The sequence below is a fragment of the Salvia splendens genome, chromosome 12, assembly GCF_004379255.2.
Source record: "Salvia splendens isolate huo1 chromosome 12, SspV2, whole genome shotgun sequence".
Lineage (NCBI taxonomy): Eukaryota > Viridiplantae > Streptophyta > Magnoliopsida > Lamiales > Lamiaceae > Salvia > Salvia splendens.
Genome location: NC_056043.1, coordinates 11,031,666 through 11,175,844, shown reverse-complemented (window position 1 = coordinate 11,175,844; position 144,179 = coordinate 11,031,666). Strand labels below are relative to the sequence as shown.

The 144,179-nt window shown below is 38.2% G+C and overlaps 7 protein-coding genes, 1 non-coding gene and 3 pseudogenes across 13 annotated transcripts; 4 read left to right on the top strand and 7 right to left on the bottom strand.

Moving 5' to 3' along the window:
- The first annotated feature begins 4,743 nt into the window (after nucleotides 1-4,743).
- Nucleotides 4,744-4,850, top strand: LOC121759772. The gene has a single exon (XR_006041718.1). It is a non-coding gene; the product is annotated as a small nucleolar RNA R71 (small nucleolar RNA).
- Nucleotides 4,851-24,070: 19,220 nt separating this feature from the next.
- Nucleotides 24,071-30,320, top strand: LOC121757212 (annotated as a pseudogene).
- A 3,387-nt stretch (nucleotides 30,321-33,707) lies between these two features.
- Nucleotides 33,708-50,108, bottom strand: LOC121758734 (annotated as a pseudogene).
- Nucleotides 50,109-51,482: 1,374 nt separating this feature from the next.
- Nucleotides 51,483-55,924, top strand: LOC121758856 (annotated as a pseudogene).
- Nucleotides 55,925-55,944: 20 nt separating this feature from the next.
- On the bottom strand, nucleotides 55,945-57,446 carry LOC121758855 (E3 ubiquitin-protein ligase RNF126-like). Of its 2 annotated transcripts, none has more exons than XM_042154268.1 (4): nucleotides 56,820-57,446; nucleotides 56,639-56,752; nucleotides 56,344-56,565; nucleotides 55,945-56,261 (listed from the first exon to the last, which is right to left on the bottom strand). In XM_042154268.1, the coding sequence occupies exons 1-4, from the start codon at nucleotides 57,168-57,170 to the stop codon at nucleotides 56,133-56,135; spliced, it is 816 nt and encodes a 271-aa protein (XP_042010202.1). In that variant the 5' UTR covers nucleotides 57,171-57,446; the 3' UTR covers nucleotides 55,945-56,132. The 2 variants fall into 2 exon arrangements, with proteins under 2 accessions (XP_042010202.1, XP_042010201.1); XM_042154267.1 differs by having other exon boundaries at nucleotides 55,945-56,273; nucleotides 56,820-57,443.
- Nucleotides 57,447-59,000: 1,554 nt separating this feature from the next.
- On the bottom strand, nucleotides 59,001-59,660 carry LOC121757536 (putative B3 domain-containing protein At3g24850). The gene has a single exon (XM_042153064.1). The coding sequence runs from the start codon at nucleotides 59,658-59,660 to the stop codon at nucleotides 59,034-59,036; it is 627 nt and encodes a 208-aa protein (XP_042008998.1). The 3' UTR covers nucleotides 59,001-59,033.
- A 5,197-nt stretch (nucleotides 59,661-64,857) lies between these two features.
- LOC121759438 lies at nucleotides 64,858-68,488 on the bottom strand. Of its 2 annotated transcripts, none has more exons than XM_042155014.1 (6): nucleotides 67,959-68,488; nucleotides 67,005-67,219; nucleotides 65,794-66,082; nucleotides 65,600-65,685; nucleotides 65,425-65,516; nucleotides 64,858-65,351 (listed from the first exon to the last, which is right to left on the bottom strand). In XM_042155014.1, exons 1-6 carry the CDS (start codon nucleotides 68,187-68,189, stop codon nucleotides 65,119-65,121), a joined length of 1,146 nt encoding a protein of 381 aa, XP_042010948.1. In that variant the 5' UTR covers nucleotides 68,190-68,488; the 3' UTR covers nucleotides 64,858-65,118. The 2 variants fall into 2 exon arrangements, with proteins under 2 accessions (XP_042010948.1, XP_042010947.1); XM_042155013.1 differs by having other exon boundaries at nucleotides 65,794-66,085; nucleotides 67,959-68,484.
- A 15,111-nt stretch (nucleotides 68,489-83,599) lies between these two features.
- LOC121756811 (lysine--tRNA ligase-like) lies at nucleotides 83,600-90,795 on the bottom strand. 4 transcript variants are annotated; one of them, XM_042152206.1, is made up of 17 exons: nucleotides 90,671-90,795; nucleotides 88,470-88,541; nucleotides 88,178-88,343; nucleotides 87,998-88,091; nucleotides 87,558-87,643; nucleotides 87,237-87,355; nucleotides 87,100-87,162; nucleotides 86,669-86,794; nucleotides 86,275-86,557; nucleotides 86,102-86,198; nucleotides 85,861-86,017; nucleotides 85,374-85,517; nucleotides 85,198-85,266; nucleotides 84,926-85,069; nucleotides 84,759-84,811; nucleotides 84,626-84,660; nucleotides 83,600-83,787 (listed from the first exon to the last, which is right to left on the bottom strand). In XM_042152206.1, exons 1-17 carry the CDS (start codon nucleotides 90,671-90,673, stop codon nucleotides 83,720-83,722), a joined length of 1,779 nt encoding a protein of 592 aa, XP_042008140.1. In that variant the 5' UTR covers nucleotides 90,674-90,795; the 3' UTR covers nucleotides 83,600-83,719. The 4 variants fall into 4 exon arrangements, with proteins under 4 accessions (XP_042008140.1, XP_042008143.1, XP_042008141.1 ...); XM_042152209.1 differs by having other exon boundaries at nucleotides 83,772-83,787; nucleotides 84,598-84,660; XM_042152207.1 differs by lacking the exon at nucleotides 83,600-83,787 and adding an exon at nucleotides 84,289-84,530.
- A 3,451-nt stretch (nucleotides 90,796-94,246) lies between these two features.
- On the bottom strand, nucleotides 94,247-96,408 carry LOC121758003 (glycosyltransferase BC10-like). Its single transcript, XM_042153446.1, has 2 exons — nucleotides 95,882-96,408; nucleotides 94,247-94,992 (listed from the first exon to the last, which is right to left on the bottom strand). Exons 1-2 carry the CDS (start codon nucleotides 96,356-96,358, stop codon nucleotides 94,348-94,350), a joined length of 1,122 nt encoding a protein of 373 aa, XP_042009380.1. The 5' UTR covers nucleotides 96,359-96,408; the 3' UTR covers nucleotides 94,247-94,347.
- Nucleotides 96,409-112,823: 16,415 nt separating this feature from the next.
- LOC121757135 lies at nucleotides 112,824-114,435 on the top strand. The gene is made up of 3 exons (XM_042152635.1): nucleotides 112,824-113,759; nucleotides 113,895-113,969; nucleotides 114,057-114,435. The coding sequence occupies exons 1-2, from the start codon at nucleotides 112,992-112,994 to the stop codon at nucleotides 113,967-113,969; spliced, it is 843 nt and encodes a 280-aa protein (XP_042008569.1). The 5' UTR covers nucleotides 112,824-112,991; the 3' UTR covers nucleotides 114,057-114,435.
- Nucleotides 114,436-122,234: 7,799 nt separating this feature from the next.
- On the bottom strand, nucleotides 122,235-122,939 carry LOC121757535. The gene has a single exon (XM_042153063.1). The coding sequence runs from the start codon at nucleotides 122,937-122,939 to the stop codon at nucleotides 122,235-122,237; it is 705 nt and encodes a 234-aa protein (XP_042008997.1).
- Between the last annotated feature and the right edge of the window lie 21,240 nt (nucleotides 122,940-144,179).

The following is a 144,179-nucleotide window of genomic DNA, read 5'->3' as shown; positions in this document are numbered from 1 at the left end:
TTATTGATACCAGGTTTTAGGCTTAGCAGGGGATTGTTTCATCCTGATCAGTAGGATACATCCTTGTTTGAACGACACCTACGCAAACCTGCTCTATCAGCTGCATCATGTATCTTCTTAGCACGCTCCTTGTAGAGATCAACGCTCTCATATGCATGAAGCCTAAACTCATCCATCTCATTCATGTCGTACATCCTCTTCTCGGCTGCAGCATCATAATCCAAATTAAGCTTTCGCAAAGCCCAAAAAGCTTTATGCTCAAGCTCTACCGGCAAATGGCAAGCTTTTCCAAAGACCAATTTGTATGGCGAAGTTCCAATCGGGGGCCCACAAAGCATCATCTAGCTTTTGAGCCCAATCCTTTCGAGACGGCCTTACCACTTTCTCAAGCACCCGTTTTATCTCACGATTGGAGACTTCAACTTGACCACTTGTTTGGGGATGGTAAGGGGTAGCAACCTTGTGTTGGACACCATACTTTCCTAGGAGGTTTTCAAACAATTTGTTGCAAAAATGAGTTCCTCCATCACTGATTATAGCTAGTGGTGTCCCAAAGCGGTTAAAGATGTGATTCTTAAGGAATTTCAACACCACTTTGGCATCATTGGTTGACGAGGCCATTGCCTCTACCCACTTAGAAACATAGTCGACAGCAACGAGAATGTATTACTGCCCATTAGACTTGGGAAACGGTCCCATGAAGTCTATATCCCAAACATCAAAGAGTTCTACCTCATGAATGTTATTCATCGGCATTTCATTTCTCCATGAGATATTGCCGGTTCTTTGCCAACTGTCACATCTCTCGACATAGGCTTTTGCATCCTTGAAGATCGATGGCCAAAAGAATCCGGATTGAAGCACTTTAAACGCAGTTCGACGTGCTCCAAAGTGGCCGCCATACACAGAATCATGGCATGCAGACAAAATCTGAAGGTGCTCATGCTCTCCAACACACCTTCGAATCACTCCATCACTACAAATACGGAAGAGAAATGGATCTTCCCAAACATATGTGCGGGTGTCACTCAAAAACTTCTTCTTTTGGTTAGATGCCAGATTAGCAAACCACGGCACATATGTTTCCCGAGCTTCCACTTGCAACACTTGCTCGTCGGGAAATTTTTCGTTGATCCTTTTCTTTCTCTCATCTTCCATCTCTTCCAAGCCCTCTAGCCTAGACAAATGATCAGCTACCAAATTCTCGGTCCCCTTTTTGCCTTTAATTTCTACATCAAACTCTTGTAATAAGAGGATCCATCTCACCAACCGAGGCTTTGCATCTTTCTTATTCATCAAATACTTGATAGCTGAATGGTCCGTGAACACTACCACCTTCGTGCCAAGTAAGTATGCACGAAACTTCTCAAAGGCATACACTACTGCTAGCATTTCCTTCTCCGTCGTGGTGTAATTCAATTGAGCTTCATTGAGTACTTTACTAGCATAGTAGACGGCATGTAGGACCTTATCTCTCCTTTGGCCTAAAACGGCCCACACAGCATAGTCTGAAGCATCACACATCAATTCAAATGGCTTCGACCAATCGGGTGTGATAATAATAGGAGCTTCGACTAGCTTTTTCTTCAGCAACTTAAATGCCTCAAGGCATTTATCATCAAAGACGAACTTGGCATCCTTCTCAAGTAAGTTGCAAAGTGGCTAATCTTTGAAAAATCTTTTATAAACCGTCGGTAGAATCCCGCATGACCAAGGAAACTACGGATGCCCATCACATTCGTTGGGGGAGGTAACTTCGAGATCACATCAATCTTCGTCTTATCCATCTCCAACCCCAACTCTGACACCTTGTGTCCAACCACTATGCCTTCCTTGACCATGAATTGACATTTTTCCCAATTGAGCACAAGATTCAATTCTTCACATCTTTGTAAGACCCGTCTCAAGTTCTCTAAGCACAAATCAAATGACGATCCAAAGACGGAGAAATCATCCATGAAGATCTCCATGATGTCTTCATTTATGTCGGAAAAAATTGCCATCATGCAACGTTGGAATGTAGCCGGTGCATTGCACAACCCAAAAGGCATCCGGCGGAAGGCATACGTACCAATAGGACATGTGAATGTCGTCTATTCTTGATCTTCCGGGGCAATTGCAATCTGATTATACCCCGAATATCCATCTAAGAAGCAATAGTGAGAATAACCCGCAATCCTATCAAGCAACTGATCTAGAAATGGCAACGGGAAATGATCTTTTCTTGTTGCCGTGTTCAACCTTCTATAGTCCATGCAAACTCTCCATGAGTTTACCAATCGAGTTGCTAACACTTCATTCTTCTCATTGACGGTCACGGTTATTCCTCCTTTCTTCGGTACACATTGCACCAGACTGACCCACTCACTATCGGAAATGGGATAGATCATCCCAAATTTCAATAGTTTCTTCACTTCTTTTTCCACCACTTCTTGCATAAGTGGGTTCAACCGTCTTTGTCTCTCTCTTACCGGCTTAGCTCCATCTTCCATCAGGATTTTATGCATACAAATTGCGGGGCTTATTCCTTTGATGTCGGCAATGGACCATCCTAGAGCTTTCTTGTGTGACTTGAGTAGCTCTATTAATTTGAATTCCTCTTCATTATTCAACAAGGTCGATACTACAACCGGTAATGTTTCATCATCATCAAGGAAGGCGTATTTCAAATTCGTTGGGAGTGGCTTTAATTCCAACTTTAGTGGTACTTCAATTGAAGGCTTCACATCCACCACGAAAGTATCCACCATACATTCATTCTCGAAACTTGGTTGATCAACTTGAGAATCTTCACTTTCATCAAAATCTACTTTAAGTGTCGAACCATAGTCTCTCTCCAAACTCCCTTTATCATACACGCTTCCTTCCGTTGTTACCGAGCAACGCATCTTGTCAAAAATGCACTTGTCGAGGACGTCAACTCTAAAGCACGCTTTTGCATCACTAGGATGCTTCATCGTTTTCTCTACATTAATGGTCACTTGTTCACCATTAATTCTGAACGTGACAGAGTTTTCTTTCGCTCCAAGCAAAACATCTCCCATGGCAAGAAATGGTCTACCAAAAAGAATTGGTACATCTTTGTACTCAGGCATGTCCAAGACTATGAAATCAACGGGGGTGACAAATTTGTCAACTTTGACCAAGACATCCTCTACTATTCCAGTGGGCTTGACTATCGAATGATCAGCCAATTGTAGAGCAATATCGATGGGCTCCATTCTATCCTCCAGTCCAATGGCACGTGTCGTTTTCAGAGCCATCAGTGAGATTCCCGATCCTTGATCAAGTAAGCACTTTGTGAAGATTGTATTACCGATCTCATAAGGAATCACACAACTTCCCGGATCCCTCTTCTTCATTGGCATCATTCCTGAAATCAATTGTGAGCAATTCATGCTCAAAGCCACTATTCCCTTGTCTTGAAGTTTCTCCTTGTTTGCCATCATGTCTTTAAAGAACTTGGAGAACTTGGGGAAATTAGTGAAGAGGTCCACTAGTGAAACATCCACATTCACTTTGCGGATCACATTCATCATCCACTCAAAGCTTTTCTCTTTAGGGACCCTCTTCTTCCTCTTGGGTGGATATGGTGGAGGAGGAATGTGATTGGGGAAGTTAAACTTACTTTTGGGATCTTGTGCCGGACTTATCGTCATCTTTTTCTGTAGTTCTATTTCCACTTTCTGCTTTCCCTTCTCTTCTGCTGACAACCTTTCACTTACTTCGGATTCTACACCATGTTCCTTGCTGCCGGATGCAGCCTGTTCTTGACCATGTTGGGCCCCCTGCACCAACGCAGGACTTCCCTTACATGCCTCGTCCGCCCCTACGTGCGAGGAATGCAAGCCTAACATCTCATCCGCCCCTGCGTGTGAGATGCCGGAAGTACCTTGGCCGTCCATTGATGGTATCGAATCCAACTCACGACCACTTCTCAAAACCACTGCCTTACACTGTTCATTGCCTCTCGGATTGGGCATTGTATTACTTGGGATGGTATTAGGAATCCTCATGTGCGATGCCCTGGCAAGCTGTCCAATTTGAGTCTCAAGATTTCTCATTGTCGCCTCCATCTGTCCAAACTTTTCCACTGTTCTTTCCTTGAAATTCTCATTCTCCTTTTGACTCTTAGTCATAAAAAAGAAGATCTGACCCAATTGATCCTCAACCAATTTCTTCTCAAAACCCGGAGGTTGAGTGTTGTTCCTCCATTGATTACTCGAGGTGTTGCTAGGACCAGCTTGATTCCAGTGTGTTTGTTGAGGCCTCCAATTCTGCTGATTGTTGTATTGATTGCCTTGGTTGAACCCTTGACGATTGTTACCAATGTAGTTCACGTCCTCCACTGGTGGTCCTTGAAGACTTGGGCATTGATCAGTATGATGCCCTCCTTGGCACAACCCACACTTCATCACAGTCACTGCTTGAGGTTGAGGAGTCAGTTGAAGAGATTTAACTGCCTTTGTCATTGACGACATTTGAGTGCTTATATCCGCCAATTGAGCCTCGATTGCTGTCACTCTCTCAGCATCCTTTGTAGCACCAAACGTATCTCCTGCTCTTTCAGCTCCTCTCCTTAGATTATGCCAATTCCTTTGATTATTCGCCAATCTTTGGAATAAGGCTCTAACCTCATCGTGAGTTAGGTCATCTAGGTTCCCATTTGAACCTGCAGTGACTAGTCCCGTGCCTTCATTGTTGAGCCCTTTGTAGAATTTCAAAAAGTCATGCCCCGGAGCTAAGCCATGACTTGGGCATTTCCTTATCATTTCTGTGAATCTCTTCCATGATTCTGCAAAGGACTCATCATATTTCTGTCGGAAGGAAGTGATCTCCTCTCTCAACTTCTCGATCTTCATTGGAGAGTTGTATTCCAAAAGGAACAATGTCTTCAGCTCTTGGAATGTTGCTATGTTGTAGCCCGATAATGAGTCATACCACGCTCTTGCTTTCTCCCTCAATGAGAATGGAAATAGGGCCCTCTTAATTCGATGATGCTCCACATTTGGAGGTCTATGAGAGTTTGTCAGCTCATAAAAGGCATTGAGGTGGCTCACCGGATCTTCCTAATCTCGACCATGGAAAAGATTTCCTCCATTCACCAAACTAATGTAGTGAGGTGGAATGTTGACGTTGTCATTGGCGTAGGCAAACTCCCCCGGGTACTCAATTCCCGATCTAAGAGTGTCGCCAAACCTTCCCACGGGTGGTGGAACCTCATTGTTGTTGTCTGCCATTGATTCAGTATCCGACTCTTGATCTCTTTCTGCACTTAACCCAAAGAGTGAGTTACTTCTGATTGGACTCAGATAGTCTGGAAAGATCTCAGTTGCTGAACCTCTAAACCTTCCCCTTCTTTGATAACAGAGTAGTCCAAACGGTGGTGTACCCTGTGACCTTGTGTGCATTCACTATATTTTTTTTTACCTGCGCAACAGAAAATACACCAAACACAACACAATATATTTCCTATTACCGAAAGCGAGACCTCTCGACAACTTCGGGGTAAGTCCTATAAAACGTGTGTGCTTTAGTGAAAAACTAAACTATCTAACCTAAACTAAGTTAGAAAAAAGTCACCTTAAAAATATACTCCTTCGTCTTCAAGTCCAGACGTGGTAGATGGCTATCACCTCCAAAGAAAACGAAATGAGTACCTACACAAAACAAAGAAAGATCAAATAAAACTAAACACAAATAAACAACTAGACGTTAAACAATCTATTGCCTTCCCCGGCAACGGCGCCAAAACTTGATGTGTAATTTTTGAGTTAATTGATATAAACGGGAAGTCCAAGGCCCGGGCTGACCCGACCACGACTCCCCTTAAGCTGCCCGGAAGGCCCGTCACGAGATCAATGAGACAAAGGCTTCGGGAAGGCGTTTCAAACTTCATTAGGAGGGGAATGGAGGAGGCAGATGGAATGCCCGGTCGGGCGAATCCACACCTCCAAAACGCCCGACCGGGCGTTTGTGCGCTGAGCATCGTCCACAGTCCAGAAAGTTCGCCCGACCGGGCGATTTCACCATCCCAGAACGCCCGACCGGGCGTTTGTGCGCTGAGCATCGTCCACAGTCCAGAAAGTTTGCCCGACCGGGCGATTTCACCATCCCAGAACGCCCGACCGGGCGTTTGAAGAAGCAGCGCCGAATCCAGAAAGTTCGCCCGACCGGGCGATTTCACTTTCCCAAAACGCCCGGCCGGGCGATTCAACTTTTACATCCGATTTTCCTTGTGTTTTTAGCCCTTTTCTTGGGTTTCCAACCCTAACTATAAATATCCTTTTTGTAAGACTTTAAGGGCAGACTTTGATGAATGTTATTATGAAGACTCCTTTGAGAGCATCTCCCATGTGAGATTTCTATCCAAATTCCTACATTGTAGGTTGCTTGTTTTATGTTCATTTGGCTAAATCAAGTATAGGTATGCATTTATGGTTGTGTAGTCATGAATGTGGAGCCAATGGAGTGTTTGCTTTGGGTGAAAGTAGCCTAGGGTTGCCCACATCTCTTTGTGGGAGGTCATAGGTCCTCAAAGAGGATTCCTCCTTCTTTACACTTTCTTCTCACCTTCTTTCTCTCCATCCAAAACCATTTTGAGTTTAGTTTTTGTGGCTAGCTCAACTTATCTTTACTTTATCTTTGAAAACACAAAAAAATTGAAATCAAACACCGCTTTGGGTATTTCTTGGGCACATGGAAGGTTTCCCTCACAAGGAACCTTTATCATTTGGTATCTAGAGCCTAGGTGCCTACCAAGTGTTTGATTTTAAACCTCTATGAAATTTCATTTTCCTTGTTTTTCCTTATTTCTTTTGTTTTAGCCTTTGCTTGTTTATTGGTCAATTGTTGTAGGATTGAGCTGATTTTTGGTGTGCATGAACCTTGATATATGAACTATTGTCCTGAAAAATCTCAGCCAAAAATTCTATCATTTGATAGGTCAAATTAATGTGTGAAGTTGCTGCCCTGTTTTGTGCCCTAGTTTGACAGATTTGGGGAAAACGTAAAATCGAGGGTCTTCTCGAAAACCTGCTATATTGGGGATATTTTTCCCTCTTTCTAAACCCTTTAATCTTGTTATCTACCAAGTTTCATCAATTTTGGGGTTGGGTAGCCATATCAAAAAAATTTCCTAAAGATCAGCCAAGAGTTACATAAATTTTCAGCTCAACTAAGTTTGTTTGTTAGCTTCCTTAGGCATTGAACCTTACTTTCACATGCTTGATTGGCCTTACTTGCTTGGTTATATTGCCTATGTGTATACCTTGATTGATTTGTCTTAGCGCTTGCATTTTGGAAGTTGGATATTGAGAGTGAGTGAACCTAGCCCTCACTATATTCTAAGCCTTTTTCCGAGTGACATTGGTGAGTGAATTGGGGGTGGGATTACCAATTGGGAAGTGAGTTCTTACTAAAATCTCCCCTTCTTGTGTGTGTGAGTGTGGATTTTACTAACCCTTAGGACTAGATCCTAGTTTTTTTTTTATTTCTTATTGTAGGTACCATTGTGAATGCCACCTCGTACTAGATCCACCACGATGGGGGATCCGCAACCGGGTGCGAGCACGAGTCTTAGTGTGGCGGGGGATGAGTTGAAAAACTTGATGGAAAAAATTATGACGGATTTGAGGGATCTAAAAGAAGGCCAAACCACAATGCATGTCACTCAAGATGCTATGTTCGGGGATTTGAAGGAACTCAAGGTGAACCAAGCATCCATCCATGAAAACCAAACTTTTCTCCACGACGAGCTCAACGCTTTGAAGGCCGTGCGACTATCAAGGTCAAACACCCCTAGGAGCAATCACACACATCATGATGCCTCCGAGGGGAGTAATGGAGAGGAAGAGCCATATGGTTGGTACGATCATGGGGGGCGCGGGGGACAAGGAGGAGGACGGAATGGGAATAGGAATGGTAGGTTCGGGAACATGATGGGCGGAAGAGGAAATGGAAACATGGGGCACCATGGGTGGAATGGTAGGCATGGAAGATATAGAAACTATGAGGAGGAGATGGAGCCGCGGTATGATGATCCCACCAAGTCTATCAAGCACACATTTCCCGAGTTCCACGGCAAGTTTGATCCCGAGGCCTACTTGGAATGGGAGTCACAAATGAGCAAAATTTTCTCACTCCATAACTTTTTGGAAGGTGATAAGGTGAAGGTGGCAATAGCCGAGTTTCGTGGCAATGCGGATACATGGTGGAATGATACGATGAGGAGGAGAAGGATGGTTAGGGGAGGGGAAGTGGGTTCGTGGGCGGAGTTGTGTGAGCTCATGAGGACTACCTTTGTACCAAAGTCCTATTTCCTCCGACTTCGAGGGGAGTTTCAAGATTTGAAGCAAGGGACGAAGAGCGTAATGGAGTACTACTATGAACTCCTATCATTGATGAGCAAGGTAGGGGTGGAGGAGCGAGAAGAGGCGACTCAAGATCGATTTATCCATGGCCTTAACATCAACTTGAAGCACAAGGTGCAAGTGGAGGCATTGAGGGGAATTTCCTTGGACGAGGTGATTGGGTTTGCCGACACTTTTGAGAGGCAAAGTAAGGAGTTGGTTTCTAGCCGGGCTAAATGGGCGTCTAGCCAAACCGGAGGGACGGGGACTAGCAAGTGGAGTGCTCCCGGCAAGAAGGTGGAAAACATGGCCAATCCAAACACCCAAGGGAGGCCGATCGCGAAGGCTCTACCGGGTACTCAACCTATTAAAGCTATAGCCCCTATGGAAGACAAGAAGGTTCAATGTTTCAAGTGCAAGGGGTATGGCCATTATGCACGCGAGTGCCCAAACCAACGGGTAATGGTTATCGGGCAAGATGGTAGCGTGTATAGTGAGGAAGATGAAGAAGATGGGGAGGGTGTGGGCACTAAAGAAGTGAGCCCGGACACCGACATAGCTTTTTCTAGTGGCGAAGAAGAAGATACACCCTTAAGGGCTATGGTTGTACTCCGAATGCTCAATGTACAACCCAACCTTGAGGAGCATAAGGAGCAAAGGTGCAACATCTTTCATATGAAGTGTAAGGTGAAGTCCAAGACGTGCTTGGTCATCATAGATGGAGGGAGTTGTACAAATGTGGTGTGTGACCGGTTGGTGGCCAAGTTGGGATTGAAGGTACTTAAACACCCAAACCCCTACAAATTGCAATGGTTAGGGGACTCCGGAGAGTTGAGGGTGAAGGCTCAATGCAAAGTTCCATTGAAGATTGGAGAAGTTGAGGAAGACATCCTATGTGATATCATTCCTATGACGGCATGTCATGTTTTGCTAGGGAGGCCATGGGAGTTTGATAGAAGGGCCTACAAAAATGGCTTCACGAATGAGTATTTCTACATGCTCAACGGGTTGAAGGTTCGTTTGAAGCCATTGCTACCTAGTGCCGTGTTTGAGGCTAGCCAACATCTACAAAAGGAAAGAGAGAGAGATAGGGAAAAAAGGCTAGTAGAAGAATGTGAGCTAAAAAAGCCAAGTGAGAGTGGGGGTGGTGAGAGAAAAATAAAAGCGCCCAAAGGAGAGCACCCACAAACAAGAGGGGGAAAGGAATGTTTGATAGCTAGTAAAACCGACCTTGGGTGGGCACTAAACAATCACCCCTCCGTTCTCCTCGTGGTCCGTAAGGATTTGTGCTTAGCTACTAACCTTGACCCGTATCCTTTGATTGTCCAAAGTGTGTTGCAGGAATTTGAAGATGTATTCCCGGAAGAACTCCCGAGTGAACTCCCTCCCATGAGGGGGATCGAGCATCAAATTGACCTTTTGCCGGGATCATCACTCCCAAACCGGGCCGCATACAAGGCGAACCCCAAGGAGACACAAGAGCTACAAAGGCAAGTCGAGGAACTCCTTGCCAAAGGTCTAATTCGTGAATCTCTATCTCCTTGTGCCGTACCCGTCATTCTTGTACCTAAGAAGGACGGAAGTTGGAGGATGTGTGTAGATTGTAGGGCAATTAACAAAATCACCATCAAATATAGACACCCTATACCTAGGTTAGACGACATGTTAGAGGATCTTTGTGGCTCTATATGTTTTTCTAAAATTGATTTGGCTAGTGGATATCACCAAATTCGCATGAAAGAGGGAGATGAATGGAAAACCGCTTTCAAAACCAAATTTGGCTTATATGAATGGCTTGTGATGCCTTTTGGTTTGACTAATGCCCCTTCTACATTCATGCGTTTGATGAATCATGTACTTCGTCCTTTTATTGGGAAATTTGTGGTGGTATATTTTGATGATATCTTGATTTATAGTCGTAGTGTTGAAGAGCATGCTAGTCATCTTAGGAATGTGCTTGAAGTGTTGAGAATGCATACTTTATATGCCAAGTTGCCTAAATGCACTTTTTGTGTTGAGGAAGTTGTGTTTCTTGGTTTTGTTGTGGGAAAGGAAGGAGTGCGGGTAGATGAGGAAAAGGTGAAAGCCATTAGGGAATGGCCAACACCTAGGAATGTGAGTGAGGTTAGGTCCTTTCATGGCCTTGCTAGCTTCTATAGGAGGTTTGTTAGGGATTTTTCCACAAAAGCTTCACCCTTGAACCACCTTGTCAAAAAAAATGTTGAGTTTAAGTGGGGGGATGAGCAAGAGAGAGCGTTTAGTACTTTGAAAAATGACCTCACGCATGCTCCCTTACTAGCACTCCCCAATTTTGATAAAACTTTTGAACTTGAGTGTGATGCAAGTGGTGTGGGGATCGGGGGAGTTCTCATGCAAGAGGGTAAGCCCATAGCTTACTTCTCGGAAAAACTAAATCAAGCCCAATTGAACTACCCCACATACGACAAGGAGTTGTATGCTATAGTCCGTTGCCTTGAGAATTGGCAAAACTACTTGATGCACAAGGAGTTTGTGATACACACGGATCATGAGTCTATTAAGTTCTTAGGAGGTCAACATAAACTTGATAAAAGGCATGCTAAATGGAGTGTTTTCCTAGAGACTTTTCCCTATGTCATTAGGTACAAGAAGGGAAAGGACAATGTGGTTGCCGATGCTCTTTCTAGGAAGCCTTTTGAGACCTTGCATGATGGCACTTTACTTGTGAGTGATACCGTGTGTTTGAGAAAGCGTGTGCTTACTATGTGTGCCTCCAAATATGTTGGATTTGAGTTTATTAAAGACCTTTATGAGCATGATCATGACTTTTCTTCTATTTACGGAGCTTGTGAAAAAGGTGCTTTTGATAAATACTATAAGTTGGATGGCTATCTTTTAGAGAGAATAGGTTGTGCATACCTTCATGCTCTTTGAGAAACTTGTTGATTAAGGAGGCTCACCTAGGGGGCCTAATGGGTCATTTTGGGTTGCTTAAAACTTTTGACATACTAAGTGAGCATTTCTTTTGGCCTTGCATGAAGAAGCATGTTGAAAAGTTTTGTAGTAGTTGCTTAGAGTGTAGGCAAGCCAAGTCTAAATCTAACAATTATGGTCTTTACACCCCTTTGCCTACTCCTACACATCCTTGGGTAGACTTGTCCATGGACTTTGTTCTAGGTCTCCCAATGTCTCCTCGGAAAAATGATAGCATCTTTGTGGTGGTGGATAGGTTTTCCAAAATGGCTCACTTCATTCCATGTCGGAAGACAAGTGATGCCAAATTCATTGCTAGTTTATTTTTCAAGGAGGTTGTAAGAATCCATGGGGTCCCGAGAACTATTGTAAGTGATAGAGACGTCAAATTTTTGAGTTTCTTTTGGAAAACGCTTTGGGGTAGGATGGGCACCAAACTTCTTTTCTCTACCACCGCACATCCCCAAACGGATGGTCAAACGGAAGTCGTAAACCGCTCATTGGGAACTCTTCTCCGTGCCTTGGTTTTTGAAAATAAAACTTCTTGGGAAGAATGTTTGCCTATAGCCGAATTTGCTTATAATAGGACCATACATTCCACCACCCAACAATCTCCTTTTGAGGTTGTCTATGGTTTCAATCCACTCACCCCGTTGGACTTGTCCACGGCCGATTTGCCTTTGTCTTATATGGTTGATGTAGGTGGGATGAAGAAGGCCAAGTTTGTACAAGACTTGCACACTCGAGTGCAAGAACGAATCCGCAAGATGGGGGAACAAGTAGCTCAAAGGGTGAACAAAGGGCGAAAGAAAATGTTGTTCAACCCCGGAGATTGGGTTTGGGTACACTTTCGGAAAATACGTTTTCCCGACAAAGCAAAATCCAAGCTTGCCCCGCGAGGGGATGGCCCATTTATGGTCCTAGAGCGTGTGAACGACAATGCCTACATCATTGATCTTCCCGGTGAGTATAACGTGAGTTGTACTTTTAATGTGGCTGACTTGAGCCCGTTTGATTTTGTAGGGGACGACCCAGATTTGAGGACAAATCCTTCTCAAGAGGGAGAGGATGATATAAACGGGAAGTCCAAGGCCCGGGCTGACCCGACCACGACTCCCCTTAAGCTGCCCGGAAGGCCCGTCACGAGATCAATGAGACAAAGGCTTCGGGAAGGCGTTTCAAACTTCATTAGGAGGGGAATGGAGGAGGCAGATGGAATGCCCGGTCGGGCGAATCCACACCTCCAAAACGCCCGACCGGGCGTTTGTGCGCTGAGCATCGTCCACAGTCCAGAAAGTTCGCCCGACCGGGCGATTTCACCATCCCAGAACGCCCGACCGGGCGTTTGTGCGCTGAGCATCGTCCACAGTCCAGAAAGTTTGCCCGACCGGGCGATTTCACCATCCCAGAACGCCCGACCGGGCGTTTGAAGAAGCAGCGCCGAATCCAGAAAGTTCGCCCGACCGGGCGATTTCACTTTCCCAAAACGCCCGGCCGGGCGATTCAACTTTTACATCCGATTTTCCTTGTGTTTTTAGCCCTTTTCTTGGGTTTCCAACCCTAACTATAAATATCCTTTTTGTAAGACTTTAAGGGCAGACTTTGATGAATGTTATTATGAAGACTCCTTTGAGAGCATCTCCCATGTGAGATTTCTATCCAAATTCCTACATTGTAGGTTGCTTGTTTTATGTTCATTTGGCTAAATCAAGTATAGGTATGCATTTATGGTTGTGTAGTCATGAATGTGGAGCCAATGGAGTGTTTGCTTTGGGTGAAAGTAGCCTAGGGTTGCCCACATCTCTTTGTGGGAGGTCATAGGTCCTCAAAGAGGATTCCTCCTTCTTTACACTTTCTTCTCACCTTCTTTCTCTCCATCCAAAACCATTTTGAGTTTAGTTTTTGTGGCTAGCTCAACTTATCTTTACTTTATCTTTGAAAACACAAAAAAATTGAAATCAAACACCGCTTTGGGTATTTCTTGGGCACATGGAAGGTTTCCCTCACAAGGAACCTTTATCATTAATACAAAAGGATAATATAGCACTCAAGTTCAATTATTTAACCCAAATATTACCACTTCGCTGCAAGATTACAGCTTCGTGTGTAGTAATTTTAGGTGTCGATCCACAGGGAAGGAAAGATTATTTAGCTCTAGAGACTTAAAAAGATGTAACATACAGGTTTGGTTTATGAGTCTACTAAAAGATCATCTACTAAAAGAACTTACCTAATCCATTGTCAAATTATCCTCTGAACAATTCAAATTCAACAACACATCAATTGATTAGTCCATCCAAGTCCATGTTAAAGAGACGATAAACAAGGATTAAACATCTATAACGATAGAGGCCTCTAAAGAGATAGAAACTAACATTAAACACATCAACGATGTCAAAACGTGAATTCAAAGGTGTAGATAGATTCAAACAAGTCTAAATCACAACTTGGAGCAACATTGAGAGTTTAGCCTAAACACATGGTAAATATCACAATAAAAACCATAGGAAGCTTGCTCTCATTGAGTGGAATTGAAATTTGGAGACGGATAGTCGGAGTGTTGGACGGAATTCTTCCTTCTCTTCTTCCTCCTCTCTTTCTTTCTTTTCCTTTCTCTGTCTTTTTCCTCTGTATTTTTTTCGTCCCCCTCACCTCCCTCCTTTTTGATTCAATAAACTGCCGCAAATAAACTGCCAATTGCAGTTGGAGGACCAAACGCCCGACCGGGCGAAATTAGAAGAGAGAATCGCCCGACCGGGCGAAAGGCTACTGGAGGTATCGTGGAAAACGCCCGACCGGGCGTTTTTGTGATATCAGAACGCCCGACCGGGCAAATTCTCTGGACTCCAAATGCCTTCCGCCATTCACCCGGCAGGGTGTTTTAAGTCTGGAAATTCACCCGGCCGGGTGTTTCTTCTGCCTTCTCAGCTGTGCATTTCCGACGAACTTCCAGCTTCTAACACCCAAAACTACACTCAAAGCACGACTTGATGAGTTACAATTAACATAAAAATGTATAGTCCACGGGGGAAAGTATAGAACATATGCTTCACATCAGTTAGTAAAATCAGATGCATCGAAAGACATAATGTCCGTGGCGCCACAGTCGAAAATCCAATTGTTCTCCTTGTCCAATTTTGTTGTGACAAAGGAATTAGCTAGGGAATCAAAGGAATTATGGCAAGTGATGTTGGGCGAAAATTCAAGTGTAGTGGGCTGAGGGTTGGTTTTTCCAAAGTTTTTAGATTTTGTGAATATTTGGGGCTTGTTCGGCAATTTATCCGGTATGGGGAGGTTTTTATGGGATAAATTGGGACTGGGGGTGGTCTCTGGAAATTAGGTGAAATACTGGGGCGGAAGTGCAAGGAATTGTCTGGGTGGTGCCTGGTTTGTAGTTTCTTAAGTTTGATGGGGCCAATGTGTGAGGGATTTTTTTGGTGGTGCCAATTCTGTAACATAGGGGTTTTGGTAGGGTTAAATTGAACACAATTATAATTAGGGGTTAAATTCCCCCAATTGATATCTGCAGCGGGAAGACCCTTGTCGCAGCCAAGGAACTGACTCCTTCGTCTCCGGCAGGGCGATCGTCGGCCTGGGTGAAGTGTGCCGCCCTGGAACTGCTCGTTGTTCTGCCGGTGTCGGCAGTCCGGCTGTCCCATACCGCAATGGCCACGCGTCCGCCGCGATTTGCTGCTTTTGCAGATCTGCTCCGCTACATATCGTCCCACCATTCCAGAAATCCGATGAGGAGGAAACATCCTTCCTTCGTATGCTTCTTCCCACTGCAATGTGTACAAGTCAGACGACTCTTGTCGTCCTCCGACCGCTTCTGCCATGGGTGATTCGTCGGATTCTGAGGGCTTCCGGTGCGGTGGTGATGGGTGAGCGCGAGGCCGGAGCCGATGCCTGTGTTCGGTGGGCCGCTTGTGCCGATCCCCTGAATCTGGTTGTTGACGGACTCCCGGCGAACTCGCGTGTATGCCTCACGTGCCGACGGTAACGGTTCTGACCTGATTAACTCCTTCTTGACTGCCTCATATTTATCATCTAGAGCAGTGACGAATTGGTATAGGCGTAGGCGTTCTTTGGTCATTGGTGTTGTTTCCCGTCGGTCAATGGAGATCCAGAGATTCTGGAGTTTGTTCCATAGCGATTCTAAGGACATCTCGTCTTGCTTGATGGTATTTGTCTGTCTGTGCAGGTCGTAGACCTGGACAGGGTCGGCTCCACTGCCGTATGTTACGGCCAGCCCATCCCAGAGCTCCTTGGCTGTGGCATATTGTGAAACTTCGTTCATGAGGTCCGTCGCCATGTTGTTGATGATCCAACTAAAGACGCAATGGTCTCGTTGCTGCCATTGTTGGTTGTTGGGGTCGGTACAGGATGGATGGATGGAAACTTCATCGATGTGAGACGTCAGTCCCTTTCCCCCGATCGCCCTATCCACGAGGTTGGCCCAAAGGGGGTAATTGTCCCCGTCGAGTTTTGTTTTTACCGTGATTTCACCCAACGATTCGGGGTGGTGATTTTTTTCTGGTGTTTTGTTTGGGACTGAACTCATGCTTTGCTGCAGGAACTCCGCGAATTGCGCGGCGAGTTCCGCAAGGAAGGGTGATGGGTTTGGGGATTTGGTGGTTTTGTGGGATGTTTCTGTATCGGAGGATTCTGACATGTTTGCTGTTGTGTTGCAGATCGGAAAAAAGGTCGTGAAAGGTATGTTATGGGCGATGATGAAATTTTTCTAAGCCCGAACCTGCTCGTGATACCATATTGGAAGTAAAGAAGAGAGAATTGAGTTTAATCTATTGTTGTTATTTGATATGTTGATACCTCCTCCTTAATATAGGGTTTGTTACAATGTAAATTAGGTAGAGAATAACTCTATTTCTAGGAGGTTATTTACTCTATCAATTACAATGTTTTCCTATAATATCTTCTCACATATTTGGTAAGTCTTGGGCAAGGAGGTAGGGTTGACACTTCTAAAAGTAAGACTCTTGCGCAATTGCGTGTATGCAAATTGCCTATACCAAGGAAGACAATCTGAAGATAGAGAAAATGGGAGGATGAGAAGAGGGCACCACTTATGTTAGTATGCCTTGAATCTGTATGGTTTATCGCTAGCCGAACGGGGGTCTCGCTGGTGGACGTAGCCAACACAGCGTTGGTGAACCACGTAAATTTTGTGTCTCTTTACGTTCCTATTTGTCTCGATTACACAATTGCTCTATTCTGTCACAACAACTTATAGAGACACAATATAGGTACTTCTAAAAGTAAGGATGCACAATTTGGACTATGGATTTATATAGACCTCAGCCTGAGAGTAGTTGGTGGAGGACTCTGACCCACCACCTTTTGCCGCTAGCCGAACGGGGGTCTCGCTGGAGGACATAGCCAACACAACGTTGGTGAACCACGTAAATTCTGTGTCTCTTTACGTTCCTGTTTGTCTCGATTACACAATTGCTCTATTTTGTCACAACAACTTATAGAGACACAATATAGGTACTTCTAAAAGTAAGGATGCACACTTTGGACTATGGATTTATATAGACCTCAGCCTGAGAGTAGTTGGTGGAGGACTCTGACCCACCACCTTTTGCAGTATTTCCCAATGCATTTATCATAGGCCTTGCATCAACTGTATAGCTTCCTAAATTAAAATATTGATTAGATGATTCCCCAATAAAAGTATTTGAATTAAATACCTCAAATTGGACATGATAAACAAATCTAACTAAGATAAGGACAAGTTAAGGTAAGACATGGACAGCCAAACATGGTTAAACTACAGAGAAGATATGTTACCTTCGTTGTTCCGCTACTCCAAAAAACTGAGTTCAAAGTGTGGTAACTAATTTTTCATCAGAAGCATTTCTGCAAAAAAGTGTACGGGTTCAAGAAGACCAAATATGGAAGAAAAATGAGACTGGAAGTCTCAATATATCACAATCATAAATGATAGTTTTTATGCTTACACCCACAACCCTTCCAAACCAGCAGAGCAACAGGATTTTGTACATCCTATAATCACCTTCTGTTAAAAAAGGAAGGTCGTGGTTGTGAAGATCGTGTGAGGACAGCTCCAGTCTCTGAAGGTAACTTCAACATGATATATAGAAAAATTTTAAAGTTCAATTCAGGTTGTAACTGGTTTACATCAACAAATTACAGGCAATCTACACCGTGCACGGAAGGAAAAAGCCTCCTGTATCTCAACATTGCTGACAAAAGTTTCAAGGAAAGACATGATTTAAACCACTAAAATTATTAGTCTGAAATCTAGCATTGACTCTCATGGAAAAACCGAACCACATAGATTACCTAACATGATAGAGTTTGGGATAAACAAGGCAAATGGGTATGTAGGGCACATTTTATATCCAGAGTTCACATTGCTTATTCTACACCGGTCATTGGACAATGTGAATGATCCATCTTTGATTATTTCAGATGATGCACAATGTGATCCTAGCCAAATAAGTCCGTAGTATTCATTCAACAAATTCACTTTAGGGCTCTTGTTACTGCATCTTGAATGTCCAGCAAAACAAGCAAAGAGAAACCAAAATTTTGCAAACTTAATCCAGCTTGATAGAGCATCATACTCAGCATGCCTCTGTAAAATACGCATTTTATTGCATTGCAATAAGAGATGCCATCATTTCATGCCCAGAATACATAGCAGAGAGAAAAAATATTCTTCATATATTTGGCAAACTAGTCAACATACGTGCATTTTGATTGTTTTGTTATAATAGACCATTCCGACACAGAGGGTCTCACATCTTCATAATCAGCTTGATCATTATCTAGTTTGGTTTTGTTTGGACTAGAATGAAATGAAAGCAAGGTTCACATGAGGCAGATGCAAGTCAATTATACATGGTTTACTATACGACTTTGAAGAGAACAATCTTGGCAATCTTCATCATATCAAACAACACCTTCATCGTATACTTCTCTCCATGTAAGAGTTGCTTCAATTCACTAGAGGATGTAGGAGACATTGTGTTTGATGAATTTGTAGAAAAGTTAAGGGTTTTATCAAATTTATAGATTTTGGCGATCCAGATAAGTTATATATATGTGAATGTGGATTGATACGTCATTTCTAAATATTTCACCAAAACCAACTAAAAAACACTTTAGTTTTCAGACATCTCAACTTGTACAAAATGAAACAACTCACCTATATTTATAAGAATTCCTTACTTATTTTATAATTCTCTACTCTAATATTTCATATTCTTTATATCTGGACTTTTCTCTAAAAATCTAGATATTTTTAAGATAATATATATCTTCTAGCAAATTCTCTCTAGATAATTCTACTAAAACTATCTAGATATTCTAATACCTAATGCTAGAGAATCCTCTTACTTAATATTTAAATTTAGATAATATTTAGATATTTATAGCATATAACTGTCACGACCGCACTTCCTAAGGATAGAAAGCACGGTGGATCACGACTAATGGGGGAAATAAGAAGCGGGGAAGAAGGGGGAAACAATCAAGGGGTACGATATGTAGATCAAAAGATGAACTTTATTACCATTTATAGTCTGAAATCACGAATCAAAAAGTTCGTGGGAAACATAGTTCAACAGAATAAAGAAAACATGGGAGCTAAAAAAAACTTGACGTAGCGGAAGCAATTGAGAGTTAGCTACTACTATGTATGAAGACACAATAGTAACCGGAACGTTTATTGAATCCTGTCTTTGTCCAAATGCTCAACATCCTCCGCCTCCCGTCCTCGCTCAACCTGCACATAGGGAAAACATATGCAGGGGCTGAGTACTTGATGCACTCAGTGAACTCATGCCTGAAATACATTTATCCATAAAGTTATGTCAAGCCATCATTGAGTGAAACTCGGGTTTTACTTTAAAAGGTCGAGAAACACTAAAATCATTCCTTAAAATAGAATTATGCATGCAGGCAATCATCATCCTCCATCATATACCATATCTGAACCATCATGTGAAACGAGAATGTGGCCACAAACTCGATCACTGGACCGGCCGACCTAGAGGACGGCTCACGATCCCCATCAGTGCACTAGTCCGAGTATGGACTCACTCCCTAGTCAGACCTGAATTCGTTAACCATCAAAGTCTACTAGGACATTATCCTAGTAGACAATCAGATAGGCAATTCGAAATATAAAATACGGCATGACATAACATTCAAACCACCCTTATCTCTCCATAAACATATTATTGCAATAAAAGAGTTTAAGTAATAGAGCCACCTCAAAAGCTTAGAGTTTTCCTTAGTAACTTCTCGTTCCGACCTTAGCGGCTGTGCGAACCACCTTTTCGGAGAAAATACATAAAGTTCACATCAAATCTCGGTAACGAAGACATCTAGAATGCATGCACTCTAATTAAAATCTTTTAATTAGTTTTCTCGGTTTTCGTGCATTTTTTATTATTCGGCAGCTGCCCAAGGCGTCGCGTGCGACGCCGGTCGGCCGCTTACGCTCGGTCTTTTCTCTGTTGGCTCATCGTATTTTCCATGTCGTCGAAATTACTTCCCAGAAATTATTTAAGCTCATACTTTAATCATCGAAATTATTTCCCTTCGAAAATTATATTTATTTCGGACTTGGGATTATCCTGAAAATTAATTAAATAATTTCCCAAAAAATAAATTATCAGCCCAAAACTTATTAAATTCCAGCCCATCCTTATTCCTCAAATTTTACTTTAGAGTCCAAAACAAATAAAAGATTGAGCCCAAAAGAATGACCCAACCAAAAAAAAAAACCAACCCATATACTCTCTTCCACCCCCATCGGTCTACTTCTCTCTCTCTACCTCTCTTCTTTTCTTAAAACCGCCGCCCACATAGTTCAACAAATTTGAGAACCTCCGCCGTTCTCCCTTCTCTGCTCCACGCCGGTGACTGCCGGAGCACATGGTCGCCGGGTTGCTGCTGTCCCGCTGTCACTGCTGGGTCGCCGCGTCGCCGCTGCTGCTGCCCCGGAAAAGGGAAACCGCTGCTGCCCGCCGGCGCCTCTCCGACGCTGGGTCAGGCCGCTTCTCGCCGGTGTCCGCCACTGGAGACGTCGGGGCGCGGATGTCCGCCGCTGCCCGCCGCCGCCGGCAGCTTCCTTTTCCCCGGTAACACTCCGAACTACCCCGATTCAACCCGCATGTTACGTTTTCAACAGAAAGTTAAGTTCTTTCGGGCTTTCGATTACTTACGGCGAAAGTTCGATTAGTTTCGATTGTTGATTGTTAATTTGTTTGAATTGATTATGGAAGTGGATGTGTGAAGATCATATATGCATAGCTACTACTTAATAATGCTTTGGGATAGGAAAGGATTATACCTCCAAAAAGTTGAGCTTGGTTGTGGTTGAAACAAAATGGAAGCAACTTCTTCTCCTCCCCTTTTCTCTCGGCTCTCTCTCGCTATCTCTCCCTCTCACTCTCTCTTTTTTTTTCTTTTGTGTGGTGAAATGTGAGGAAGAGGTTGAAGGGCTAAAGTAATGCTTTGTGTGGCTCTTGGATGGAAGAATTGATGGTGGAAGAGGGAAGGTGGAAGAGTGGAAATTGGAGGGTCCCTTGGTTGAGGAACCATCGATCAAGAGGGAAGGAAGAAGGAGAAGGAAGTTCTTGGGCTTGCTCCCAATTGCTTGGAGAGATTTGAGCTCCAAATTAATTAAATGGTGCTGGGCTCAATTTGTTGCAAGCCCATGTTTAGAAATATTATTAGTTAAATTTTTTTTTAAAAAAAGGTCCAAGCCATTTTGTAGATAGTCAATTGGACTCTAGTTAAATTTGCAAAGCCCAATATAAATACATACTTTATATTCTCATATTTTCCTTCGATAATTAAAAATTCACGGGACTTTATTTAATTTTGTTATCTTGTTCTTCACAACGATTAAAAAAAACGAGAAGCATAGCATGACGACAAAATTTTATTTTAACTAGTTCATGACATTTTTTTTTAGCACTTAAAAGTACGGGTGTTACAATAACATCTAGATAATTCTACTACAAAAATCAAGCTTTTTTTTTTCCAACACCTCCTTAAAACTTGATTTGTCATTATGAGGAACCTCGTGATCTTGAAAAAATCTTTGTACTTGAGCGGCTTTGTGAAAATATCGGCAACTTGATCTTGTGATTTCACGTAGTCAACTTGAACGTTTTGATTTGCAACATATTCTCTGAAAGATATAATCCTTGTATATAACATACTCCCTGTGTCCCAAGTTACTTGAGTCGTATTCCATTTGGGTTGTCCCAAATTACTTGAGTCATTTCTCTTTTTGGCTAAAAACAAAACATCTAATCACACATACTTTATTCTTTCTTTTATTTTACTTTATCTTCTCTCTTATTCTATTCTCTTATCTACTTTGTTTTACTTTATTTAACTTGCACAACACAATTTTCTTAAATTATGTGCCGAAAAAATGCATCAAGTAACATTGGACGGAGGACGTATGACATTTGTCATTCAATCATATGTGATTATGATCTATCATTATGTGCAGTATTTCGTACTCCCTATGTCCACGAAAAATAGTCCTTATGGACGCACGAATTTTAATGAAAACTTGGTAAAGTAAAAGAGAAGAAAGAAAAAAGTAGATAAAGCAAAAGAGAAGGGAGAAAACCTAAGAGAAATAAGGAGAAAAAGTGAGTAAAGTAAGAAAAAATTTCCATTTTTGAAATGAGAATATTTTTAGCGGACAAAGAGAGTAATATTTTGGGTTGCAGTAATTGATGACTAGTGTGTGCCAAATATGTCATTGCATTGAATCATGTGCCTTTGTGGTATGTTAATATCCAAAGTGTTTGGAAAAAGAATTTATTATTGAAATTTTTATTCTATAAATAATAAATGAAGTTCCAAACTAAACAATTTTTACAAAAATATATTAAATTTAAGTTATGGTCTATAGCTTATAAAAGGATTAATTTAATGGATATCGACAACTTAAACATAAGAATTTAAGAAAAAACTGGGCCTATATGATAATCAAATTATATTTCTCAATAATGCAAGTAGTATTAAATAACATTAATATTTCAAAATAATAATTTAACAACTAAGAATTTAAATAAATTCAATAATCAAAATAGTGCGGTATCAAAAAATAATCCAAAACATCAATAATAAGTTTAACATATCAAAACAATAAATAACGAAACTCCCACTACAATAATAACTAACATGATATAGCTAAAGATTTTGGGATACTTTTAGTTTCTGCCACTAAAGTGACTCGACTCATATTCCTCTTCTTCCAGATTTTGATCTATAGTTTTGGTATGGACAACGGTTCTTTTGAAAGCAACAATCTTTTAGTCCTATAGTGTTATGAAGATGGAGAGAGTTTCAAATTTTCTACATTGTGTGGGATGAATTTATGCGCAATAGTTACCACTATTATCATCGATTTCAATTTTTAATTAGTCATTATTGATTACTTTCATAATTATACATAAATTTTAGGGTATAAGGTAAAAAAAACCATGAAGTTTGGATAAATTCCAGTTTATCCCGTGCAACTTTACAAATTGTCAGTTACTACCTCCGTTCCCCAAATATTGTTCCACTTTGACTGACACGGGTTTTAAGAAATGTAATGGAAAGTGAATTGAAAAAGTTAGTGGATTGTGGGTCATACTTTTATATATTAGTTTTATAATAAAATGTGAGTAGGAATGAGTTAGTGGAATATGGAGTCCACTACAAAAAATGGTAAAATGTGAAATGTCCAACTTTGGGGGACGGACGGAAATGGAAAAATGGGACAAATTTTCAGGGACAGAGGTAGTACTATATCATAATTTTGAAATTTTTCTCAGTTGTCTCATAGTCTATAATTTGGAAGAAATTATGTATTCTTTTGGCAAACGAATGATATCTTGTGACAAAACATTCGGCTATGTAAACGACGTTAGTTAATACATTTAGTCAATCATGTCTTTAATTTTTACATAACTACGTATTACACCAATAAATTAGAAACGTAACATGATGAAATTATTGCTATAGGACAATTGAGAAAATGTCAAAGTTATGATATCATTGGTCAGTTTTTAAAGTTGCGGGATATACCAAAATTTGACCAAATTTTATAAATTTATTTGCCATTTGTTCTAAAATTTATAATATTATAAAGTTGTTACAAAATAATATTCCCTTCGTCCCATAATAAGAGTTACACTTTGCCATTTTGGTCCGCCACACTTCATTTTTACTATAAATGGTAAGTAGGTCACACATTTCACTAACTCCCTTCACTCACATTTTATTATAAAACTAATATAAAAAATTGGGTCTCATATTCCACTCACTTTTTCAACCTTCTATTCTTTACATTTCTTAAAACATGTGCCCACAATAAAAGTGACTCTTATTATGGGACGGAGGAAGTAATTTAGATCAATAAATTTGAATTATTTTTAGTTTTAACTCAAATTTGGTTCCATGAAAAAATTGGGAATGTTGTCATTCAAATTTCTATGGGCAGAATTTCATGATTTTATGAATATTTTTTCTTTTTTCTTTTATTATAAATAATAAATAGGTGTTAGTTTATTTCGTTTATATTTTATTATAATCAGATTTAAAATTTAAAATCCTATCCAGTCATATTCCTTTACATTTTTTTTTATCAGAATGAAATGTGTACGGAAAAAGGAATGGGCCACTAACATTTATGGGCCGATACGACGCTTATATATTACGCGACGGCGACACCAGTTATTTGTGTTGTGCATAAATAGCCGATTATCGCTGCATTCTCCCCTAATTCTTCCAAACAAGCCGAGCGTTTCTCTCTCAGCTCTTCTTCTCCACACACACATACACACGGGCGTGCGCAGTTAAATTGTTGGTGCGAATCGTTTCCCGCTCCAGAGTTTTCAATCGAATTTAGGGATTTATACTGTTTCCAGAAGACTGAAGGCCTCATCGAGATATAAAATCGATTACGGGGATCTCGCTCGTTTTCAATTTCAGCTACAGCATATTTGTATTGTAGAAACAAAAATAGAGGGAGAATATTACTCCAGTTCTGCTTGTATCTTTCTTACCCCTTGTAGCAAATCTGGAATTCAATAAAAAAATTGAGGAATACTGCTTTTATTTTTATTTCATTTTTCCAGTTGATTGATCGTTCGATGACCTAATTGTTGTTTATGTTTTTCATTAGAGTTGATTGTTAACTGTCATTGAAAATAAGAAAAAGAAACAAAAGAAACAAATATAAAAGGAACACGTTAACGGGTAGCCCAGGATCAAGTGCTATGGCTGTTTCAACTCGTGTTGGATTATCGGAGCCCATCTCGACTGGTGGCCCTTCAGAATCTGATGCTTCTAAGACTCGTGACTTAGAAAAGGTTGGTTATTTACATTATTCTGCATCAGTTATGAACTGTTCAGTTGTATTTTGTAGAGGGAATTTGTAGTTTCAAACCTTACATTAGTAATCAAATTCATAAAAACTGTAATAGATGGTTTTAGTGAGCAATTAGAGAAAACTTTGAACGATTGCTATTTGGTTGAAAATGAAAATGTGCTTTTGTGACCTTTTTCCTACAATGATATGAATTGTGTTAAAGAGATAAAAGACTCTATAGTTGAGCCTAGTTTGTTGGTGCAACTATATCACTGTAGAACTGTAGTATTAAGCTGCTTTGTCACGTCCGCGTGTTAATTGTTACACTTACCAGCTCAACTCTGCACAAGCACTTCTTGTGCTGAGGAGGCCAATGTTCTTTTTAGGGTAGAAAGAAAGAAGCTCGCTGGCTGGTTTTGTTCTTGGCTGCTTTTTTTTTCTATAGTCTAGATTCTAGAACTTGTAATCATTCTTGGACATTCATGTACTTGTTTTTTCCTTTCTATTTTACCTTTTTCTTTTATTAATTTAGCCTAGTGGCTCTGTCTTGTGTTTGAATTGCCAGTTTCTTGTAGATGCGGGATTGTATGAAAGTCACGACGAAGCTATCAAAAGAGAGGAAGTTCTTGGCAGATTAGACCAGGTCACCTTTTATAAACCTCAAATGGTTTACTTGTTTGACCTCCAGTTGTTAAGTATGAATCTTGATGTTGGATTAATTCACAGATTGTGAAGACATGGGTGAAGAATGTTAGCCGTGTTAGAGGTTATAATGGATCAGTAATCCAAGAGGCAAATGCAAAGATTTTCACATTTGGTTCTTACCGGCTTGGCGTATGAATTCCATCCCATTTAAATGCTTTTTTAATTTTTGTTCTCTTTTGTTCTTAATTCTCCTTCAATTTCAACAATTGCCTTAGCGTTATGCACTATTCTAAGTGGAAAACAGTTTAACCTGATTAATCTGAGATGACTTTTTTGGGTATAAGAATCCAACTTCAAAGTGCCTGTTAAATCCTTGGTTAAGATAAAAACTTTAATAGTTAAATGAAAGTTAGTAAGTGAATCTTCTGCCCGGATGTTGTTCTAGTTACCAAGAATCTTAGAAACACGACCATCTAGAACTGTAAAAGTTCTATGTAGAAGTTATACTTTCATTTAAGTATTAACAGAGTTTATATTTGATCTTTTTGTGGCTAAATGATGATTTCAATGGATTTTTTTGATAGTTTGGTAAACCTTTTAAACATAACTTTGGAGAAGCCAATTACATTACAGACTCTCAGAAGGATATCTGATTATATGAAAATTTATCTAATTTTATCATTGAGATTGTTGTTGCAATTTTCAAGAGATTACCAGACAGGCCTTTGAGGATTAAATTTGGCATCTTTCTTCAACTTATAGGTACATGGCCCTGGTGCTGATATTGATACGTTGTGTGTCGGACCAAAATATGCCACTCGAAATGTAAGATTCTTGGTTGACATCTTGTTAATGTATGCTTTCTGAAAGGAAGATGATACCTTTGTCATTTGCAGGAAGACTTCTTTGGTGAACTTCACAGAATGCTATCAGAGATGCCTGAAGTAAAAGAGCTGCATTCTGTACCAGATGCCCACGTACCGGTGATGAGGTTCAAGTTCAATGGTGTCTCAATAGATCTACTTTATGCAAATGTGTCCCTGTGGATTATCCCTGAAGTATGAATCTTCTCTTCTCATAACTAGTTTGTATTATTCATAAATGTTTTGTTTTGTGTCCTCTTTTCTTCAAGTGTTACATACAATGAAGACAGATGTATCAATGGGTTTGCCTCTGATTATCTTTTGTTTCTTTGCTTACCATTGTTTTGTTAGTGTCCATTGAAGTCTTATGACTACGCAGTTAGAATTGGATTCTGGAATGTGCTATTGGCAGTTGATATTTTCCATGATATCTAATAGTTTGGATCCTGTATGGGGATCCTTGAACCCAAACCGTTGTTAATTGCCCAATGTTGATTTGATGCCTCTATCATGTCATATGGTTCCTTTTATTGGTATATTTGCTGACCTGATGCACCAAAACAACTATGGTTTAATCAGTATGCACTAAGTTTTTGCTTTCTTATAGACACTTTCTCTTTTATTTTAATTCTTTCCCATGGCATCTGTTCTTGCAATCAAATTTTTTCTATGACTTGTGTTTGTTCTGGTATTGTGATGTCTCTGAACAGCATTTGGTTTATACCTAAAATATTTGTTATTGATATCTTTCTTGAAAGACTATTGAACTGCCTTTCTGAATCAGTCTGATCCTTTTCTATCTCATGCTAATGCTTTCAGGATTTGGATATTTCTCAAGAATCTATTCTCCAAAATGTGGACGACCAGACTGTTCGAAGTCTCAATGGTTGTAGAGTTACTGATCAAATCTTGCGTCTGGTCCCCAATATTCAGGTGTGTGAATTGTACAGTTTTGGATTATTTGTTGAAATGATTTCCTTGAGAATAATTTATAAATTGTTGTGTCATCCTTAGAATTTTCGTACTACATTGCGATGTATGAGGCTGTGGGCGAAGCGGCGTGGAGTTTATTCAAATGTGAGGAAATTAATTATGCTTGCTTTTTTCCCCTTATTCTCTTGTGTTTATATAGTGTATGCAATCATTTGGGTTACTGTGTACTCTCTCTCTTAAACTGCTTTTCTGCTGGCCAGGTTACTGGTTTCCTTGGTGGTATCAATTGGGCTTTGCTTGTTGCCCGTATCTGCCAGCTGTACCCAAATGCTCTGCCGAGCATGTTGGTATCCCGTTTTTTTAGGGTATACAATTTGTGGCGGTGGCCAAATCCTGTAATGTTGTGTCCAATTCAAGAAGGATCTTTAGGACTTTCATTCTGGGATCCTAGAAGAAATTACAAGGACAGATCACACCTGATGCCCATAATAACTCCTGCATATCCCTGCATGAACTCCAGCTACAATGTCTCAACAAGTACATTGCAAGTCATGATGGAAGAATTTCATAGGGGAAATGAGATATGCAAGGTATTATAATTCGTTTTTCCCCTAGTTAGGTTTCGATGTTTGCTATTAAAGTTATTAACTGCAAATGTATTATCTGCAGATTTGACTTGTTGTGACTTTCAGGATTGTTGTTAAATTCTATTCATAAAGAGTTTACTCAACTTCGTCTTTTATTTGCTAGTCATTCCTGTAGGATGGTTAGATTATTAGAATGCTGCATTGGTCTGATTTGATAAGAGTTGCATACTAATCTTCTTATGAAAACATAAATCTAAAATCACGTTGTTTCACAAGTTAGTTGCGTTTGGTTCCTCTTCAAAATTGAAAAAAGGGGACACACTTCTGTAATATACTTAGTACTTTGTCTGGAATGGGCTTTAGTTACGATAGGCTGATAGCATACATTGTTATAGTAGAGTCTGGAAATCCACAACATCAGTTTTAATTCCAAAATTATACGGAAGTAGGAGAGAGAGAGAATATAAGAAAAAGTGCTTCCATAATATGAATGATGTCTTTTTTGGTAAAAAATATATAGATAGTCATAATGCCAAACACTTCATGATCTTATAAGCTTTTAAAAACAGCTTACAAGTTCATTTATCCAAACATTTGAAAAACTTAAAGAAACTTTTGAATCAAACATCTTATAAGATCGTAAAACAGCTTATAAGTTCGTGGAGATTAGAACCTGTTTAAGATAAACTTAGCCAAACACCCCCTTAATGATGGCTTCCACCTAATAAAACTTTGTTCTGATGCAATACACTCTTGAAAATTGTACACGTGTTTGAAAATTACTCCAACTGCTGAGGGTCATTTTAGCTTTTGTTAAAATTTGCTCTCTGGATTCCTATCTTGATGGAATATTAGGCAGATGATTATGCCATGCGTCTGAACAATCCCTTCATCTTTGTGGCTTCTGCTTTGTGATTTCAGGATGTATTCTTCTGTTTTATACGTCACTGAAGTTTTTTCAAATTGTGTATGGCAGGAAATAGAATTAAACAAGCTTAGCTGGGAGGGACTCTTTGATTCTTTCTTGTTCTTTGAAGCGTACGCAAATTATCTGCAGATAGACATAGCAGCAGAGACTGATGAAGAGTTGATGATTTGGAAAGGTTGGGTTGAGTCCAGGAAACGTTTGCTTACCTTGAAGGTGCTGTTGTCTACCTTTTTGTTCTCATAGTTATTTGATGTTAAATCAGTAGTTTTGAGGAACCAGTGTTTTCCATCTGTTGACTAATTTTACTGTCAATGGTTCAGATTGAAAGGGACACAAATGGGGTCCTTCAGTGCCATCCACACCCTGGAGAAATTTCTGATAAATCAAAGCCATTTCACCATAGTTATTTCATGGGGTTGCGGAGGAAGCAAGGTGCTAACCCTCAAGAAGCTCAGCCATTTGATATAAGGATGACAGTCGAGGATTTTAAGCGCGATGTATATGCATACTCATTCTGGAAGCCAGCAATGTTGATCCATGTGTGCCATGTTAAACGGAAGGACCTACCTATCTTTGTCTTCCCCGGTGGAGTCCGGCCTTCTCCCCCTAGAAAAAGATCTGCACTTGCATCCTGCCCTGTCCAAACTGATGCTGCTGTCATCAGGAAGAGGAGGAAACTAGATGAACCCCCCAATAGAGGAACTAGCTTAATTCTTCAAGCATTGGTAGTTATGCAACTTCATTTGATCAAAGGATTTTAAAGAAACAAATCGAAACCGAGTTAAGTGCCCCAAAAAGTGAAGAGGGAGTTGCTGGGAACCTCTCTCTACTTGCCCAAGGAATTCCAGGACTTGATCAAAGCGAGCGCGCTGCTGAACTTTCAGCTTCTGCTGGTGCTTTCCCTACTCCAATGGCAATGGAGAAACATGTTATTGAGCAGTCTTCTGCACAGATTCCTCTCATTCACCAGGAATCTTCTGAAGTATTTGATGGGCTCGAAGGTTTGTTGAAGAGTGAAACCCAGAACAATGCGGAGGCAGAAGGAGTTACACAAACAGAGTTGTTCCCAGACAAGCAATGTGTAGAAGTAGCAATGGCAGGGAATGGCACCACCTCCATTATTCAATTTCAAGCCAAGGCCGACTTAGAGGAGCTAGAGGTCTTGCTGACTGACCTTTTTTATGCTCTTATGCATTTCATGTTTCTTCCTTTTTATGTTCGGACTGACATTTTCGTTTGTATGTAGCCGCTGGAACTGGCTGTATCAACTGCAATTGCGTCTGCAGCAGCAAAAGTGCCAGCTCAGAAGCCGCTTATCAGGTATCCATCTATGGAAATTTAATAATTCTATCTCAAATCACAAGGATCTCTTGTGCAGCTTGTACTATATCACTGGTTAGTAAAGTGCATTATCACTGTTTGTGTTGCAGGTTCCATTTCACCTCGTTGCCTAAGGCAACCGGTAGCAGTGCATGAGTCAGTGCAATCATGAAACGACCTCTTGAGCGCGAGGAAGGGAGAATGGTACGACGGAGGCATTGTAAAATATCGTAAACTTTTTTTTGAGCTCGTGAATAGCGGAATGTTGCGGAATATGTTACCTTATAAATAAATGAGATGTGCAATTTGAAAAATCGACTTATCTTTATTTTCTGTATAATTGATTGCTCTTTTTAATTCCTTGTACTGCCAATCTCTTGACAGAATTCAGGTTCAGTTTCAAAATTTATGTTTTTCTGTTTTTGAGTAGATTTATTGTAGTAAGTTAAAAGTGAAGAATAAGCTTAACAAATTATTAAAATGCTAAAACTGCAATCGATTGATTAGACGCGCCTTGTCAACAAATTTGATTGTCGTATCATTAAGTTTTTCATTGAGTATGAGATAAGATAATTGCAAAATTTTCAAAATTAGTGATTACTATTTTTTTTTTAATTTTGGAATCGGCTAAAATTTGGTCATTCTTAGTAATTGGAAATTTACGTGATAAGATCATTGCAAATTTTCAAAATTAATGATTTATTTTTTATATTTTAAAAATGATGGAATTGACTAATTTGTCCTTTAGAAAAACTCAATATGAAGTCAACTCCACTTTAAAACAACTCATCCTTCCATCAAGGACATCTGCTATTTAAATAAATAAATATATATATATATATATAGGATTGTATTCAAATCCTTTTTACCTATTAAATTCAATTTCCTTCTTAATCTCCACCCTTTATTTCAGCCGATCTAATGGACAAAATAAGTTGATCCAATTATCAGATTGCATGCGTTTTTTACGTGTGAAGGGTAAAATTGAAATTCTCTCTTCTAGTTAGTTATGGTATGAGGCGTGAATTCCTCCCTCCACGCTGATTGCAGTTTATCAGCAAATCTTTTCCAGATTTAGTTCATTGCGTCCATAATCCCGCGTGTAGCCGAGTTCCTTTTGCAAATCGAAGTTTCTGTCATTGGTGAACAACTGTTTTGAATCTAAATCTAACGAATACGGTTCATCCCCGGTGTTTCGAGTATCTATGGAAGAAGGTAATATTGCAATTTTCGCCCATGTGTATTGATTTGGTTGTTGTCAATTTTTTTTTGAAAATTCAGCCGCACGACCCAATATGTTTAAATCAGCGAATTCGTGTTTCATGTTTGTGTGATTGGGTACTGATTTATTGAATCATTTTAGTTGTTTAATGGTTTTGTTGTTGCTACGGTTCATTCAAGCTTATAGGTGTTGTTATTTCATGTTAAATTGGTTTTCAATCATTCCCGTAGTGTTGCAAATTTCTTGGCCCAGGTTTGTGGTATAATATGCGATTCCAAACATTTACGTATGTCCGCGAATTGGTGCCATCCGTTTAGTGTTTGATTTAATGTTGAATGACTAGGTATAAATAATTATACATGTACTGTATAAGTATGCTTATGTAATGCACTCGTTTAGGTTATATAATGTATAGTATATTCTCTATAATTTATCTTTACCTGAACATGTATATTGTGTCGTGTTTGTAAACAGTACGGGTTGTACCTGCATGTTCTGAGTAATTAAAGCCTGTAGTTGGTCAGAGGTTCGAATCATTAGAGTTTGCACTCGCGTTTTATGATGTGTATGCTAGGGCCGTTGGGTTTGACACGCGCAAACAAGGTGTGATGAAGGTGGATGAAGTTACAACGTGGTATTATGTCGTATGCAATAGGGAGGGCCATAAGAAGTCCATCGACGATGACCAGTTGAATGCACGTTCCGGTTTCTCATTGAAGCGCCGACGCTTATTGAAGTCCATCGACAAAGGCGCTCTTCGAGACCTTCTCTGCCTTCGGAACTGTGCTCTCTTGCAAGATTGCAGTCGATCACAACTAGAACTCGAGGGGCTATTGCAGTTCGACAAGGAGGAAGCCGCGCAAAACGTACACATAATGTACATATTGTATAGTATAATGCGTAGTTTAGTTTCTGTAATGCATTATTTGTGATATGTAATGAACATTTATAATGACGCGTTTAATTTAAGTTGTGTCGTGTTTCGATGTTTGGCGCATGTTTCTTGTTTTTCCTAAGGGTTTAACAAGCCTAGGGGCTAGGGTGTAGTATGTTCTAAGTCTAAAAAATGTTGTCCAAATACACGAGCTGTAGTAATTCGTCTGGGGTTGCACATAATGTATATTTTGTATAGTATAATGCGTAGTTGAGATTCTATAATGCATTCTTTGTGATATGTAATGAACATTTATCCTGACCCGTTTAATTTAAGTTATGTAGTGTGTCTTTGTTTGGCGAACGTTTCTTGTTTTCCCTAAGGGTTTGATAAGCCTAGGGGCTAGGGTGTAGTATGTTCTAAGTCTAAAAAAAGCTTTCCAAATACACGAGCTGCAGTAATTTGTCTGGGGTTGCACATAATGTATATTTTGTATAGTATAATGCGTAGTTTAGGTTCTTTAATGCATTCTTTGTGATATGTAATGAACATTTATCCTGACCCGTTTAATTTAAGTTGTGCCGTGTGTCGTTGTTTGGCGAACGTTTCTTATTTTCCCTAAGGGTTTGATAAGCCTAGGGGCTAGGGTGTAGTATGTTCTATGTCTAAAAAACGTTGTCCAAATACACGAGCTGCAGTAATTCGTCTGGGGTTGCATATAATGTATATTTTGTATAGTATAATGCGTAGTTTAGGTTCTGTAATGCATTCTTTGTGATATGTAATGAACATTTATCCTGACCCATTTAATTTAAGTTGTGCCGTGTGTCGTTGTTTGACGAACGTTTCTTGTTTTCCCTAAGAGTTTGACAAACCTAGGGGCTAGGGTGTAGTATGTTCTAAGTCTAAAAAACGTTGTCCAAATACACGAGCTGGAGTAATTCGTCTGGGTTTCCACATGCATAACGCGTAGGTATATTTTAAAACAGATATACATAATGTACATATTGTGTAGTATAATGCGTAGTTTAGTTTCTGTAATGCTTTATTTGTGGTATTTAATGAACATTTATCCTTACCCGTTTAATTTAGGTTGTGCCGTGTTTCGATGTTTTACGCACGTTTCTTGTTTTCCCTAAGGGTTTAACAAGCCTAGGGGATAGGGTGTATTATGTTCTAAGTCTAAAAAACGTTGTCTAAATACACGAGCTGTAGTAATTCGTCTGGGGTTGCACATGCATAGCGCGTAGGCATTTTTTAAAACAGATATACATAATGTACATATTATGTAGTGTAATGCGCAGTTTTAGTTTATGTAATGCATTATTTGTGATATGTAATGAACATTTATCCTGACCCGTTTAATTTAAGTTGTGTCGTGTTTCGATGTTTGGCGCACGTTTCTTGTTTTCCCTAAGGGTTTAACAATCCTAGGGGCTAGGGTCTAGTATGTACAACAGCAATCACGTGATGCATAAAACAGGATAAATAATGCATTCAAATAGCCAAATAATGTATAGAATCACTCAAGTAATGAACATACAAATATTTCATTCATTTCTTAGACTCATGTACAACAACAGTCTAATGATGCATAAAACATGATAAATAATGCATACAAATAGCTAAATAATGTACAAATATTGCATTCACTCTTAGACTCATGTACAAGTTCCGTAAGGCTTCCTTCTGCCGTTGAGTTAAACTCTTTATACAATTCAGAAACTCTTCCGGAGTTGTACTAGTCCCGGCTCTGATAATAGTTCCCGGAATTTCTTGGCAATTCCTACTGGCAGTATATCATCGACCGCCTCGTTGATGTCCAATCTTAGCTGCTTTGATGTTGTACAACATACAGAATAATAACATACAATTAGTTACATAATGTACAGACTGAATAAAATAATGTGGACAGTTAAACTGCATTCACTTATACACTCTTGTACAGAAACATCAAAATAATGCCTAAAAACTGATACATAATGCATTTTAATAATCAAATAATGTTCAGAATAAATTAACAAATGCACCATGAATATTGCAATTACCCATTGTCACATGTCCAACTACAATCACATAACACATAAACCATGATAAATAATGCACTAAAATAACTAAATAATGTATAGATCCGGTCAAGTAATAAACATACAAATATTTCATTCACTCTTTGACACATGTACAACAACAGTCAATATAAGGAATACCAAATAGATATATATTGTACAGATAATTGCAACTAATGAACATCAAAATTACAATAAAAACTTTACCAATGTCCAACAGCAGTCATAATGTATTCATATAGGTAAATACTGCAGTAATATATAGTTATAATACAAAGTTTATAACAATCAATGCACATACACATTATCCTTTTACTCTTTGAGTATATAAAACAAAAGTAAACATAATTCATGCATATAGGCAAATAATGCAATCAAATATGCACGTAATGCAGAGATTATATGATGTAATGAACAAACAAATATTCCATGTGTTGTTTGACATTATAAAACAGAAATGATCATAATGCATGCACATAAGCAAATAATGTAGTCACATCGGCAAATAATGAAGAGATTATATCAAGTAATGAACAAACAAATATTCGATCTACTCCTTGACAATATAAAACAAGATTGACATGATGCATGATACATGATATATAATGACTAAAAATAGACAAATTAATGCACAGACTCATTTAATTAATGAGCTAACAACTTTTGCATTCGTTAATTCAACAATGACCAACGACAGTTTATTGAAGGGTAGGGTTTACCTTTGAATATAATGTATTTAAATAGGCTTATAATGCATATATTATAACAAGTAATGCACATACACATATTCCATTTACTCTTCGACAATTAAAACACCAGTTATATGTTGCATGATACAGGATATTTTGATGCATATAAATACTGATATGATGTGCAGATCCATTACAGTAATGAACACACTAACATGACATTATTGTATACAATAATGTCCAGCAACAGACAGATAGTGGCTACATATGTTAAATTAATGCACACAATTAGGAAAATAATGTACAAACTCGATTAAAACATGTGGGCATAAAAAACCAAATATATCAAACACAGAAGCAGAGCAACAGTCCAGGTATTCAAAATGCAAATGAAAACAGGAGCTCACCCTCTTTCTGCGATTGTTGCGAATTTGACGGGCGTCCTCTTTTAGATATTTTGAAAATTGCACAAGACACCAAACAAATAAAGCCCTATAAAATTTCATCAACAAATTTGCGCGGGTGATGGTAATCCGGTGAGTCGTGGTGTGGGTGATGTGTTACGTGCGAAAATTGGGGAAAAGGCTTGATGAAACTCGTTCAGTAATCCATTAAAATAACATTCGACAAAACCTAAATCCTCTGACGATCTTGTGCAAAACCGGAACGGTTGTTGGACCCTAAATCAGACACCGACTGCAGTTCCGAGTAATCGGAGCAACCTTGCGAAGGGGCGGCTAGGGTTTTGAAAGGGTTTGGAAATTGGGGAGACGAATTGGTAGAGAGATTGTGAGTTAATAGGGTGGGTGATGAATGATGTGTAGACTAGATGGAAGGGCGTGGGTATATCACGCTAAAATTTCGCAATTGCTGTTTTCGGAGGTTTTTTAGTGTACAAATTTACTACTTCACCCCCATGATGCACGAAAACCACCAAATAATGAACTACGGGATCATTATCTATGCATGTCATCTGGATCGTCCATCCTCCAGATCCAACGCTACAAATTGAGAAGGAACTTAAATCTAAGGGGAGAAAAGGAGTTTAACACTACCCTATATATATATATACTAAGAATGATCTATAAACTAAGTGCGGAAAGGCAACTAAAAACCCTAATTTTTTAGGTATAAATGACTGGCTAAAATCAAAATGTTTCTAGTATAGAGATTAAAGATATATAGTTTCGGTTGCAGTAAAAGAAACATGATTCTATAGAGTGCTAAACATATACCTGAAACAATCTTACACAATGATCAGCTCCACAAGAAGCAAGCTGCACGCTTGTGGAATCTTCACTCTTTGTCGTGTTCAGCCGGTGAACATGACATAAAAACGGGTCAAAACGAACTGCAACAGCAGCATTTGGTTCTGCAACACCGCCATTTTGGTTTCTGGTGTTGGAGAGCGTCCATAGTTCCACGAGACCATTCTCCATTCCCACTGCTGAACCGTTTACCAGTTGGCAGAGTCATGAGCGCCTTAACTGATGAACCACTTGCCATATCTTCACTGTCTTATCTCTCGAACCAGTGGCAAATTCATGGCCAAATGGGTTCCATATTATTCTCTTGTGGCCTAACAACAAGCTCGTGACTTACTTCCTCTTGCCCTATTGTGAAATGTAACTGAAAGACATTACGATCCAACTAGACAAATTTTAGAAGCAATGGGAAGAAATATGGACAAATGGCGATCTGAAATGGATAAAAGGAAGCTGTTGTCGTGAGAGAACTCCAACTGTGTGAATGCAAGCGACCTACGACCTTCCAAGAGCCTACTTGCAACAGAAGCCCGCCTGTGAGCTTTGGAACTTGTTCATTTCTCAAGCCTTAAATGCCAATAAATAACACAATGTCCAAACGGTTTATAATTATTCAACAAATAAGGTCCCATGCCTCTCCACACTATGATCTTCCATACCTCAAGTGTTTCAATTGAAATAAAAAATAACTAATTTTGTAAAATCTCGTATGTTGGGTAAACAAGATTTCTCATGGGAACATACTTCAGTATCATGTCCCCAGACGGAACTCCTCAATTTACAAACAAGATCCTATGCAGTTATAAGATTTTTTAAAAGGGGTAGTAATGTCAAGATCTTAATCTTGTCTGGAACTGGAGAAATAAGCACAATGGGGCAACAAGCTAAGAGAAAATGAGAATTTACAAACAAACTCAATACTTATAGCATGAATATGAAACAAATAAATACCTTGCAGGAAGAAGCAACTAGCTTTCCGTCATGGTCACTACAAAGAGAAAAAAGTTCATTCCTATGTCCATAGAGCTTGTGGGACTCCGGCCACAGTGTATGCCATGCCAGTTGCTCCTCAATGGGTGGTTCTGTCAACACAGTCGGAACTGCTTCGGGAACAGTTTCAAGGGTATCAACCACTTCATTGTTAGTTCTTACTTTTGACTCAGATGAAGCTGCATCACGAGATAGAATAGTTTTGTATGTGCTTTAGACTTCTCATGCACACGCACAATATTAAAACCAAGAGCATTTTAAGACTTTTGAAGTGGAGAAGCGAAAGTCTCACCATAAAGATATATTGGCTTCTGCGATAGTCCTAAGGCAGACATATTTACACCAAGAATTTGCACATTTGATGGAAGATCGTCAGCAAAGCTAGATTTTTTAGAAGTGGTGTGATTCAATGTCTTCAGAAAAGAGAGAGGAGCTTCAAATACTCTACCTACTTTCTCGTCAGCCCCACTTACAAATCTGTGGTTTCCCTTTCCTCTGATCATTGTCACACAATTCATATCATGGCCATGAACTTGAGGTCGTGCAATTTCATGCCAAGCCTCTCCATCTTCTATTATAGATTTGTTAGACCATGCAGAGAATACTCTAGATGTCTGAAGAAGAAGAAACAACAAAACATAGCTATTAAAATCCCCACGGAGACATATTATCAATAGAATGCACTCGTGAAAAACCTTGTTTATAGCCAAAATGTATCTTTTACCTTTCCATTATATCTATATTAGACCAGGAATTCAAATAAACTAGAAGAGACAGTGAAGTACTTTCCTTTAGACACAAAATAAACTGATCCAACATACTTATCTAGGATTCTCGATGATTAAAAGGAAGGCTATTTGATACCTATCTCTGACCTTTAAATTAACTGACAAATAATATAGCCACCCAACCGATCAACAAATGTAAACAATTGAAATCAATAAGCTTCTTACTTGGTCATGGCTAAGAGCATCTCTTATGGCGCCCCTCCGGTAGGACGTCCGGTCGGACACCGGGAAGGGCGACTGGGACGTCCGCCGTTGGGAGGTCGAAGGTCGGATACGGACGTCCCGTGAGGACGTCGGGTGTCCTCGGACGTCCCGGCGACGGGCGGGCGGACGTCCGCCACTGTGGCTTCAAGTCGGACGTCCGGTCGGACGTCCCGTTTTAATTTTTTTTTTTTTTTTTAAAACTCTATATATACGGCTCGTTGAATTTTATTTCATTCGCACCACTTGTGTTAATAACAAGTTCCTCTCTCGGAGGGGTTGACGTGATAATGTATGCATTTTTTTTACTAGTATGTAAATTTTTTTTTTCGAATCATGTATGTTTTTTCCGATGCAGTTGTTAATTTTTCCCGTTCGTATTCTCGGTCAAATTTTATTTTCCGTAAACGTAAATTGTTTTATTTGTGAATTTATGATTTTTTTTATTGCGGGATGTCCTAGTGGGAAGGGCGATGGGAAGGGCGGATTATGCAGGGGATGTCCTAGTGATGTGGCAATGGGGTGGGATGTCCTAGTGACGTGGCAGGAGGTGTTTTTGGGATGTCCTAGTGGATGTCCGAGTGGGACATCCGCCCACTGGAGATGCTCTAACAGATAGCAGATATTCTCCCTCCCTAGCCCAAGAAATGTCTGACACTGGTCCAAAGTGACCAGAAGGAACCTTTTGAGGTTTCCAATCGTCAAAGTCAGTGCCCACATTTTTCCAATGATGAAAAGATCCACCATATCCATGCGCTAAAATTGAGCTCCCACTCAGACTCCAGTGACCACCGTAGAACCCCCGAGCACAATGACTCAACTCTCCGACAGTCACCATGTTCATCCATATAACAGTAGTTTTCTCAGGCTGCCATATCATCATCGTTTTATCCATGGATGCAGATAAAATGCTCTGAGGTTGATAGCATTCAATGCCATCAATGGAAGAGCTTTGAGGAGGCTGCCATTCCACCGAGTACACCCAATTCTCATGTCCAATAAGAAGGGATTCCAGAGATATCTGGTAAGAGGACGACCCGGCTACAAATATATGGCCTTTAATATAAGTGGCTAAACTAGTTTCTTCTTTCGTGTTGTCAGCATGGGTATTTTGTAAAGCCATCTTTCCATATGCGTATCCCTTTGTTTTGAGATGAACTCACGAGAAGAATTGATGGTTCACCATTTGCATATAAAGGTAATGAAAAATCCAGACAACGAATCCAGTCGGTGTGGCCTTTCAGCTCACAAGCACAGACAAACTGGAAATAAATAAACACAAAATGCATCCATTTTAGCAAAAGAAAAATGCATAGTATAACAGGAACAATAATTAAGATAATGCACCAGATGATACACACTTTTCCCGATCTCTGACCACAGTAGATGTGAATTTTGTTATCCAAACCACCCATGACTAGAGCTAGGTGCCCACGGTTTCCAGGCAACTCCACAAGTGAAAGAGCCACCATAGCTTTTTTACCTGTAACTATAGAATCCAAGCAAGACAATTTGCATTCACCTAAATTAAAAAAATAAATATGAGAAATCAAATGTTATCCACATCAGTTGATATCTTACTATTACACAATACTACACTAAGAGAAAAATAAAATATCATCGTTGTGGTTGAATATAATAGCAACGCCAAGCAAATGCAGATTTAGTAATATTAGTTTACTCAAATCTAATCTAAGCAACTCACTCCCAGATATTATTTCCCAAATGCTGACGACTCCATCAGACGATGAAGATGCGAATAAAGCATCACTCTGAGACAATACAATTGCAGCAATGCAAGTAACACCCTTTTTATGCTTTTCTGGTACTTGTAGTACATTCCTCCACTGCAAGAGACTGCGAAATGAGAAAACATTTGAAATGAAGCATAACAATGACCAATACATCCCCAATTGTTTTTCAAAAGTTTATCTCTTTTATATTTGCATTAAAAAGAAGTTGATGATTGAATTAGGATATCCATAACAATGAACATCACCCCAAAAGGAAAAACATAGAGAGAGAGTGAGCAACAGAAAATTCCCACAGCAAGATTGATCGAGAAAAACGCATTTCTAGGCTAGTTTGCCTTTAAATTAACGAAAATGTACCAATTTTGTTATCTATTCCATATATGGGAAAAACGCCAACCATGTCGGCGTTTTTTTAAGTAAAAACGCCACCCGTATTGGCGTTTTACAATTAAGAACCGTATGTGTCGTCGTATTGCATGTACGTTGAAAAACATCAATCCCACTGGCGTGTTTTAACGAAAAACGCCAATCCTAATGGCATGTTTCAAAAACGCCAATCCCACTGGCGTGTGTTGACGAAAAACGCCAATCCCACTGGCGTGTTTCAAAAACGCCAATCCCACTGGCGTGTTTCAAAAACGCCAATCCCACTGGCGTGTTTAAACAAAAAACGCCAATTCCACTGGCATGTTTCAAAAAACGCCAATTCGGTCACCGAATTGGGAAGAGGCTGCTGAACACTGGGGATTAGTAGTATTACGTGCAGATTCAGGGAAAAGTTGAACGGAATTCCGGCGAAGTCTCCAGCGCCAGCGGCTACTCCGTCACCATCTCAGGCATTCACCACCCTCGACCCTTCAACTTCCGACGTCTCAAATTTGAAATTCAAATTTGAATTTGGCGGCTGCTTCCTTGTGAATTGGAAAGGTTGCTTGGGGAAGAGGTGGACTCCTTGGAATTGGCTAAGTCCTCCTTCTTGGAAGTTGCTGGAACCTTGGAAGGTGACAAAGTCATTGCTTTGGGGGCTGGTCTCTTAGGAATTTGGAAAACATTTACTCCTGGGCGGTGGGTTCCTTGAACCTGGACAAAGAATAATTGTGGGAGGCGGCTGACTCCTTGAATTTTGGAGAACCTTTGTGTTTTCTAAGAAGCGGCTGCATTGTTATTTGGTTAAGTGTTAAGGCTGGGCGGTGGGAGCCTTGAAATCACAACCGCCGTTTTCGTTAAGTGTGGAGCTTTGAAACTGTAAGAATAATTAATTGATCGGTTGGTGATATATTGGAATTGGGAAGAGGCTGCAGAACACCTTCGTTCACCTCCTCATTAAACGACCACGCCCTAAACCCCCCTCCATGCATGCGCTGGCACCACCTCACCGCCGCGTCCCGCCTCTACACCGACTCATGCGGCGGGCACGCTACCAGGTCCACCACCGCCCTCTCCAGCATCAGCCGTTCGTTGCTCGCATGAGGGAAGCTCTCCTCCAGCGCCTCTAAGTAAACCCTAAACCACCTCAAGCAAGCCGCCGACGGAGATGGCGTCTTGAAGAAAAACGCCAATCCCACTGGCGTGTATAACTTGGGAGAATTTTTGGCCTTTTTTTCCACGACGGAAGGCAACATTCTGTATAGACTCGCTGACCGAATTGGCGTTTTTGAAACACGCCATTGGGATTGGCGTTTTTCGTTAAAACACGCCAGTGGGATTGGCGTTTTTCAACGTACATGCAATACGACGACACATACGGTTCTTCATTGTAAAACGCCAGTACGAGTGGCGTTTTTACTTAAAAACACGCCGACATGGTTGGCGTTTTTCCCATATATGGAATAGATAACAAAATGGGTACATTTTCGTTATTTTAAAGGCAAACTAGCCTAGAAATGTGTTTTTCCCAGATTGATCCAGCAGCATCTCCAGATATTCTGCGCTGCAGAAGAAAATAATATCAATCCTAATTCATTCACTTGCTGAATCTCATTCCAGCGCAACACAAAGAATCAGAATCGATGACCAAAGGATCTGCGGTGGTGTCCGCAGCCGACGTCCGCATCCGCCCCTCGCACGCCTAATGGCGGACATCCGGCACGCCGGACGTTCTCCGTTGCGGATGCTCTAAGAGAAATTGAGAGCAGAAACCTTGGGGCAAAATATGGCAACTGCATTTTGGGCACCAACGGAGATCAAATCACAGGCGCCTCACGACACGTTGTGAACTATTCTGTTGCACCCTGCTCCTATGAACGCTCTCTCCACTTCCACCCAATGAAAAATAAATTGTGGAAAATAAAATTGAACTCTTGAAGACTACATTATGATTGATTTTTCTTGTTGTTGTTAATACATATTACATTGGTATTTATAAGACTCTAGATATAAATATACCTAGAAACTATATTTATTGGAACTCCACATTATAAATGTTATTCTCTTTCCAACAAGTTGGGACTCCACACATTCTCTTCCCAACATACTTGGGACACTTCAAGTTATCTTTCCAACACTCCCCTCAAGTTAAGTATCGAGTATTTTCGACACTTAACTTGCACGATCTTCGCTTTGATAATTAATTTATACTCGTATTCAGAAGTCCTTCAATTTTCATTGACAGTTTATGCTAGTATCATAGAACTTCTTCAATTCATCATTGATACTTTTTACTCGTATCAATGGGCCTTTTTTTCATTGAAAGTTTAGACTCGTTTCAAGGAGCTTCTTTTTTCTTCATTGAAAGTTTAGACTCTTATCAAGGAGTTTCTTCAATTTTCTGTTGACAGTTTTAACTCTTGTCATAGAGCTCTTCAATTTTTAGTTGGCAGTTTTAACTCATGTCAATGAGCTTTCTTAGATAGTTTTTGCTCGTATCCAAGAGCCATTTTAGACAGTTTTAGCTCGTATCCAGGAGCCTCTTAATTTTTTTTTCTGACTGACAGTTTTTACTCGTGTCGAGAAGCTTACTCGTCTTTGGACTGAATTTAATTTGCAGCTCAAAGCTTCATTTTGGAAGGCCAATCTTGGCCCATTCCGCTCAAATACAATGAGCCCATATTCTTTTCCTTTTTCATTTTTTTAACTTTCTTGAGCCCAATACTAGCCCAAAATTGTCCATCTTCTTTACGTGAAAACATTGAGGGACGCTCAATGCCTGCACAAGATAGGGACAGGTCTGGGGCTGCAGTCGAGGTACAGCACGGATCCCATGTTGGACCACAGCCGATAGGGACGTCTCGCTGGAATGAGACAGCTCCCTGCCTATTTTCCACGCGCCATGTCAAAAGGGGAGCGATGTGGCACGCGCTGACCAAACCTGCCACCTCGGTCACGGGTCTGAATCGGGGACCACACCCGATTGGGACGTCTCGCTGGAAAGAGACAAAGTCCCCCCTCCACTCTATCCACGCGCCAAGGAACTTAAAGGGTGAGGCAGGTACCGTGCCGGTCCTTATCCACACGCTGGCCTTGATTAATGCTGGGGACCATGAAGTTGTTAAGAGTCGGGTGCACCTTGCGTGCCACGTGTTATGGGTCCGGTCAAGATACCACCAGATGAACCATCACGTTAAGGGTCCATGGACGCCTTCAGGATACCACCATCTCCCTCGGCGTATACACGGTCATGTGAACGGGGTCACATGCTAGACGACGCCTTAGCCCGAGGCAAGAAAACTCTTTCATAGACACGCCCGAGCAGAAGTTAAGGCCCAATTTTGGGATCCCCTGTAGGAGTACAACCCGCAAGCCATCAACGTAGAAGACTAGAAGCTTTCAATTCCGTTTTGTATGGTTTTGCTTAAGTTAGGAGTTAGGGCTTTGTTTTGCTGACCATTGGCCTGTCCATGGCGATCCCGCACCAATCATTCATGAGTTGGTGTGTGTGTTAGGATTCCGTACGGGGCTCAGCCCTCATGTAACATCTTCCCCCTTCTTTCTTCGTTTTTTCATTTAATATATTGAATCACCCAAAAAAATTGAGGGACGGTCAAAGAGTGCCTCCTTTTCTTTTCTGTTTCTCTTCTCGCCGCCGACCTGTTCAGCGGCGCCAACTCCGACGAGTAATAGACGAACACTTCTGGTTGGCTCCACCCTTTGCACGGAGACACATCACGACGAGCTTCTGCTCTCACCCTCTCGACGTTTCTTCTTCTCATTCCTCCGCTGTCGGCTTTTTGTGTCGACCAACTCTTCTCCACCAGTCGTTGTGGTCTTTTTCTATTTAGCATTATCCTCTCATCTCGATGAATCTTCTGGCTAGAGCTGTCCTCTCCCCTCGGCCAAAGATTAATTTCGATGAATCTTCTGGCTGGAGCTGATTTCGTAGCCACCATCTGCTTCTCTTGAGAAACGGACAGACCTACCATGGCAGTCTGATATCTTCCCATCTTCTCTCCTTCGGCGGTTTCTCTCTTTGTCTTCTCTGCCAATTCTGCCAGTTTCTCTCTTAACGGTTGCAGCGACGTGCTGTGACAGAATATTCACCGTCGTTCCGATTGCCTTCTCCGGCAGTGAAATAGGCGAGTAGTGCTCTTGGTCATTCCTTCTCAGTGATGGCTTCCTTGGCCGCACCTCATCATTCTAGTAACAGACTCCTTCCTTCATGGAAAGGCTTTGCTCCAACTCCATCAGCATCCCCTTTCGTTCCTCTAACTTCATCAGCAACTTCTCCTGATCGAGGAGATGTGATAGGCATGGTGCCACCTTTCCCCTTGGCTTTATCCAATTTGGCCGGTCTGGCCTCTACTTCCAATCAATCTCTCATCTTTTCCATGTGAACATAAACTCTATGCTCATTGCTCCAGTTGGCTTTTCCTTCCAACGGGGCTGTGCGTCACGCCTGCTTTAGTGATTGCTCTATTCTCCGACCAACTGACACAATCATCCGTCGTTGGTTCTCTTCTCGGTTACTATTTCCATAGCTCTCCCATGTGACATATTCCACTTTTGAAGCCGACACAAGCTGTCTCTGGAACGTTTCTCACCACGGCTCCTTTCATGACAATCAATTAGCTTAATTCATTATGCGTCCATCTTTTGGCCTCCATCCTCGGTGTGTGGGTTCGTCATCTGTAGGTTTCTCGCCCTCTCATCAGATCTTTGGCCTTCTTGGCCAACATAGATTTGAGAGGAATCGTTTGGTCTGATACTTCCTCTCCCCCTCGCCGGACGATTCATCGAATTCTCTTCTTCCATTTTTTTATGTTTGTAAGATTGTGTAAGTTCTCTTCCATGACTGCTCCTCTGCAGCCTTCTTCTCCATCCGTGGCGGCTCCTCCGCTTACTCATAAGTGTAAACTTCGGTCAGCCCTTAGTCTTCAGCTTGGCCACCATGGCTCTCCGGGCTTGCTTTCTCAGAGCTTCTCCTGTCAACAACCGCCTCCACAACCCCCTCTTCCAAGTGACAGCCTCATTTCCATGTTTTACTCCCAATTCTTTAAGAAATTAAAATCCAAAAATTGGAGTCTAATAAGCCATACGAGTAGCGTCTCTTCTACTCATCTCCTTTATTTTTTTTCTCAATTCGCCAAAACAGTGGCCTTGTGAGGTCACCCCCTCTGATTTTCCCATCGCCTTTCTCCCATCGATTTCATGGTGACAACACCGTGGTTCGCTTCAGGCGTCTAGTGCCACCGCTTTTTCACTCAGCGGGCAAACGATTCACCGCCGCTTCTCGTTGTTGCCATCCCCACCACAGTCGTTCGTTCGTAGAGCAGCAGCCTCATCGTCGCCAACGTCTACTCATCGTTGTCGGGGTTCCACCGCCGTTGTCATCGCCTTGGCTACCACCACCATCCGCTGCTCCTGACACAGAGCCGATGCGGGTTTCTGTCGTGCCTTGCTATGCCATCACTTTGTTGGTGAAGAATTTCCTGTTGGGCAGAAGCTCAGCCAGCAGTCTGTTCATTTTTTTTTCTTTCCTCCGACGACATCGAGTTGCTGCCGCCCAAGTTTTAGGCATTTGCTTGATCATCAGTTGGTGCTTCGTCGGCCATTGTGCGCCCCCGTCTCCGGCTCTTCTCCGTTGACGATGGCCACGACCTTTAATTTCTGGGTGGCATGCCCTTGCTCCCTCGACGTCCACATCGTGCAGATGACTTTTTGGTTTGAACCCAAAATTTTCATAGCTGTTTGGTATACTTGGGCAGATTCTCGGCTGTATATTTGGGAGGGTTTTTTATTTTTTTTTTATTTTTTATTAACTATAGAGACAGATTGATCCATACGAGGGATCGAACCTGCTCTGATACCATGTTGAAAAGTAAAATGCGGAAAATAAAATTGATGAACTCTTGAAGACTACATTGTGATTGATTTTTCTTGTTGTTGTTGATACATAGTGCATAGGTATTTATAGGACTCTAGATATAAATATACCTAGAAACTATACTTATGGGAACTCCACATTATAAATGTTATTCTCTTCCCAACAAGAGTCCACACATTCTCTTCCCAACATACTTGGGACACTTCAAGTTATCTTTCTAACACCACCGTCATTTCTTCTCCACCTTCACCTCCCATGAGCTTACATGTATGTGCGTTCTTGTGTACGTGTGTGTTAGAGAGAAAGAGAAAGTTTTTCGGGGAAAGACGATACAAAATTTTGCATGGGCTTTGTTATCAGGCTTATACAGTGGGCCATCTTACCCATTTGTCGAGTCAAAGTTTAATTATTTTATTTTTATTGATTCTCCCTCCGTCCGCCATTAGGAGTCTCATTTCTTAGCGGCACAGGTTTTAAGAAATGTTAAGAAAAGTGAGTGGAATAAAGTTAGTGGAATAGGGGTCCACTTGTATATATTAGTTTTAAAAGAAATGTGAGTGGAATGAGTTAGTGGAAGGTGAGACCCTATTACTATTATTCTAAAAGGAACCGGGGCTCCTATTCGCGGACGGACTAAAATGAAAAAACGGGACTCATATTTGCGGACGGAGGGAGTATTCAAATAGTTGAAATATACCCCTTCTTAGAGGATCTTGCGAAGATCACAATGAGGATCGACCTAAGGTCGCATGCAATGTGAGAGTGCATGAAGTGGTCGTGGCTGGTGATGACGTGAAGTTGATTGGAGCACAAGAGATGGCCAAAATAGTACATGCACCAGCTTGCAATATTGAGAAGTTTGTTATTGCTTCAACAAACAAAGAGCATGACCACAAAGGTACTTGGAGAGACGTGTTGATTAATAGGATAATGAAGAAGATTTGCTTAATCTTTTCTATTGAGATTAAGTTTTGTAATCAAGCTTGTACTACATGTACTAGCAACAGATTCTAGATCCTTCGACTTAGAGCTATAACTTCTTGATGTAATACAGCTTTTTAATAGTTAATGAAACAGAGAAATTTTACTATGCTATTTCTAGTATCTTTCAGTTTTACTTTCTTATTCATGAATTTTCACATAAGCTTTCACCACTCCCTCAGTCGCAACTAAATTAAGCCGCTTTAAATTTTGGGATGTTCCAACCAAGTTGATTCATTTCTTTTTTATATGTATAATAGACAAAACATTCAATCACTATTACTTTATTTCATCACATACTTTACCCTTTCTTTATCTTTTATATTTCATTCACCTCTTCTATTTCTCAATACAATTTCTTAATCGTTGTGTCCAAAAGTTTTGATTCAACTTAGTTGGGATGGAGGTATATTATCAGGTGTTATCTAAAAGTTTTAGCTTAGAGCATCCGCAATTGCGGATTTCCCTGCGGACGTCCGACCGGCGTGCCGGATGTCCGCGCGGGACGTCCGCCATTAGGCGTGGGAGGGACGGATGCAGACGTCCGCTGTGGACACCTCACATCTGCGGCTTTCCGACGATGTCCGTCGGGACGTCCGTCGTGACGTCCGCCATTGCGGTGCCACGACGGACGTCCCGGCGAACGTCCCGAATTTTGATTTAAAAAAAAGCTCTATATACACAGCTCGTTGAACATTATTTCATTCGCACCACTTGTTTTAACGAGCTTCTCTCTCTCTACTTTCATTTCTTTTGAAGATAAATGGAGCACGATAGTGATTCTCCCGCCACGAGCGAGTCACAAACGCCGACGTTTCCCGTTAGAGGTGGGGGAAACGCCGGCAGAACTGCAGGGATGTCCAGGATGATGCCCGGAATGGCATCGATGATGCCCCAACCCCAAATGGCGGGGATGATGCCCGCATACTATAATATGTACCCTTGGTGTGCAGGGATGGGTGGGATGATGCCCCAAATGCCCGGGGTGAGTGGAGGGATGACAGAGATGGCGCCCAGGACGATGAGGGGAATGATGCCCGAGATGACACCGGGGGTGGGGGGAATGATGCCCGGGATGATGCAGGGCACGCCTGCCGCTGCGGGGGGTAGCAGGCTGGGGCTCCCCCAATCACCTGGGGACAATGTCCGTCGCCCCTACATGGATTTATTGTCTAGTGATTCCCCCCAGAGTACTCCTCTGGAGACTCAGTTCACCGGCATTGAGACTTTCTCTTTTGAGGAGTTGGGGCTATCTCCGGTCAGGGAGTCTCTCACTGAGATGCCATTGGCGGGAGGGGGGTCGAAGAAGAAGGGCAAAGAGAAGGGCAGGGGTACTACCTCGTCCTCGCGTGCGGGAGACGAGGGTGGGGCGGGGGCCGAGGGGGGGAGGAGGCCTGTGAGGGAAAGAGGACCATCTGGAGCGTGTCGGAGTGCGTCGCGCTGGCTCAGGCCTGGGTCGGTGTAGTCGAGGATCCCTACATCGGGTGAACCAACATATCGACAGAATGTGATGGCGCATTAGCCAAAGCTACCTCCAATTCAAACCGCCGGGTGGGAAGCCTCACGATGGAGAGCAATACCGGAAACAATGGGAGCGGCTGAGGAGGCAGCTCTGCCGATTTGCCGACATCTACCAAAACAACCTCCGCACGGCAACCAGCGGCATGTCCGCCGAGGATGTGAAGAATCTGTCCATGCAGCAGTACCCCGACAGGTCTTTGAAGTTCGGCGAATTCAAATATTGGGAGGTTTATCTTGTGGTGCAGACTTCCGCCAAGTTTAGTACGGGTATTAAAGCTGGCTGGCCGAAGCGGACGAAGATTGTAACACCCCCTACCCGACTAATATCCAGCCGAATAAGTGACGTCACAAATAGGTACCATTAGTTATGGTCAATTAAAAATCCTATTTTAAACCATTCAACTATTTGATTAAAATGGGCCAAGCTACTATTACTCACCCAACACTATCACAGCCAATATTAATAAATTCATTAAAAATATCTTATGATTATAACTAACCCTCAAATTAATTATAAACATTTCTTGTATCATCATTTATGATGTGCATTCACATCTTATCAATTTTTCCTCATTGAACCTTTCGAATAAAATCACCAATTATTCTGTCACTATTCACAAATACTATTCACCATTTATGTTCTTCAATTTAATACATATATTTAAAATACCAAAAGACCACAATAAATTCCAAGGCCAATTATACACATTTTATATGCAATTATTTACAACATATATCCATTCCATGCTTAATTCTGTCATTTATTTATCAAACTAAATTTACTAAACACTATGTTACTATTTACGGGTTACTATCCACAGAGAGTATATATTTATGTAATTAATGTTCCATAAGTACTAATCTTACTTAGTAAATTCTCAATAATTCACATTAACATCCTTATCATATTTCTACTATCAAACCTTGAAAATAAACTCATTAACCTTCTCAACTAAATTGCAACTTAATCTTGATCCTTTGACCAAATACTAGACTCTGCTTCAATCACCCATTCTAATCTCATTTCCATGATTAATCCTCTCACATAATCACACTTACTCGTTAATAGTCACAATTTCCAAATCACATCGGTTAAACAAAATTCAAAATCTAAAACCCTTTTCTACAAGTTTTCGGGTATCTCTTTAATCCAACATAGGTCCCATTTTCATGTCAATTTCTATTTTAATACCCCATGTATAATTCTAACCTTCAACAATGTATATAATATTCATGGATCAAAGGCTTAGTGTTTTTGGCCGTAAGGAATTCATGCATTGGTTTCATTCATTCAATTTTAATGCCTAATATTTGTTAAAAGTCTATCAACGTGAATTCGTCATCATCGAATTCATATAGAAAGATCGTCTTTCCATATTCAAAGTTTCAGCATCTACATTGAAGTTGAACACCATAATTTATCAACTTATAAGCCTTAAAAAAATTGAGAGGAGGTGGAAGAATTACCTTGGAGTGCATCATCAGTATGCGCATTTCTCCCACAAATTTATCTTCAAATGTGTGTATAAATTGAAAAGGAATATTAATTGTATATACATGGGTCGAATAATACCGAGAGGTTACCGATCCTCTCCCTTTCTCTATTTATAAACATAGTATAATATTACATGGTGTGTACACATGGCATAAAAATATTGAAGCATGTAAATATCTCCTTTTCTAGATTGTTCATTATAATTAAAAATTATATTGTTGGTATAATATCTTCTCCCAACCGACATTCTCGACACTTCTTGAAGACAAAAGAAAATTAGTAAGTATCAATTCCTAATATTTGGTATAAATATATATATTGAAAATTAATGTTGATAGAATGAATCAAAATTTAATGTTCTTAATTATTTTATTATACTACACGCTACTTCCACAAATAGCTAAAAAAATATTTAAGAATTCTATCCAAATCCATTTATCCTCCAAGTATTTAACATATCTAAAGCTTAATATGTTTTTCAATATAACTCATATACAAATCCTAACTTCACTTTATAAGCAATTTATTTCATAAATAAAATATTATCCATTTCCATATTAATTATCATTTCCTTTTATTTTCTAACAATATTTATTCAAGATATATACATCCATAAATCTTAATTCGCCGATTTCATTATCGGAATAGTAAATTCATTCTAAGCCAATTTTCGGGATGTTACAAAGATCAACGCCTCCGGCGAGTACAACAGCAGTGCCGGTTCCCACGACCTCCCTAATGCCGAGGCAGAGTTCCCGACCCCTCAATCGTCTTCCCGCCGCCGTCGCCTGGTTGGGCAAAAGACCGTGATGCGGAGCGTCAGCGGGTCCCATGAAGTCCAATCGGAAGCTCCTTCCCAGCTCAATCCTGAGCTCTCCCATCTCGCCCGCATGCAACAAACACAGAGTCTGCTAGACACCATGGACAAGTGGCATGCATCGACTGATCCCTTATACAAGATGATGTTGAAGGATGCCATCGATAGTCTGAGACGCAATTTAGGGATGCTATCCCTGCCCGGGAGTGACGTCGGGACTGGCACCAGGGACGACGAGGAGTGAGACGGGGGCCGAGTTTGTCGAAGCTTTGGAGTGTAAATTTTTTTTAACTCTGTATTTTTTAAAAAAAATAATTTTGTATGTTTTTTATTATTTAAATAAAATCGTTGCATTTTTCTCGTATTCGTGTTGAAATTTTAATTCCGTAAATTGTTTAATTTGGTGAATTTGTAATTTTTTTATTGTGGATGTCCTTAGGATGTCTGTTATTGTGCAGTGGGATGTCTTTATGACATGACACTGTAGTGAGAGGTCCTTATGACGTGGCAGGAGGTGTTTTTTAGAAATCCGCCGGGACATTCGCACGAACCATTGAGGATGCTCTTATCTAAGCTAAATTAGTGTGTATCCATTTTTTTTGACATGGCGCCTTTATCCAATTCCCTTCAACAAATTAAAATTTTTTAAAAAAAGAAAGAAAATCCCACTGTGATCCTCTCCACTTCCAAGGAAGCTCCAATATTGAAAGAATCTGGAATTGTTGAAACAACGCATCTCAGGTCAAATTTCGCCACAAATTCCCCAATAAAATCCGAAAAATTTTCTCGAGAAATAATCAATCATGGCGATTGCTCAATCTAACATGAATCCGGCGATCCACCTAGCCGCCGTCGCCACATTCCGTCACCACCACCGCCGCCGCCTGCTCCAATTCCGCCACTGCTTCGTTTCACCGAGCATCACTTCTTTCCGCCGCCTCTCGCACGTATCTACCAGAGTTAGAGCGATCTCCACCAACCAGGCTCAGCCGGCCGATGTTGACAAGCTCCCGAACAAACCGCCGATATGCACCGCCGACGAGCTCCATTACGTCACCGTAAAAAACTCGGACTGGAGGCTCGCGCTCTGGCTCTATGGCCCGTCGCCGCAGGTACTCGCCTCATTGTTTAGTGTGTACTGAAAATTGGTATTGGTGGCTTGTTTTGAGTGTGCGAGCTCCTGCATTCATTCAGTCGATCCACGATTTGAATTCTAAGCAGATTCTGCTTGGTTATGCAGAAATTGTGATTGAGATAGGCGTGCTGCAGTTAGTTTTAGGTACAGGTGAAATAGTGCAGATTTTGACCTTGAAGTTGGAGAACTGTATGTTGAATCTTAAAAATTGCAAATATGTGGAATTGCGATAGCTTTTGGCTTTTGGCTTTTATTGGTAATATAAGTACTGAAATGGAAGAGATTATCAGTCTTAGAAAGTTAGAATGGAATTTAAGTTCAAATTAATTTTATTTGGAAGCAGGCTCCACCGAGAAGTCATCCACTTCTGCAGTTATCTGGTGTCGGAACGAATGCCATTGGATATGATCTTTCTCCTGGGGTTAGTTTACTCCTCTTTTGTTCATCGACGTGACATATCATTGTGGTTAAGGTATTGCTGACTGTTGGTAAGATATAAATATTGTATGCAGATTTTGGAAAATATATCCTTGAAGGTTTAACCGTTTGAATTATGACACAATGACATGTACAGTTTCGGTTAAATGGAGAAAGGTTGCATCGGTAACCTTCTTTCTAATTTTGTAGATGAACTGAGCAATCTTCAAGGGGGAATGCTTATAAGATTGAAATATAGGCAATGCTGATTTCTCATTGAAACCCTAAGATCTAAATGAGAGTAAGATCTAAATATAGACAATGCTGATTTTCTCATTGAAACCCTAAGGGATAGGATATGGAGTAGGTATTTTGAAAATGAGAGAAGAAGAATACGAAAAATGAAAACTAATGCCTTTACTTAAAAAAAACATTCTTGCAGCCTTCATTTGCCCGTTATGTGTGGCCAAGGATTTGACACCTGGGTACTAGAAGTTCGAGGGGCAGGATTGAGCACCCAAGGGTCGGATTTTGAGGATGTTCAGAAGTCAGCTTATGCATTATCTGAACAAATGGAAGCTGCTGCAGAGAGTATGACTAATGCTACGCCAGTGCAGAGTAAGACTTCTCATGCAATATCTGAACAAATGGAAACTGCTGCAGAGAATACTAATGGTGCTCTCCCTGCCAGCCAGAAATCAACCTCAGTGCAGAGTTGCTCGGAAAAATCTGAGAATTCTGTGGTCAATGAAGAACTAAATGGGCTTGCAACAGCATGGGATGAATGTAGACTGGTGACAGAATTGACGCAAACTTTTACACGCTTGTCAGAAAGACTTTCTGGCTTTCTTAGTGAGAGTCAATCAAAGATCATGTCAGCGAAATTCTTTGACTGAATATCAGATCTCTTGGAGGGTTCCTTTATATATGACTGTTTTAGTGAAGTAAGGAAAAACATTATGAGTTTGATGGAAAGGAGGCAAACCTCTGGTGTTGCTAGCCAGATTAGGGATCTAAGTCAAAAATTAGTTGATATCATTGATGAAGCTCAGCGTTCAGTTTCGCCTCAACTTTTTGATCTTTCAGAGCGTCTAACAAAAACTTTACAAGATCTCGAGAAGCTGTTGGACTTAATTGTCAAATATGACTGGGACTTCGATCATCACCTGGAAGAGGATGTTCCTGCTGCGGTGAGGTGATATTTTTTATATTGTTTCTTTAGTTACTATATCTTGTTTTCTTATTTTAAAAAAAATCTTTCTATGTTTTCCCTTGTCGCCTATTTTCGCAGATGGAATACATAAGGGCACAAAGCAAACAAAAGGATGGCCGGATACTTGCTATTGGTCATTCCTTGGGGGGAATTTTACTATATGCCATGCTAGCACGATACTGTAAGTTAGATTGATGCATAGATGATGTATGATGTATATTCCAATATTTAATAACAACAGACGCGAACTCAATTCCTAGCAATATAATCTGGTTTGTCAATCAATTTCAATTGTAAAAGTATCATGGCTCTATCCATCTTCAAGTATACATGATACATGCCCCTTTTAGCCTGTCGTTCAGTCGCTTTCATACTAATATAACTTCGGGTTTCATTTTATTCATGAATTACTTGGGTGATAATCCTTTCATTGGACTGGCTATAGTCATGGGTAGTTTTTGTGATGCTTTATTGTTAGTTTTTAAATTTTTTGTAGATTTTTGAAATGTTTGACGGTTTGATGTTTCATCACCTATATGTAATCCTATAACAATGTTATGTTAAACATTTTTGTTGTTGGTGATGAGATGAACAAAATTATTAGTTGCTGATTTTCAAAGGTTCAGAAGGAAGAGATCCCGGATTAGCTGCCGTTGTTACATTGGCCTCGTCACTTGACTACACATCTTCTAAATCATCTCTCAAACTGCTTATTCCTCTTGTAAGTGCATTTTTGTTGATTGGACGTGAGTCTCTACCCCATCCTCTATTTTTATATGTGATACTGTGCTGCAGGCTGATCCCTGCTCAGGTTCTCAATGTGCCTGTTGTTCCTCCTGGAGCATTGCTATCTGCGGCTTATCCTCTTTACTTCTAGTCCGCCTTATGCCTTATCATGGATGAATGACCTGATATCAGCCCAGGACATGATGCACCCTGAGCTGTTAAAGAAGCTCATTCTCAACAACTTTTGTGAGTCACTGTAACTCTTCCGAAGTTCTCGTTTTACATTATAAGTAATTAAAATGTCCTTCTGAACTAGTCTTTGTGTCCATAGTTAGATGCTTCTAGTGTAGCTAGCTAGGCTCATATTGAATAATTTGTTAGATGCTTCTAGTTTAGCTAGACTTTTATTGAATATCTTGTTATTCCTTACACTACAAGAGAGCTTACTTGTAAAACAACAAAGCCCAAACGCATCACCTATGCCTTGGTAGCTGGTACCACAGCTAGTTTTCTATTGAACATGTGGAAGCTCTCTGTGTAATCACTTCAATAAAAATTGTAATACCAAGCAGTAATTTCAACCTTCTCAATAGAATTTCATCGCTGCTGGCAGGTACTATTCCAGCTAAATTATTGTTGCAATTAACCACTGCTTTTAAAGGAGGGCTCCGTAATAGAAACAGCACATTTTTTTTACAAGGATCATCTACCTAACAGCATAGTTCCTGTTTTAGCACTTGCTGGAGACCGCGGCTTGATCTGTCCACCAGAAGCTGTATATGGTTAGTTTCGTATCTTGTCAGACATAGCATACTTATACGTTTACTTATACCTGTCAGTATAATGCAGAGATACTTATACCTGTCAGTATAATGCAGAGACCGTAAAGACCATTCCTGAGCACTTAAGCACCTATAAAGTATTTGGAGAACCTAATGGTCCACATTATGCTCATTACGATCTAGTGGGAGGACGACTGGTTTGTATGCTAATCTGTCATCTTTTAGGTGTCTATTTCATAAGTCCATGACTAAGGTTTAATTGCTTAAACTTTTACCTAATACCTGCAGGCCGTTGAACAAATATACCCATGTATAATCCAATTTCTAAGCCGTTATGACTCAGATCAGTAGTCGTAAGCAAACTTCACATTTCGCTGGCACTATTATATCATCTTCCTGGAAGTCATTGGTTCTGGTGGTCCCTTGGGCGAAGTTAACTTCCGTGCTGGTGAGATTTCCTAGCATCGCACTTCATCGCCATCTAACACGGCGTAGGGGCTTGCGGTATGCTGTTTCTTCCCAGGAGATTCTGAACGTTTGAGATCCGACTAATTTCATATGAAACAAATTACCTGCAGCTTTTGTTGCGGTTTACTTTCTAGTGTGCAGTCATGCTTTCAACTCTTTCCTTCAAAATCAGTACTTGATTTCTGTTTCCCCTTTTAGCCGGCCAGTGTAAACTAGAATGGAGCATGCGATATCTGTAAATGATGCACATCTCTTATATTTATGATCGATGTTTTTATCTAATGAAATTCTAATGATATTTAACAAGTGCCGTTGAGATTATTTGGTGCAAAATATTAAATTATGATATAGGGAGCAAAATCTGCTTAATTATGCATTACAATAGGCAATCCCAGAGCTTGGACCAGGATCTGAAGCTCTGCCAGAACCACACAAGTAAAAAAGTCATGGAAAAAAGGTAAGAAATCTTTGTTGCACACGATTTCAAGAAAAAGGTCGGCCTTTCTTTAATTAGACTTGTCACGCAGGGCAGCAGATTTGCAGACAGGGCATGCATTCTTCTGTAGAAGCCACTGCTTTATGCATTCAACATGGTGATGATGACCACATTCAAGCATTCCTATTTCATCTTCCACCTTGCATTTCTCCTGCACAATTCGAACATCAATACAGGAGGGAGAAAAGGATGAGAGAGAAAGCAAGAGTTAGTGAGTTCACCTGGCAAATGCTGCATTCCCAGTCTTTGTTGATATGTTTGAATTTCTTCAGACAATTGGATATCTCTGCTTCCTGCAACCCAGTGCCTACGTACCCGATCTTGTCGCCCAAATTAAGCAGCTCCTCGTACGACATATCGTCCACGTCGAGCCTCCAGTCCTGATATCGGTCATGTTGCCGGAGTATTCTTCCGGGCAGCAGAGCTTGCCGGGTCATCAGCATCTGCAGTGTTCATTACAGTGTCACTGGATAAACTAGTATCCGGCCGGTGTTAATCAGAACCATAATACTATACCTCAATGATTTCTTCAGCAGAACAATGAGAAGTTCTTGACCCGATCCCGACTGATAAAACCGCCGGAAATTCAGCAGCTGCATCATCATCGTTTCTTCGTGCTTCTCGTGAATGCTAAAACAACAAAAACACATACTTTTCAGCTTGATGGATCACAATAAAAAATCACTATCCAGCATACCTTTCTGTGTGGTACATGATTCCTAGCACGAGGTGCAACATCCGAAGCAATGCCGATTCCGGGAGGCGTACAACACACATCAGGAACATCAACAACAACATTATCCAGATTCCGTCGATTATGCAAAGGTTTCCTCTTCTTCTGATTTCTTGCACCCTTAGCTTCCCACTCAGCCGCCGACCTTATGATCGCCGGCGCTGTCATTGGCGCCCCTTTACAACCCAGCCCTTTAAGCTTCACAAACATGAACCTCTTCTTCTTGGAAGGGGTTCTTGATTCAGCTCCATTGGCTACTTGCTGTTGCCTATCTTGTTTTCTGCCTCTCTTGTGCTCTCTATTCACTTGAGGCATGATTCACATTAATTACTCAGTGTCTTGAATTTTGATGCTCCACTAGAGTGTAAATGAGGAGAGATGAAATGTTTTATGAAAATTTGAATTAAAAGTGGTTTTTGAAAGGAAGCAAACACTGTTGATTCTTGGAGGTGTTAGGGAGAAAAAGTGGTGGTTTCTTTGTTTTTTAAAAAATACAGTTGTCTATCTCCTGTAATGTTTTTGTTGTTATGTTCAATGTTCAAGCTTTTGTAATGACAGCCCAAGACGCTTTTGTCCTTCACTTTTTAAACATATTATCTCTTCTGTCCTTCTCCGTCTTACACATTGTCCCACACACATTATTTATTTTTTCAATATTATATGATTTTCAGAGCATGAGGAAATTATTTTCAGAAAAAATGAAAAAGGGGGCCCCAGGAATAACAAGCTAGCTTACATGTTATCAATTCTTGGTATTTGTGATGAGAAAGAACATTGCACACCATGTGCTAGAGAATGTGTGAAGATGGCTGTTGTATTCAAACGATATAGAAAAAACTTCGGAGGATTTTGCTTCCAGATTTAATCATTGAATACTAAATTATTAATGAATGACTTCTTACCTTTATTTTCATATTTGCGATTAATCTTTCCATGCGACATACTTATTCAAATATTCCATTTGTTCTACCCCACAGCTCCAAAACAATTTTAATTGTTTCACTTATATACATATCTCTTTTTAGAGAGATTTCAGTGTACTATTGCAGATAATAGAAAGGGTCTCTCTCATCGTTTTTGGGTGTATGTGGTTGAGAAGAGTGACAATACAATGACATACAGATATTAAAAATTTTGAATATAATTAAAATTGAGAAAATATTAAGGGTGGTTGATGGGGTGATGATAGATTCTTGGGCCGGACACTGTTATTGGGCTTTAACACAACAAAAGGTTGTGAATGGCCCACATATCGTTGCTACTAGGCCCATTAAGTGCCAAATTAAGACCATTTAACAAAAGGTTGTGGAAGGCCCACATATCGTGGCTACTAGGCCCATAAGAGCCATATTAAGATCATTTCATTATTGTTGATATTCAGATTTACTAGTACAGTATGGTTTGTTGATTTGTCTTCACCATACTACATTCCTTTACTTAGTTATAACATTATTTACTTATAGCGAATATGGTAAAAAGTGAAAACATACACAAACTTTTAGTGTAGAGTCAATTTCACGTAAAATTCAATTTCGTATAAATTGTACTCAATCTTACATGGCCAAACAGAAGTCTACGTGGAACCATATAGGATTAATTTAATCTGACTGAAATAGCGAAATTCTTAATCGAGGGAGATTGACTAATTAAACACTAAAAAAGTTATCGTATTTTTTTCATCATATTCGTATATCGTGGTCAATACCTAGATTGACCTATATGATTAATGTATTACTCCCCCGTCCCTTAAAATTTAGCATCACTTGACCCGGCACGGGTTTTAAGAAATGTAATAGAAAGTTGATTGAAAAAGTTAGTGACATGTGAGTCCTACTTTTATATATTAGTTTTAAAATAAATTGTGAGTGAAAATGAATTAGTGAAATGTGGGGTCTACTACCAAAAATGGTAAAAGTGAAAGGGGACAAATTTTTAGGGACGGACGAAAAATGAAATAAGTGACAAATTTTCAGGGATGGATGGAGTATAAATTATTTTCCACGTGAAAACAACGAAGAAGTTATTGAAAATTAGAACAATTTTTGTAGAGAACTAATAAAAAAACAAAAATTGAATAATAGTTTGAATGTATAGACAAACAAACAAATTCAATCCAACTGAAAAAAACATGTAAAACCCAAAACTGAAATAAAAAAAACCGTAAGTAGAAAAGAAATATCAAGGGTGAGGTGTGAAATGGAAAGAGAGTTGGCCAGTCTCCCTTCTAACAGCCCAAACCTCCAACTTCATCCCTTCTTTGAAACCATTCGCCTTCTTGATATCATTCCACGGACTCCCAATGGTGTAGCTGTAGCTCTTGGTCCCCCCGGCCTTGGTCCGCTTCATCCTGACCCTGTACCTCCGCCCCTCAGGATCCACCACCTCCACCGCAACCTTCCCTTTCTTCTCCTCCCCTAGTTCTTCAATCTCCTGCGCCGTCAGAGCCCCCTCGTCCACCTGGCTGCATGGCATTGAGAGCCGGTTCTGGTGATGGCAGATATCCGACTTCTGCAGCTTCCTCCTTATGAACAAGCGGCGAGGGGAGGAAGAGGAAGAAGATGACGATGATGCGTTGATGAGGGATTGGTACTTGGCCTTGATGTCGGCGTCTGCGATGCGGAGCTGGCGGGTGATGTGGTGGATGTCGATTGGGATGTTGAGGCAGAGCTTCTCGTTTCCCTCTTTTTGGAGGAAATTGGCGATTCGTTGAGGGTCGGAGTCCCATGATCCGAACCCGGCTTTGCACAACCGTATCTGCCATGACTCGGCTAATTGCTCCAGTTTTGTATCTTCCTCGTCCGCCATCTTCACACTAATTTCCAAAACATGGTGGATCGCCATATATATAGTCAGACTAATAATTCCAGTTGGAATCGGAAAAGGAAAATTCCTAGTTTAATAGTAATACTACCTTATTTTCCTACTTGGAAAAGGTTACGATATTTTATTCCCAATTTTAGGGAGTATAACTTTAGTTGACCTCATTAATTTTTTAAACTGAAATATAAAATCATACTCCTCGGTGGATAAAAAACGCACAAGATTTGAATTACACGGATTTTAATATATAATTAGTAAAGTAATAGAGAGATAAGAAAAAAGTAAGAGATGGAGAGAGAGAAAAGATAGTAGAATTAGTATTAGTAGATTGTATAGGGTCCACATTTAGAATGATGTGTAGGGTTAAGATTTGTTGAAAACTTTCCTTTTTTAACGTTGTATATTTTTCATGGACGGACCAAAATGACAAAACTTATCTATTTTTCGTGGACGGGGAGAGTAATATTTTAATTTTTCTCTTTTTAATATGACAAAATCAATGTGATAATAAAATGATGTTATTTTTTACAAAACAGCGTTATATTTTCAGTATTGTTAAAAGATATTGAAATATCATAAACGGCGGGATTTTGTTGTCATATTGTATTTAATTTTGCCATATTAGTTTTATTTTGACTAATTTAGTTCCAAAAGTTGATGGAATTAACTCAAAATCAAGTTTGATTTAAAATTTAAATGATAATCATCCCTATTCTTAAAGAACATTAGATGCTGCAATAATCATAATTGTCGGTAACATAATTTTGCATCAAAAGTATTACTAAAACTCAATAATCTAGCACTATTTCGTAGTTAATGTAAGTTTAAGATCGGTTTGGGAGACTAGTACCATTACAGTCATTAGCATGTTTTTATTGCGACTAATTAGTTGGCTCTTAAGGCCATAAGTAATAGCGCCAGAAAATTCCGACCACCGCATACCCCTGAATTTCCTGTCTAATTGCGGGGGGTTCAGCGGCCGAGCAATTTCAGCCCCAGCCGCAGCGAAGGCTGGGCGTTCTGGCGGGCTTTTGAGCCCTATTGTGGCCCCGGCCCGCGGAATCTGCCGGAAATAAGCAATCCTATTTTTCTGTTTTTCATTTATTTTGGTATTTTTTCCTTTATAAATACCATCACTTTACACCGTATTTCGTCATGATTTACTCCAATCTTTTCTACTCCCTCCGTCCCAAGACAAGCAAAGCACTTCTTTTGGGCACGAGATTTAAGAAATTGATATTTAAAGAGTTAAAATAGAGAGACTAAAGTATGAGAGAGAGAAAGGTAGAGAAGTATAATGCAAGAATAAAGTAGGTGGATAATAAAGTAAGAGATATGATTTTTTACTAAAAGAGAAAATAACTCACTTGTAATGGGACATCCCAAAAAGGAATATGACTCGCTTACCTTGGGTCGGAGGGAGTATTCTACATTGATTCTCTACACTCTCAAAAGATGAATCCCGGTGTCTCCCAACGAATCCCGACGGGTCTCCAATGCACCCCGGCAGTCTCCAAATGAGAGTCATGACTCCGGTTGCTCAGAATTCCTTCTACACTTTTTGTCAGGCTGCGGGATGGGATCCTATCAATGCCGAATCGTGGACTTTCAGCGTGAAGGAGCTCATCGCTTCATCGATGGCAAAGGCATTGACATTCACGATGAAGAGCGCAAAATGCTCTACGACCTGATCCAACTGCTTTGCAACAATTTGGGACTTCCTGCTTTTTTACCTTCTACTCCATTCGTCCAACAATAGGAGTCACATTTAGTATGGGCACAAGTTTTAAGAAATGTAAAGGATGGTGGATTGGAAAGTTAGTGGAATATGTGGTCCACTTTTTTAAATTGATTTTATAATAGAATGTGAGTGAAGTGAGTTAGTGTAATGTGAGACCTACTTAGCATTTATGGTAAAAGTGAAATGTGACTTATTATGGGACGGATCAAAATGACAAAATGTGACTCTTATTGTGGGACGAATGGAGTACTTATAAAACTAATACTCCCTATGTCCCACAAAAAGATGTCACACTTGTTGGACGTCACGGGATTTTAGGAGGTTTTGTTTTGTAAGTTAAGTGAAGAGAGAAAATATAATATTTATATGGGATATTAGCATTTAATATCATGGAACTTTCAAATAGTTGGATTTTTCCCCCGAACTTTGAAATTGGCAAATAATATCATTAACTTTACCCCGAGTTTGTTATTTCCCACTAATGAAAAAATTCTGAAAAATAATATCATGATACGGAATTTTTTCGTAATTTCTCGACAACAACTTCGAGAGTTTCAAGATTTTCAATCTTTGAGAATAGTTTTTCTTGAAGCACACCTTCCAAATTTGTTCTTCAATCTATTAATATAGTCAGAATTTTTTCATTGGTGGGAAATAACAAATTCGGGGTAAAGTTCGTGATATTATTTGCCAATTTCAAAGTTCGTGGGAAAAAAATCAACTTTTGAAAGTTTCATGATATTAGGTGTCAATATCCCTATTTATATTACTATGAGGGAGAACTTTTTTCCAAAAATAAAAATGTGACATCTTTAGAGGACAAACTAAAAAGGAAAGTGAGATAAAAGTAGGTTCACCACTAACTTTTTCGACTCACTTTTCTTCACAAAGTCAAACAATTTCTTAAAACTCGCACCGATCAAATGTGAGATATTTAATTTGGACCGAAGGGTGTATATACCAAGCGGTCTGGGGGTAAGCCAAACCCAATCAAACCAAAAAATTATTCTGAGCATCTACAAGAAGATAAAAAAAATGAGACTTTATTAAAAATTATATTCAAAAGAATATGAGAATATCCTCTGGCGGCGAAGGAATTTCGCATATAGAGATTCAAAAAAGAATCGATTTGATCCAGGTCATAATCTTTATGGGATTCCCAAAGTTATTAATAGAAGAATAATGCTATGCGGCCATATTATGGCCAGCCATAAATTAATTAAATAACAAAAAAAATTGATTTTTTTTTCAAATTTTTGGTTTAATACTACTTGATTTTACTTTTATATCATCTTCATTATATGTTGCTCAACATGTTAGTGTTGTTCTTTCGTAGTTTTTGCTCAACTTATTACTACTGTCATTTCTTGATTGTTGCTCAACGTATACAGTAATTCGTGATATTAATGTGTTTTACGTAATGGAATTCAAAGATAAGTATCAACTCACAAGTCCATTCACACACATATAAGTTTATATCGGTAATTCTAATTTTTTTTATTCATGTAAATGGACTAAATTAACTCTTTATGGCCGACCACATTATGGTCATTTAGCATCACTCTTAATAGAAAGTATTATAAAAGAGTGAACTACTTAAATACAATCTGAACTTTCAAAGTTTGCATAAAAGAATAGCATCAGAAGTTTATAAACTTTGCACTTTAAGCATTTGAGGACTTTTAGGTTGGACTATTGCTAGGCGGTGTCTAGGGTATTCTTATTGTGGATGCTCTAAGCTATGATTACAACAACACTTTTCAATTTTTTTATTTAAAAAGATAGCAAAATATAATGCTAAGAGCATCCACATTCATGATTTTCCGCAATGACATGCTCAAGGGTCTCGCCATTCCATTATTTAATTTAAATACTTCAATTACTAAAAATACATTAAAATATAAAATTTACATAATTAAATCCTAAAAAATAAAAATTACAAACTTAAAATCCTAAAAATTAAAAATTACATAATTAAAATCCTAAAAAATAAAAAATACACAATTAAAATCCTAAAAAAAGACATAATTAAAGGTTAAAAAATACCCTCGTGGAAGACTAGTCCTTTGGCCCTATCCCAATGTTTTTCGGAGACCCCGTATCATTGCCAAATGTGAATCAAGTTGCTCGGGAATCATCCGAGACCTATCGGCCAAATTGAGTTGAGCCAAAAGGGTCCACAACGAGTTGGTGGGGGTTGAGGTGGCACAAAGGGAGCGGGAGTGGGGGCGGATGGAGTCGCGGCTCGACGGCGATTGGCCGTCGCCTTCTTCCTTCCTTGCGGCAGACGTTGGGAACCGCTCGGGCGGGCGTCGGGGCTACCAAAGTTAGCTCCGGCAAGCTGGCTAGCCACCTCATCCTCGCCGGCGTCGGATAGGGATATCAACCTCGACCGTTTGCAGGAGAAGGATGATACGCATCCCTTATACTTCGGATGCACACGCACCTCCTGCCAAGCGCTGAGGTACTTGAATGGTTTGTAATGTTGGGATTGGTAGGTCGCTAAGGCGGCACTTATGATGTCGAGCTCGCTCCTGCCGCTCCCCGCCGACCGCTCTTCCTGAAGGTAATACCCCTGGAACTTTTGGATTTCTTCGTTGGCTCTGAAGATGGCATTGCGCACCATACTCTCATTGCGCTCGATGGTTCCATCCGGACAGTTTTCATTGTAACGGCGAGAGACGCGCCACCAAAACCTATCCCGGTTTTGGTTCGTGCCAACCTTCGGATCTTCAGAGATAATCAAATAAGCTTTGAATAACTGATCCATCTCCGCCGGAGTGTACGGGGTGCGGACAACACGAGAAGTAAGAGTAGGAGGAGTTTAAGAGTCGTCGCTCCCTCCCGATCTGGGTTTGGGTGCCCACCCGTATCGCCCATCGGGGGCATCTTGGTCGTCCACCGGATAAGGCCTGTAGCCACCCGGAACTTGAGAACCTTAGGTTTGAGGAGGGGCCGAGAATTGCATTTCCGGACTAGGGAATGGTCGTGAGCCGAACCATTCGTGGTTCCAACCGCGGGAGTCGGAGGGGTGATCGCCGAAGCCGGACATTTTTTTTTGTAAGAGTGAGTGTGAAATTTTTTGTGTGGAAATGAGGATATTTATAGATGAAAATGTGAAATTTTGGGAAAAAATTAAAAAATAACTTAAAAGTAGGGGGGAAACGGATATAATTTATTGGGAAGTGAGATTTTTTAAATTAAATTTGATTTTTTTTAAAAAAATATTGAAAATGCCAACGGCTTTGCCGTTGGCCAATCCCGTCGCGCCACGTCACCTTGCTCAGCAGCATGGACGTGCTCGATACATCGAGCAGCGCCGTGCCAGCGGCAAGAGCACAGCAGCGGACAGCACAAAGCCACGCCAGCGGCACGGACGCCGTCCGTCCGGGGAGAGCAGCGCTGCGGATGCTCTAAGAGCGCTGCTCTAAGACGGTAAAATTAACTAAACACTGCTTTCTATATCTGTCAAACCTACTAATATACATAACATGACATTATCTACCAAAATCCTCATGCGAATAGGCTCCAACCTACATCAGATTCATCAGCTCACCAAATATATCCTGCTCTGTTTTTTCATCACATCACCAACTAAAACAGGTCTCTACTTTTCTTTTTCTTTTTCACTTCCATTGAATATTCATCACACACATTATTAACAGAGCAAAACAGACCAAGTTGAAATGGGCAACCTAGTTTTTATCTGCGGCAGAAGAAGGAGAAATCAGGGTGATTGACTCGGAGCAAGTTTAGCCAGTTATCCGCAGCTTGCAACAGAGAATTTTCCAGCTGCCGCTGATGTCCTGTGTACGGAGTCCACAGCGGTGCTTTGTATTTATACGAAGCCAGCCCGAATACTGGAAGTAAAACTTGAGGAGCGCCATCACCCTCGCTGGGGTATGTCACGGCAGGGGGATGCACGACTTCACTTCCTGTGACAAGCAAAGAAGTGAGTCGGACTCAAAAACCAAAATCATAAGAGAGAGCTGTGACTAGTTCAACTACCTGTCATGGGTGTATGAAGAGAATGGAAGGTCAAGAAGCAAGCGTCTAGATCTCTGAGAGTTGGACCCGTAGGTATTCTGTAAATCGGGTACCTACAGTAACAATACTCTCCATCAGATAAGCACAAAAATGGGCTGAAATCAAGAAATAATGATGCATTTTCTAGTAAAGATACCAGGCGACAGAAATCCAGCTTGATGGAAGTAGATCACAACTCCTCATCGTTTTTAGCTCTGGGCAATGGAGAGCAAGATCAGATATCTGTAAATATGAATTGTTGAGTCCTCTCTCAGCAAAGATGAATTGTGCATCAAAACAAAACTGAAGACACATATGGTAAAAATATTAAGGATGAAATAGACAATGCACCTTGGTTGCCAAAGGCTCCCTAGAATAAGGGGGAGCATGTTCGAGATACTCAAACAACAAGCATCCCTGAGAAATTTCAGGTTCCCCTTCATCGCTAGAGAAACCTTCTTGAAATGCCCTTTGGTGCTCTCTCACTGCCATTTGATCTACTGTGAGAGGACTATTACTGCTTTTGAAGTAACTTGGTTGCTCTCTAGAATAGCTCAAGCCACACCTCTCCTGTTCACTATCACTGCTTCCATCACTACTTGAATCCCTAAAATATTCACCATCACTTTCTTCACCACATCTCCTAAAACGAGATGAATAAAATCAGACATGGCAGAAGATTGCTATAGATAGAATAAAACAGTGAGTAAGAATAAATTTACCAAATACAATATGTGACAGTTCCTTTTCCATTCCAAAGAGCAACAAGTGAATGTTTTAAATTAGGCCTTAAAAATCGTACATACAGTTAAGTAAAATGACAAGGAAACTCTCTACACCTAAACGACAGACAGGAAGAGGGTGACATTACAAATCAACTTAGGTATAAGATTTCATTTGCTAGACTAACATTCATAAGTAGATAATATCTAGTAACCATTCTTCAGATATCTTAAGCAGATAAAAAAATGCATGGTAGTTTTAAGTTCCAAGTAAACACCTCACAGATATTTTCGTGTGTGCATTCTCCCTTTCCATCATTTACACAGCTATCCTTTTAGAGTAAAACAGGTATATAGGTGCATCCATTTCTAAAGAAACAGGTTTGACAGAGAGGTTCACTTATCAAGTATTTGAAGCATTTAGTTGTTGACATCCACTTCAACAAAATATCTACATTAAGGAATTACAAAAACCAAGACACTTATAGAGAATGAGCATGCATCAGACCATATTGTTGCAAAAATTAGCCATGAGTCTAATGTAATATGATCTTTTGGAAACTGATTCAAATATATTAGTGACATGGTGAGGAGAGACCAAATTGCAATTTTAAATCATGAAGAAAGTGCAGAACACTCACTGGAAAAGACCCAAAGTTGAAATTTGTCCTTGATGAAACCAATTAAGATACATCCATACATGAAGTAAAAACCACAATTCCAAGTTACCTTAAACAAAATACTACTCGTACAACATAAGCCGAGACAGATACCACAATTGTGCTGTGCATTCCAGGTTGCCTTAAATAATATACACATCATAAGCCAAAAGACAGATACCTTAATTTGGTTGTACTCTTTGAAATGTCAGCGTACAACTGAATGCCCGACAGATATGGAACATAATACTGAACAACACCATCACAATCATTAAGTACCAAAGGCACCCCAGCACCATATGCACTCCATTCTTTAAATGACTCCCACAAATCACTCAGTACAAAGAAGGGCTTAGATTCTACTACATTACATGTTCTCCAACTCCTCGCTTTCATCTGTGACATTTGACAATATATTCAAACAGAGATGAAAAAGAAAAGAAAACTTCATGTAAAAGTTTTCATGAAAGCACAAAGACAAACACAAGCACCACAACTACTGTGTGTGCAATCATTAACAACTACTAATAACAATATATCTCACGCATAGACAATAGAGCGTAGTCTGTATCCTAAATTTCTATGCCAAATGTAGGTTATGCAAGAGAAGAAAATGTATTTACAATAATTTCTCATATCAAGTATAGGTTCAGCATAATAACATTAAAAGTTCAGATTTCAAACCTATACATTTTCTCAGGGGCGGACCTACATATAAATGGGGTAGGGCTTTAGCCCCTAATGAATCTAATTTTTTAAAAATTTTCTATTATAAAGTTTCAAAATGTATCCATATTTTACACATATTATAGTATAAAAGCCCCTATTGATAATCTAAATTACTTGTAAATTTATTTTTAAATAAAATTTTGAAAATTTAGCCTCTACTCGTATTTATTTCTGCGTCCGCCCATGCATTTTCTCTAGCTCAACAGGATCCAGATGAGGAGTGCAATATCCAATTTACAACTTAAATACTGCCAATCAGAATCCTCATAATACTCAAACATTAAATTTTTCAAGGAGCCAGGCAGATAATTCAAAGTAAAATCAAATCCCCAAATTACAAGCAATATAACTAACGATTTAGAGTTTTTCAAAATTCAATCAAATCGATAATCCAGAAGGGGCAAACCTTGGATACATATTGCGCTGGTAGAGATGGCGTGACTGATTCCAAAAACCTCTCCAGATTACACAAAGGAGAGGGCTCCGACGCCGGAATTTCTGCTTTGGACTTGTCCGGCAGCGGTTCACTCTGAGCTCTCCGAAAATAATCTTGAGCCAGTCGAGCCCTAGCCCCACTGGAAAACCGATCTTCGCCGTTTCTACTACTCCTATTGAAGTGCAAGCCTGGCCCCAGCATATTGCCGAACCGAAACTAAAATGAGACCAAAAACCCTGATCTACCGAAACGCAATTATCTGCGTTTATCAAAGAGAGCCGGAGCTCTAAACAAGGAAAAACCTTTTTCTTTTTCCGCGATATATATCCGTCAAATTGTATGAGAATTTTTTTATCGTCAATACCGGGGCTTGATCAAATCCCGCGATTAACGTCGACGAATTGTTGGAATGTGAAGTGAGATCAAAATTGGTATGCAGAATGTATGTGTAGAGAATGGCAGGGAAATGGATGGGTATAAGAGCATCTCCAATGGTCGGCGTCACCACCGGAGCGCCGATTTTTCGCCCATGCCGGTTTGACGCCGAACCATTGGAACCGGCGTGGGCGAAATCGGCGTCAAAATCGGCGTCGCCATGCCGATTCCCGCGCTGACGCCGGTTCCCACGCCGATCCTCACGGGCGCCATTGTGGCTCCCGGATCGGCGCCAAACCGGCGTCGGATTTAAATATTTTTTTTTTTTTTTTTCGCAAAACACAATATATACGCGCGTTGAACCTCATTTTCATTCGCACCACTTGTTTTAACGAGTACTCTCTCTCTACCTTACTTTCTGTACAAGATCAATAACGAGCAATGGAAGAGAAGAAAAGCAAAATTATTTTTAAATAAAGAACGCATTTCTGAGATAATTATTTGGAAGGGAAAAGGTGGAGTTGATGGGGAAATTGTTTTTTATTATAAGGACGCGGTTATTGGTGTGAGCGAAATGACGAATTTGCCACCTGTTAGATAGATGTATTCCTTGCTCTAAAGGCATCCGCAGTGGTGCGGATGTCCCGGCGGACATTCCCGCGGACATCTCAAAAATATCTCATGTCACGTAATACGGACTTTCCACTGCGAATGTCACGTCATACGGACATCCCAAGGACATCCCGACAGACTTCTCACGTTAAAAAAAACCACAAATTCACCAATTTAACAATTTATGGAAGAAAAATTCAAAACGAATACGGAATAAAATTTTCATTAATTAAAAAAAAAGAAAAGTACATTTCACCAAAATAAAAAAATACATTTCAACAATAAAAACTCCATCAACGACGATCCATCCGCTGCCATACTTCTTGAATTATATCGTTCTAGAGTCGAACATGGACTTGTTTTTTGCGCATGTCGGCGAATGCACGACTCGCTCGACATCGTCATGGGGTATCCCCATACGTACATTGCCAGTGGTCACGCCGCGGCTTGGACCCGCAGCCGTAGCATCATTGTTGGCCCAATCGGGTTAGCGCTGGGCCTTCATCTTCGACAATCATGTTGTGCATGATAATACATGCGTACATGATGTCGGCGATGCTGTCAACATACCACAGCCGTGATGGACCCTTTACTGCCGTCCATCGAAACTAGAGCACACCAAATGCCCGCTCCACATCCTTGCGCGTTGCTTCCTGACGTTGCGCAAAGTATATCTTCTTTTCATCCGTTGGGCATCTGATCGTCTTCACAAAGACGGGCCACATCGGGTATATCTCATCCGCTAAATAATAGCACATACTGTGCTAGTTGTCGTTGGCGACGAAACTGACAGCCGGACCTATGCCCATGCACTGGTCGTTGAAGAGGGGGACGACTGGAGGACGTTGATGTCGTTGTTAGACCCGGCTACTCCAAAATAAGCATGCCAAATCCACAGCCGGTAGTCAGCTACTGCTTCAAGGATCATGGTGGGATTCTTGGCCTAGAAACCAATAGTGTACATCCCTTTCCAAGCAGCGGGGCAGTTCTTCCATTCCCAGTGCATACAATCTATGCTGCCTAACATCCCCGGAAACCCGTGCTGATTCCCGTGCATATCCTGCAGAGCCTGACAATCTTCGGGGGGTAGGCTTCCGAAGATACCTATCCCCGAATATCTCCCTAACGCCCTGACAAAAATACTTCAGGCAGTCGCCGGCATTCGTCTCGCTGATGTTGAGGTACTCGTCGAACATGTCGGCCGCACCTCCGTATGCCAACTGTCTAATTGCGGCAGTGTACTTCTGAATCGGCGTGTAGCCTGGTTTACCAGCCGCATCCTCCCGCACCCTAAAATACCTGTATCGACGCTCCAAAGCGCCCACGATACACAGAAAGAGCGGACGATGCATCCTAAACCGTCGCCGGAATAGGTTCTCCCCAAACCGTGGCTCCGGCGCAAAGTAATCCTTGTACAACCGACTGTGGGCAGGGAGGTGATCCCGGGGCACTATAGTGTGACGATGGATGGGTCGAGGCACCGCCGGCGCCGAGGCCGCTTTCCTCCCTATCTGCGGCCTCCCGCACACGTGCGTGTATCATCCGCATCATGTGTTCATAATGCCCACCACCACCACTACCACTACCACTACCAGACATTGCGGAAATATAAAAGAAATTTAGAGAGAGAGAAACTTGTTAAAACAAGTGGTGCGAATGAAATGAAATGCAACGAGACGTATTTATATAATTTTTTCAAAAAAAATAATGCAAAAATCGGGAATTCCGCGCCGACGTCCGTTGGAGTCAACGCAATGGCGCACGTCGCGACGGACGTCAGCGGAAAGGCGCGGACATGCGGTGTCCGTATCGGACGTCCGTATCCGCTGAGCAGTTGCACAATGGCGGACGTCATGCACGCCGATTTGACATTCGTGCGGAAGTCCGTCATTGTCCTTCTCTAATGGTGATTGTCCTTTTTATTAAAATGCCTTATTCACCTTGAATAAGAGCATCCACAATGGTTATAGCTAGCAATAGCTCAGCCATAGCCCAGCCACAAACTTCTCCTGCCACATCATCAATACTAAAAATCCTCCTGCCACATCAGAAATAGCCCAGCCATAGCCTAACCATATCATAAATAGCCCAGCCACATCAATAGCCACATCACTAATAACACAATATAGAGAATTTAATTTACGAGACATATACGAGAAAAATTAATAATACTATTTTAATTTTTAAAAAAAAGTACAATAAATTTAAAAAGTACATTAATAAAAAAAAATTACATTCATAATCGAAAAAGTACATTGCTTAAAAAAAATCACACGTCGGCTCCCTCGCCTCCGTCGTCGCCGTCGCCACCACCACCGCCGCCTCCGTTGCCACTGTCACCGCCGCCTCCGCCGCCACCGCCGCTGCCGCCTCCACGCAGATCCTCATTCATGCTCTCGAGCAATGTGAAGAGAAATCTCTTCTCCTGGGGGTCCGTCGCCGCTCGTCATTCGGCTAACGTCTTCACCATCATCTGGCGCGTTTGTTGACGCGCGAAGTACTTGAGATCCTCTGTAGACTGGCGGTCAAAGGGGGATGCCGACTGGACCTCCTGGGAACCCCCGGCGACCCCCCTCGCCTCCCGTTGCGCCCGCTTTTGCCCAGCGGGGCAAGGTCGGCGGCCGAACGAACGAGGGTTGGGGAGCACCTGGTCCGTCTCGGGGAGGTCGTGGGAACCACCGCTGCTGCCGCTGTAATCCCCGGTATAGTTCAATCGTTGCTTCTTCGGCCAGCCAGCGTCGACACCTACTCGGAATTTCTCGGAGTCGTTCAGCAGATAGCAGTTCCAGTAGGTGAAGTCCTTATACAACCCGGGCTGGGGGAAGGCTTTCTCCGCTATCCTCCTGCAGTCGTCCTCGTTTGGCCACTACTCTGCATGCGGAGGGCGTTGGCGTACAAACCCGAAAATCGGGAGACGGCAGCCCTGATTCGGTTCCACGCCTTCCGGCAATCCTCCCCGTTGTGTGGCTCCCATGCGGGCAAAATAGCTGGTAGGCTGCTGCTACCTTGCCCCACACGTTGACGATCCTCTGGTTATTAAAAACAAGAGGATCGTCGCAAACACTCACCCACGCCTTTGACAGCGCAACGTTCTCCACGTCCGTCCACCTTCTCCGTACCGTGGGGTCATCCCCACCCGGCTGCGACGACTCCCCGACCTTCTTTCCCTTGCCCTTTTTCTTTGGGGTGCCACTACCCTGCACTGCTCCCCCCGTTTGAACGGGAGTTTCCGGAACTCCGAGACTATCAAACCCCAAATCCGACAACGCAAAATCATCAAAACCGCTCGGCATGAACTGCGCATCCATTGGGGTCGATGTGTGCGACGAAGCAGTCAAAAAATCAAAACTGGGGCGATAGACGTCCCCCCGCGTCACCTGCGTCGCCGGTACGCCCCCCGGCGTCCCCCCCGCGTCGCCGAACCTTCCCCGGGTATCATCTGCATATTGGGTGCCCACCCCGGCATCATTTGCATATTGGGTGCCCAACCCCGCATCGCTGGAAACCCCCCCCGGCGGACTCCCTCCGGTCGGCATCCCGGGTAGCATCTGCTGCCACGGGTACATGTTGTAGTACCCGGGCATCTGATTCCATCCGCCTCCAACGGGGATTGGGGGAGTTTGAGAACCGCTCGTTCCTGAACTAGGCTCGTTGTTCAGATCCATTTCTCGGTGTTGATCTTGTACAGAAATTAAGATAGAGAGAGTACTCGTTAATACAAGTGGTGCGAATGAAAATGAAGTGCAAATCGCGTATATATAGTGTTTCGAAAATTAAAAAAAAATCCGCTGGGCTATGCGCTGGGCGATCCGGGCGCTGCAATGGAGCCGAGCGGATCGCCCAGCGCATAGCCCAGCGGTTTTCGACCGCCTAGCGCTAGGCGAAATTGATTTTCGAAAAACCGCTCGGCGGTTTTCGGATTCTCTAATGGTTCGCCTAGCGACCGCCTAGCGCCGGCGCTCGGCTAGGCGCCATTGTGGATGCTCTAACAGAACGTAAGACAATTCCCATCATTTATTATTGTACTTAGCTTTATTGTCAATGTCAATTCAAACTAAATTGCAGTATGGACCACTACAAAAATGTTAATTGATCCAATTAAATGTTAATACGTAGCACTCCCTCCTTTCCACATTAGAAGTCCCAGTTAATCATATTTAGATGTCCACCTTTAAGAGTTCTAGTTGAAATATTCCATAAATTGTAATAAACATCACATTCCACTAGTCTTTTTCCACTCGTATTTTATTATAAAACTAATATATAAAAGTAGGATCCACATTCCAATATATTTTTTCACCAAATTTCCTTAACATTTCTTAAAACTCGTGCCGAACTCAAATGAGACTCTTAAAATGGGACGGGAGAGTAATATACACTTGATTTATTCTATAAACTACAAAATTATAAATTGACAGAGATATTAATAATCACTATGTGGACATCCTACCTTTTTCTATAGAATGTGTACGTTGACACAAGCACAAATTTATAGTATTTTGTTTGTGTTTTATTATATACTAGTGTTAAGATGCACGACGGAACCGTTATACAATTTTAAATTGTTAATTAATTAATTAAAATAAAAACAATATAACTATATAAGATTTAAAATAGTAAAATGTACTACTATAGTAATAACAATTCAATAAACCTATACTCCTCAATTCATTTCACACCTAAAGACATAAAATTAAACATATTTAAAATGGAATCAAGACAAAACATAATTATTTGGGGAGCGAAGAGAGTATATCACACTTCTGAAAAATATGTTTAAAACAATCCTTCATATCTCTCTACTAAAAATAATGAATCACACTTTTAACAAAATAACTATATTCGAGAATCAGGAACTCCATGTTTCGAGTTAAGGATGTTACTACAACTTTTCTCTCTCTAAGAATTGTTAGAAATATTGGAATAAAATTCTCGAACCATAACACGCGGTACTCTAACTATTGCAATCAAAGAAAAAAAATAACGATAAATGAAATGGAGATAACAATGAAAATTATAAAATAAATCGAACTATAAGTCTTGTAGAGAAAAATCACCTTGCCGCAAGACAAATTACATCATGGTTAATGCTCATGGATTGACGTATTATCCCTAGAGATAAAACAACTTCCTCCTAACGTATATAACATCTCAAACTCGCTAGACACCAATGAACTTGATGGGACTCCTAAAATCAGGCAATACAATGCTACTAAAATGTAGAGAGCTTGAGAGTGAATGAAGAGTGCTTTTGTTGATGTGTAATTCATCCACAACTCTATGCATTTGCCTTTTATAGGTACAAAATTGGGACATGAGAAATCATGGAATTAAAAATCATAAATTATAGTAAAATTAAGACAATAGAGGTTACAAAATTTGTTTAATGCTCATTTTCCTATTTAAAATTTGTAATTGCCAATTATTGATTGTAATCTAAACAAATATTCATTATAGTTATTTATAAATATTTAAATTTATTTCCAAAACTCTTAAATATTTAAAATAAGGCTAAAACTCATCTTTTATATATTGATAGATATTATTAAAAAGTTAATTTTTGTAGTTAATGCAAGCAATGATCTCATCGTAATTTTATAACTGTTAATCATTCATATTATAATTATTTCACTTATTCTAATTAATGGATAATGGTTTCAATAATTATTGAGACAAATTGGTTACATCATTATGAATTGTATAATTGTATCACAAATTCATTCCATAACTTACACATATTTTAAAATAAGGACAAAATTTATAAATATTTCAAAATAAGGCCAAAACTCGCCTTTTATATATGTATAGATAGACTAGTCTATCCTTGTATTTGCAACATGTTTCTTCTGCCCATTTATTTCATATGTTTCATGTTAATTGAGCTATTTTTCTATTTTAGAAAGTTCCAACATAATTAATTAAGTCATTTCTATTTTTGACAAAAAAAACAATTCTCTCTTTTACTTTATTCTCACTTCGTCTCTTACTTCACTCATCATCCGCTCAACACATTATGTTTAATCTCCGTGCCGAAAAGAAGTGTCTCTATTAACAAGGAAATGGAAATACGAATATTGGGTATTAGGTTTATCCCTACCCGATCCTATATCGGTCGAGTATATTGGATAGTAATTGATATATGATTTTATGAGATTAAAAATTTTGGATAAGTCAGATAAGAAATAATTCGATTGGATATCGGGTATATCCATGTATCCGTTTAATACCAAATTTATTATTTAAAGTAGTTTTAATTAAGTTTAGTTGTTTAAGGTTAATTCTATTTGAAATCTCATCAAAGTCAATATCTCTTGATCAAAGTGTCTACACTCTCCAAATCCGTTTTTATCATTTTCTCCCTTTGAACCTCTATATTCATCACGTTGCCGCCTACACATGCTCTCTTCTGTTGGCCCGTCTCCTCTCTATAAGTCACCGGCCTCCCTCGACAATTCATTAAGCATTGCAACGCCAACGCCGACCTCTGGCAAAACCCTAGCTCAGTAAGACAGTAACTCATGTTCACAACCTTCTTCGAAATCGTATTCTCTTGCTCTATCATTTTTATGTTCGTTTATTGTATTAACTTATTTTAAAATGCATTCTCTAATTTCTATAAATTGGATTCATGATTTAATTAGGATCTAATTGAGTTATAGACTAATAACTTATTGAAAAAATCAGGATCTAATTACTAAAATTATGCATTACAATTGTAAAAAATAATAATATAATTTTTATTATTATGTTTTTATTTAATAATTTATTAATTAAATTTTAATATTTTAATTTTAAAATTATTAATTATATGAATCCGGTTAGAAGTATACTAGTATTATTATTTTATTAATATAAATTGTTATGTCAATTAGTTAATACATTTATTATTCCAATTACTTAACTGAATTTAATTAATTAATAGAAGTTCTAATCTTAAATAACTTTTCTTGGTATTTCTAAGAGCATCCGCAATGGGCGGACGATGGCACGCCCGATGGCGCGCATCGTCCGAGCCATCCATCGTCCGCACTCATTGCGGGTGCGTGTCATAGGGCGCGGACGATAGTCGCGCCCTATACTTCGGTCGCGGAGGATAGCGCGGACGATGGCCATCGTCCACCCCATTGCGGCTGTCGCGGACGATGGTCATCGTCTGCGCCATCGTCCGCCCCATTGTGGAGGTCGCGGACGATCGACGCGGACGATGGCAGTGGCGGCTGAGCAAGTCCATTGGCCTATTCGACATAGGTCGTATGTCCGACGCGACCACCAGAAGCTCACAGACGTCTGGTTGAAGACTATTTTGCCGATCAACCGCGATGGGGCCCGACTGTTTTCCGCCGCATGTTTAGAATGTCGAGGTACAAGGAAGTCATCGCCGATGTCATATATGCGTGCATAATCATGCACAACATGATAGTCGAGAGTGAAGGCGGAAGCATCACCGACTGGAATGAAGACGACCGTGCATCTAGCTCTTCCGGCACATCGACCGACACACCCGATAAAGGGTTACCGTTAGGCTTCGAAGAGGTTCTATCTAGACAGGCCTCAATGCGCAACCAACAGGAGCATGCGCAGCTCATGAGTGACATGATTGAAGAAGTGTGGGCTCGTAACCGCCGTCGCTGAGTTTGCGTTTTTTTTAATTCGCATTGTAATGTATTAATTTTTATTAAATGAAATGAAGTTTATGAAATTCGTATTTTAATGTATTATTTTTTTTAAAATTCGTATGGATTTTGTAAATATTAAAAAAATGATAACGTAGCGCGCTATAGGGCGCCCCACTGCAGGTGGGGAGGTAGGAGGATAAAACTACTAACGTGACGCGTCATAGGGGCGCCCCATTGCTAATGCCCTAAACGTACAAGTAATCTATCAGAAATATATTCTGATGAATTATAGTCTCAACCATTACATTTGTGACAAATAAACGCACCTTTAAAGTACATGTACGTTCAAAGGAAGATAGTATATGTCGTGAAAAGAGAGAATACTAGTAAAAGGTTAAATAGTTACTTTTGACAAATGCCCATCATTGGAACAAGAAACATATTTTCTTGCTATTTAATCAAATTTATGGAGTAGGACTTTTGTCATAATCGAAAACAAAAATGTTTGACAAGATACAATGACAATCTAAGGAAAATGACAATTAGCAATTTGGTTTGCATAGGGGTATTCGGTTGGCAAGATTAAATCTCATGATTAAATATGTATCATGTTTGGTTCATAAGATTGAACCCTTCAACTTAATCCTAGATGGATAGTCTCATGATAATAATTCATAGCCTCACCCCTCCAACTAAAATAATCTCACAATTTAATCCTAGATGGATAGTCTCATGATATTAGTCATGGCAACCGAACGCCAACTACATGGATTAAAACGTGCACGTATATGTTTGTCTCATGCCACTTAACATATATCACAAGAATCACAACCACATACATTTTTTTACTACAGGAAAAATTAATCGATTTAGTCGTGATCCGTAACCAAAAATAATAGTACTCCCTCTTATCCCCTAATATATATAGTTCAGTTTAACTTGGTACGGATTTTAGAAACCATAAAGAGAAGTAGATTTAAAAATTTAGTAGAATGTGTGTTTCATTTTTTTATTTTAATGCTATTATAATAAAATATTAATAAAATAAGTCAGTGAATATAGTCTATTGCTAAAAGTATTAGTACTACTATAAATAAATATAACCATCAATATATGACAGAATAAAATGAAAAATTGGAACAATAAGGACAGTGGCGGATTCAGGATTTTTCATTTGGGGTATAATAAATAATTATAGCGCTTCGAAGCTTCAAAATCTAATCGATTCTTTTTATATTCTTTAATTTATTTTGTTAATAATAATCAATTTTTTTTTATTAAAAACACCATAAATATGTGCATTGGAAGAAAATTGGAAAGATAAAAAATTATTACTACTACTATATACTATGACGAAACAATATAGAATTAAAATACATTACAATGTTTTTAAAAAGCTAAAATAATGTAGATATAAAATATCTTTCAAAGATTTAAAAAAACAGAAAGAATAAATATATGTGTGAATTGTGTAGGTTTCTATAGCATTAAAATATTTTTAAAAAGTTTAAATGATGAAGGTATAAAAAATGCTTTAAAATATTTGAAAAAATAGAAAAAATAAATACATATGTGAATTGTGTAGGTTTCAAATGCATTAGAATATTAAAAAAACGAAAGAATGAAAAGTATAAAAATGCATGAGATTTAATAAAACAAAAGATGTGTGCGTTAGATGGATTTCTATTTTGGAGTCCATAAAAGAATCTTTAAAAAAGATAAAAGAGATTTGAATAAACAAAAAAAAGTAAGTTGTAATACATAAAAGAATATATACACAGCACTAAGGAGAATCGAACTCCAGCCTTTCCTGCAAAAGAATTCAATCATCACAAACTCAATTTCAAATAGTGAGCGATTTTATAAATATTTATACTTGAGACCATTTGTCACAAATTTTGATGGGATAAAATAAGAGTATTCTGTCATCTAACACAATACTCCACTTTTCTTTGCCATAAATCTAAATTAGATGTTTATTTCCTAAATTTTAATACAATATTACTCAATTATGCAGACATGATATTTTCATTTCATATGAATGTATTACTATTACACTGCCGAACGATCGGATAAGATTCAAGTATTGACATTAAAAGGGGTAATTACGTAACTTCGACTATAGGACCGACCACACGTGCATGAATTGAATTCTGAGAACGTGATTGGTTGACAGAAACGTCACGTGACTAATCAATTGGGATGACACGTGCATGGCTGGCTGTAGAGGTGGCGCATCGACTCCCAAACAAGTGCCATTTTTTCAGATACCTGTCCTTAGTTGGCCATTTTTTTAAAAATTATACTCCCTCCGTCCAGCAATAGGAGTCCCGTTTTTCTGTTTTGGGATGTCCGGGAATAGGAGTCCCGGTTCTACTTGCCATATTTGGACAATTTAATTACCCTCCCCCTTCTTACTAATTTACACAATTGCCATAAAAAAAACACCCCTCCCCCTCATTCTCTCACCCTCACTCTCGGTCTCCCTCATTCTCTCACCCTCACTCTTGACACTCTCGGTCTCCCTCCTCCTCTCACCTCTCCCAATCGCCGCCCCCCTCCTCCTCTCCCAATCGCCGCCCTCCTCCTCCTCCTCTCCCAGTCGCCGCTCTCTGTGGAACCATAATCCACGCCTCCTCCTCTTCCTTCTCCAAATCGCCGCCTCCTCCTCCTCCTCCAAATCGCCGCTCTCTGTGTTTAATTCTTCATTTTAATGTTTTAATTTGCTAATAAGTTTCGATTTTGGATTTTGATTTGGATTTTGATTTTGATTTGGATTTCGATTTTGGATTTTCAATTTGGATTTCGATTTTGGATTTTCATTTCGATTTTGGATTCTTCATTTTGGATTTCGATTTGGATTTCGATTTTGGATTCTTCATTTTGGATTCTTCATTTTCATGTCCGATTTCGATTTTGGATTCGGATTTCGATTTTGGATTCTTCATTTTCGATTTTGGATTCTTCATTTTCATGTCTGATTTTGATTTGCTGATAAATTTGGTGATAAGTTTCGATTTTAGAGGCAGTAAATTTCGAATTTTTGGAAGCCAAAATTTTAACACACTTGAGGTGGGTCCCAAATTCCACTATCACACCCCATTTATTACACACTTCAACAACTTTCTTAAAACCCGTGCCATGGAGAAATGGGACTCCAATTGCTGGACGGAGGGAGTATTTAAGAATTTGATGCCCTAAAAATTAGAGTGGAGAAAAATAAGTCAAAAAATAATAAAATATTAAAGGAAAAGAAAAGGTATAGTTACTAAAGTATAAGAGGGAAAAAAACAATTTTATTATTTTAAGATAATCCAAAAAGAAATATCACTCAACTATTTTGAGATATATGCAGTCAATTTTATGCATTAAATTTTTATTCTTCCAACATGAAAAGTAATTTTAACACCTCATCTGTCTCAAAAAGTAGCCTTTTTTTGTGTATACCATTGAAAATGATTTACTTCTATTTTTAATAAAAAAAAATTTATGAGATGGATCTCATTCTCTATTAATAATTTTTAGTCACTTTTTCTATGTTTTTAATATTAAAACCTATACTAATCTCAGAATATTTATTTTTAGGGTACAAGAGAGTAGATGAATTTTAGTGGATATTCAAGACAAAAAGAGGAAAAGTAATCAAATATAGTCTAACTCATGTTACAAAAAAATCTTTCTCTACTTTGGTCAGACGAAGCAGATTCATTTCACCAATGGTGGAATGCTTTTTTATTCAACTTATGAAATTATGTTGTTTTAATGCAAAAGTAAGAATGACTAATGATATTTTGTGTCCTCAAACATATTTCATAAAATGTCTCAATTTTTAGCATATCTCTTTGTACTTATTATGATTTGCTAACCCCTTCAGATTAATCTAAAGAAAAAAAGTTACTGACATTTTATACAATTTGTCAATCTCTTCATATTTAGCAGAAGCGCATATCAATTCAAGGTATGTACTCCGTCCACCATTAAATGTCTCATTTTTTTCTTTTTTCGTCCGTCCGTCAGTAAATGTCTCATTTCACTTTTGCTATATTTAGTAAGTGGACATTACATTCCACTAATTCATTCCATTTACATTTTATTTATTATAAAACCAATATAGGTTGCACATTCTACTAACTTTTTATATCTACTTTATTTTATAAAGTCAAACAATTTCTTAAAATTTGTGCCTATTAAAACATTTTAATCATGAACGGAGGGAGTAAATAATAAACTATACTACTTCCTCTGTCCTACAATAGAGTCTCACTTTATTTTTAACATAAATGGTAATTAGGTCACACATTCCACTAACTCACTTCACTAACATTTTATTATAAAACCAATATAAAGAGTGAATCTCATATTCCACTAATTTTTTCAACTAATTATTCTTTACATTTTTTAAAACTCGTGCCTATAATAAGAGTGAGTCCTATTGTGGGAGGGAGAGGGTATTATCCAAGCATTAACTCATTGGTAATTCTCCTTTGTGTCAACATGTGATTATGTCTGCATCTCCTCCCTCGTTCCCTGATTATGCATCTAGTTATGTTTCAATTACAAAAGTAGATATAATTAATCAATAAGCTACCATAATTGGTCTCACTAACATAATAATGAGTATTCAGTATTGGCTGCAAGTAGAGAGAAATCCAATTAATGGACATTTTAAATTAGTAGGTAAATAACAGATGCAGAAATGCATCACAAAATATCTTAAAATCAAGTCTTAGTCAAATATATCTTCTAATTGACATGTGACATCGAAGCAATAATTGCCAGTAAAATTAAATACCTAATTAATAGGCAACCAAATCAAGTGAGTCCATGTGTTTTGATGCAAATTAAATAGTTTGGCACAAATTCGGTAAGAATTAATTATACTTGTTTTAATTTCAACGTATTAGGCAACCTTAAATATATGATGAATTATTTGGTCAAATATGTTTATACATTTTCATTTCTCCATTCCATGGGGAGGGAAGAAAAAGCTGATGAATTAAAATATATGATTCTATCCGATATTGTGAAATGTTGCAAGGGAGCCCGGTAAGGCCCATATTAGTGTAGTATGAAACATGCGGATAAGCCCGAATAGCCCGTGAATGATTAAATTCATAATTAGTCCCTGCAATATGAGGTTTACTCCTTTCATATCCTTAATGGGTGTTTAGTAGGTTAGATAAGGACATGTTAAATGAGTTATATAAATTATATGGTTGTTTTGTAGATAAAAAAAGGTCCATATTAAGTCATTAAAGCCCATCTCGACCCGGGGAGGCCCGAAGTAAATTAGTTCAAAAGGATTGATTATTTATCAGCCCAAAGAGGTTGAGATAGCATATCCATCAGCCATATATGATATGAAATAGACTAAAATAACCCAGCTCCTTTCTCCCAATTTGACGTGAGGCGTGAGCAAAATCAATCTCCCAATTCTGAAAATTAGGGCTCCTTTCTCCAACAATTTTCAATCTGAATTTGACGAGAATTGTGTGATCAATCGTCTAGTTCCAGAAATTCGGGCGAGCAAGCATCTTCAATTCCAGAAATTAGGCGATTCGAATCGAGAGATGTGGCGACCATGTTGGAAGCCCAACCAAAAGCTGATGCCAAACAAGTGGAGGAGGAGAAATCTCCCTCCCCAGCCAGCAGAATCCGGTGGCAGCTACTGTAATGCTTTATCCATCGATCCGCCGGAATCTGGGAAGAATTCACATTTTCTTCCTCCTCCTCCTCCTCCTCCTCTCTTGTAACACTCCGCTGGATTCCTATTTTTAAAGCACTCTCTTCCTTGATAGATTTCTCCAGCAAGCATCTTCAAGCCCTAATTTTTTGGGTTTGTGAGAAATGGGAAAGAAATTAAACGTATGTGTTAGAGGGACAGATCTGGAATAATATGAATTTTATAGGGTTAGATTAGTCATTTTAGGTTTTTATCTTGATTTTCGTCTTTGTTACCAAACAAGATGACTAAATTAATTATCTTGGATTTAATTTCAATTTTTATCTTAAGCCCATATTAAGTAGTTATCTTTTGCTAATTTAGCCTGCATACCAAACACCCCCTATAAAGTATTAAATATCACGTATCAGGAATTGTTGACAAGAAAAAATCACATTTGAAGTAGGGCTGGCAATTTTCGACACGACACGATAATCCGACACGAATCCGCACGAAATTATTGGGTTGGGGTCAAGTCTTATTAGATCCGTGTCCTTATCGGGTTGACCCATTAAGAACCCGATAATTTCGGGCTGGGTTTGGGTCGGATGCGGGTCGGATACGGGTAACCCATTAAGAAATAATATTATTATTTTTATTATTATTTTAAAAATTATATATTTACTTTAGTTTTTTAATTTCTTATAAATTAGGTTTAAATAGTATAAAATGAATTTTAATTGTGTAAATTAGGTTAAAAATTAAGGTTTTAATCGTGTAATATCAGGTTCGGGTTGTTATCGTGTCGTGTCAACCCATATTATATCGTGTCGATAACGGGTTTGTGTCGGGTGCGGGTCGTGTTCGGATTTGAAGGTAGCAGGTCGGGTTCGTGTTCGGATTTACAGTTTCCTTAACAGGTCGGGTTCAGGTTAGGCCTTATTGGGTTTGGTCATTATCAGGTTGACCCGATAACGACCCAATCCGCCCGATTTGCCAGCCCTAATTTGAAGTGCTTCAAGTAACTATTCTGCTCGTGAGGCCATAAAGAGTATATAAGTTAGATTCATGACTACAATAAAAATTAATATGATCATAGTTAAATAATGAATTAAAATCACAAAAAATATAATGGGTAATAAACAAAAATAATTAGATAAATATCCATATATAAAATTAGGCATTAAATAATATAATAAAAACAAAATTATCCAAAAAAAAAAAAAGAAATAAATATAATATGCTTGTAAAATATTATCAGTCATATTACATTTATTATTTTGTGCTATGTAAGAATGTGAATATGTTTTTTTTAATGCCTAATTTGTGTATATGCCTAATTTATGATTTTTTGATTTAAGTGAACTTGGGGACGATTTATTTAGAATAGAAAAAAGGTAAACGAGAATTTAAATTACAAATATCCCAAAATGGTAAAATGAGACATTATTTTACGGACGGAGGGATTATATCTTGTGTCTTCTTCCGTTCTTCATACTCCCTCGGTCCCAGTTAGGTTGAACTGTATTCCTTTCTGAGATGTACCAACTAAGTTAAGTCATTTCATTTTTTTTGACAAAAAACCAAAACATCCAATCATTCTACTTTATTCCATCAACTAATTTACTCTCTTTTTATTTTTTCTACTTTATTCACCTTTCATGCTCAAAAGTTTTAATCAACTTAATTAGGATAGGGGAGTACTATACAATTTTATCTTCGTAATAGTACTATACGCTTTATTAATGCTTCAATTTTTCCGTGATGGAAATCTAGAAACATTTCATCATGCCATTTAGTAAACACCACAAAGTGAAAAATGTGACCAATATTTTTGGATGGATAAAGTACTAATTAGCAAACGCAATTAAGCTACAGACTTCGTCGCAACAAAATATCATACTCCCTCAATTCATAAAAAAAGTCTCATCTTTAGAAAACACGAGTTTTAATGAGAAAATTGGTAAAAAAAAAGTGTGTAAAATAAGAGAAATAAAAAGAAAAAGTAGGTAAAGTTAGACCTAATACGACCATCTTTAACGAAGGGTGTTTGATTTAAATAAAATAAAAATTCATGAAACTTCAATAGTATGAACTATGAACTTAACAAATAACAAAGCCAAATAAGTGACAAAAGTCGAATATAAATTAAATAAATCTGGTAACGATATAGTAAGTAGTATTATGAAGTTCAATTAACCCAAAACTCATAATCGTTATTTTCCTTCATTGGCACGAGAAATCTTTACGACACCGTTGCTTTCTTTTCAAATTCTGCTAAAGAAAAGCACAGGGCAAAACCAAGTAGCAATTATTTAAAGGTGAGAGACAACACTACACTTACCAAAAAAACGACTTATTCGATTGCATACCTTGAGCGAGAGGTCCATCCTGAGTTTTCTTGTTGCTGGCAAAGGACAAACCACAAATTCAACTGTAAATTTTACATATTTGCGAAACCTTATTGAGATAATTTCATCATAATTATCTAGTTTTTGTTTGTACCTTTCTTTGTTCAGGTCCTCCAGGGGTTTCATTGCGGGGAAAAGCAAAACTTCCTACACGCACATACACTACTGAGTACGAAAATTCCAAAACCGTTTGCTATGAAGAGCATTCTTGCCAGTTGAAGCAACACAGAAAGTAGATGAAATATATAAAATGTTGACTACCTTTATATTCTGTGAGTCGGTTAACAGCATTGCAAATCGATCAATCCCCAAACCCCAACCGCCAGTTGGAGGCAATCCATATTCAAGTGCCGTACAGAAAGTCTCATCCAAAGCCATTGCTTCATCATCACCAGATTGTCGGTCCTGGTTTCAATACAAGGCATCGTTAGCACATACCTCTTACTTTTGATCCAAGTTCTAAGTACCATGTAAGGCGGCAAAGTCATATTTTAAAATCTCATAGATATGATTCTTCGCTATCAAGCCAATACCTTGAGTTGGTCAGCAAAACGTTGGCGTTGCACGACAGGATCATTTAACTCCGTGTACGCATTACAGACCTGTAAGGTTCCAAAACATAGGTTCAATAGATGAGACAGAAAGAAAGAAATAATGGAAACACACAAAAATAGAGTGGAAAAATACAAGGGTATTCAGAGTCACGTACTTCATGCTTGTTGATGAACAACTCAAATCTCTCAGTTAAGCCTGGTTTCGACCTATGCCACTTTGCCAGTGGACTCATAATCTCAGGGTGGTTGATGATGAAAGCAGGGTTTACACAAGTCTCCTCAAGAAAATGGCCAACAAGCTGCATTTATAATATAAAAAGGTGAGAGAGAGAGAGAGAGAGAGATAAAATCATGGAGATGAAAACACAAGCATAAAAAGTGACAGGAGTAATCAAAATAAATAAGTAACCACTGTTAAATTGTATACGTTCAGGATTTGATTACATGTAACTCAATTTTGCAGATAATAGTAAAATGAAGATAGCTATCTTACTTTGTCTAATAATCTAAAATAAATAGTGACAGGAGTGACAGGAGTAATCAAAATAAATAAGTAACCACTGTTAAATTGTATACGTTCAGGATTTGATTACAGGTAACTCAATTTTGCAGATAATAGTAAAATGAAGATAGCTATCTTACTTTGTCTAATAATCTAGTAGTTGTTTGAGGAGGTGGGCATTTAATTTCAAATTTTGCACATGCATCGACCAGGTATTTATTGGTTTCCTCACTGGAAAGGTCTTTAGGTATGTTTAATTTTGCTATCTTCTCCAATTCATCTATCATATCAATCCTCCTGTAGAATAAAAGGACATACAATCATTTATTTGACGTTAAAATACAAGTATAAGCATAACTAATAAATTCACAAGTTCAGGACCTGAAAGGAGGAGTGAAGTCGATCTCAATAGGATCTTGATCCAGTCCATTGGCATGATATTTAATTATGTAGCCACCAGTAAGTTCCTTCACCATACCTACCAGCACAGATTTTTCTTAAAAAACGAGCACAAATTTTTATTGTAGTTAGTTTAGAACAAAGATTCCACTTACCACTGAGCATATCTTCAGTTAGTCTCATCAGGTCATTGTAGTCAGCAAAAGCCATGTAGAACTCACAAGTAGTAAACTCAGGATTGTGAGTAAGGTCAATCCCCTCATTTCTGAACTGCTTCCCAATTTCATATACACGGTCTAAGCCACCAACAACAAGTTCCTTCAGATATAATTCTGGGGCAATCCGCATGAAAAGTTTCAAATTTAGGTCATTGTGATGTGTTACAAAAGGCCGTGCAGCAGCTCCCCCAGCTATCATATTCATCATGGGTGTCTCAACCTTTAACAAAGAAAATTAAGCATGCAGAATAAAAAATCTGAAAGCAATATATAGATAGGCTAGAGGGAAGTATTAGAATGCTTTACATAATAATGTTCAACAGACAAATACCTCCAGAAAATCTCGTTCATCCAGAAAATGCCTTATGTATGAGATAATTTTTGATCTCGTTCTGAATATTTCTCGAACCTCCATGTTCAGCATCAAATCCAAATAGCGCTGCCTATACCGTGTTTCCTACAATGAAATTTTGTGTTTAGCATCCTTGAAAAGGTTTAAGGTATATAGAAATTATATATCTTCAAGCGCAATTCCAAAATAACATGGAAAAATATATGGCTTCAAGCAATTATTGACAAATATATGGCTTGACAGTTTACAAATCACATATACAGCAAATAAGCAGCTTCAGAATCCATGGTAGGACATGCAGATCAATGGGCGGGTATGCAGGAAAACATTTTGGCATTGTTTGTGGTAGCAATTAAGACCATCACAAGTGTTTCATATACTTAACATATCTACTGACAGTTGTATTTTACCTGATCCTTCAAGATATAAGACTCAGGATTTCTCCCGGTTCCAGGAATCCAAACATCAGTTGTCTGTCCAAAAAATTTTTCATCATTAATAACCACAACAGTGTCAGTATAAATCACGAAAGAAGAACCAAAATCACCTTGGTGTTCTCTGCGCCTCCACCAGGAGTAACTTTTTGGCGTGGCATCATGTGGAGGCAGTGGGAAAGCACTATAAATGTTTTCGGAAAGATACTAAGCTCGCCCCTTTTGCTTTTACCTAAAAAAGAACAAGCAACCATAAGAGGAGTTTTTGAAGATGCAATACAAATATATATGGAACAAAGAAAAATTATAATCATAAACAAGTTTACATATCAAGAAAATCCTAATCATGATTGATGGGAATTGCAGAGTACGATTTCAATTTTTTATTAACATTACCATATACTCCATAGTTCTCAAAGATAAACGTTACAAACCTGGGAACCCAACGATCCCTACAATATCTCCACGTTTCACAGAAGAATGAAACCTAGTAAACTCTTCCCCTTCCAACTCTGATGTCCTACAATTAACATCCATAAAAAAATCCATGGTGAAGACGACAACAAATTGCACATAAATGGTTAGTTAGTTCATGAAAATTTCCATGGTGAGTTGGTGACAGCTGGAATCAAGTAAAGGCTCATCTTAACAATGAACTACCAATAAGTTTCGAAAATCTGATATTCAGGTAGGATGATAAAACAATTTGGTAAAAGAACTAACTTTTTTCTGAACCAAAGTCCTATTATATCTGGAATACTCAAAATTAAAAGAAAATACGCTACTTTTAAAAACTGGTACACATACAAGGAACCCTCAAGTCTCAACTGTACAATGTATCAACACGTAACTTGAAGTTGAACTACGAAAATACCTTTCGTCTGTCATAACTTGAACTTTAGCACCTCCGCCGTGCAAATCATAAAAGAAAAGTTTTGATGATGATGATCGTTTGTTCATAATCCTACCTATTGAAAGGAGTATCTCAAATGTTAGAAAGGAAGTAGGTTAATGCTGACCCAAAAATGCAATCCATATATTCGAAATCCATTACCAGCTATTCTCACTTCAACATCTTCCAGATGTTCCCCACTGCTTAAATTTTCATATTTCTTTACATATTCAGGAATAGACAATTGAGCTTCAAACTTGTGAGGATATGGGTTGCTGCCAGCTTCCTTTTGAGCTGCAAGAGCTCTAAGCCTATTTTCAAAGTATTGCTGCATATAAAATATATCATCTGAGAACAGCTAAAGTCCCTTCATAACTTTAATAAACATAACAATACCAAGAAACGAAAGAAAATCTCAAGATTACTAATGCAAGAATCAAGATGGAGAACATACTGTTGGATCCATGCCCTCATCTTCTGCTGCAGCAGCAGTTTTTTTTGCATGACCTTTTGGCTTGGCAGATGCCTGAAACGAATACCACCACCATCACATAAGATCATGAAAAACTTAAAACATCACACACCTTCTTCTCCACAAAATAGTCAATAAGCATATAGATGACAGCAGCCACAAACAAACAATCAAACAACTATAATCCAAATAAAATACATGAATAAAAATAAGAATTACCTGATCATGATGATATACATATACCCCTTTCTGGGACTAAAACAGTTTAAGGAGGTAATAACATGTAATTCTGTTTCAAAGGCTGATGGGAAAATAGCGATTCCATACAGGTGCAAAATACTAAATCATACTCCCTCCGTCCCATAAAAATAGACTAGTTTTGCTATTTTAGTAGTATGTCCCATAAAAATAGACATTTCTATTCTGGTAACTTTTCTCTCTCTAATGAGGTGGGCCCATTCTCAACTAACAATACTTCAATAACTTTTTCTTTCTATCTCTCCTCTTTTACTAATTGTGCATTAAAACCAGCCTCATTCCAAAGTGCTATTTTTATTGGACGAAGGTAGGGTTTAAGTATATAAAATAAAGGAAAATCTAAAATATTGCATTTTAGCCATTTGCATTTCTATAGGAACTCAGAAAGTCAATCTTATGGGCTCTAACTAACTTCTTGTAACAAGTATCAAAATTAAATGAATAAAGCAAATGTTTAAGAGCAATTACTTGAACCGATATTTTTCTTCAAACCCATTTCGGCTGCAAATACAGAAAGCCTGTTTGCAGCATCCATAGCCATTGCCATAAATGCTAACACTCAATTTTTAAAAAATCCCCTTATGATAACAAATCAGTCTAGTCCAGTGATGTTAGGGTCGCGGGGCGCACCGGGTCGATGAGGTGAAAATTTGGGTCGCGGGTCGATGAGTCGACGCGGTCGAGAGACCCAAGAATCTAGGCTTATTTTTTTGCCTTTTAATATTAAATCAAATAATATATTGCTCTAATGTTTATAATATATCAAATAATATAAATGTAGATGTAATTCATGTGAATAGAGATAAAGTGGAAAATAGAAATTATCAAAAATATCAAAACAATTCATAAGTCATAACACAAAATAAATAATTGAAACCATTGTCTTAAAATATCAAAAGAAAGGAATATATGAAGGGTGGCAGCAAAAGATCTTTGAACCGAATTCTAAAGTGTAGAAAGTAGGTTTGAAAAGTTTGATGTGGTGCATGCATATATATAGAGAATTGAGATTGAGAAAGTCAGAAAACGTGTGATATATTTGAGAAAATAAGAGAGAGCAGATTTTTAGATAAGTTTTACTTTTATATTATGTTTATTTTAGTAAAAACAAATCAGCATCGAATGGAAAGATTTACATAAAAAGAATTAGGGATTTATCTTAAAACATGACTGCGCAGCATGTGTTTGGGCGACCCAGCCGACACACTCGACCCGGGCGACCCAGGCGACCCAGCGGCGACCCTGTATCTCGATCAACCCACCCATGTTGGGGCGGTGATGGTCTCGACCCAGGCGACCCGGGCGACCCGAGCGACCCGAGCGACATTTTGACAACACTGGTCTAGTCAAGCTCCCAAAACTCCCTCTACCAAGAAAGCAACTCTTCGTCCCTTTATCTATCCGCCTCAAAAATGACTTCCCTCTTGGTGCCAAAGATACTTATTTACAATCGCTGATTAGAGGCCAGGGTGAGCTCAGCTGTCAGCCTATATTCGAATTATGTTAGGGGTTCTTTCGCTTTTGCCAGATCTAAAGAGAAACTATCGCCGCAGCCATCTGGTTCACCAGTACTACCAAAACGTCTCATGCCTAAGTTGTAATGTTACTACCAAAACGTCTCATTACAGAATCTATAGCGTTTCCAAATAAAAAAAGGACATAGAGCTTGCAAATTCATCAGAGTCAATAAGCTGAGCAAATTAGCCGTACATAAAGTCAGAAGTCTAACCGATGATTCAACTGATAATAACAAAGTTATTTGTTCTATAAATGATGGCATAATTTTGTTTAACCGATGCTAGCCGAGTGAGATTCCGACAGTTCATTCACAAATCATTTTCTCAATGTAAACTTTAAAGTTGAAAATTCAATAAGAGAAAAGCAAACAAAAATTCACAAACAATCAAAGGAAAGAGAGGGATTACCATGTTGATTGTTGGGGTGAAATGGATGACTGCTGATGAAAAGGTTGACGCACTCTTCGCACCCCTAATTTATCTGTCAATGAATGAGACTGAACTTGCTAAAACCCTAGCACTTGAAATTCAAGCTATATGAGGAAGTGAATTAAGCTAGGGCTTTTGTTTATTTTTAAGATTGGGTCGAGTTTGGGCCTTGCCCAACTACCAAATTGTTTAAGATTGGACCAGACGTGACCTGACTGGACTAGGCCGGGCCTGTTGTCATAATGCTAGAGATTAAGTTGTTCAAACCAAAAAAGTTGTGCGGCGAAGCTTGTTTGAGTTGTTTCTAATCCGCGACCTCTACGTATTTACTCATCCGTCCATGAAATGTTATCCAATTTTACTATTTTAGTCTGTCTGTAAAAAAGTTGTCCATTTTGTTTTGTTTTTTTTTTTAGTTTTTGGCAAATGGACCCTATTTTTCACAACTCTTTACACCCACATTCTATTATAAAGTACATATTAAATGTGGGACCCTTATTCCAGTAACTTTTTCTACTCACTTTTCTTCACATTTCTTAAAATCTATGCCGAGTCAAACTTGGGCAATATTGCACGGACGAAGGGAGTAGTAATTTAGAGTAAACTTCACAAATCCATGAAAAAGATGGAGCATGCAACTTTTAGATCTTTACAAGTATCTCTAATTATACTCCATTCATTTCAGAGTAGTGGAGTTATTTTGTCATTTTAGTGCGTTCCATAGTAGTGGAGTCATTTCTCCTTTTTAGTAAAAGTCAACACACTTCATCTCACTTATTTTAACTCATCTTACTTTGTTCTCTCTTCATCTCTTTACCTTTTTCGTTTCATACTTTATTCTTCCTTTACTTAACTCACTTAACACAATTTTTCTTAAATCGTGTGTGCCGAAAAGAAACACTTCCACTACTATGGAACGGAGGGCGTATATATTAAACTCAAACTCATTTTTAAGTGTAAATATCATATTAAATAGTAATTTTTAATCCAATTATTTTGACTAAACTCTAATTTAAAAGAACATTCGCAATCCATTTAGTTTTATATACAAATAGTTTGCAAAGTGATTTGAATTTATTTAATTTAAATCTAAAAATAGTAGTAATTTTTTCCTCGAAAACCCAAAATAGGATGAGTTTTGGACTATTAGAGCATCTTCAATCAAAAACTCAAATCCATTTTCGTGTAAATGTTACATCAAATATGATTTTACTCCAACCGTTTACACTAAACTCAAATTGAAAAGAATGTTCTCTATATTATGCTTTTTTTACTCACAAAATTTGAAAAACTGGGTTTGAGTTTAGTGTATACCTAAAGATAGATATTTTTTTTCCAAAAACGAAAAATGAGATTGGTTTTGAAGTACTATTGGAGATAAGACCATCTCCAAGGGTATACCAAAACCTAAAAGTTTTTCAAATTTTGTGAGTAAAAAGGGCATAATATAGAGAATATTCTTTTAAGTTTGAGTTTAGTGTAAATGGTTGGAGTAAAATCATATTTGATGTGACATTTACACTAAAATGAGTTTGAGTTTAGTGTAAATGGCTCCAATGTTACAAATAAACCTAAAATGGGATAGATAATCAATAGTACCCCAAAGCCAATCCTATTTTGGTTTTTTGGGAAAAAAATACCTATCTTTTAGTTTACATTAAACCCAAATCTAAAAATTTTCCAAACTTTGTGAGTAAAAAAACATAATATAGAAAATATTCTTTTAAGTTTGAGTTTAGTGTAAATGGTTGGAGTAAAATCATATTTGACGTGATATTTTTACTAAAATGTGTTTGATTATAGCGTAAATGGTTGGGGATGCTCTATTTATCTATTTCAGTTTAAGTTTTAGTGTATCCTTATAAATAGTGTGAGAGCTATTTGTCTATTTTATAAAGTACCATGAAAAATGGTAAGTAGGGGGAAAAAATCATATTTTGAGATCTAAACAATAAAAATAACCTATGTAACGCCTCTTGTGACTATTTTGCCCATGAGAATATGAAAGATATATAAATCTTTTTCTATCTATCGTTATTAATTTCTGACATAGCCATTATTCATGTATTAGTATAGTACTAATATACTACATCAATTATCTTCATGATTGTATTCGTATTTTTATTTTTCGTAAAATACACAAACATGCAATAGCATATGAAGAAGTAGTTTTCTCTATCTTCCTCACTTTTTGATGTAAACATATACTTTTATTAATTCCATTCATTACACAAAATTTAACTTTGTTCTACATTTTTTAATTTGGTATTTTTGTAAAGCTTTTATATTATATTCCTTCACGGGATCAATAATTGTCCATAAAAATACGAACTGTTTGCTCATATTTCATATAGTGTTTTACGCATTATATTTATTGTAGCAAATTCAAAAAGAATTTTATATGACTAGTGATGTCAGGAACAAAGCCAATTACATTTTTTGATTGGAACATTTATTATATGGTCACGAAGATGTCTAAAACTATTTAGAATTCTAATAATCTATATTTATATAAAATTTAAATTGTGAAATTGTAATTCAATTTCAAACTAAATATTTTTGGATTTGAAATTGAAGGCTTTAATTCCAATTTTGCATACTCATGATATTGATTTTATTTTCGTATTATTAAATGTTCATGCACGGATGCACCTACGGGCTACGGTTACAGACAAAATAATGCAACTAATTATGCTACAAGCCTATAAGTATAGTCATTCTATTTCCTCATATATGAAGAAAAATATTCAATGTATTCTTAAAAGTAAAACTACACATAAGTGTACTCACCAAAAATATGAGTATGCAATAATACAAATTATACTTTTACAAATTAATATACTCCCTCCGTCCTGAGTAGGAGTGCTATTTAGTTATAACACGAATTTTAAGAAATGTAAAGAAAAATGAGTTGAATAAATTAGCGGAATGTGAGCCTCACTTATATATATATAACAAAATGTGATTGGAATAAATTGGTGGAATGTGAAGCCTACTTATCATTTATGTTAAAAGTAAAATATGACTTTTATTATGTGACGGACGGAAATGACAAAACATGACTCTTATTGTGGAACAGGAGTACATATACTATAATTATATAATTGTGAAAGCGACTTAAACATAAAAATAAAAAAATAACTATTTACGAAGAATGGTAGTAAGAATTATTAAAATACTTCCACCTGTAAAATATGCTTTCCAAATCTAACTTTCTTTACTTAGTGAGCAAGATAATAATAATTAAATCACCAGCAAGCTTTTTAAGTCATGACCAGCCATGTCTGTTTCATTTTCCAAGTAAACATTCTTGTTTATTGCGTGTACATTCTGCAATGAATGATGCTACTCTCTACACCTCATATAATAACCTTTTAATTCGACATTAATTTAATTGATTTTGAACAGGTAAGTTCGACTGTTTTGCTCCAAATCAAGCTCTGTTTACATAGGTGATCTGAACTATATTTAAAATCAAATTTGTTTCCAAATAACTGTTTTATTTTTATAATTTTGAACAAAAATGGTTTCACTTTCATTACTTGTGCAATAGTATGATAATTGATTTCGAAAAATGGGTATAATATAATTAAAGAATATACATCAAAGAATGACATCCTAGCAAAGAATCTATATATAAATATGTTTGCACAAATCTAGTTGTCAAAATGCATAACACTTGGTGCGAACCTCAACAGCCTATCTAAAGCGTTTAGAGTGAATTTTCTTGCAAACAAAAAGCAAATGTTCGTCTTGGCTCCGTTGTACTCGCAGCTGCTCCCGCTCCTCATCTTTTCCAAGAACTCTTTCGTGATATCCGTCCTAATAAACTTCGAGGGGTGGGGTCCGCCCCTCGACCAGTCAACCCAAGTCAATGTCCGGTTCGCGTTCCTCTCTCCAAATTTCATGCTCACGAACGTCGGCAGGTAGTGCTCGTCCGCGTAGCACGAGCCGCTGCAGTAATTTTGGAAAACTGGAAAATACGTCTTGTCTGAAATGATTTCCATGGCCAAATTTCGATCGATCTGGAACCACTGGGACCCCTTCCGCCACTTGTCTAGGGTGATGGTGGGGCCCATCTCTTGGCTGTATCTGCCGCGGCCCACAGGCCCCGGCAGATCATAAGATTCGACGAAGTTGTGGGAAGACTCCATTAGATGGGAATATATAGTGGAGAAGTTGTAGAGAGGAATGCAAGACTCTGAGAGGAGGACAAAGTATTGGTTTGAGAAATCAAGAAGTGCATTTGCTAGTAATCTTCTCTCTGCTTCGACCATGTTTACATTCCCCCATTGTACCTCCTAAATTCATTTTTAAAAAAAATAAAGTCAGTAAATCACCCACGGTATTTTACAAATTTTAGGGATTCTTGAATTGTGCATTTGATAATGCACAATTTAAGCTCACCCCAAATGTAGAACATGACATAAAACATTATTTAACATCATAGGCCATAGGTGCTTATGCATTGCATTAAATCACACATGGGCTGGAGGCATAGCCTAATCATAATTTCTTAAAAATAAACTGTAACATTTAATAATTATTCGAATGGTGTTCATAATTAAATACACCTAACTTACTATGTAATTTCAGCAATTCCAGTATATACAACATATATATTTCAAATTTGAATCCTAGACTATAGTCTCAAACAAGACGCGTTAGGTTGAATATGTGATCTGGCATGATGAATGCAGTGATTGGGGTAACATCTAATTTCACATTACAATTCTTCCACATTTTACACGTAGAAATTGCTTCTACGTGTTAAATATACTACATAAACCGACCCATAAATTAGAAAGTTCATTAAAATCTACCCCCCAAAAAAATTTGCCACATCTTTCCTCAATTTATTAAGAATTTGAATACAAAATCTCACTAACCAAATATTGAATGTGTCTGGACCACTGCGCTTAACAAAAAGGGCAATTTTGAGATGAATCTTTTACCTAACACATTTGCTACATTCACAATCAGGAATTATCAGAAGCATATTAATACAATTCCTATAACTATTAGCAGTTGAGGAAATAAAAAAAATGAAGCCAACACAATATTAACAGTATGGGTGTGAATATGTTTAGGGATAATAATGAATTAATTAATGAATAAGGCCAAAATTCATAATTTATATTATCCCGTCCTTAAAATTATTTGCCAAAAAAGGAAATGATTTGAACTGACCTTACCGGCAATTCTCCGGCCATAAAACACGGAGCCCTCGGGCTCCGATCCGTTGAACGACGGATCGGAGTGGACGTAAATGGAGTAAAGCCCTTGGCTCCCCTTGAAGAATCGGTCCCACAGCGGCGCCAGCACCACCGGCCCTTTCGTCAAGAACATGAAGGCGATCTTCGGCACGCGCTTGAACGGAAACTCTTGGATTTTCGGCGCCATCGAGGCCTTCCACAGCAGCTCCTCATCCCTCATTCCGTGCATCAAGCTTGGCGGAGGCGGCGGCGGGGGCGACGACGGCTGCTCGGTGATGATGGAGAATTGGCCGTTGGTGACTTGGAGATTGAAGGAGAAGCTTTTGAAGTGGAAGCAGATGATGATGCCGAATGTGAGGCCGGAGATGAAGAAGAAGAGGTGCGCGAGGAGGTTCGCCATTGGGGATGGGAAGCTCGCTCGCTTCACCGCAGCCGATAACGGGTTCTTCATAGCGGCGGCGGTGGAGAAATCGAGAAGGAATGAATATTGTGATGAAAACAAAGATACATGGATTTTTAGACAAGTCTTATATATATAGAAGAGTTGGGGAAAGAAGAAAATTCTAAGGCTTAGCTGGTCAAAGAAGTTGGACACTGATTTATTATATTTTTCCCTATTGTAAATAACTTTTCACACATTTTATTTTTTTATTGTTTTCTTATTTCTCTTTCGAATTTGCTGTAAATGTTTGGGATCGGAACAAGGCTAATTAAACATTCGAAACATTTGCCGATTCTCAACAATTTAATGTCGTCGTATTAGTTGAAGTGACAAATTATTTATACATTGACCATTGAAGCTAGCTATGTTGACATTTTAAAGAGAATTAACAATGATATGAAAATCAAATGAACAAAGATTTCGTGTATTTTGAGGAATGGTTTTTAACTTATGTGAATTAGAATTTAATGAAAATTCATGCATTTAAAACAAATTGCTCTTTTTCATGAGTTTTGTTGAATAGAAAAAAGAAGCTCCTAATAAAAGTGCATATGTAAATGCTAAAACTCTCCACCAATATCTTAATATATTATAAAAACCGTTGAACTAATATGTCACACATCGTGTTGTTTAAAATAGTTTCATAATGAGTAGAAAAAAGGATCGCATGTCATATGCATGGTCATGAATATTAGAAAGATTTTGCAATATATTATTTTAATTAGTGTTCTAATAGTGCAAGATTTCCAAGCTTGCTAATATGATATAAATATTAATAAACGACACCAAGTCACCAACTGTCGGTTGTAGTGTGAAATTATTCCAAAGTATCTGATAAGAAAAGCAAACTTTGGATTAGAGAAGAAGTCTGTGTGGCCAATGAGAGTAGTATTACTTAGCACTTAGCACACTCAGTGAAATATGTTATTAATACTCGAATGTCCTTTTATTTGTTTATATACTGTAATAATGGAGTGCTCATTTCAGTTGGAAGAAGCTCGGCTAGAAAGGAGTTCGGTAAGCTCGGCTTACCGAGCTGGAACTAGCCTGGAACTAGCCGAGAAGAAGAAGGCAGAAGTCGGTAAGCTCAGCGGTAAGAAGCTCGGTAAGGAAGCTCGGTAAGGAAGCTCGGCGTTGAGCTGGAATGAGCCGAGAAGGAAGAGTTCGGTTGTAAGCCGAGAAGGAGTTCGGTCTTGAGCCGAGGAAGGAGTTCGGTCTTGAGCCGAGGAAGGAGTTCGGTCTTGAACCGAGAAGGAAGAAGCAACCTAGCCGAACTAGCCGTTGGAGCAGCAGTTAGTTAGCTGAGATGTAGCGGTTATTCTTCTTGCTTTCTTGATTCTTCTTGTAGTTAGTTAGTAGCAGTTGCTACTTGATTGTAGAGCTTTAAATAGCTCACCGTGTATGTAGTTTAGAGTAGAGTTTAATCAATAAAGAGTTTTCCAGTTTTCTCTCCAAGATTATCATCTTCAATACTCAAAGTGTGAGTGTGTGTGTTTTCTGCGTTGTGTGATCTCATACAACAGTGAGTGTGTGTGTGATCTTATTGAGTGTGTGAAAGCCTTGTGTGTGCGAATCCTAACAAGTGGCGCCGTCTGTGGGAAGGGATATTGAAGCTGATTTGCAGAGGATCAAACGGTTTCAGAGATGGCAGCAAGGCTTGATGCAGAAAAGTTCACAGGCAAGAATGATTATGGCCTGTGGAAGATGAAGATGAAGGCGGTTTTAATTCAACAAGGCTTGGCGGCAGTTCTTGCAAAACCAGAGGAGAAAGGAAAGGCTCCAGTGCTTGATGAAAAAGCTCAGGCAAAGATGGAGGAGATGCAGCTCAAGGCACATTCTGCAGTGATTCTGTGCCTTGGAGATAAGGTCTTGAGGGAAGTTCAAGAAGCCAAGACTGCGGTGGAGATCTTGGACAAGTTAGATGAAGTTTACTTGGCCAAATCCTTGGCTAACCGGCTGTATCTCAAGAAGAGGCTGTATGCCTATAGTTTTTCTGGAGATAGGTCCATCATTGAGCAGCTAGAGGAGTTCAACAAGATCATTGATGACCTGGGATCTGTTGATGTCAAGATCTCAGATGAGGATAAGGCCATTCTCACATTGAATGCCTTGCCTAGCTCGTATGACCAGCTAAGTGATGCAATTATCTATGGAAGAGATAAACCTATCACCTATGCAGAAGTCTATTCAGCCTTGATGGCCAAAGAACTCCAGAAGACAGCCAACAGAGGCTCTGCAAGCTCCAATGTTCAAGCTGCAGAGGCCTTGAATGTGAAGAAGTTCAAGAAGCAGAACTTCAAGAAGAAGTTTGAGGGCCCTAAACCCTCAAGTTCTGATGCTCAGAAGGAAACCAGAGCTTGCTATTGGTGCAAGAAACCTGGACATTTGAAGAAAGATTGTCATGCATGGAAGAGAAAGATGGCCTCTGAGGGACACAATCAATCTGATTGTGTGGAGAGTGCTGATCCCCCGGCTCAACTCATGAATATCAGTGATAGTGGGGTCAGTCATAGGTGGATAATGGACTCGGGGTGCAGCTTCCATATGTGCCCCAATAGAAGCTGGTTTCATGATCTTCAAGAAGCATCGGGTACGGTTGTTCTTGGTAATAATCACATTTGTCAGATCAAAGGAATAGGGAAGGTAAAGCTAAGCCTACAAGATGGCTCTATAAAGATCCTAACTGGGGTGAGGTATATTCCAGAAGTAAAGAGGAACCTCATCTCATTGGGAATGCTGGAGCAGAAAGGGTTCACCATATTGATGAGTCAAGGAAAATTGTTTGTGAAATCTGGAGATGCAGTGATGATGGAGGCTGACAGAGAGCATATTCTCTATTATCTGAAGGCTAAGGCTGTTGATGGAGAAAGCAATGCAGTGTCAGATGATTCCATAATGCTATGGCACAAGAGATTGGGCCACCCAGCTGAAGGAAGCTTGAAAGAACTCATCAAGAAGGGTCTGATCTCTGGAGATTTCAACAAGATGGACCCCTGTGAGCAGTGTATACTTGGAAAGGCTAAGAAGGCACCCTATCCTACAGGTATTCACTCTTCTACAGCCCCTTTAGACTACATACATAGTGATCTTTGGGGGCCTTCACCGGTGTGTTCAATTGGTGGAGGAAAGTATTATCTAGCTATCATTGATGACTATACAAGGAAGTTGTGGGTATATATTCTTAAAGAAAAATCTGAAACACTCACAAAGTTCAAGATATGGTGTAAGGAGGTTGAGCTAGAGAAGGGTAGAAGTGTTAAATGCTTAAGGACAGACAATGGCCTAGAGTTCTTGTCTGCTGAGTTTGATCTGTTTTGTAAAGAGAAGGGTATGAAGAGGCACCGGACTGTTCCTGGTAATCCTCAGCAAAATGGTGTTGTGGAGAGGATGAATAGGACAATCCTAGAGAGGGTGAGGTGCCTACTTCTTGGGTCTGGTTTGAGCAGCAGATTCTGGGGTGAGGCTGTGTATACAGCAGCCTATCTCATCAATAAATGCCCATCTACTGCCCTGAAATCTGAAACTCCTGATTACATGTGGTATGGAGCTCATAGTGACTACTCAAAATACAAGGTGTTTGGGTGTGTAGCCTATGCTCATGCTAGGCAAAGTAAGCTTGAAGCTAGGGCTCTGAAATGTATCTTGCTGGGGTATCAGAGGGGTGTTAAGGGGTATAGGCTCTGGTGTATTGAGCCCGGTAAGCAGAAGGTCTTGGTGAGTAGGGATGTGGTGTTCTTGGAGGATCAGATGCCATACCTGAAAGATAAGCTGGACTCCAGTGAAGATGAGGGTGATTTCTTCAAGGTGGAGCCTGTGGGGGTTGGCCTAGGAGCAGGTGGAGTTATTGACTCAGGGAGTGAGTCTGATTCAGATAAAGAAGAGGCTCCAACTCAGGGCAACCAGGCTGGTGAGTCTATATCAGACTCTATCAGAGACTATCAGCTTGCAAGGGACAGAGTTAGAAGAGAAACAAGGCCACCAACAAAGTTCTCTGATGTTGTATATTATGCTCTGTGTGCAGCTGAAAGTATTGATGGTGCAGATCCACTCACATATAAAGAAGCTATGCAGAGCAAAGATAGAGAAAGATGGATTGAAGCCATGAATGAGGAAATAGAGTCTTTACTCAAGAACAAAACATGGATTTTGGTGGACAAATCCAAGCTGAATACAGATGGAAAGGAGAGGAAGCTGATCAGTTGCAAGTGGTTGTTTAAAAAGAAGGTAGAAACCACTGATAAAGACAGAATCAGGTTCAAGGCAAGGCTGGTGGCTAGAGGCTTTACACAGCAGGAGGGAATCGATTTCAATGAAGTGTTTGCACCTGTTGTGAAGCACACTTCGATTAGGATTCTATTGGCTGTGGTGAATCAGCTTGACTGGGAGCTACAACAGCTTGATGTAAAGACAGCCTTCCTAAATGGAGATCTAGAGGAAACTATCTTCATGGAACAACCAGAGGGCTATGTGAAGATTGGAGAAGAAGGCAAGGTGTGCCTGTTACAGAAAAGTCTTTATGGACTTAAGCAAAGTCCTAGACAGTGGAATAAGAAGTTTGATGCACAGATGAAGAAGATTGGCTTCTCCAAGTCAGAATATGATGATTGCATTTACATCAAGAAGGCAGGCAAGACTCCCATTGCCTACCTATTACTCTATGTGGATGATATGCTACTTGCAGGGCCTTCTATGACAGAAATTCAGAAAGTTAAACAAGATCTGAAGTCAAGCTTTGAAATGAAGGATCTAGGAGAGTCAAGGAAGATCCTAGGCATACATATTCAGAGAGATAGAGGCTGCAAGAAGCTGTGGATGCTGCAAACTGACTATATTGAGAAAGTTTTGCAGAGATTCAAAATGGAAAATGCAAAAGCTGCATCAACTCCTCTGTCCCAGAGTTTTAAGCTATCAAAGGAACAAGCCCCTAAAACTAAGCAAGAGGCTGATGAGATGAAGGCTATCCCTTATGCTAGTGTTGTTGGGAGTATCATGTACACTATGATTTGTACAAGACCAGATCTTGCTCATGCTATCTCAGTGACTAGCAGATACATGGCAGACCCGGGGAAGGAGCATTGGAATGCTCTTAAGTGGATATTGAGGTACATGAAGTCAACTAAGGACTGGGGGATTGTGTTCAATGGCTGGGAAGGTGAATCGGAGGAGGTTGTGCAGGGCTATTGTGATGCAGACTATGCTGCAAACCTGGACAACAGAAAGTCCCAAACAGGTTATCTTTTCACCATGTTTGGAACTGTAATCAGCTGGAAGTCAGGGTTGCAAAGTGTTGTTGCTCTCTCAACAACAGAATCAGAGTATATAGCTCTCACTGCAGCTGTACAGGAGAGTTTTTGGATTCAGGGAGTAATTTCTGACTTTGGTTTTGACCAAAAGACAATGGTGATTCATTGTGACAGCAGCTCAGCTATGTGCTTGGCTAAACATCCAGGTTTTCATGAAAGGAGCAAGCACATAGACATAAAGTTGCATTTCATTAGAGATGAGATTGAAAAGGGGAGAGTGAAGGTAATTAAGATTAACACCTTGCACAATCCGGCTGACATGCTAACAAAGTCTCTAGGTAGAGACAAGTTTGATCATTGCAAGAAATTGATCAATGTTTGTGCAAGAACTGAGATGAGCCCTCAGGTGGAGAATTGTAATAATGGAGTGCTCATTTCAGTTGGAAGAAGCTCGGCTAGAAAGGAGTTCGGTAAGCTCGGCTTACCGAGCTGGAACTAGCCTGGAACTAGCCGAGAAGAAGAAGGCAGAAGTCGGTAAGCTCAGCGGTAAGAAGCTCGGTAAGGAAGCTCGGTAAGGAAGCTCGGCGTTGAGCTGGAATGAGCCGAGAAGGAAGAGTTCGGTTGTAAGCCGAGAAGGAGTTCGGTCTTGAGCCGAGGAAGGAGTTCGGTCTTGAGCCGAGGAAGGAGTTCGGTCTTGAACCGAGAAGGAAGAAGCAACCTAGCCGAACTAGCCGTTGGAGCAGCAGTTAGTTAGCTGAGATGTAGCGGTTATTCTTCTTGCTTTCTTGATTCTTCTTGTAGTTAGTTAGTAGCAGTTGCTACTTGATTGTAGAGCTTTAAATAGCTCACCGTGTATGTAGTTTAGAGTAGAGTTTAATCAATAAAGAGTTTTCCAGTTTTCTCTCCAAGATTATCATCTTCAATACTCAAAGTGTGAGTGTGTGTGTTTTCTGCGTTGTGTGATCTCATACAACAGTGAGTGTGTGTGTGATCTTATTGAGTGTGTGAAAGCCTTGTGTGTGCGAATCCTAACATATACATTACCATAAAAATATCAATTTATTTGTCATTTCTACTATATATTGTCCACTATTTTCTACACTAACAATATACTATACTAGTATAGTTAATTTTTATTAAAACTATCACTAAACTCAAGTAAAATGTAAAGTTTTAGTTAAAGGGAAAAGGACGAAAGGGGGTTTCTTTGTTGTTGGATTTTTGAACTCTCCAATGTCAAAAACTTAGGAGTTTTCACAACTCGCAGCCTATAAAAGTAAATTATTAAAATACGTCCTAAAAAGACACAAAGTTTGCGATGATTATTTCCTCTAATTATTTACATATTTTTAAAGAAAATCAAATGAAAAATCGAAGAAAGTCTAAATAATTTTCCATCTTAAATTTATCTATACTATCAAATAAAACCTAATGCCTAAACCGATTTAAGAGAATTTTTTAAAAGTCAAATAAGCACGATTGGAAATTGGTTGAATTTTAGAAAAGTCATATAGATGGTCCATGACGGTGAAGATGTGTTGATGTTGATGACCAAAAATACCACCATATTCATTACCAATTCGTTACTCGTTAGCACTTTCTAGGAATGGGCTCCATTATCAAATAAACATAATCAACTTATTCTTACTTTCATAGCCAAAATGCAAAATCAAAATAAAGAGTTTATTGTAAAATCACGCAGAGTTTCATTATTAGTTTGTCCTTAGTTTATAATAGACAATTCAAAATTTTGAAATCCGCAGACAACATCCGTGTTTATAAAAGTTTGAATTTTCTACAATAGACTAAAACAAATTTATAATAAACTCCGTATTATTTTATGATGATTTTAGTGTTTTGGTTATGTGTTTTGCATAAAACTAGTTTTACATATGATATAATAATACTATGCTTGTCTTATAGTACTATTATTTAATATTGCAAAATGAGACAAACATGATTAATATATATCCGTAATCAGACTGAATGTGAAAACAATAAATTACCATATCATATTTTGCTGAGGAGATAGATTTAAGGAGAGGAAGGCGGCTTAGTAGTATACAAGCCAAACTAGGCCATGGCCACCGAAATTTTGATTTTTTTCAAGAGTATTTTAGTGATATTTATTGTTAATTATGAACTGCTAAAATATTATTATTAAATTAATTTAATTTGAAAATTATAAATTGAACTTTTCCTATGATAAAAATAATTAAATCCCTTGTAAATATATTAATTATTTCCGAAGTTTGGTGTCGAATTAATGTTATTATATTCTTGTTAAAGTTAAATGAATTGATAAAATTTTAAAATCTGGCTTAGTCCAACTATAGCTTGTGAATCAGTTTTCGTGAGTATGATATAAAATCCAAATGTATTGTTATACAATTTTCGATAGTAGTTTTCTAATGGCATATATATGTAATGCTGGATTCTGATTATAAAAAATTAATTTAAAATTTTGTTGTCATGAAAGGAAAACATGACATCTTAAATGACATATGAACAGAGTATTAATGTTAAATCACATACCTAATTAACTCAGTGAGAAATATTTCTAAAATTGATTCATATTTGCATATAAAAACTTTAACTTAATGAGAAACTATGTAAAATAATTTCTAGATATACGGTAGGTAAATCGGGAAAATAAATAAAACTTAGCTAAATCGGGAACCATTGATGTCAAATAAAAAACCTAACTACTAAACTGTAGCTTATTTGAGTTTGTAATTATGGTATGTTATTTGAGTTTGTAATTATGGAATGTTATTTGAGTTTGTAATTATGGTATGATAATTGCAATCTTATCCATCATAGAAATTTTACCCTACGAATCAATCAAGCAAATTATTAGGTATATACATAAATCCTCCGATCCATAGACTTGAATTGAGAATGTGAGGTTTCCTATTAGTATTTAGCTACCATTAAATTGGTTGTGAGATAATAAGAGACCTGACATCTAATTCTATTATTAACAATAACCATGGCTACTAGACCTACCACAATTTAATTGAATCATGTGTAGATGGGAGATAAAACTCAAATGATTGCAAATTAAATATACATGATAAGAAGTTATTTGACATTTTCAAACCTAACTGAGATTTTGTTGGTGCAATATATTGGTTGTCGACAAAAATCTTCATTCAATTTCTGCAATTATATTTTGGAATGGGCTTGTTTTTACATGTTTATAGATTGGGCCCAATCCTCTTTGTATAGTGTGCTACAGGCCTTACAGTAGTTGTATATAGCAATTCATAGTACTATATAAGTGCTGACAAATCTCCTTGTTTGATGCATGTTTTGTATGGTTTGTTTCGATTTATATATTTAGTTTAATTTTAATTTATTTAAAAATGTTATTTAAAATTTTAATTTCACCAAATTCATAAAATCAAAGCTCGATTTAATCGTTTTCTCAGTAGTTTCAAATAAATTAATAAAATAACAAATCAAGCTTTGATTTTTATGAATTTTGTGAAACTAAAATTTTCAATAACATTTTTAATATATTTGAATCAAACAAAATATAAAAATTAAAACGAACAACGTTAAACGTGCGTCAAACGGGAGTGATGCTCACATAAGAAGCTCACCTAGTAAAGGCATAGGAGAGGCATTTGCTCCACCTCATATTTTGTAGTCCATGTATATATTACCAATTGTAAAATTTATTTCTTTTAATTTTTCACTAAATGCCCCTCCTCAAATTCTTAAATTTTCTTCATAGATAAATTTGCCCCCCCTCCTTAATTCCTGACTCCGCCCCTACTCACATAAGGTATGTAGCATATAATTGCTATATAAGCATATATAAATAGGGTTGCGTTAGTTTGCTAACTAATTTACAGTAATAACTAATAACTTTTAATTCGGTGTATTAAAATTATGAACACAAAGACATAATTATATCAATACAACATGTAAATTTAAATATCAGCACAAAGACATAAGTTTATCAACATAAAAATATTAATAAATTTATGTTTTTGTGTTAATATTTTTAACATACAAAATTGATATTAGTTAATATTTGATCACACTGTACAAATATTTATCATACTTACACTAGCATTTGCAACAGTAATACGTTGCCTTATTTATTTACTCAAGAATCAATGTAGTTAGCACAGTCGTGATATTGGTATTATACGTATATATCCTAAAATAGAATATTGCTACCTGCGTCCCATATTAACTGTCACATTTACTTTTCTGCACTCGTTTTATAAAAATAATTTTAAATATTTAAAGTCGAAAAATAGTAAAATAAGAGAAAGAATAAGATAGAGAAGAGTCTTCTTTATATTATTCTCTCTCTTACTTTACTATTTCTCCACTTTAACTATTTATTATCATTTAAGAGAAAGAATAAGATAGAGAAGAGTCTTCTTTATATTATTCTCTCTCTTACTTTACTATTTCTCCACTTTAACTATTTATTATCATTTTTACAAAACGGATGCAGAAAAGTAAATGTGACAGTTAAAGTGAGGCGGAGCGGAGGTAGTACTATATAACTCTTTCATCTTTTTCTGCAGTTTATTTATGCCAATATGGATTTGTGTTTGTCATTGAAATAACAATGTGAATTTCTCTAGGCTTGATAAAAATAGGCAATTTGAGAAATCTATTTTATATCATCGTGCTTCTTGAATATTACCCCATTTATCTCATAAAAGTATGCACTCTTTCCTTTTTAGTTCTATCCCATAAGAAAATACACATTTTTTAAAGCTAATGAAAACTCCTTTTATGTTAGTTGAAAGTTGAATGGTGGTCGTGTCCAAAACGACCATTGGAGAACTTGAAAGATGAATTCACAGAGAAAGTATCCTATGCAGTATTCTATTTGTCCCATCGCAAGTTATCAGCTTTCTATTTTGGGTTGTAGCAAGTGATTGATTATTTTTTTGCAAAAAATTACATGTTTTTCTCTCTTCATCTCTTCTACATCTCTCATACATTATTTTCTCCACTTACGTCAATAAATATTATTTTTTAAACATCGGCATTTTAATTTTGTAACCAACAAAAAAAAGAAGACAAACATTTCGTTATTGTCGACCTAGCAAAAAAACAGTGAATCGAAAATCACGAAGTGGGCGAAGATCTGGCAATGACGTATGAGGTCTTGTAGGTTGGTATCTGTCGCTGCTTTTTTTGAATCAAGTTAATTACATGGAATTTCCTCTTCTCTCCATCTTCTTCAACTCAAAATCACTCCAAAAACACCATGAATTTTCTAAGTTGGTGAAATTAGAGCCCAGAACAAATGCGTGAATCAACATAAAGTTGGAGATATAAATGTGAATCCAAAGGAGATGAGGCTGTTATACATAGGAACCAAATATGTGAGAAACTAAATAATGAATATTTCATAACTAAAGAAAAAGAATTCCGTAAACCCTTCCTAATTGTACAACGACTTAATTTATAATTCACTCTTCTCTTAGTAACTGTATAAAGATGGTGAATTGAGCAATTTTGAAAAGAATTCAATGGAAGCTGTCTACACTTTCTTTATATGAAAGAACATGTATATATTTATAGACTTTATTTTAATTTAAAATTGATAGAATTAGAGAAAATAGGAAGTAATTTAATGCAAATATGAGCGCATTTGAATTAACAGTTTAAATGTTTAAAACGTATCCCAATTTACTGTCTAGATAGTAGTATTATTTTAATCTAGACCACTATTACTATTACATCATATACCTAACTCGTAATATTTATTTTCTTATCACATCAAATATCCTTAAAATTAACACATATTTACACAAAAACTTCAAACTTTAAAAGGCCTAACCAGGTTTTCGGGCTAAAAGCCCAATGCTTTAGGGCCAAGAAGCTCGCCTAGTTTTTCTTTCTTTTTTTTTTTAATTTTTTTTACATTTAGTTAATTATATATTTTCTGTTAAAAAAACTTTTATTATAATATTTGAAATTCATGTAATGATAAATGGTGTTATATTAGTTTTAAAAAAATTTATTGAGCTGCATATTGCAGGATACTAGTGAAAAGAAATCATCCTTTCCTTGATTCATGGGTTGTGTTTTTGACATGATTGTTGTCAGATTGACTTTTTTTTTTGCACTCTTTTTGAAAAAATTGTAATAAATAGTTAGATTGTAATAAAAGCGAGAATAATGTAGATAAGTATTTATTGCAATTTTTTAAAAACGAGTGCAATAAAGAAGTCAATCAAATATCTTGAGATGGAGGACAAATCACCTAATGTCTAAAAAAGGAAAACCGGGCGGAAAATTTCAAACTCATTCATATAACTATGAATATAATGATTACAAGATAAAATACAAATAAAATATACTCCCTCCGTTCCAAGATATTAGAAGTCATATCTATTTATGGTAAAAATCTACTTTATTACCAACTCCACTTACACCACTAAATAACACCTCCTAAATTCTTGTGCCAAAAGAAATGAGTCTAATATATTGGGACAGTGGGAGTACCAAACAAAAATCCAATCCAAATTTATAACTGAGAGATGGTACATTCATGCAACCAAAAATATGAAATTAATTCAAATAATTAGCCAAACACGAACTCTCGCACTGGAATTTGCAGTAAAAGACTAGCAAAATTAATAAATTTGTAGAAGCAAAATCTATTTGATCGATTAATCGATTAAACTAATTGACTAATGCATAACAATCAATATCATAGTATTTAGGGCATCCACAATATTTAAGCTTATGGAGGTGTCCAAACCACAAAAAATTGGCCAAGGCCACAAAACTTGGTCAGACCATGAAAAAAAACTTATTCACCCTAATAGTGGACAAGCCCAAACCATAAATTAATTATTTTTTCATTTTTCATATATTTTAATTTAATTAGAATAAAAATTATCGGACTATAATAATTATAAAAATGCATAATTTAATAAAAAATAATTGAAACCAAATCTTCGTTGTATTATAGAAAAGGGGAAAATTATACAACAAAATTTTTATAAAAAACACTAAAAAAATTGTAGAGAATGAAAATTAAGGGTGTAAAATGTGTGGAATGAGGTATTTATAAACAATTTTCGAAAATATTAAAAAAAATCGGAGTTGGGCGGAGCCGCGGCTCTCGGCCGCCACAATAGGGCGCCGCAGCTCTCGCCCAAGAGCCTCGGCCGAGCCGTCACCGTGGCTCTCCCATGAACCCCCCCCCCTGCGGCCCTCCATGTCCTCAGCAATAGGGAGCCGCGGCTCTCCTATTGTGGATGCTCTTAAAGAGCATTAGCAATAGGGTCGGAATTCCGGCCGGCCGCATGCGGTGAAATTTCCGGCACTATTGCATTTGGCCAAAGGAGGGAGCGCGAGCAGTTTTTTTTTTTTTAATTTAAATATATTATTCTATCTTTTAATACCCACATTGTTCTTCTGTTATTGCAGTATTTTAATCCATGTTATTTGTTTTTTAAATAAAAAATTAAATAACAAAATATGAAAAATAGTGAAATAATATAAGCTTTGGTAGATTTTGGGGCTGACGCTATTGCAGGTGTTGGGGTTGGAATTTAAAATGCTGAAGTGACATGGGAAAAATGAATTCTTGCTGATTTTGGGACAATTTTTATGTTCAACATCGTGGATGCCCTAGAATGCAAATAAATCACATAAATGAATTAAATACCAATACATTATTCCTACGATTAGTTAAACATATCGTTGATAATTCTAAAAAAAATTGAAGATGACCTGCTATTGCTATGTCTTCGTACTGTATCGCAATTCTTTTAATTTGTTTCCCGCAATATTTATTTGATCTTTGGGTTGGCAAACTAATCAAATAACATAGGGTTTCACCATAATAGAGACAAAACTTTAGCTCCGGAAAGAGCTGAAGAATTTGATTTCTAAAAAAAAATAAGAGAAGAATTCGAATTCTCCCTACAATAGAGAAATCTTGAAAAATTATGACTTACGGGATTAGAGTTTTTGTCTCATGTCTAACCTACTATTTATAAAGTTATAACGGTTGTACAAGAGATCCATGGAGGTTAGACTAGGTCACACTAGTTGCACTTTTATTTATTAAATTGAGCTTCAATTTAATTCAATCTCAATAGAGTATTATAATCAGTTTCTACGATAAAATAATGTTATTTGACGGTTCAATCCCAAAATTACAAGCGATCCAAGATTCCTCTTTAATTTAGTTATTTCTCATATAAAAGATAATAATATCAGCTAACTAATTTTACTATGCTATCTAACTTTAATTAACTAGCATCTTTTATCAAAGAGTGGTCTAGTTCAAGACTAAGTGAGACGCATTCCTTTTTGCTACGTCTCAACCTTAGTGAGACGTTTTATTTTTTTAGCAATAATTAACTCAGTCAGCTATCCTACTTTATCCTCCTATCTCTCATACTTTGTTCTTTCTTTCTTATTCTTACTCCCTCTGTCATGGTTAAGTGACACATTTCTTAGTCGGTATGAGAATTTAAGAGTTGTTGGTTTATGTGTTTAATTGGAGAGAGAAAACGTACGTGCGAGTATTAAATGTAGAGAAAAAGAAAGTTGAATACTTTAATTGGAGGGAGAAAAAGTGGTTGCGTGTATTAACGGGATAGAGAAAGTTTCCAAAAATAAAAATATGTCATATTATTTGAGATCAACCAAAAAGGAAAGTGTGTCATCTTAGTTGAGACAAAGGAAGTACTTCATTATCCTTTTTATGTTACTTTAGTCTCTCTTTTGCTTTACTATTAATAATTTAATTAACTAAACACCTATTACACAATTATCTACGTCTCACGTCTCACTTAGGCCGGGAAGAAGGATGTATTTATTATTCATGTAATAAGTTATAGCTGCTCGAGTTTACTCGAATTATAAAATCCGTTTTGAACACATCATAGGATATTATCAAATTGTACTCTGCGAGGACATGATTTTGGGCATAACAGTCCTAGCATCTCTAGAAATTAATCACCACTTTCCTAAGATATTGGGATTCTCGGATTAAGAAAAACTTGTACCTTTTGATATATCAAAACAGTGCATAGTGAATGTCGTGTATCAATTTTATATATAAAGATTAAGAAATAATAATCACCACAAACTTTTCTTTCAGTATATAGCAAGCCAAACCCATCTCACTGTTAGATCCATTCTTTGTTATACCATACTAGTGTCGTTAGTCTCATAATATAAAGAGACTTTTAGACTGACAATGCAACCTTCACCAATAGAAGTCTATCTACATTATGAAAATTTGTTTTACTTCTATAAGGTACCAACTCGGTCACCTACTGTAATAACTTATTCTACTACCTAGTACTCCACAGTGCATAAAATTTAGACTTGTTTACTTTTAGACATTAAATGCTTGTAAATCATATTTTAAATGAATAAGCAACACAACATGATTAAGTTACTTCTTTCATATCGAGTAAAAGTGAGTTTGGAAATTATTGTAAACACGTCAATTCATGCATCATCATGGGTGCATGCAATGGCGGACTCATGATTTTTATTTTTTATACAAGGGGGTCCAAACTACTATTAATAATTGTTGCTTATATATAGTATTGACTACGCCAAAAACAACCTGACACATTATGGAGCTACAAGAGAGTTAAATGAAAAGTGGTAGATAATTTGAAAATGAATAATATATATTAAAAAAATATACGATATAATGTCAACATAAAATAATTCAGAAATAGAGTTTTTAAATTAAAATCATTACTTTATGATCTTAAATAACAAAATCTGCACAAATAAAAAAATAAATAAAAATTTATACAAAATTGCTTAATGTGATAAAATAAATAATTAATAACATGAATTAACTCTAAGAAATAAAAAAAATTAATTAATAAAAATATTAATTAATAAAAAATGAATCAGCAACAAGAAAATCTATAAAAAAACACAAATGTATTAAACTGATTGTAAGAAATCTAAAAAAAACTACAGTAATAAATTAAACTAGTTAATAGAAACACATAAAGAGTTAAAACTAGTAATTAGAATTAAATTAGTTATAAAAATTAGAAATCCACAAAAGCCAATAACATGAATCGAATCCAGGATGATACGATCAACAATCTGAACTAGCTAATTACTTTGTAGCATGTTGTATAATTACCTCAAACAGTCAAATGGCTGGGGTCCCACAAACCCCATGCACCCACATAGAGCTGCCGTTGGGTGCACGCGAGCTGAGTCGTCCTAGCATCGATTCAAACAGTGGCGAATTCAGAACCCGAATATGGAGGAGACGGAATTAAATATATAAAAAATTTAATATAATATTAAATAATAATATTAATTAATATATTAAATAAAATATAATAATACAAAACAAATACTATAAGTTAATAGTAAACATTTAGACTCTATAAATATTTCAAATATTTATTTTGATATGCAAGTAATAATATGCAATAAAAATCACATAAAATAAGTATTTTATAATACTAATAAATAGTAAAATGTAGTACATCAAATATTTTAAAAAAATTATTTAACTTAGTATAACAAGATAATATGTGTAAATAAATAAAAATATAGATCCATAAAATATTTTAATGGGTTGATTTGGTAATAAGAAGTCATTTGAATTCATAAAATAAAGAAAGTAAAGTTAAAAAAAAGAAAACAAAAATGCTTGAGGCTTGATCCACGAACTTCTTAGTTAAAAGACGAACAACACAACCACTAGGCTAGTAACTTCAGTATGACATTCATTGAAAACCCATATTTTTCTACGCACAGAGGGGGTGATTTTGCTATTTCCGGCTCGACCATAAGGGATATTTAGGCTCTTCTGATGATCGGGAAGGGGCGATTGTGGCCTCCTGCCCTCCTAGATCCACCGGTCATCCAAACCCATCCCCAATGCAGTTAATCCAAATTAAAATTAAAATTAAAATATTTTCATTTAATAATATATTTTTCAATGTAGAACAACACAATTTTCTTGAGTAGCCCATTTTCCCTCTTATTTGAATCTATGTAAATATGATTGGTATGCTTTTTTGCATATATTCCTATCCCTAATTATTTATAATAAATTTATAGGGAATAAAAGTGTAGCAAAAAAAGGTCGCGGACCCTAGCCATTTGATCAACTCGAAAACGTTACGCGAGGAGAGGGCGGACACGATGAAATGACGAGAACACCCCTCAACCTCCGTATATAATATTGGTTGCCTCCGTCCGTTCCCGGCGATTTTCCCATAATTTTGCTCCCACCGCAAATTAGGAGAATTGCGAGAGAAAAAATAAAGTATAAGTATATTATATATAAGCAAACAAACCCTTGTGTGCTTCAAATTCCGATAAATTGAAGCTCCGAGATCTCCCAGACTGTGTGTGTTTTGTATGTGTGCGAGATCGTGAAAAAAATCTTCATGGCTATGGGGACGGAACGATCCAAGGCGTTGCACAATTTCACGATGCCGTGCGGTCTCCGCTGGGGCAATCACCGGATCCTCCGCTGCATGAGGGTCAACTCTGACGCCCAAACCTCCCCGCTCCGCCGCCACGCCGCCGGCTCCGATCACCACCCAATCCAGCAGCGCCGCACCACCAGGGAGCGGAATAAGGACGACTTTGTCAACGAATCGCCCAAATCGTGCGGCCGTGGATTCTCCGAGGACGCCGACAACGGGATTGCGGCCACCAGGGAGAAAGTGATGCTCGATCTCCAGACAGCGGCGGATAAGATGAAGGATGCGATCTTCAAGGAAGGCCTCGAGGAAGGGGAGGTCGCCGCCTCCCTGCCTCACCCGTCCCCGCCGCCTCCTGCCGAGGCTGAGGGTTACTGCCCCTGGAATTTGAGGACGCGCCGAGCCGCGTGCAGAGCCACCCCTCCGGGAAGGAGCAGTGGCGACTCCGCCGCCGTCGGCGGCGGAAGCGATGTCGGCGGTGGGAAGATTTTCAGGATGGATTTGCCGCTGCCGGCTGGATCCTCTCAGATTCGGTCAGGGCAGAAATCGCCGATGCGTAAGAGTGACGACGTCGGTGCGGCGGCGGCGAGCGGGAGGAAGAGAGAGCGGGAGAAGTTCTCAGTGGCGCTATCGAAGCGAGACATCGAGGAGGATTTCTACGCGATGGTAGGTCACCGGCCGCCCCGTAGACCGAAGAAGAGGCCGAGGATTGTTCAGAAACAATTGGATGTAAGCCTCAAGTTCCAAATTGACCTAATTTCTTCATAGCTTGATTTGTCTCCGATTGATGATTGATCGTGCATCACTGTTCCATTGATTGATCTTTCCAATTCTGATGATATATTGAATAATTGAATTTTGCAGACCTTATTTCCGGGATTGTGGCTGACGGAAGTTACAACAGACATGTACAAGGTTATTGAAGCTGCCCCTCATTAGGTGAATTGAAAGCTTTTCGTTTCAATGTCAAGATTTTTGCCTCTCTGAAGTCCTGTTTTGGAGTGTGATTCATGGCTCAATTTGCAGTTTTTTCAAAGGAGATAGGATTCTTCTTGCTCGTTTACTGATTGATTTTGGAGGATGTACTGATATAGAGGCTTATTGCACCAGCATTGTTCATTCGGGGTTGGCGCCAAGTGCCGAAATTCCTCGTGGTGTTGAAGGGAAAGGTTTATAGCTGCTTTGCTTTAGGGATTCTGATTTTTGCTTCTTTCACTGCTTATAATTGTTCATATATATGTTTCTCTTTTTTCATGGAATAAAGTTCACATAGTGGAAAAGTAAGTTAGGGATTTTTTTCTTTCTACTTTCTCTCAATTGAACTCCTATCCTTTATGTCTGATATATCCAACCTCAAAATTATCATTTTTAACAAACTGCAAGCAGTATTTACTGTCTTTTTGTACTTGGTGATGATAGCTGTGATTTCTGCACATAGTTTCTCTGGTTGATTATTAAATTTATCAGAAATAAGATGGTATGTTGGTTTCTATTAGATTGAGGAGTATTGATGGATGTTACTTTAGTAGTGTTGATTTTAATGGCATTTCTCTCAGTGATGGGGAGTATAAGTTATAACTCCTGTAGGCCTTCTAAGACTTCAATTTCTTAGCAATGCGTGGAGAAGCCTCGAGCTCTTTCTTTTGTTAATTTTTGCCTATACCACCCTGAAGAAACAGAGTTGAACATTTCAGATTTACTGAAACTATTGAAGTTATTTGGAAGCTACTTTTGCTTTTGTATTGTTGGAACTAGAAGCATTAGCTTTCTAGTGCTGGTAAGTTAGAGATGGGATTTCTGATTCTCGAGAGTTTGATTTTCATTAGATAGCATCTCTGTTTCTTCCTTCTTCCCCTTCCTCTTTGGTTTTGATCTTATTCCCTGTTTATGTTTCTTGATGCATCTGCTGCCTTTTTATGGCTTCAGATTTCAGATATCATGTTCTGAAATCACACCCTCCGACACAGATCAAGGAGGTGCTTCGTGGTCGATTCCGGTAGGTTTTTGGTTCACTGAAACATACTCTTCTAACTGAAAACATACTTTTTAGTTAAGATCATTTTTATGAATATTGAAATTTGGAGGTATAACTTTGGGGTGGACTTTGGTTCGTCCTTCCCTAGATTTATTATTAGGAGTACTATTCAAATTTAGATGTATCTTGATTAGTTGAGTTGATATGAGTGATTGGTTGGGATTTGTGAAAGTACAGAAGAAAACGAAAAATATTTGGAGTGGTTTTGGAAACTTTTGTTTCAGGCAATATTTTCGAAACTCAAACTCAACCAAATTGTGTTTTTTTCTTGATTACCTACTCATGTATTTGTTGTCACGTATTTCCTCCATTAGCCATTAACTATTCCAATTTTTTTTGTACACCATCCAATAAATGTATGTAATTAGGAATTTTAGTTGAGTTCGGTACAAGTTTAAAAAAATATAAATAATATAGGTGGAAAATAAAAATATATAATGTGAGTCTAATTTTTATTAGTTTTATAAAATGTGAGTTGAATGAGTTAGTAGAATATGAGACATAGGGGTGTGATCGTTGCTAACTTTTCTTAAGTTGCTAACTTGCCAACCCATCAACGCAGTGTATTAAAAATGTCAACACGATGATACTGAAATGTCAACATAAACTTAAGTTGATATTTTAATACATTGTATTGACATTGATATTTAAATGTCAACACAGTTTATTAAATAAAATGTCAACACAAATATGTGTTGACATTTTTAATACACTACGTTGACGAGTTAGCAAGTTAGCAATTTAAGAAAAGTTAGCATTTTAACGCACCCCATGAGACATATATATCGTGTATAGTAAAATTGAATTGAGACTCCTAATTGCAGACCGACTGAAATTGCATACTAGAACTTCTAACTATGGATGGAGATATCACATTTAGGTGATGACACCAATTTTAAGAGATGTTTTTTATAAGTGAAGATAGAAAATATATTTTTAAATATTAATGTTAGATAATTTTTTTCAAAAAAATATGATATATTTTGTGAGGCAAACTAAAGAGAGAAAGTGAGACATTTACATTGGAGCGAATGAAATGCATTATTTTGTGATGGAATATCTATGCCAAATCCCGTGAACTTGAAAATTCGTGGAAAAAATCCAACTTTTTGAAAGTTTCATGATATTAAGGACCAATACCCCCATAACCCCATTATATAATTACATGTATATCATACACTGTGATGGCAAACAATATCCCACATTGGAGAATGAACAAGAGTTGCAAGCATATAAATGAGCTACCCCAACTCCATTAGCATGAGGCCTTTTGGAGAGTACCCCAAGAGCAAAACTGTGAGTGCTTTGCCCAAATCGGACAATATCATACTAATGTGGAGTTCGGGTGTGCGCCACCGATCCCCAATTTGATAATATCCTATGATGTGAGTCAATTTTTGTGCTATTATTCTTCTTCTTATAAAAACAGTCTTTTTTTTGTCATTTTAATATTTTCCATTAAACTAACCCTTTCTATATTTGGTAAACTTTTCTTTCTTAAGGTAAACTTCATTTTCCACTACCAATACTCCAATAGTCCAGTTACTTTTTCTTTCTATCTTTATCATATTTTATCAGTTCTGCATTAAAATCCATGTTGTCTCGAAAGTCTCTATTTTTTTTGTGGACGGAGAAATGATCGTTTAATTTAGCTAAAACTTAGACCATCTTCAATGATAAACTAAAACTCAAAATGGTATAGGCAATTAGCTCCAATGGTACTCTAAAATCAATCCCATTTTTTGGTTTTTGAGTAAAATATATTCCCTTCGTCCCACAAAAATATGCACTCTTTTCTATTTAGTCGGTTCAACAAAAGTATGCACTTTCTAATTTTGAAAACTTTTTTCTCTCTAATGAGGTGAGACTCATTCTCCACTAATAATACATAAATTACTTTTTCTTTCTATTTATTTCTTATTTTACTAATTATGCATTAAAACTCGTGTCCAACAACAAGTGCACACTCTTGTGGGACGAAAAGAGTACCTATCTATCTATAGATTTACACTAACATAAAACCAAAATACTTTTTCAAATCTTGTGAATACAAAACATATTCTCCATATAGATTATGTTTTTTTAAATTTGAGTTAGTATAAATGATTGGTATAAAATGACTATTTAATATAATATTTATAATAAAATAAATTTAAATTTGATGTAAATAATTAGATATACTCTTAGCAGAAATATAGTCCTACAAATTCGTTATTCCATTTTTAGCTTTTTAATTTAACATATTATTTGACATTTACCCAATATAATATATATAGTGACTCAACTTTCAACCTATTTATTAAAATTAAAAATATAGTACCAATTAAATTATAGTATTTAATCATTTTAAAGTCCAAGTTAGAGAAAAAAATATTGATGGACATTAATAGTCATTGAGCAAAACATTATAATTGACCGGTCATTGGTGATGTGATTTACACTAGATGCCTTGTTTATATTTCAATCAATACTCTATCTTATTTGATACTGCCTCAGCCTCATTTAAGATATTAATATTTTCTTTTAAATTTGCTCTATTCAAAATATTCATTTTTATATTTAAAAATATTTATTTTATTTTATTTTATTAAAATATTTAACTATTTTTTTCTCCCCACATATTCCATTTAACAACCGCTCTTAAAATTTGGTATCACTAAAAAAAATATAGATATCTTTAGTAGGATGGAAGTGTTGCACCTTCCCATTTATTATGCTAAAATGCTAACACTGTACCACAATTATTATCGTACTTAAATTGGCGCACCCTGTAGAGTTAGCTAATGATGTGCTATACTATTTGTTAACCTAATTTCAATTAATTAATGAAGATTATACTCTCTCCGTCTCATAGTAAATGTCACACTTTCCCTTTTAGTTTGTCCAACAAAAAATGTGACATTTCCTTTTATGGAAAAAGCTCCTCCTCACATTAATATAAATATATTATTTTCTCTCTCCATCTAACACACAAAACAATATCGGCTAAAATATCGTGTCATTCCCCAAGTGTGCCATCTACTATGGGACGGAGGGAGTATTATACTCCCTTAATATGCGAATAGAAGTTCTATTTCTTTCCGATGCAAGTTTTAAGAAATGTTAAGAAAAGTATGTGAAAAATAGTTAGTGGACTATTACTCTTACTTATATATACTCTTTCATCCTAACTAAATTAAGTCATATTCCTTTTTGAGATGTCCCAATTAAGTTGAAGTGATTTCTTTTTTTGGCAAAAAATAAAACATCTAACCACTCTTACTTTATTCGATTACCTACTTTGCTTTATCTTTATCTTTCTTACTTTATTCTCTTATCCTACTTTTCAACACACTTTCTTAACATTTGTGCTAAAAAGTTTTGACTCAACTTAGTTGGGATGGATGAAGTATTAGAGCATCTCCAATGGCGGCGAGCGGACAGGCTAGCCGATTCCCGGTGTTGGCCGGTCCGCTCGCCGAATAATTGGAACCGGCGAGCGCCATTTCGGCGAAAAAATCGGCGACCCGACGCCGATTTCCGGGCGCTGGCCGATCCGCTCGCCGGTCGGCTGGCCACCATTGCAGGCTCCCGATCGGCGAGGGATCGGCCAGCTCAATTTTTTTTATTTTTCGAAACACTATATATACGCGATTTGCATGTCATTTTCATTCGCACCACTTGTTTTAACGAGTTTTCTCTCCATTTTAATTTCTGTACAAGAGCAACAACGTGAAATGAGTAACGCGAGTGGTAGTAGTGGTGGTAGTGGTGGGGATGCTGAGGAGTACGAACGACAAATGAACGAAGAGTTGGAGGCCTATACGTCTCGTGAGATAAACCGGTTGATACAAAGGGCCTTGCAGCCGGCGGTACCTCGACCTCCACCCGTTGTCCACTGACGAGCAGTGATTGATCGGGATCACGTAGCTGCACATCAGCGGCTATATGAAGACTACTTTGCGGAGAAGCCGCGGTTTGGGGCGCCTCTTTTCAGGCGGCATTTTAGGATGCGTAGGACAGTGTTTATGCGTATCGTTGATGCTTTGGAGCGTCGATATTTGTGTTTCCGGTTCAGGTACGATGCGGCTGGCAGACCCGGCCACACACCTATACGAAAGTGCACTGCGGCAATCAGGCAGTTGGCCTACGGAGGCGCGACAGACATGTAGGACGAGTAACTCCAAATCGGTGAGACGACTGGCCTGGATTGTCTGAAGTATTTCTGTTAGGGCGTCATTGAAATATTTCGTGATCATTATCTTCGAAGCCCTACCCCTGAAGAGTGCCAGGATCTGATATAGATGCACGGGGAGAAGCATGGGTTCCCCGGGATGTTGGGCAGCATAGATTGTATGCATTGGGAGTGGAAGAACTGCACCGCTGCCTGGAAAGGGCTCTACACGACCGGCTACAAGGGAAAGAATCCCACTATGATCCTCGAGGCCGTAGCTGATTACCGGCTGTGGATTTGACATGTATATTTTGGGGTAGCCGGGTCGAACAACGACCTCAACTCGTCGCCCCTTTTCAACGAGCAGTGCCAGGGCGTCGGTCCGACCATCAGTTTTATCGCCAACGGGAACCAGCATGATATGGGCTACTACTTGGCGGATGTGATATACCCTAGGTGGCCCGTCTTTGTGAAGACGATCAGATGCGCATCAGATGAGAGGAATGCCTACTTTGCGGAACGGAAGAAGTCGACGTGCAAGGACGTGGAGCGCGCATTTGGTGTGCTCCAGTCTCGATGGGCGGCAATTAGGGGTCCAACCCGTTTGTGGCATGTCGACTGCATTGCTGATATAATGTATGCATGTATTATCCTGCACAACATGATTATCGAAGATGAACGTGTACAACTGACTAGTTGGGCCAATGACGATGCTAATGAAGCCGGCCCAAGCCACGGCGTGGCCGCCCCAACGTACGAAGGGGGGTACCTCACGATGAAGTCGGCCGCCTCAAGGCACATGCCGACATGCGCCAAGTGGATGCTCATATTCGACTCCAAAAGGATTTAATTGAAGAGTTGTGGGCGCGGAGGACTGCACGTAGTTAGATTTTTTTAATTAATGTAATTTTTTTTAATTAATGTAAATTTTTTTAATTCAAATATTATTATTGAATTTTCCCGTATCTGTGTGGTAAATTTAATTCCGTATTTTGTGTGATTGTTAAGTATTTATTTTTTATAATTTTGTTTATTGTAGCTTGCCTATTGCTTGTCTAGTTGCTTGTCCTGATGATGTGGCATGAGGAGTTTTAGCCCTGATGATGTGGCAGGAGGAGTTTGTGGCTAGCCTATAGCTAGCCTATTACTACTGTGGATGCTCTTAGAGCAATCACAATAGCAATAGCTCCCCCAAAATATCTCCTGCCACATAATCAGCTAATCTCATGGCCCTCTAACATCCCTCCTAGCCTCTCACAGCCCTCCCAACAACCCTCCAATTAATTATATCCAGAGAGAAAATTTATACTCAGAAGAATGTGAGAGGTGTGAATAAAATGGAGTGCCATGAGTTGTATATATAAAGTTGAAATAAAATATTTTAAAAAATAAACATGAAAAATGGAAAAAACGAGATTCCTATTAGTGGAATGTGAAACTTATATACCATTTATAGTAAAAGAGAACCGAGACTTTAATTGCGGATGAAACAAAATGGAAAAACGAGACTCCTATTCGTGGAAAGATGGAGTATTACATGTTACTCCCTCCGTCCCAAGGAAGATGATCCCTTCCTTGGGCGACACGGGATTTTATGCAGTTTTATTTTATGTGTTAAGTGAAGAGAGTAAAGTAAGAAAAATGGAATAAAGTAGAGATAAAATGTGTTTTCATTTTTAGTAATGAGTCATCTTGGTTGGGACAAACTAAAAAGAAAAGTGAGTCATTTTCAATAGGACAGAGGGTGTATTATATTATATCATATTAGTATATTCTATAAATGGTTATGGTATCAAGGAAACAGCCAAATGGTACGACTTCTTAACCAACTAGATTATATCCCATTCTTTACCTAATGACTAGAATATCATCCACACAAAAAACAAAATATTTAAGTTTTACAACTGTTATTATTCTTTTTCCATCATATTCATTCTAATCAATGAGCACACCCTAACATATTTTTGGTCAAAAGTTGAAGGCCTAAAACATTAATGTTGGTTTGTAAAGTGATTTACAGAGATAGCACTTTTGCAATCATTGATCAATATTCTCTTACTACTTTTCATTGGATCCAATTCAAATCTTGTCTTGTTGTACCATACAACTAATAGCATGTATATCCTCACTTAGAAGCAAAGCAATATTTTCAACTAATCCACAAAAGAAAGCCTCAGAGCATCTCCAATGGCGGACGTCCGGTCGGACATCCGGTCGGACGTCGCGACGGGCGACCGGGACGTCCGCCATTGTGGCGTTTAGGGTCGGATACGGACGTCCCGTGAGGACGTTGGGTGTCCTCGGACGTCGGCGCGACGGGCGGGCGGACGTCCGCCATTGTGGCGTCCAGGCGGACGTCCCGTTTTTAAATTTTTTTTAAACTCTATATATACGGCTCGTCGAATTTTATTTCATTCGCACCACTTGTGTTAACAAGTTACTCTCTCTACATGTAAATTGTTTTATTTGTAAATGTATGATTTTTTTTTTATTGCGGGATGTCCTAGTGGGAAGGGCGATGGGAAGGGCGGACATAGGAGGGGATGTCCTAGTGACGTGGCAGTGGGATGAGAAGTTCTAGTGACGTGGCAGGAGGTGTTTTTGGGATGTCCTAGTGGATGATGTCCTAGTGGGATGTCCCCACTGGAGATGCTCTAAATTAAAGCAAAAGGAAGAAAACAACAACTGCCAGCTACACTATTTCAACACCACATACTTAAAAGCAGGATTCAAATTAACGGAACACATGCACATGATAAGAAAGAACCCATTGAATTGAATTAGGACGCCTTTTCTTTTTGAATTTTTACTGCTCTAACTTCCATTTTCGTTTGCAGCATTCAATGGTTTATCTTTTAAATAATAAGTAAAATTAATATTTTACATGTGATGTGGAAACCAATGGTTTCCAGATAAGCGGAAATAATTCAATCACAAGAAATATGGAGATTTCAAAAGTAAAACATTCAATCTGTACAAGTTTTAATAAAAAAAAATAGAAAATAAAGTGTTAGTATCATTTTCTCTTCTTCTTTGATTTTTTACTTGAAAAAAGAGAGCCGATTCCGAATAAACTCACAGTATAATTTGGGGCAATGTTCAAAACTGGAGTAATCCGAACTCCATTGTTGTACGATCTGCTGCTGCTCTTCCCCAGCGACGGCTTATTGTAATGGTAGAATTGATTATTAAGCCCCGGTGCCGGAGAGCTTCGCCGATTAATCGGCGCTTCCCGCATCGAATTCTGCTTCTGCATCACTTTGGCCAATCCCCAGGGCTTCGGATTGGGAACGGTTCCCGTGGAGTTGCTCCGCGTTAGAAACTGCAGCGGTCGCAGCAGGCCGCCGCCGCGATCGCAGTTGACGCTGCTGCTGCGCCGGAATTGCCAGAACGATTTTGCGATTGGTTTCTCCTCATCCTCGAGGAACTCGACGAGCCGCTTTTTCTTCGAATTTTTGTCGTTTTTGTTAAAGTTTGGGGCGATTTGAGTGGGTGGAGCGGTGGATTTGATGTGGACGGGGAGGGGGAGGATTTTGCCGTTGGCGAAGAGCTCGTCTGCGGAGGAGAGTTGGAGGTTTTGGGCGATGTAGAAATCGAAGTCGATTGTAGGATTCAAATGCAGGTGGATGTGCGATTCGACGGGGACGAAGTCCAATTCGTTGAGATCGTGAGAAAAGGAGATTCTAGGGCTGAGAATTGGAGTGGAGACATCGACCGCCATTGATGGAGAATATGAATTAGAAGAGTGAATGAATGAATTTGAGGATATTTATGGTATAGAGGAGTGAGGAGGGAGAGACATGGAGATTGACATTTTGTTTGATTGAGGAAAAAGAATGAAAGCGATTGAATTTAAGCACCGAAAGGCTAAGGCATCTATCTCTTTGTAGCTGTTGAGAGCTTCCTTTTATTAGGAGAGAGAGAGAGTGAAAGTGCATTATGATGTTGGGTTTAATAATAAGGTGTGGTGATAACTGATAACCACGTCTTACCAAACTATACTTGAAAGTTTAAAAGCTGTGCCCGCCTCAGGAACCAGTCACACCAATGTGCTCACCTAGACGTCACCACGGTTCGTGAACCGCCGGTTCCGGTTCAAGAACTGGTGGAACCTGAACCGGCCCGGCCAAGACCTCACGGTTCCGGTTCATGAACCGTGAGCCGGCGGTTCACTTGAACCGGCTGAACCGTCGGTAGTCATCTGGTTCCGGGCCGGTTCGGGCGGTTCGGCAGTTCATCCGATTTTTTTTTACATTATAAATTGTAATTCAAGTTTAAAATGTAAAAAAAACTTGCGTAAATAAAATTAGAATGAAGCGATGTACAAATGTAATTTTATTGATACAAATTACAACTTCAAAATTATAAATTACAACTTTAAAATTACAAATTACAAGTTAAAATTTACGAATTACAACATAAAAATTAGAAATTACAACTTCAAAATTATAACTTACAAAAGACTTAAAGTCTTCATTACAATTTACAAAATTACATATTCGAAATAAAGGGGAGAAAAAAGAAATAAAGGAAAAGGACTTGAGCTCAACTTAAATTTAAACTTAAATATAAAATTTAAGTTGAAATATAAGTTGAGATGCCTACGTATCCTCAATGCTCAATTGCATTTTGGAATCAAAGTAGTTCTCTTACCTTGCTTACCTATTTGGCTTGATCGGAGGAATTGACGCATACTCTTCTTCATCGGGGAAGTAGTCTTGGTCGGGTTGTACTACTTGATTGTCCCAATCCGGTTCTTGGTCTCTAATTTCGGCGGAGCACCAACTCATACTCATTCAAAACTCATACTCATTCAAAACTTGAATAATTTCGGCGGTTGCGTTATCAAAACCAACCGAAAATATCTTGTTGCATAACTCATACTCATTCAAAACTTGAATAATTAAAGAAGCAATTGCTTGTGCGGTGTGTGGGGAAGGAAATTGTCTAAAACCAATCAAACGTTTATTTAAAGACCAACTATTGTCTATAAAATGACAAGAAATACCCATGTAAGAATTTCGTTGGAAAGAATCCGTCCACACATCGGAGCAAATATTAACTTTGTGCCCCAAGGTGGATAGAAACTTTGCAATTTCCATTTTTTTTATCAAAATACTGCCGGTTGTTAGATCTTTGAGCAGTAGAGGGGGGAATTCTTTTTGCAGCAACATTAAAAGCTTGTTGCATTGTCATTTCATATTTTCTGTCATTAAAAAAATTGAACGGCAAATGTTTCATTGCCGCCCATCTTACCATAGTATCAGTAACATTTTTGGGGTCATATTTAAATAGAGGCGTACCTGTTTGAGACGATGAGCCGGAAGGGAAGTTGATTTGGCTTTGGGACTTAGTATGCCCATATTCCACGGGGTGTTTTGTCTTCAAATGGCGATGGAGAGTACCATATCCACCACCGATTCCAAATGGATAGACTTTATCGCAATAATTGCAATATGCTTTGAACTCACCTGTGTCCACGGTAGTGGTCGGATCATTAGGATTTGAAATTACAACCGGTACCTTCTTGTAATGTTTGGTGAAGATATCGGATTTCAACTTGGGAGGCATCTTCTTCTTTTGTCGTCCTGCGGAAGGAGGAGGAGCATCGGCCTCCTCATCATCATTTTCGCCTACGTCGCCGGTGCTAGAAGGGGGGAATTGATGCGATCCATCATCGCCTTCGTCCGACGATAGATTCACATCGTACTCGAACCGCGAAGCCGAATGTGAATGCCTATGCCCCCCTTGTTGGTCGTCGTCGCCGAGGGCAAGTAACAAGGCCGCATTTTGATCTTCTTCCTCCTACGAGAATTATACGACTAAGTAAAAATACTAACATAAAAGTAAAACACATAGTCCATATACACATATTTAACATAAAACATATTAAAACTTAGAAGTTTAGAACTTACTTGTACTCGAAGAGCGGCTCGCCTTCCCACCTCCTCCGCAACTTGTGCTCTAGTAGGGGCACGACGACGACGAGAGTCACTTTGATCTTGGGCAATTCCCTTGCCCCGATCACCACCACGACGAGATGAAGACATGATATTATGGAAATTGGAAGTAGAGAATAGAGAGTAGTGTTTATGTGAATATAATAACGTGAACAAGAACAACGTGAGTAAATTATGAGCGCAAATAACGTAAACAACTTGAGAGAATGAGGATGGAGAATAGCGAAATTGAGATTGAGAGAGAAATTCTTATTAACACAAGAATGGGGTAAGTAGAAATGAAGAGGAGGGGGGTATTTATAGGGGAAAATTGTGATTAAAAAAAATAAAAAAAAATCAAATTTTCAAAAAACACGGCGAAACCGCCGGTTTTCGATGGAACCGCCGGTTTTCGGTGGAACCGGCGGTTTCCGTCCACGGTTTTAGTCAAAACCGGCGGCCGCGGGAGTGGTTTCTGAAAAGGCTAGGGAGTAGGCCTGAAATTGTGTCGGAAACCGCCGAACCGCCGGTTCTGAACCGGCGGTTCCGAACCACCGGTTATGGTTCGCCAAAATTTGGAACCTGAACCGGCCTGTCGGAACCCGCGGTTCCTGTGCCGGTTCGAACCGCCGACGACGGTTCCGGTTCCGGTTCAGAACCGCCGGTGACGGTTCCGGGCCGGTTCAGCCGGGCCGGTTCGGTTTGGTGATGTCTATGCTCACCAATGTTTTAAAAACCGGACCGACAAGCGAACCGGCGTCATTACTGGTTCACTGGTTCAACCGGTTTATTGGTCGAACCATTGGTTGAACCGAAATACTCTTTATATATATATTTATTTATTTAGTAGTAAATAATAAAATTTAATCAAATGTTTTATCAATAAATATTATAGTATTATACATTTAATAGTATTATTATAGAAAACAAGTCTTGTACTAGTATATTAGAATATTTAATGACGTTAAGTTTAAATACAATAATAAATTATAATACACAATATTAAAAACTAGTATTAAACTCTATGTATAATTATAAACTCCTATATTATAAAACATTAGTGATTGTAAAAGTATAATTAAAATATAAGAAATATATTAAAATTAACAATTTCTTAAAAGAATATATAAAATTAAAATGAATTATCTTAAAAGAATATAAAATTAAAAAGAATATATTTTTAGTGAATGATAGAATTTTATTAATATTTTATCAACAAATATAATTAAATATATAAATTATACTAGTAGTAAGTTATTGTAAAAAAAAATTTAATATTTATGTATAAAAATAAATAAGTTCATAGTATTATTTTCAAAAAGTAATGCGGCAAAATAATATTATACACAAAGATATATGAATAAACATAAATTAAAAACATATATTTAGTAAATACTCCTAGTATATAATCAAATAGTAGCAAACTTTTAATATAATTAATCACATATTCTTAATATACATATATACGTATTAAACACGAATTATTAGTTTATATAGATAAATATTTCGTGTTTAACATATGAAAATAATTTATGTTCATATTACTACCAAGAAGTCCTTGTGGTGTAGTGGTAGAATTGTTGGTGAGTTCACCGGGAACTCTTGAGTTCGACCCCTATCAAGGCCAAAATTTTAGAATAAAATTTTGAAAAGCATTTGAACCGGGTTCCGGTTCCCGGCCAGACCGGTCCGACCGGCCGATTTCGGCGGTTCATGGCGGTTGAACATGTCACTGGTTTTATAGTGCTAACCGGACCGGACCACCTACCGGTTCGCGATTGAACCGGTTGAACCGGCCGGTCCGGTCCGGTTTTTAAAACATTGGTGCTCACTAATGATATTCTACTAAATATTTTTTTAAGTTCACTGACAAATTTCACCCATGTTGTTTGTTTTATTCATTCATCTAATCAATTTCTAAATTGTACTAATAAACTGTGTGACTCCACTTAGAGTTACTTGTAATCGAGACAATCTTTTGAATTTATTAATATTCGAACAACATGCGACGACAATAATATAACATTACAAATTAACTACATACGTATAAAACTTAACTTCACGGTGTGGAATAATAATTAAGTAATGTCAATAATTTTATGAATGACGAATGATATGTCCAAACATAAAATGATGTCGCTACCTCAATTAGTGTCCATAGACATAGAGTACTTTAAATTTGTTTGGTTACAGAAATTGAGACATTACTTTTTTTCTTTTGCATTTTTAGCAAAAAAGGATGCTTTCTCTCAATGAATGTAGCATTTTATTTGAACATTCGTGAATACGAATCACTACTATATAGAGATACATTGATGGAGATGTATGCATAGCATCAACTGTATGGAGTACTACTTAAATTATTGCATTCTAATCCAATTATTAGAAAAGTCAAGTGAAGTTGTTGAATTATTTGTGGACTAATTGTTCTGCACCGATATATTTAATTAAGTTGAGTTGATCCAATTAATTAAATGTGAGGCCCAACAATTTTGTGTAGGCAGCCCAATGCTTACTCCAGCCTGTTACTTACCTGTCTCACCGATGGCTGCCACGTGTCCCATCTCACTCGGATCACAAGCCACAATCGTTGGATCTGTGGTTGTGTTTGTTTGTGAGATAAGTGAGGAGCCGACTCCTCATCTCTCTCATTCGATTTACTACTCTTTCTCTCTCATTCTGAAGTGTGATTCTCTTTTCCTTCTCTCTACTTTCTCTCACTACTCCCACGGTGGTTACAACTGGTTTTCTCCTCCGATCTTCGGTTTTCCTCCGATGAATCCAAGTTTTAGTGGATTCTATCGGTGAAACTTCGGAGTTAGGTTACTCTCTCGGTTTCCTTAAGAGTTTGGAGCTGGATCTAACCTAGGGTTTGAGATCCTTCTCGATTGGTGTTCGGTGTGTGAGATCTTGTGTAGATCGTGAAAGATCTGTGAGTTTGGTGATGTTTGAGAGCCGTGGTTGTGAACTGGTGGTAGTCGGTGAGACTTGAGTTTCTGGCTTCTGTGTTCGACGGTTTCTCACCTTGGACTTGTGGTTGTAGCGTGTGGGGAGGTTCTTGGCCTGGTCTAGTCGCTGTTGCGACCTAAGCCATACTCTGATTTGCGTTACCTTAGTCTCTTTCTGTTCTGATTTAGATCCTAAGGGATCTTGTGTTGATTACTAACGGCTTTATTTAGTGTGCAGGTTACAATCTGATGGAGCTTGAGGATCAGTCTAAGTTGAGGACTGATTAGTAGCTAGGGCTTCTGATTTGTATAGCTTGTAATAAGTAATCGTTTAATCTTGTATTTCCCTTTGTATCTTGGCTTGTATCTCTGAGATTAGCCATCTCATATCAATATCAATAAAAGAGGTCCCGGTAATTAGTGAATCCCGAATGGTCTGATCCCACTTCTAGAAAATTGGCTTTTTATGGCACTTCAAAATGCCACCAGAATTATGTTAACGTTACACTTTATCTGTAATGGCACTTGAAGCAAGTGTCAGCCCCAGCGCATGTAGTAATAGATCCTGTGTAAGTAAAGATCAATCATTGCTACACTAAAAAAATGTGACGAGGAATCACATCTAATGGAACTAGAAATTGCCACAACATGCTCTATTAGACTACATCAATACTTGGACGAAGATTTAAAGAATACCCCCCCTTAAATATATATTATTACAATTTCATCCTGCATTTTATATAATTTACAATCTAGTCTACAAATTTCTATAATTTATATTTGCATCCTTCAAATATTAATAAATTATATTTTAATCCTTCAAATACTTAAAATTATATTTTACCTTTATATATATATATATATATAAATATAAAATTCTAGTTTCACTTCCAACATATATAAAATTCATATTAAACTATAATTATTCATCCAACAAAATTTCATAAACAACAAATTAAAATAAAATGCCATATTTACATAATAAAAGTTCAAAGTATATAATGACAAAATGTAATGTATTTTTAACATGCATACTAAACAATATTAAAAGTGTTGTTCATCTTCTATGTAAAATACACAAAAGATACTAGCACTAGTAAAATCCTATCTATCCAAAAGTGCATTGCTTGTTTCTTCAGATATGTTAGCCTCTTAAATCTGTTGAAAGAGCAAACGTTCTCTGCGACACCACCTGAAACATTTGATTTTAAAAATATGGAGTTATACATAAACAACAAATATATATACTCCATCTGTCCCATTAAATAGGCAACATTTGCTTTTCGGCACAGGATTTTATGTAGTGTTGTTTTGTGAGTTAATGAAGAGAGAGTAAAGTAAGAGAGAAGAAAAAGTAGAGAGTATTGTTTCCATTTTTAGAAACGTTTCATTTTTAATGGGACAGACCAAAAAGGAAAACGTTTCATTTCTAATGGGACAGAGGGAGTATGTACTAGTACCAGAAGAACTAAAAAAACTTTAAGAAATAAACTATCAAAGAATGAAATATAACCAAACAAGAAGAGAAACACACATATCAGAAAATGGAGGCACAAACATCTGAAGAGAATGTCTTGTATGCATGAAAATGATATGACTCACAAACTTGAAATTTAAATCATTATTTTGTGAAGTTCGACATTTTGCACATTGTACTTGTACATAGTTTGTCCTATCTAAGTAAGAGAATATGTGGACTCATATAATTTATAATTATTGTTGAGATTTTCTTTCTTGATGAGCTAATGGATAGTGCATATTGATCATTTGATCTACTACCTGACGGACCTTGCATGTCTGATCCCAGGGGTTAATGGATGAAATTAATGCATCTTTGGTTAAGAGGAAAGAGGAAACTGAAATGGGTACTGAATTGACACGCATTGATATCATTAACTGCTCACAGTATGAGAAGGTCACGTTTCGAGGTGTTAATCTCTATGGGCTTGAAGATTAGATATATATGATAAGAAACTATATCTACCGGGGAATTTGAAATGATTTACAACCACAAAGCCATATGTATAACATGAGAAGAGAAGTAAAGGTCAAAATAATCCCTAATACAAGTAGCATAATAAAATGCATATACCAAATTAATCATACAAATACTATAATTTATTTAAATTTTCCAAGTACCTGTGGTCCAAGAGAATGTATCAATATTCAATGGTTGTCTGATAAGGCTCGTTTCATGCATTGGTTTTGGATCTAAATTCTGTGTTTTCGGTGCACTAATGCATGTTTCTAAGTTCAGGTGCGTGAAAAATCTACCGAACCCAGGAAGCGCATACGAAATACCAGGAGGCAGAGAAAAGAAGGAAAATGAAGTGAAAATGCTAGCAATTTACCAGACCCAGGAGACGAGAAGGAATGCTGGCAGAATAAAAATGGAGCAAGCAGCAAATAAAAAGATGAAGGGAAAAAAGACAATTATGAAGAAGCAGTGCCCTAGGGATTGCTGCCTATATAAAAGGATGACACCTTTTAGAAAAGAGAGCTCTCGGCCTCCCTTTTAGCATTTTTACACTTAGTTTCCGTAGCTCCACTCTCAACTCACAGTTCACTTCACTTCACACACACTTGGCACTCATGGGGTGACTTCAGGCTACTGCGGTGGTTCTTAGCTAGTTTTCGTGGTGTAACACCGTCCTTGCGAGGGCGAAGATACAATTTGCTTTAAATTTCCGTTGTTTATTCTCGCCGATAATTTCCTTGCCGAAAGCTCGGCGACTGTTTTGTGTTTTGGATATTATTCCCGTGGCTATGACAGTGTCTGCTTTCTGTTTTATTTTGGTTTCTGATGTCTGGTTTGATGTTTACTGATTTTGGATGCTTTTCGCAATTGAATGGTGAATCGGAGTTGATATTGGTGAAATCTGAGTTTGCTTGTTGAGGAGTTGTTTGAATCGCATTGATGTTCATGGATCTGAATGTTGTTGAGTCTAGATTAGTTGGATCCGGAAGGGATTGTGAATCGGAGTTATGGATCTGATACGTGGTGATTCAAATCTGCATGATTATGGCTATTTAACTGTTGCTTTCGATTTACTTGACCTGGTAGTTTAGATCTGCTAGTTTCCTGTTTAATCGTAATGTCTGAATTCCGATCTATGTTTACTCTGTTTCTAATGCTCTGTTTTGTTCATGCTCATGTTTTTTTGCTGAAGAAGATGAAGATCGTTGGTAGTTAGACTCAGATCCGGTGTTTGTTTGCTTTTTGCAGCTTTTCTGTCGCTAGCTAATTTAGGAAAACTGTTCTGATGCTTTTCTTTCTGCTTTTTGTCTCGTCGTTTTGGGAAACTTTCTACTTGACCCAGTAGTTTGATTAAACCTCTGCAGTTAATTTCCAGTTCCGAATCATGAATGTGTTTACGATTCACTGTTCTTAGGTCTAGTACTTGATGTTTTTAATCCTCGTGACCCAGTAGATAGATTAGCTAGTTTCCATTTCCTAAGTCCAGTAGTTTATAATTCTCGACCCACTTGTTGTGTGGCAGCAGCCAAACCCTCCCAAACTCTCCAAATGCATGCTAACTCATCTGTCCTCGTGGGATCGATCCTTTGCTTCTCTATACTAGCCAATAGTGTAGTGGGTTGAGGTATTGGAAGCGGAAAAGTGTGTGTCCAACGACTGAAATATGAAGGTTTCACGATCTCCTAGACCCTATGATCTAGCGAATCCTCTGGACCTTGGGGTTTGTGAATTATACCAAAGTACACATAGTAAACACATTTTCCATGCCATTTCATTGTCAATTAATGGGTTCCACCGGCATACATAAAGGTGGATATGCAATATGGATCAAACTAAAGTGCATTTGTATTTATATGTAAGTAAATAATTTATAAAGTATACCAAAAAACATGGCCAAGCAATCATATGGCCAATTGTCTGGGAAAACTCTTGCAAGTTGTCGTAGGGTCTGATCAATTGCTCCTTAGAGCATGCGCAGCGGTGGCGTCCGTCGCCACCGCCGTCCGCGCCGCTGGTACGGACGCCATCCGCCGCCGCTGCGCTCGCGCCGCTGGCACGGCGCTGCTCGATGTATCGAGCACGTCCGTGCCAGCGGACGCACACGTGGCGCGCTCCCATTCGTCAACGGCATAGCCGTTGTGTTTAAACATTTTCTATTTTTTATTTTTTAAAAATCGGTATTTAATTATAAATAATGCTAAAAAATAAAAAAAATATTTTCCAAATCCCAAAAATATGGCCGTTTTTTTCCCGTTTTTTCTGAATTTTTTTATTTTTTATATTTTTTTCCCAAAATCATCTATAAATACACACATTCATCACTCATTTATCACATCAATTCATCTCTCATTCATCTCTCATTCATAATTCTTATACAAACTATCAACACATGCAACCTTCACTCAAAACATCAAATGGATTTCACTCATCTCATGGCGGAAGCGGAGCGCGAAGAACAAGAATACTACGAACAACATCGTGCCGCTTACGAAGCATATGTCGTGGCGAATACCCCCGCTCATCCTCCTCAACGCACTAGATCAAATCGCCGCTACATCCATCGTGACCGAGAGGGAGCCCACGAAAGGCTCGTTGCCGACTACTTTGCCGACCATCCGCGGTTTCTGGCAGATTACTTCAGGCGTCGTTTTCGCATGTCAAAGCGCTTGTTCATGCGAATTGTCAACACATTGTCCGCACGTGTTGAATACTTTCAAACAGGTGTAGATGCAGCCGGCCGGCAAAGTATCACGGAGTTGCAGAAGTGTACGTGTGCCATCCGACAACTCGCTACTGGGCAAACGGCCGACATCTTCGACGAGTATTTGCATATCGGTGAGTCCACTGGAATCCTTTGTTTAAAGAATTTTTGCGAGGGCGTTCGTTCTGCTTTTGGGGATGAATTCCTTCGGGCACCCACCACCGATGATTGCCAACGGTTGCTTCGTCTTCACGAATCAGTCCATGGCTTTCCCGGAATGCTTGGCAGCATTGACTGCATGCATTGGAGGTGGAAGAATTGCCCAACTGTTTGGAGGGGGCAACACTTAAGCGGTCACAAAGGCGGCGGCCCAACACTTATCCTTGAGGCGGTCGCCGACTATCGCCTATGGATTTGGCATGCATATTTCGGCGTTGCCGGATCCAACAACGACTTGAACGTGCTCTATTCTTCACCACTCTTCAATGATGTGATGAATGGTGTAGCACCGACGATCGACTTCACCATCAACGGAAATACATACCGCATGGGTTACTATCTTTTTGCGCAGCGTCAAGAGTCAGCGCGGAAGGACGTCGAAAGAGCCTTCGGGGTCCTTCAAGCTCGATTCAACATTGTGAAGGCCCCGGCTCGGCTGTGGTACGTGAATAATATCGCTGACATCATGTTCACGTGTATTATATTACACAACATGATTATAGCCGACGAAGGGCCGAGGGCGGCTAGCTTCTACGACGAGGACGAAGCCGGAAGCTCAACAGCGAGGTCTCCCCCACGCCGAGGCGAGCATACGACGGTTGGCCAGAAGATCGAGACAAGACACACAATGCGCGATACTCGAATCCACAATCAACTACAAGAAGACCTAATCAACCACATGTGGGCGAAATTCGGTAACGAGTAGTGGTTTTTTTAATTTTTAGGATTTTAATTATGTAATTTTTAATTTTTAGGATTTTAATTATGTAATTTTTCATTTTTAGGATTTTAATTATGTAATGTTTAATTTTATTTGTCATTTGTAATATTTATTGTGGTTTTTAAATGAATTTTAATATTATGGAAATGTTATTGTTTAATTGAATTTTAAATTAATTGTGCTCGTCCTTGCGGAAGAGTACAGTTGTGGGTGTTGTGCTATTGCCAGAGAGCAGGCATGAATAGTACCGCCCGGGCCAACAACCGTGCCGCTGGCAAGAGCACGGTTGTGGATGCTCTTAGGTTCAACCACAACTTTAACATTTATTTCACACCAATTCAATCCCAACATTTGTCCGCCAGCTTTTGTACTTGGATCTATGCTATAAATACATCTTTTAGCAACGATTTTTTTGTGAAAACGCTTCTTAGACACACTTATGTACCAACCGCCAAAACATAAAAATTGATTAATCACCATTTTTAATATGTGAATATATTTTCAAATAGTATTAAAATAAAAGCAAAGCTACCTGATCAATATGAGCTGTTGTAGCATTTGCCGAGGAAGGCTCAGAGCCTATCACATTTGGCCTAGTGCCTGCTTGTGAACCACTAGCTCTTTCTTGTGTTGCAAGCCTTGCCTCTAGCCATTCAATCTTTTCTCGATACTCCACTAGCAAACGGTTTGATGTGCTTTTAGAAGTTTTGTTCCATAAATTTGAAGGACACACTCTCTTACCCATCATCCTTATATGGTCGGGTTTATCCTTCCCCATGATTTGGGCAAAGATATCATCTGCAGCAATTGCATCGTCCGAACCTTCAAGAGATTGATCACTACAATCTTCCATTGCAGACTGTTTACACAATTTTAAAAAGTTAATGCATAAATTTTAAAAAGCTAATTCACGAATTATATTGCATAATACATTTCATATAATGGACAAATATACCATCACATACAAGTTTGCTAGAGACCGCACCACTTGTGCTTCCATTTGAAGAAACAAAACAAGTTTTGAAAAGTTGAACATGAGATGGGCATTGTCCAAGTTCTTTGGTCTAGGAATATGTACATTGTCAAACTACAAATATATTGTAAAAAGAATGAGTAAAATATAGGAAAAAGAAAGAAAGAAAACATTATCATTTTGGCTTTAACTTGGGCAAACGACTTCTTTCCTGTTCTTTGATTCATTAACTTTTTCTCTCGCGCTTTTTTGTTTCTTTTGCTTGCATTCTAATAGCAAAGGAAAAAGGGGAAGTGAATGCATAGTTCAAATGAAATGAGTATTAGAATTGTAGATTAAACCTTGGCATGTTCTGTTCTCTAATAGTTGTTGCATCATAATATGATAGTCGTGACTTTTCAATCCTAGCAATTTGGGTGGTTTTAATCGAACACACTGATAAGGCTAATTTCATGCATCGGTATAGGGGTTTTATTTCGTGAAATTACTGGGTCTAACGCATGTTTTAAGCCAGGTGTGTGAAGGTTTTCGCTAGATCCAGGAAAAGAAGAGGACGCTTGCATAGTCCTAGGAAACTGGCGAAAGAGCGGACATTATGAAAGAAATTGCTTGACGGAGGAAGCCTCGGAGTTGAAGGGTAGAATAGGGATTTCTACGAAGACTCTAGAAGGCTATGTCCGCATCTATAAAAGGAAGAAGCATGCAAGCTGGAGGGACCTTCTCGGTGGAGGCCTCACGAACAGCCTGTTGCTCAGTTCACTTTTCACATACTTGGTTCTAATTCGCGGAGGATCTCAGGTTTGCGCTGGGGTTCACATTTAGCTTTCCGATAGTGTTTGTGGGTTGTAACACCGTCCTTCTTTGGGGCGAAGAAACAATTTATTTCTATTTTTCTTTTCGTTTCTGCTGAATTCGCCGAGCTTCGCTGTTCGAAGCTCAGTCCTCTTTTGTTTCTGGATATTTCTCTACTTTTATGCAAGTTTCGTTTTCGCTTACGTAGATCGTGATGATTTTTGTTGATTGATTGTGTTTACTTGAATTCTGGAGTTGGATTGTTGGAGTTGGTTGTTTTCGTGGTTATTTTCTGGATTATTGCAGGTTAATGGTGAGATCTGGAAGAATGGAGTTTGTTTGTGGATGAATCGGGGTTTTGATTTGCTGATGTTGTGGAGTTGTTTGTGATTGTTGGAATTTGGAGTTGATCGGAGCAGATCTGTGAGAATCGGAGTATGAAGTTGATTTTGTTGGTTGTTGAGTTCGGATGGCTTGGATCCGGAGTGGATTAAGCGTCTGAAGTGATTATGAGCAGGAGTATTTTAATTTTATGCCTAGCTTACGTGTTTTCATTTCATTTCACCTAGTTTATGTAGATCTGATGTATTTCCAATTCATAGCAAGCTTCCGGCGTCCAAATCTTTATATTCTGTTTGAATCTAGGAGTGTGCTCTGTTTTCTTCATCTGCGAGTTTAGTTTAGTTGCGAAGGTGCATGTTGTAGTTAGTTGGAGCATGGGTTGGTTATCTGCAGCTTTTTACCGTACTTGCTATTTCTGGAAATATGGTCCCCACTGTTAGTTGCTTACTGTTTAGCTAGATTAGGTAGTCGTTTACTTAGTCTAGGGAGTAATTGTGTCTTTCGGTATTGATGTCTGATTCTAGTAAGTTTTCTGTGTCCTAGGTCTAGCGTTTACATTTCGTGCCTAGATCTAGTGGTAGTTTAAATCTCAACCCCTTTGTGTGGCAGCATCCGTTTGTTTCCATAGTCTCTTAGCACTACTTTGCGAATCCATCTCTGTGGGATCGACCCCACTTCCCTATACTAATTCATAGTATTCGGGTTGAGGGATTTATTTTTGAAGGGGAGTCGAGTGTGTCCAACGACAAAAACACTGTAGTTCTCTAGAGTTCCTGGACCCAGTGATCCAGTGGATTTAAAGAGCGTTGTGTCTGGACCGAGCTTTGCATTAATTCTCATATGTGCACACTCGCTTACTCCTGAGTCTAGTCATTCGACATTAGAGTCGAGCGAGGACTCGCACTTCACACACCTTGAGATGTTTGAGGCGTAACCATCGAGAACTTTAAGATTTTTCAAAACCTGACAAAATATTGTTCTCTCCTTCTTGCTCATTGTAAAAGTTGCAGCGGGTAAATAAACTTTTCCCTGCTCCTTAGTAATTGGATGAAGTTCAGGTCTGATTCCCATCTGCTCCAAGTCTTGGCGTGATTTATAATTGTCTTTTGATTTACCATCCAAATCTAACAATGTGCCACAGATACTCTCACAAACATTTTTTTCAGTATGCATGACATCAAGATTATGACGAACCATATTATCTTTCCAGTATGGCAACTAAAAAAATATACTCTTTTTTTCCAACTGAAAAGCTTTGGATTATCTTTAACTAGCTTACCATATTTCATAGTAATGTCTTTCAGTTCATCCATCACCATATCGCCAGATAGTTTTGCGGTGCCTCTCCATACTCAACTGTGCCATCGAAGAGTCGTCTATTCTTCCGAAACCCGTGTTCTTTAGGTAGGATTCTTCGATGCCCCATGTAACAATACTTTCCACCACGTTTCAGTCTAATAGAATGTGTTTCTTTGTTACATACCGGACATGCATATTTACCTTGGGTACTCCATCTGGATAAATATGCATATCCTGGAAAATCACTTATTGTCCATAACAATGAAGAGTGTAGCTGAAAATTTTGCTTTTTGGATGGGTCATACGTTTCAACTCCTACTTCCCACAAATCCTTTAGATCAACAATAAGTGGTTGCAAATAAATATCAATATTTTGTCCAGGAGCTGATGGACCGGGTATCAATAGAGATAACATAAAAGAAGACTCTTTCATGCACATCCATGGAGGAAGGTTATATGGAAACAATATGACAGGCCACATGCTGTGTGACATACTCATATTTTTGAAGGGATTAATTCCATCTGACGTCAATCCCAATCGAACATTGCCAGACTCCTTGGAAAAATCAGGATGCAAACTATCAAATGTGCTCCATGCTGGGGAATTGGCAGGATGTCTCATATACCCATCCTTCGTACGACTTTCAGCATGCCATCTCATATGGGATGTCGTTTTTGAAGACATGAACAACCTTTGCAACCTTGGTTTGAGTGGAAAATACCACAACACCTTTTGGGCAACCTTTCTTTTCTCACCTGTGGGATCTTTATCAGTAATACACCATCTAGTCTTATGGCATGTGTCACATGAAGTTTGTTTTCACCACCCCCAATATAGAGTGCAATCATTTGGACAAGCATCGATTTTCTCATAACCAAGTCCTAGCTTTTTCATCAATTTATCAGCTTCATAATAAGACTTCGATAGACCAAACATGGCATCATGAAAAGCATCTCTTAGTAAGTCCAATAGCATATCAAATACCTTATTATTCAATCTCCCAAGACACATTAAATGAAACCAACGGATTATGAATGATAGTTTTGAGAATTTAGCACATCCTTCATATAACGGCTGTTGTGAATCATCAATCAATCTATAGAAATCTCTTGCTTGCCCATTAGCAATTTCAGAATCCATTTGGGAATTAGTAACGTCCGTATATCCATCTTCATTTGAAACTCCAAAGACGTCATGAACTAAACCCTGCATATCATCATCGCCTAAAGCCTCTACATTATTATGTTGGTTTTCATGCCTAGAAGCAAGAATACTAGGAAGTTCTCCATGAGCTATCCAATCCGTGTATCCAGGAATAAATCCATCGAATGTCAAATGTTCATACGCCTCGTCTCTACTCACAAATATTACCATTTGGCAGCGTTTGCATGGACACATTATCTTATCATTTACGCTTGCATTGCGAAAAGCAAAATCTAAGAAGTACTGAAGTCCATTTTGGTACTCATCCGTTACTCTTGACTTTGTCATCCAACTTTTATCCATATTAATAAATTCCTACCAAACCTATATAGATCATAAATTAATGTAGACAACTTAGTCAATAAGAGAATGAATAGTCATATAAAATGCCAAACAACACGAGATAAACATATTAATTTTATAATTTTAATTGTGCTAAATTCACAAACAAGTCATATGCAATAGAATAAAAAATGTTAGTAGTTATCTGTATTGAGTTTCCTGATCGATATCAAACTAAATAAAAATGTCAAACTAAAACCAAGCTTTATTGCACCTTGATTAACCATTCAACCACATTATCTTTATTTGATTATACAATAGTTAATTGTGACTGATAAACTCTTATGCAATAAAAGTGGTAGAAACAAAAATTAATTATTATGGAAATTCGTACAAAATGAAAGCTATAAAACTAAAAATTAATTAAGAAGGAGAGATGATGATGAGTTGACCTAAGAGAGAAGACAAAGCACGACAGTGGTGTGGTGGCACGATAACCCTTCGGCTGAGATAGAGAACACAAGAAGAGAGAGATTGAATTCTTTCGACTCAAATAGAATTGGCAGATGTGGAGAACGATAGAGCAATAGGGGAGAGAAAAACGAGAACGGTGGGGGTGATGAAGAGAGCTGATTATGTTTTGGCTTAAATGTTACTTAACTAGCTAACATTGAGAGTATGTAATATTTTGCATCTAGACCCACCGGCCAACATAATATTATTGATCATTGAAGTGTATCCTAAGATATTTTTTTATAAAAACTAAATCCTCATATTCTGAGTACAACCACAAGCATAGAATAAAAGAGCATTTTTCACTTATCCAACAATGAAACTTAGATATTACAATTTGAAAAAATATGGTGAGCACAAACATACTCAATAAGCACAAACTGGAACAACAGGGTGAGCAAGCAAAACCTTAGAGCTCAATCTTATTGTTCATATCAAGAATTATTAAATCCTTCAAACTATTTCAGCAGGACAATAGGCATTGACAATGCAAAATAGAAAATCATATAAGCAAAAGTCAGAGTCAATAATTACCAATCGCTGTGAAATTTGGGAGCCCAAAATCGAACTTGCTGTTAAAACAGTAATATGAATGCTCTTCAGTTCAATCCAAAATATCCACTGCAATCATTCACCATAGAAACTCATGTGATTTGATGTAAATCATAGGCAAATTAAAAATTGAAATGAAAGGAAAACAATAAACTACCTTCAAATTATTTGATGATAAGAAGAAGCTAGCGTCGCTTCTGCACCTGAAAATCTTGAATAATTTAGTTTCTGTGTGTAGCTGGAAATATTAGGGTATTTAGTTATTTTATTCATTAGTTTGTTAAAAAAATTAGATAAACACGTGTAGTTTAAATATTATATAAACACTAATAAAGTTTGACTAGGGATAAATATACTTCCGTATATATACATTTAATATGATGCACACTCATATTATTTATTTATACATATCTTATTATCTTAAAGATATTTAAAATTATACTTAGTATATAGTATTAAAGGTATTTAAAATCATATATAGTTTATTTATGCATATCTTATTATCTTAAAGATATTTAAAATCATATATAGTATGTATATTAAAATAATGTTGTTAATATTGATTTAAAATATTAAATAAATTATTAATTTAGTCACATAATTTTGGCCATATATAACATTCGTTTATATGTATTTTGGAAATAATGGTTAAGTGAGGAATTGAAAGGGCAAGTAAACAAACATTATTATGGCATTTATTTGAAAACGTAGCATTAGTATTTGATAACAGTGCAGCAACACACCAGTGTAATGATAAGTGATTTATATTGGCTCTTTAAGAAAGTGCCACGAATTTAATGTAGTGAAAGGCCATATTTTTAGTAGTGTCCCTACCGAAGTATTGATATATCGAATTGTAATTTGCGGACCAATGGTTAATATTAGTGAGACCAGTCTTGCTAGAATGGGAGGGAGACCTACAAAGTTTTTTAAACGAGTGACACATAGATTTAACTATATCAATTAATGGAATGTGTCACATGAAATATTGAAATGAAAGGAACGTGCACAATATGGATTAAACTCATAAGCTAGGCCAACAAAAATGATAGGATTCTATTACAATTATCACTAAAAAATTAATAAAGATATTTTTAATACAATTAAGAATGCTTATTTGTGTTTCTAAATACCATCCATGCTTGAAAAACATCTTCATTTTTTGTCCTAACTAACTATAATTGAGGAATACAAATGCAAGCGTTCAAAAAACAATGTTTAAAAGAATTTATCCTCAACTTGGAGATACTTTGTTTCGTGTCCTAAGTTGTGATTATTTTTAAAATTTTTAAAAGTAATTGCTTCTCTATTTTTATGTCCTTAAAAGATAGATTTTTTTCGAGTGATTTAGTTGAGAACTATCTTAAAATAAGAACTTGAGAACTTATCTGTTCTAAACCTAAAACATACTCCCTCTGTTACACAGTAATAGAGACATTTCATTTTCTCCATTTGTTTTGAAAAAATGATATTAAATAGTTAAAGTGGAGAGAGAGAATAATGTAGAGAAAAGTCTTATCTACAATATTCTCTCTTACTTTACTTTTTCTCCACTTTAACTATTTATAATTATTTTTTCAAAATGAGTGCGCAAAATGAAATGCCTCAATTACTGTGGAACGGAGGGAGTACAATATATTAGTTGGTGACACAAACCATGTGAGTTGCCAACTGATATCAATTGTCGGGACCCAGGTGGGATCGACCGACCCCACAGGCAGTCCACCGAGCACTGCCGGAAAGCTTCATTTTCGACATTCGACCCAGCACGCAGCACAGCTCCACTCCGACCCCACCTGAAACCTTCTACCTTTTTTCAAAAAATAAGAGGAGAGAGGAGAGGTATAGGGAAGGGGTTGCAAAATGAGAAAACTGATGTTGGAAAGATGAAGGAGACGATCATATATCTTCTTCTGCTTTTAAATAATTGAAATACTTTGGGCCTATTTTATGCAAATAAGTTGGGCCACCAAAAATGTTAGTGGGCAATAAATTATTTTTGAATTTTTGTTTCGTCATATACAGTTCATTATATTTACATTTTGTTTACTAATTTTTTATAACTATTAGTAAAATTTTTGGTGCTAAGAAATTTAAATTGCTGCCGTACAAATGGATATTCTTAAAATTTAACTATCCCTCACATAATATGACAATTTAAAATATAATTATTTTTAAATAATTATTTAAAGAGTGAACTACAAAAACAATCCCTTAGGTATGAGTTTATCTCGCCAAATCCAATAGTCTCTGGACTTTAAGGGTTTATTTCATAATTGGTCCTTTTGCACTATTTTCACCCGAAAAAACCCGCAGAAGGGAGATGGACATTTTTATCCATTCACAATTTCAACATTTTAAATATAGAGTGAACTACTAAAATGGTTCCTGGACTATGGATTTATCTTGCCCATAGTCCCTGGACTTTAAAAATATCGTCAGACATCCCTAGACTAAGAGTTTATCTCAAATTTGGTCCTTTTGCCATTTTTTGATACGAAAATACCCTTTTGAGCATTTGGGTAATTTGGTCTTTTTACACTTTTCACATTTTAAATCTGATATTATTTCAGTGATGTACTAAATCTGATATTGTTTCAAAATTATCATTCTTCTTCCCTTTTGTCATCCTTCACTTTGTTTCTTTATTTCAATATTAAATTTAATTTTATAAAATTAAAATTAAAATTTAGATTTTTAAATATCAATAAATTTTTTAATTAAAACTATTAATTCATGGACTCTATAAATATTTATTAAAACTATTAATTTTTATTATTTAATAATATTTAGTTGAATTGAAGAAGTACAGAAAAATAATATTACTCATGATGGAAAAATAAGAGTTATTCTATTTAGCCTTTGTTCGGTTGTTATAATTACTTGTTATTAAATATTATGAAATGACTAAAAATTTGATAATACTAAAAATTTTATATATGAGTATTTTTGTTGAAATTTTCTAGTTAGTTTTGATTTTTTCAAATAAATAAACGAAAAGTATCTTATTCTTACATTAGATGCATATTTATTTCAGAATAAATCGTGTTACGTGATCTATTTATGATTAAAACTAAGTTGGCGTCGGCATACCTTATTGATTAAATATTAGACACTATCAAATATTGATTAAAACTAGTAATTTTTGTTATTTAATAATTTTAATAATTAATAAAAATTTATTAATATTTAAAAATCAAAATTTAAAATTTAATTTTATAAAATTAAATCTAATATTGAAATAAAGAAACTAAGTAAAGGATGACAAAAGGGAAAAAGAATGATAATTTTGAAATATTATCAGATTTAGTACATCACTGAAACAATATCAGATTTAAAATGTTAAAAGGGTAAAAAGACCAAATTGCCAAAATGTTCAAAATGGTATTTTCGTATCAAAAATGGCAAAAGGACCAAATTTGAGATAAACCCTTAGTCCATGGATGTCTGACGATATTTTTAAAGTCTAGGGACTATGGGCGAGATAAACCCATAGTCCAGGGACCATTTTTGTAGTTCGCTCTTAAATATAATATTATTTCAAACTACTTACACTACATGCGATATTATTTGTTAGTATAGAATATGATATTATTTCAAAAACTAACTTGAATAGGGAAGCAGATTTGAAATAGAGAAGTTTCCGCTTAAATATCATTTTAGGTATCTAAACTATAGGAAAATATCACACCCAATACTAGAGATGCCCACGGTTCCGGACCGGCGGTTACGGTTCGGAACTGCCGGTTTCTGATTTGGAAATTGTTGAACCGGAACCGAACTGCGAGGGTGTTTCGCGGCTACAGTTCCGGTTGCAAAACCGTCGGTTTCCGTCAGTTTTTGGCGGTTTCAGCACGTTTCACGGTTTTCTGACGATTTTTCGCGGTTCCGGTCTTGAACCGCCCGAAACCTGTGGTTCCAGCACAGTTTCGGTTCTGAAATTTTGGAACCTGAACCGAACCACGGTTTCGGTTCGATTTAAATCTCACGGTTCCGATTCGGAACCCGAACCGCCGGTTACGATTCCACTGTTAACCGCCCGAACCGAAAACCTTGGGCATCTCTACCCAGTACTAAAATACCTAGTACTAGGGAGTGAATTAATGACAGCTCTACGGTAATTTTACAAAAGTAAAAAAATACCTTCCTTTGAGTGGTTGAAAATTTGTCCAAATAGTAAAAAATACCGATTTGATTTAGTGTACCACCTTCCTGGCACCAGAAAAAAAAAATATGGTACTTTCTAAAACGATTTAAAGATCAATCAAAGGTTTATGTTTTATGAAATTATTTAGGTTACTCGGGCCTTTTAAGTAAAAACCCCGAGCTCATTCAGTGATGTCCCATTTTGCTATTTCAATATGTTCGCGATTTAAAGTTCCATTTGTTTTTTTTTCATTTTAGATAGGTGGATCCCACCATTCAACTTAAATCATTACAGTTATATTTTATTATAAAATCAATATATAAAAGTGAGGTTTACATTCCACTTACTCAT

Coding starts and splice junctions, on each gene's coding strand:
- LOC121757536 (XM_042153064.1), bottom strand. CDS start 59,660: ATGGCGGACGAGGAAGATACAAAACTGGAGCAATTAGCCGAGTCATGG.
- LOC121758003 (XM_042153446.1), bottom strand. CDS start 96,358: ATGAAGAACCCGTTATCGGCTGCGGTGAAGCGAGCGAGCTTCCCATCC. Junction 94,993..95,881: donor GCCGGAGAATTGCCGGTAAG/GTCAGTTCAAAT, acceptor AAATGAATTTAG/GAGGTACAATGGGGGAATGT.
- LOC121759438 (XM_042155013.1), bottom strand. CDS start 68,189: ATGCTGGGGCCAGGCTTGCACTTCAATAGGAGTAGTAGAAACGGCGAA. Junction 67,220..67,958: donor CAGCGCAATATGTATCCAAG/GTTTGCCCCTTC, acceptor CAAATGTCACAG/ATGAAAGCGAGGAGTTGGAG. Junction 65,352..65,424: donor TCTTCATACACCCATGACAG/GTAGTTGAACTA, acceptor TGCTTGTCACAG/GAAGTGAAGTCGTGCATCCC.
- LOC121756811 (XM_042152206.1), bottom strand. Junction 86,018..86,101: donor GACTTCACTCCTCCTTTCAG/GTCCTGAACTTG, acceptor TTTATTCTACAG/GAGGATTGATATGATAGATG. Junction 83,788..84,625: donor GGATGGACCTCTCGCTCAAG/GTATGCAATCGA, acceptor GGTACATCTCAG/AAAGGAATACAGTTCAACCT.
- LOC121758855 (XM_042154267.1), bottom strand. CDS start 57,170: ATGCCTCAAGTGAATAGAGAGCACAAGAGAGGCAGAAAACAAGATAGG. Junction 56,566..56,638: donor CTGCTGAAGAAATCATTGAG/GTATAGTATTAT, acceptor TGAACACTGCAG/ATGCTGATGACCCGGCAAGC. Junction 56,274..56,343: donor GGGAATGCAGCATTTGCCAG/GTGAACTCACTA, acceptor CGAATTGTGCAG/GAGAAATGCAAGGTGGAAGA.
- LOC121757135 (XM_042152635.1), top strand. CDS start 112,992: ATGGCTATGGGGACGGAACGATCCAAGGCGTTGCACAATTTCACGATG. Junction 113,760..113,894: donor TTGTTCAGAAACAATTGGAT/GTAAGCCTCAAG, acceptor TGAATTTTGCAG/ACCTTATTTCCGGGATTGTG.
- LOC121757535 (XM_042153063.1), bottom strand. CDS start 122,939: ATGGCGGTCGATGTCTCCACTCCAATTCTCAGCCCTAGAATCTCCTTT.